A 144,179-nucleotide genomic window follows, 5' to 3' on the forward strand; every position below is an offset into this window, starting at 1 on the left:
CCATTTAAAAGATTAGGAGATGCAGTGTTTCCTGGGAATGGGAGGAGGAGTCTTCTCTCTCTCTCAGATGTTGTCTTGAAAGACTTCTGGAAAAGACGTTACTGGTGAGTGTAACTTGGGATTTCAGAATTTGCCTCCTATTGACTTCAATGGGGTTTATATTTACATCGGCAATGTTTGGATTTTTAAATGAATTTGCGAAAGGTGCCCACAAGTCAATCCCAAGCACCCCCCCCCCCATCACTATGCAGTACAATGCTCTAAATTAGAACAAAGAAATTAGATTCTCGTGCAGGAAATTGTAATAAATTCTCAATTTTACCAGCCAATGGGAATAATAGATTGTCCTTAATAAAATAGAATACAAATATTTAAACATGTATAATATTGTACATATTCCTTCTATATATAAGATATATTTAATAATGAATGTAAAACATAGAAAGTAACTTTATTTTATCCTTTATATAGAATTCTGACTTTTTTTTTTCCTGTATAGGTGGATTGATGAACCGACTTTTTGGACAGGCTTGTCTTAAAAAATAAGTCAGATGAGAAACGAGCCATATGAGTGTCGGAAAGTCTTTTTTGCAATTCACTGGAAGATTCACTCAGGATTCAAGACATATCAGTGGTCTAAATGTTGTAAGTGTTTTGGAGCCTCTTCAAGATTGATCCATTCTCAGAGGACAACAAGAGAAAAGTAATTTCAGTGTCCTGGAAGTGACAATGGCTTTACAATAAAGTCCAACCCATGTATACATAAGAGGAGTCCTTTCAGAAGATATTTCTTGTTTGCAATGGGATAAAGGTTTTACAATGGAGGCAAAACGTATCACACACCAGAAGGTTCACACTGGAGAGAAGCGATATCAATGTTCTGAATGTGACAAAGCTTTTACATATAAGTCAAGTCTTATCAGACACCAGAAGATTCACACTGGAGAGAAGCCATATCAGTGTTCTGAATGTGACAAAGCTTTTTATACCAAGAAAGAGCTTATCATACACCAGAGGGGTCACACTGGAGAGAAACCCTTTCAGTGTTCTGAATGTGACAAAGCTTTTTATACCAAGAAAGAGCTTATTATACACCAGAGGGTTCACACTGGAGAGAAACCTTTTCAGTGTTCTGAATGTGATAAAACGTTTACACAGAAATCAAGTCTTATCAAACACCAGATGACTCACACTGGAGAGAAGCCATATCAATGTTCTGAATGTGACAAAGCTTTTACATATAAGTTAAATCTTATCACACACCAGAAGATTCACACTGGAGAGAAGCCATATCAATGTTCTGAATGTGACAAAGCTTTTTATACCAAGAAAGAGCTTATTATACACCAGAGGGTTCACACTGGAGAGAAACCTTTTCAGTGTTCTGAATGTGATAAAACTTTTACACAGAAATCAAGTCTTATCACACACCAGAAGACTCACACTGGAGAGAAGCGATATCAATGTTCTGAATGTGACAAAGCTTTTACACACAAGTCAAATCTTATCACACACCAGAAGATTCACACTGGAGAGAAGTCATATGAGTGTTCTGAATGTGGCAAATCTTTTACAACAAAGAAAGATCTTATCACACACCAGAGGGTTCACACGGGAGAGAAGCCGTATCAGTGTTCTGAATGTAACAAAGCTTATAAAACAAAGTCACACCTTATCAGTCACCAGATGATTCACATGTGAAAGAAGCGGTATGAGTGTTCTGAATGTAAAAAAAACTTTCACAGAGAAGAAAGAACTTATCAGACACCAGATGACTCACACTGGAGAGAGGCCCTATGAGTGTTCTGAATTTGACAAAGCTTTTACAGACAAGGAAGGGCTTAACAGACATCAGAAAATTCACATTGAGGAGAAGCCATATAAGTGTTCTGAATGTGACAAAGCTTTTACATGGAAGTCAGTTCTGATCACACACCAGAGGATTCACACTGGAGAGAAGCCATTTCAATGTTCTGAATGTGAGAAAACTTTTACAGTTAATTCCAGGATAATCAAACATCAGAGGATTCACAAGCTTCAGCTGCGGTGAGGAAACTCTGGAAGAAGTTATTAAAGGGGTAGCAGATCCTTTTTTTTTTTTGTAGACTTTTTTTATTGTGAACACTTTTTGACCCTGGAAACATTGTGTGATGTTAAGTGTAACTATGCACTATGTATGTTATTATTGATTTTGCCCAATCTATCATTAACCATTTTAGTCCCGGGCCTTTTTCTCCCTAAACCAGGGTTCTCCGAACTTTCTGAATAAAGGGCCAGTTTACTGTCCTTCAAGACCTTAAGAGGGCCGGACTGTAGCCAATATAATAGGACAATGTCCTGGCGTCAATGGGGTTAAAGAATCCCCCATCACTGGTGATAGTGGGAGGAATATTGCCCCATTGTTGGTATTAGGGGAATAAATAGTGCCCCATCATTGGTGTCATTGGAAGGAGTAGGGCCCTGTAGTTGGTGTCAGTGGAAGGAATAGTGCCCCATTCTTGGGGTCAATGGTAGGAATAGTAGTGCCCCATTGTTGGTATCAGTGATGGCAATTATGCCCCATTGTTAGTGTAGAAGAAATACTGTCTCATATCTTCAAGAGGAATAGTGTCCCAAGGGCCTGATAAAGGTAAGCAAAGGGCCACATCCGGCCCCCGGGCCTCAGTTTGGAAACCTCTGCCCTAAACCCTTTGCTTTGAGTCCCAGAGCGTTTAATTCTTGGCAATGTCTCAGTTCTGCACATTATACATTTAGCATTTGTAGTCTACCCAAATGTACAAATCATCCGATTTTCGGGACTAAAAGGCCTTAACTACCTTACCTCCGGAAGGTTTTACACCCTTCATGACCAGAGCATTTTCTTTTTGCCATTTGGCACAGTGCTACTTATTTTTTATTATATTAATGAAAAAAATAAAATAAAAAAAACACTATTTTCTACTTTCTGCTATAAAACATATCCAATAAAATTTCTTCATAAAGTTTGACCAAAATTAATTCTACTAAATGTAAAAAAAAATGCATATTAATTGGTTTGTGTGAAAGTTATAGCATCTACAAGCTTTGGTATATTTAAAAATGGATCCATCCTCATGTACTGATGGCCTATCTAATTTCTTGGGGCCCCTAAAATGCCGGGACAGTACAAATACCCCACCAAAGGACCAATTTTTGGAATGTACACAAAAGGTCTGAGGTATTTAGTAAGGCCTCGTACACACGAGGGGACAGTCCGATGTAAACGGTCCGCCGGACCGTTTTCATCGGACATGTCCGCTGGGAGATTTCGGTTTGATGTCTGTACACACCATCAAACCAAAATCCGCGCGGACAGGATACGCGGTGACGTGGCCGCGCCATCGCCGCGACGATGTGCGCGACCCTGGAAGGTCAATGCTTCCACGTATGCATCGAATCACTTCGACGCATGCGAGGGCTTTCGGCCGAGCGGACATGTCCGGTGAGTCGTACAGACGACCGAACATGTCCGACGGACAGGCCTCTAGCGGACATGTTTCTTAGCATGCTAAGAAACATTTGTCCGCTGGAAACCTGTCCGATCCGCCGGAAAATTGTCCGGTCGGACGTACACACGACCAAACATGTCTGCTGAAACTGGTCAGCGGACCAGTTTCAGCGGACAGATCCGGTCGTGTGTACGAGGCCTAAGAGGCATGGCAAGTTTATTTGAAGTTGTAATGTTTCATCACAATTTTTTGTGGAAATTAAGAAATTAAACAGTTTTTTTTCTTCACATTTTTCTTTCTTTTACTGTCACCAGTGCAGTACAGCGCCATCATATGACTGAAGAGGCAGTGATTGGGGACACTGACTGGGAACAGTATGTTAAAAAAAAAATGTATTGTGTTACATTTTTTTTCACATTTAAATTTTTTCCTTTGTTTTACATTCTTTCATCAGTGACACTGTACTACTATTGGAGGGAGGAGGTTTGATCAGGGATAGACTTTGTGACACTTTGGTTTGCTGTTACAGCGATGTTTTGCGCTGTCATGACTGGGTTTTGTTTATAACTATTGTGTGTTGTGATTGGCCCACAGCTATCACATGGTACAGGGTGCTGTGACTGGCCCAGATACCATGTAATAGCTGTGGGAAAATCACTACAGGATTTACAGCTGTTATGAATGAAATTCATTCATAACAGCTTTGTTGACATTGTGATAAAGTGGATGGTTCCTGGCAGCTGAAATACGTTTAGCTAGATTCAGGATGGCGAGCGCATACTTGCGGCGGCGTAGCTTATGGCATTTAGGCTACGCCGCCGTAACTTAGCAGGCAAGTACATTATGATTCATGTACTTGCCTGCTAACTTACGGCGGCGTAGCCTAAAGAGGGCGGGCGTAAGGGCGCCTAATTCAAATTTGGCTGAGGGGGCGTGTTTTATGATAATTAGGCTTGACCCGACGTGATTGAGTTTTTTTTTAACTGCGCATGCGCCGTGCGCCTACATTTCCCAGTGTGCATTGCGGCTAAGTCCGCCGTACGGGCCTATTGATTTCAACGTGGACGTAAACAACGTAAATCCCTATTCACGGACGACTTACACAAACAACGTAAAATTTTCGAATTTCGACGCGGGAACGGCGGCCATACTTAACATTACTACTCCATCTATAAGATGGAATAACTTTAGGCTTGCTAATGCGTTACATAAACGGCGTATCTGTACTGCGTCGGCCGGGCGTACGTTCGTGAATAGGCGTATCTACTGATTTACATATTCTATGCCGACCACAATGGAAGCGCCACCTAGCGGTCAGCCTAAAAATTACACTTTAGGATACGAGGGTGTAAGACACTTACGCCGCTTGTATCTGAGCCTAATTTAAGTGTATCTGGTTACCAGAATACGCTTAAATTAGCGCCGACGCAAATTCTGACTTAGGCTGGCGTATCTACTGATACGACAGCCTAAGTCTCTCTGAATCTGGCTATTTGTGTCTTGTGGTCACTGTAGTGGTGCACTGCACACCAGTACACATGTGCTAAGTAATACAGGCATGTCACTTAGCATGTAGCTGTCACCCGCCCGCAGTATATGTACTTCAGGTGGTCGGCAACTGGTACATTTCATAGGAAATTTAGCTACATATATTTTTATTTCCTGGGTTTTTATTGGGAATACATTGGAAATTTTTTTATATTTTTCAGTAATTTATTCCAAAGCCACAACCTAATCACTTATATTTTACAAAAAATGTATTGTGTTTTATATGTGCTAAAATTAATTTTGTGTATCTTTTTTTTTTCTGAAAATCTGCATTTGATAAATATTTTGTGACTTAAAACATACAAGAGCCTCCATTTTATTCTCCAGCGCCTCTGATTTCAGAAAATATCTACTGTTTGGGGGGTTCTAAGTAATTTTCTAGCAAACATTGCTGATTTTAACAGCATTAAAACATAAAAACATTTCCCCGGACAGCAAGTCCGGTCCATCTTTTTAAAGTTTCAGCATTGTGATTTTGGTTGACAATTACTCAGTCATATAAAACTGTTCATAAAATGTATTTGATATCTTTTTTTTCCCAGAATACAGAGCTTTCTTTTGGTGGTATCTGTTTGCCATTGTGTTTTTATTTCTTTACTATACAGTATAAATGGAAAAATACTGAACATTTTTGTTTTCTTTAATTTCTGCTATAGAACTTTACAAATAAATCTTTCTTCATAAATGTAGACAAAATGTATTCTGCTGCATTTATTTACTCAAAAACAAATCACCGTATATTAGGGATGAGCCGAACACCCCCCGGTTCGGTTTGCAGCATAACATGTGAACAGGCAAAAAATTTGGTCGAACACGTGAAAACCATTAAAGTCTATGGGACACGAACGTGAAAAATCAAAATTGCTCATTTTAAAGGCTAATATGCAAGTTATTGCCATAAGTGTTTGGGGACCTGCTGTTTTTTGGGAGCAGTGATTTTAATAATGCTTAAAGTAAAACAATAAAAGTGAAATTTTTCTTTTAAATATCGTGCCTGGGGGGGGGGTTTGTCTATAGTATGCCTGTAAAGTAGCGTATGTTTCCCGTGCTTAGAACAGTCCCAAGATATGAGTAATACTTTGGAAAGGGTTGTAACATTGGAGAATAAAGTATGAGAGTTGCAGGAAAAAACTAACCTCCAATCATCCAAATTAGATGAAATGGAAAACAGAATTCGTAGGAGTAATATCCGTGTGATTGGCCTTCCAGAACGGTGTGAGGGCCCTGACACTATAAAATTTATGGAGGGGTGGCTTGAAGAGATCTTTGATACCGCTACATTTTCACCTTTTTTTTCTATTGAAAGAGCCCATAGGGTCCCTTCAAAACCCCCGCAGCCAGGTGGGCGCCCTAGATCCTTACTCTTTAAATTCTTTAACTATGCCGACAAAGTCACCTTGTTCCAAAAAGCCAGGGAGAAGGGGGATATTATCTATAATGGCGCTAGAGTTTCGTTTTATCCTGACTTTTCCCCAGATCTACAAAAACGAAGAGCCGAATTTGTGCCACTTAAACGCACTCTGCAGCAGCATAAAGTGGTATATCCTCTATTGTACCCAGCTCGCCTACGGGTTACAGCACTGGTCAGGACTTTTTTTTTCAATACGCCAGGAGAAGTGACAAAATGGTTGGATGACATCCGCAAGGACTTATAAGACTTATTTATATGATTATTTGCCTTTCCTCCCCCCCCCCTTTTTTTTTCTCCCTTTTTTCTTTTTTGGGGGGTGTGGCACTATTCTTTTGTTACTAGTTTGAACACAATTATGACACATATGTCGTTGGTTTAATACTTAGTAACCTGGTACAGGAGGCCTTCCTTCTCTGCCCCCCCCCCCCCGTTTTCCTTCTTTTATTTTATTTTTTTCACATGCTAATAACGTTAATGAAAAGTTGTTTCTTGGGCTTTGAGTCATTATCTCTCACTTTGTATTTAATCACAATGGTACACTTTGTGCTAGACTTGGGTATTCAAGGTCTGGGAGCTCTTTGGGAGCTTGTTGGGCCCTTTGGGCCACTATTCTTATATATATATGGTGCACGTTGCGTTAAACTTGGGGGGGGGGGGCCCTCTTTCTTTTTTTCTCCACTTGTGTTTTACACATTGCTAATTGTTAATCGAATGCTCCTTATTGGGACTCTGAGACACTATTTCTTTTACACTTTTTAGATTTAATATAAAATGACATGCTGGACATGTAATCACAAGTATTTCAGGGTTTTTCCCGGGAAGCGGGGCCTTACATTTTTTTTAAGGGAGGGGTGAGGAGAGATTCTTTCTGGGGTGAGTGTGGTGGGCAGTAGTAGTATGGTAGATGTGATGAGATTGGGTAAGAGTGGTAAGAGTGGTAAGGTCACAGGTGAGGCCCCCAAAGGGAGCCCCAATGGGCAAGGGGGGGTTAGGGTGGGGAGGGGAGGGGTGTACTTAGTAGGGGAGGGGTGGGGAGGGTGGTGGGGGGAGGGTATCTTAGGGGAGGGGGTATCCCAAGCATCCTAAGCACTTTAAATACCATAAGTAACAGGAGAGATTTTGGTCCGAGCAAGCAGCTGAGTGAGAGGGAGAAGAGTTTAACCAGGGATACTATGGCCCAATTGGGTATATGGAAATTACCGTTCCACTATCACTCTGTACATTCCTTATACTCAAGGGGGGGGTCAACATACTGGTGGGGAAAGGGCTGTTATTCTCCTGCGAAAAGAGCTGGATAGACGAACAGGGACGGTATATCTTTTTGTCCTGTACTATCGAGAACAGGTCCTATGTATTAGTCAACATATATACCCCCCCCCCCCTTTAACTTTTCTGTACTACAGAAATTAGTCGAGTTTATGTTGGATAAACCGGATATCCCTCTGATAGCAGTGGGTGACTACAATGAAGTCCCTGATAGAGCGTACGATATATTCCCCCCCAAAATCTGACTTAAATACTGAACGAGGAGGCCGGTTGGCCCAGTTTATGGAGGAGGCAGGGCTAAGAGATATCTGGCGTATCCATCACCCACAGACCCGGCAGTATTCCTGTTTCTCTAGCTCCTATGCCACCTTGTCCAGAATTGATTTGGCTATGGGCAATGAAGCACTATCGAATAGGGTGAAGGAAATAGAGTATGGCCCAAGAGGGGTCTCAGACCACTCACCCTTAGAACTAGTAATCAGGAAAAATGAGCGAACACCCCCAAGGGAGTGGAAAATTAGCCCACACTGGCTTGAGTTACTCGGTGAACCACAAGAACTATTGAACAGCCTGAAGGAGTATGTTCAAATTAATATAGGTACAGCAGAGGCTGATGTGGTCTGGGACTCCTTGAAGGCATACTTAAGGGGCTTGTTAATACAAAGGGTGGCAAGGCTACAAAGGGAATCTAGAAAGAGGGAAGAAGAGGTCAGGAATGAAGTGATGCTAGCCAAACAACGCAACATTGAGAATCCTTCCCCAAGTAGACAAGGAGAATGGCTTGATAAACAGCAGGTCTATAGAATGGCCACTATGAGGAAGGCCGAGAACTGACAAATTTTCCAGAGACAATCTCAATTTGGCGAGCGGGAGAAGGCGGGGCGTGTGTTGTCGCTCCTGGTACGGACCAACACCCCTTCTTCCAATATTGGGGCCATTAAGGGTTCCACAGGTGAAATTGTAACTGAAGGAAGGGAGATAAGACACATGTTCCATGACTTTTATAAATCCCTATATAAATCTAGGGGAGAAAATGAATGCATGGAAGCTTTTTTCCAGGGAATTCCGTTCCCAAAATTGTCAGATAATGAAAAAAAAAATGGAATCCCCTGTTACTTTGGAAGAACTGCAACTTGCTGTGGCAGGGATGTCTAACCATAAATCACCAGGTCCCGATGGGCTCCCAATAGAAATTTATAAGCGATATGGGGATATATTGCTACCAGAGTTACTGCACACTCTGAAATTCGCCTTCTCCGAGGGGCATCTTCCTTCCTCCATGATGGAGGCAACAATCATTGTTATCCATAAAGAGGGAAAAGATCAATTAGACCCCTCTTCCTATTGTCCAATCTCACTGCTCTGCACGGACGTAAAAATCCTTGCAAAAGTCCTTGCAACATGCCTAAATGGATGTATCGAGAGACTTATCCACCCTGACCAGTCAGGATTTATTCCAAACAGGTCAACAAGCCTTAATATAAGAAGGGTATTTTTAAACAAATACAGGTCCCTACCAATACCAATAACGAGGGCCCTAGAGCATTGCTGGTCTTGGATGCTGCTAAGGCATTCATAGTTACATAGTTACATAGTTAGTCAGGTTGAAAAAAGACACAAGTCCATCCAGTTCAACCACAAAAATAAAAAAACAAAAATAAAAAACACAGTAAAATCCTATACACCCAACTCCATTCCCACAGTTGATCCAGAGGAAGGCAAAAAACCCCAGCAGAGCATGATCCAATTTGCTACAGCAGGGGAAAAAATTCCTTCCTGATCCCCCGAGAGGCAATCGGATTTACCCTGGATCAACTTTACCTACAAATCTTAATACTCAAGTTATATTCTGTACATTTAGGAAAGAATCCAGGCCTTTCTTAAAGCAATCTACTGAGCTGGCCAGAACCACCTCTGGAGGGAGTCTGTTCCACATTTTCACAGCTCTTACTGTGAAGAAACCTTTCCGTATTTGGAGGTGAAATCTCTTTTCCTCTAGACGTAAAGTTTGCCCCCTTGTCCTCAGTGTTGACCGTAAAGTGAATAACTCAACACCAAGTTCACTGTATGGACCTCTTATATATTTGTACATGTTGATCATATCCCCCCTTATTCTCCTCTTCTCAAGAGTGAATAAATTCAGTTCCTCTAATCTTTCCTCATAGCTGAGCTCCTCCATGCCTCTTATCAGTTTGGTTGCCCTTCTCTGCACTTTCTCCAGTTCTCCGATGTCCTTTCTGAGAACTGGTGCCCAAAACTGAACTGCATATTCCAGATGAGGTCTTACTAATGATTTGTACAGGGGCAAAATTATATCTCTGTCTCTGGAGTCCATACCTCTCTTAATACAAGAAAGGACTTTGCTCGCTTTGGAAACCGCAGCTTGGCATTGCATGCCATTATTGAGCTTATGATCAACTAAAACCCCCAGATCCTTCTCCACTACAGATCCCCCCAGTTGTACTCCCCCTAGTATGTATGATGCATGCATATTCTTAGCCCCCAAGTGCATAACTTTACATTTATCTACATTAAACCTCATCTGCCACTTAGTCGCCCAATTAGACAGAGCATTGAGGTCGGCTTGTAAATTGGAGACATCCTGCAAGGACGTTATTCCACTGCATAGCTTGGTGTCATCTGCAAAGACAGAAATGTTACTTTTGATCTCAGACCCAATATCATTTATAAATATATTGAAAAGTAAGGGTCCCAGCACTGAACCTTGGGGTACACCACTGATAACATTGGACCATTCAGAGTAAGAATCATTAACCACGACTCTCTGAATTCTGTCTTTCAGCCAGTTTTCTATCCATTTACAAACTGATATATCCAATCCTGTAGACCTTACCTTACACATGAGCCGTGTGTGCGGAACTGTATCGAACGATTTTGCAAAATCCAAATATATCACGTCCACAGCCACGCCTCTGTCCAGGGTTTTACTTACCTCTTCATAAAAGGAAATCAGGTTTGTCTGACAACTTCTGTCTTTCATGAATCCATGTTGTCTGCTGCTTAAATAGTTTTTTTCCAGCAAGAACTCATCCATGTGGTCTTTTATTAAACGTTCCAGTATCTTCCCAACTATAGAAGTTAGACTAACAGGTCTATAGTTACTTGGTAAAGACTTTGTTCCCTTTTTAAATATGGGCACCACATTGGCCCTGCGCCAATCCAGTGGTACTATTCCTGTCTTTAATGAGTCCCAAAATATTAGATACAGTGGCTTTGAAATGACAGAGCTCAACTCACCTAGGATCCGTGGATGGATGCCATCAGGTCCAGGTGCTTTATCCACCTTTATTCTGTCTAAATATTTCTGGACCATATCACTTTTGAGCCATTGTGGATTTGAGGCTGTGTCACTCCCACCCCCATTTTGGACATGAGCTCCCCCATGCTCCATTGTATACACAGAGCTGAAGAAAACATTTAATAACATTCGACAGCCTGGAGTGGACCTACCTATGTAAGGTATTAGAAAGCTTTGGATTTGGCTCGTCATTTATTAGGTGGGTTAAACTTCTATACAATAAACCACGCGCAAAAATCAAAATCAACGGCAAAGTTTCAGACCTATTTGGATTGGAGAGGGGAACGAGTAGCGCAACACTGAGTGACTCAGAAGAGAAAGATAGCCGGCCGGCTAAATGAAGGCGTTCTGGTGAGGAGGCAGTGCCATCCACCAGCACTGCAGTGCCATCCGCCAGCACCGTAGTGCCATCCGCCAGCACCGCAGTGCCACCTGCCAGCACCGCAGTTCCATCTGCCAGCACCGCAGTGCCACCTGCCAGCACCGCAGTTCCATCTGCCAGCACCGCAGTGCCTCGGCAACAAACTTCAAGGACCCATGCCAGCCTTCCCTATGCCCTTCAGAACCCCTTGTGGCTTCCTCCTACTTCAGGAGAAGCCAACATTCCCCCTTTCACTGCCCAGCCAGGAATCCAGGTGGACACGGAGAATTTTACCCCAATCGATTGTTTCAACCTAATGTTCACAGAGGACATGCTATCCGGAATTGTGGCCCAGTGCAACCTATTTGCACAGCAATTTGTTGAAAACAATCCCACGTCATATTATGCCTGTCCCTTCCAGTGGAGAGACCTTACGTTGGACGAGTTCAATTTTTTTTTAGGCCTCACATTATGTATGGGTCTTAACCCAAAAAGTGCTTCACGTTCCCGATACTTCACCATCATGAGATTCCTACATTTCAACGACAATACCCAGTGCCATCCCCGAAATCACCCAGATCATGACAGGCTTTTCAAACTTCGACCCTTACTGAATTATTTTTCTGAGAAATTCCCCCAATTGTATACCCCGGACCAACACATCTGTGTGGATGAGTCCCTTATCAAATTTAGTGGCAGACTACAAATAAAACAATTTATCCCCAGCAAAAGAGCCCGCTATGGTGTGAAGGTCTACAAATTGTGTGACCGAGTCACAGGATACCTGTATGCCTACAGAGTATACAAAGACAAGGACACCCAGCTGAATCCCCCTAATTGCCCAGACTACTTGGGATCAAGTGGCAAAATTGTTTGGGAATTCATTAACCCCCTATTAGAAAAAGGATACCATTTGTACGTGGACAACTTTTACACCTCGCTTCCCCTGTTCCACAACCTGCACCGGAAGCAGACGCCAGCATGTGGCACACTCAGAAATAACAGGAAAGGCTTTCCTCAAAGCCTGGTGAATAAAAAGCTGAAAAGAGGAGAATCAGCAAGTCTGCGTAACAATGCGGTTCTGGCGGTGAAGTGGAAGGACAGAAGGGATGTCTATATGTTATCTACAATCCACAATGATACCGTCGTTGAAATTCGCAGAAGGCGTGGCACCACCATCCGAAAGCCCACATGTATCCAGGACTATAATTTGTTAATGGGGGGGTCGACTTCAATGACCAGATGCTTGAACCCTATCTTGCCACAAGGCAGACGTACCATTGGTACAAAAAAGTTGCCATTTATTTTTTTCAATTGGACATATATAATTCTTTTGTAATATACCGCAACTCCACCCAAAACCCCAAACGCGTAATTTTCCCGATAAAATCCCTCCCACCGAAACTGGCCGACGACGTCAAAAACGATGTAAGGTATGCGCCAGTGAAGGAGTCAGACGAGACACAGCTTACCATTGTGCTGATTGTCCTTCCCAACCAGGCCTCTGTGTAACTGAATGTTTTTGCCGTTACCATACCAAACTAAAGTATTAATCCTCCGTTCCTGCCTTCACACACCTTCACACCCCTTATGCCACTGCCTGCTCTGTAACTGACCCCGGCTTGTTTTTTGACCACGATTCTGCCTAATGATTTTGTAATACCTCTGCCTGATCTGGAACTGACCCCAGCTCGTTTTTTGACCACAATTCTGCCTAACGATTCTGTAATACCTCTGCCTGATCTGGAACTGACCCTGGACTGTTTTTTCGATCATTCTTCTGCCTAACGATTCTGTAATGCCTCTGCCTGATCTGGAACTGACCTCTGACTGTTTGACCATGTTTTTGCCTGCCTCATGGACTGATATTGTACCCTGCTACTGGACAAGTGGGAACACAGGGGTCTCACATATGTGAGGGGCTCCAGAAAAGTTTTTTTGGATGAAGAAAACTTTTTTGTTTTCTCATCCTAGATTAGGGTCTGGTTGCCCGGAGGCTTCAAAGAGATTTGGGTGGGAGAAGCCTCTACCCCTGTCCCCATTCTGTCCTGAACGAGGCCCTACTTCTGCCTGCTGCCTGTAGGACCTATTCCATCATGCCTCTGCCTGTTGCATGAACTGACCACCTGCACTAACCCTGACGGGACAGTATCCCTGCCTGGACGTTGCTGACCAAGTCCCTGCCTGCTGCCTGGACCAGTGCTATCCTGCTGTGTAGAACTGCGCTACTATTACCAAAGGTAATCTTTTGTTTACGCTTTGCTCAGCATAATGTATTTTGGGGTGTAATTCTTGGTATATATATGCTATGTGTCTCTGGAACACCTGACGGTGTCCCTTGCATGTTGGATCTCTGTATGTGGTCAGGCTGTGTAGAAGTCTCACACATGTGGTATCTTTGTACTCAGGAGGAGTAGCAGAATGTATTTTGGCATGTAATTTTTGCTATATAAATGCTATGTGTTGGAAATATCTTAGAAACATACAACTTTGTGTAAAAAAAAAATGTGTTTTCATTTTTTTTCCACATGTTCCAAAAACTTCTGGAAAAAAATGAACCATTCAAAAGACTCATTATGCCTCATAGATTATACGTTGGGGTGTTAGCTTTCCAAAATCGGGTCAGTTTGTTGGTAATTCCATTGTCCTGGTGTTCCAGGGCCTTCAAAAATGTAATAGGTAGTCAACTAGTTAGATGTGCAATTTATGCTCCTAAAACCCCTGATGGCGCTCCCTGCATGTTGGGCCTCTGTATGTGGCCAGGCAGTAAAAAAGTCTCACACATGGGGTATCGTTCTACTCAGGAGGAGTAGCAGAATGTATTTTGGGGTGTCATTTGTGGTATACACATGCCATGTGAGAGAAATAAGCTATTACAATGACAATTTTGAGAGTTTTTTTAAATAGAAAATAAAAACTTCAAATAACTCACCATGCCTCTTAATAAATACCTTGGAATGTCTACTTTCCAAAAATTGGTTATTTTGGGGGCATTTGTACTTTCCTGGCTTATTAGGGTCCCAAGAAATGAGATAGGCCTTCAGTACATCAGGTGTGATCAGATGTGATAATTTTTTATGATTTGCACTATAGCTTGTAGACTCTAAAACTTTCACACAGACCAAATAATTTCCCCAAATTTTGGGTTATTTTTACCAAAGACATGTAACAGTATAAATTGTGGCCAAAAATTATGAAGAAATATTAATAATTTGCAAAATTTTATCACAGAAACTAAGAAAAAAACATTTTTTTTCAAAATTTTCGGTCTTTTTTCATTAATAGCGCAAAAAATAAAAAACCCAGAGGTGATCAAATACCACCAAAAGAAATCTCTATTTGTATGAAAAAAAGGACAAAAAAATCATTTGGGTACAGTGTTGCATGACTGAGTAATTGTCATTCAAAGTGTGAGAGCGCTAAAAGCTGAAAATTGGTCTGGGCAGGAGGGGTGTTTAAGTGCCCAGTAAGCAAGTGGTTAAAATGATCTGGCTTCCCCAGATATTATAGGTACTCCACAACTCTCCGATCTTGGTGAACCAAACATGGTTCAAAAGAATGGAAACATTATTTTGTGAATTAATGTGGAAAGGAGGGCAGGCAAGAATTGGGTTGCAGACCATGCAGCTCCGGGTCAAGGAGGGAGGGATGGCGGTCCCACACCCGAGAATATATTTCCTGGCGTCTCAGTTACAACATATCGCAGGGTGTGGAATCCCAGACCCCAGAAAGGACTGGTTTAGACTAATGTTAGCAGGGGCCCCGCATAAAACACTGGCAGAAGCCCTGGAGGCAAACTCATTTGCCCACAAGTGCCCGACCATAAAATTACTTAATAAAGTGTGGCAGACAACAAAGGCTCTGATGGGATACGCTGGGGTAACTGAGTTGGCCCCCCTTTGGAACAATAAAAACCTGCCAGAAGTGGAGGGCGTAGGAAAATGTAAAATCTGGGAGAGACATGGAATTACGCGACTACTCCATCTAAACGAGGGTAACATTATGAAATAATTCTCGGATCTGAGACAAGAATTCAATATGCCAAATAAAACCTTCTTCAAATATCTCCAGATTAGGCACGCCATCCAGACTCAGTTTAAGACCCATTTGATAGACAGGATCCAGACTCCCATTCTCACCAAAATAGCCCAAACTAATACAGCGAAAGGCTTAATCTCAGAGCTATATGACAAACTAAGGGCTAGGGCTATAAATCAATCAGGGATGCTCAGGAGTAGAGAAAGGTGGGAAAGGGACCTGGAGTTGATAACGTCTGAGCAGTGGAGTAGGATTCTAAACAGAGGGGTTCTGGTATCTATAGCCCCAGCACAGAGACTGTCTCACCTATTTCTAATACACCGTGTCTACTACACTCCAAAAAAATGTTTCAATTAGGCTGGAACCGGAGAGATGAATGCCCTAGATGTAAGGCTACAGGTGACCTTGTTCATATGTTCTGGAGATGTCCCAAGCTCTTCAGGTATTGGACAGAAGTCATTAACAAACTTAATAATACCTTTAAGACCTCTCTAGAGCCAGACGCTAGAACCTGCCTTCTAGGGGATATGGAGGACCATATAGTTCCACCGGGAACCCTGGAAGGCGTATTGCGAGGCCTATTCCAGGCACGCAAGTTAATCGCACAGAGATGGCAGGCGCACGCCCCCCTTCTGTCAGGAACTGGATTGATACCATCAATACGCTGATTGGGAGTGAGAGAGTGGCCTTTATTAAACAAGGGAATCACAAAAGGTTCGAAAGAGTGTGGGGACCCTGGTTGAGAGACATAGGATTCCCTCTCTAGAGGCAGAAGGCCTGTATGGCCTGCAACCTCCCCTAACCACAGAAGACAGACATCTCTTAACAATTAGACACTAAATACAAGACGGACCAAACTTTGACCCCTTCCTAAAAGCGATCTTGTGCTTGCTGCTTGGATGAACCTACCCCCTCCTGCCCCCCCCTGTTGACCACCCCCCATTTTTCTTAATCTTATGGCCCTAAGAATAACTTAGATTAACATATATGCACTAGAGATGGCATAGTAAAAACATGGTGCAATAGCCATATGGGGGGGGGGCAGGGAAAGGGGGGGGGGAGGTATTAGAGGGGGGGAGGGAGGGAAGATGGGGGGTGGGAAGGAGTAGGATAATTCATTGTATGTACACTAAGTTTAATGTTGGTATTTGCTCATTTTTCTACATGTAATATGCACTTCTTGTTTGCTTGTAAGTAAATATGAAAATCTTGAATATTGGAAAACAATAAAGAAAAATTAAAGAGAGAGAACAGTCCCTGCAAAAATGTCATATCTGAAGGAAAAAAGTCATTTAAAACTGCTTGCGGCTGTAATGTTATGTCGGGTCTCAGCAATATAGATGAAAATCATTGAGAAAAATAGCATGGGTTTCCCCCAGCCCATTACCAGGCCCTTTGGGTCTTATATGGATATTAAGGGGAACCCTGCACCCAAAAATAAGGGGTGGGACCCACAGGCCTTATATATTCTGAAAGGCAGTATACAGGTGGTCCCCAGGTTACAAACAAGACAGGGACTGTAGGTTTGTTCTTAAAGCGGTGGTTCACCCTGCAGAACAACTTTTTAGCATAAAATTAGGCATAGTAGCGCGAGCTACAGTATGCCTGTCTTAATTTTTTTAACCCCGTACTCACTGTGTAATCGTACATAGAAGATTCCGACTGCCCGCGGGGAATGGGCGTTCCTATCAACAGGGAGGGTGATTGACGGCCGGCTCTGGCACGTCACGCTCCCCGAAGACAGCCGGAGTAGGTCTTGGCTCTTCACGGCGCCTGCGCACAGACTATGCGCAGGCGCCGTGAAGAGCCAAGCCTATTTCGGCTATTTCCGGAGAAGCGTGACGCGCCAGAGCCGGCCGTCAATCAGCTTCCGTCTGGATTGGAACGCCCATTCCCCGTGGGCAGTCGGAATCTTCTATGTACAATTACACAGTGAGTACGGGGATAAAAAAATGAAGACAGGCATACTGTAGCTCGCGCTACTATGCATAATTTTATGCTAGAAGAAATTTTTTTTTTTTTTTTTTTTTTATAGGGTGAACCCCCGCTTTAAGTTGAATCTGTTTGTAATATTGAACTGTACAGCTCCAGCCAAATAAATCTATTTTTAAGCTTTTTGGAAAACATGGAGAAGGGTTATCACCCCTGTAACATGTGTTTTGCAGTCTGTGCGCATCTGTTCAGAAGATTTCACCTCACTTTCTGTCCCAATGACAATTGGATTTGGAAAATTTTGGGTTAGTAGCTAAACCAAGGATTGGTGATAAAGCATCAGTGGAGAGGAGACACCTTTTTCCCATATTAACTCTTACAGAAGAGAATTCCCCTTCCTAGGGGTAGATTTCCTCTCCCTTCCTGTTGTCTCCTTCCTTTTTTAAGTAGGAGTCGTTTGTAAGTCGGATGTTTGAAAGTAGGAGACCTCCTGTATATACTATACGGCTCTGCAGAAAATTGGGCCTTAGGTGTTGGTGGTACCAGAACACTGTAAGCCCTCACAGTTACTCTTTGTGGGCGCAGGAACGGGCCCTGCTGTGAAATATTATATCAAGAATTGTAATTACATGTTAAACAGGGGCAGAAAAATTGGGCCTTAGGCAGTGGTGGTGCCTTGAACCAAATATATATATATATATATATATATATATATATATATATATATATATATATATATATATTTTAACAGTAAAGCTTTTTATTGAAACATTAAAAACATACAAAGCAATGACAGTTCAAAAGGTAAAATAATCCTTGCACAATACTACAAGTCACATCTGTACTCTAGGTATGAGGTTAAATGCATCAAATACAAGATATAGACAGGTGAAATCACAGCATTTGAGATCGTGTAACAGAGCGAAGGATAAGAGTGTTCGGAGTATGGGCAGGCAGCTGCCCTACAGTAGTACCTCCTCCCAGCCCCGAGGGGAGGGGGGAGGAGCAGGAGAGAAGTGTGATGGGGAGGGGAAGCAAGGGAGGTGGAGGGGAAAGGGGAGGGAGGAGGGGAAAGGGGAGGGAGGAGGGAAAGGGGAGGAGAGGAAGCCTAGGACCACCCATCACAATTTCCTATTTACTGTACTTAGGGAACAGTGGTGGCTGGTGCTCAAACGAAAAAAACAAAATCAACAGCCTCACTGTGCCCATCAAACGCAGCCACTGTGCCCATCAAATGCAGCCACTGTGCCCATCAAATGCAGCCACTGTGCCATCAATTGTCACTTCTGTGCCATCAATTGTTACCACTGTGCCATCAATTGTCGCCATTGTGCCATCAATTGTTACCACTGTGCCATGATGCCATCAATTGTCACCACTGTGCCTAGAAATTGTCACCACTGTGCCCAGAAATTGTAGCCACTATTCCCTGTAAAATGCTATCACTGTGCCCTGTAAATTGCCCCCCCCCCCGCCTGGCACTTAGCTTTCTGGGGTCAGCCATCCTGCTTCTAACATCCCTCAATGTCTTCTCCCGCCCTTGATGAGGCTTCAGCCAATCAGGTTACCGGGAACCAGAACCGGTGAACCTGATTGGCTGAGACGGCTGTCAGTCTTATCCAATGAACGCACCCCCCATGCGTCCCTTGGATAAGCATCTGGAAGCCAGAGGGCTGTAATAGGAAAGCCTATCAGAGCCGCTGGCTCTGATAAGCAATTCCACAGCCAACCAGCTGCCGTTATTCAGATGGCCAGCGCTCACCAGGGGGCCGGCCATCTGAATAGTCGGCGGCAGCGGCAATACATAGATTCATGCAATGTATGAATCTATGTATTGTTACAGTGGCGGTGTGAGAGCGAGAGGGGGTGGTGCTCCGGTTCCCTCTATGGACGCACCGCCACTGTCAGGGAGTCTGAGGTCAAGTGGGTCTCAGCTGCAAGTGTCAACCCAACTCAACCAAATTTTATCAAATTTTGTCAGACAGTTTCTGCTCTCATACGTAATTCTATACAACAGCAACACCCTGTTTATCAAAGTCTGCCAAGAGGATCTAGTAGGAAGCTCCGTCCCCCTCCAGCACAACAAGATTTCCCTCCTGGCATAGAATAGGGTGAAGGTGCACAATTTGACATATCTGTCTCCCTTTTATGTCTCCCAGGTAAATAAGCAAAAACAGGCGGGGATCCATTGGTATCACCACTCCACAGATCTCTGTCAGGGTATCTGCCACCTCCTGCCAGTAGGGGCGTATTCTGGGACAAGCCCAAACCATGTGTAAAAATGATCCCGACTCAACTGCAAATCTTGTGCACAATGGGCTAAGGGAGGGATATATATTAGCAAGCCTCTGTGGGGTGTAATACGCTCTATGCAAAAACTTCAACTGAATGAAACGGTCTCTAGATGCAATCATAGAGGGGATGTATAAGGAGACACACTTCTCCCACACCTCCTCATCAAGGTTTTCGGGATGTCAGAGCTTCATTTACCCAAAACAACCGCAGTGTCAGTATCGTGAGCCATCGTGAGGTATAGGTAAAGGGATGAGAGGGGCTCTCCCATCACTCCCGAGATCAGGAGACGCTTTCGAGTCACCGGGTCCGGAAATTGTGAGTTGAGGGCATGGCGGAGATGCCAATATCTGTATTGGAAGGAACAGGGGAGGTCTTAGTTCCTGAAATGTCATGACCTTATTGTTTGGCATCACGTGCCGCAGGGTAAGAATTTCCCCGATTAGACCATGTCGCAGGGTCAGGCACCGTGTATAGGTGAGGGAGGAGGGGGATACCCCAGAGTGGGGTATGAGGGGAGACAGGTTTATTACCTGTCGCTCTGGAGCATTGCCACACCCGTATAGTAGTGTTCATGGGCCCCGTCACACAGGGGTGAGCCTTACATCCCCTAAAAAACGGATTGGAGAGTGCCGCGTAGGAACCCAGAATGGAAGCCTCTAATGTGACGGCCGGATTTTGCTTAGGCTGAGAGTTCCCACCATCTGACCATGACTAGGACCGCCGCCCAGTAGTATATGAATAAAATTTGAGAGTGACAACCCACCGCCGGACAAAGGGAGATATAGAGTACGCCGCGCCACCCGAGGGGGACGTCCAGTCCAGATAAAGGTGGTCACTATATTGTCCAGTTTCCAGAAGAAGGATGGTGGGATAGGGGTGGGGTCTGACTGAAAAAGTATAACAGTTTAGGTAGATAAATCATTTTGATGAGGTTCCCTCTGCTCACTGGTGGTGGTGGAACAAGCTCCAACAATACTGACTCCTGTCCTGCATCCTTCCCAGCTGCCAGCAGAGTTACCCATTGTGCCGTGAAGAAAGGGTAACGTCCCTGCCTATGCCTGCTGGACCATGAGTCAGCGGTAATATGTACCTTACTGCTGACTGCCCTGTCCAACGAGGCCAAGACATTGCCTTCCACATGTCGGTAGAGAGACGAAATGGCCTTCGGTGAAAAGAAATGGCGTTTTGGAACCTGTGACTGAGGTACCACACATTCCACAAATTCACGAAAAGGGGCAGAGTCTACTGATTGAAAAGGGAGGCCCGAAACGGAAAAAGACAAAGGAACAAGTAGTGAAGGGCCGGGCATGACAAGGTGGAAAGGAGAGTCAACAAAAGGGTTAAGTTGGTGAAAATGGAAGGGGAGGATTCAGGAGTAAAGTGCTGGATGGGGGAGGAGCTGTACAAAAGGTGGAGGCGGGAACTTCCGGGAATATTTCAGTTGTTGAGGGAGACAGAAGGAAGCAGTTTTGCATGCTGCTCCTCTGTCATGGCTGCCAGGGACATTATCCTCATGTGCTTACAGGCGTCAGCTACGAGGGGACTCGCAGGGCAGGTTACAGGTGGCTACAATGCGGGGTCCTGGGGGGTTGACCACCGGAGGGGCGTTTTCTCACTCGCCCGGAGGCCTCTGCCGCGCCTTTTGTTCGGCCCTGTCAGGGATCGGTGCAATCACGGGAGTACGCGGGGGGACATATCGCACCCATCAAAGAAGGGCACACACACTTTGGCCGAAAGAGGGGTGCTTGAACGAGCGGATTACTGTCTGCTGGTGGAGATCAGGGGGCGGGGCTACGTGCCATAATGGCGCCCGTGTCTCGCTATTTTCAGTGAACATGGAGAGTGCGGCTCCTTACCTGTCCAATCAAAAGGGGGAGCTTCGATGGGGAGGAGCAGCGGTACGGCTGTCGGGCCGTTTTCTGACGTGATAGGCGGCTGGGGGGGGCATGTAGCATGCCGGGGGTGGCGGGGGATATAGGGGGAAAGCAAGTGCAGAGTACCACGAGATTCTAGGGGCGAGTGGCAGGGTCACACAAGAGACTGCGGTCCGCGGAGCTGCAGGGATCTGGGGGGCTGCTTATGCTGAGGCTGGCGGACCTGTGGGTGAGGGTGGAGGACTGCAAGCGTGGTCACGTGTCACATATCAGGTGAGACCAGAACCGTGTGGACTGCAACAGAGGAAACCCAGACGTGTTTAAGTGAAAATATAATTTATTAAAGATAAGTGAAATAATGTTAAAGTAATAACTTCCAATACCACACAGTGCACACCAACCAACACCAACAGAAACCACAAATAATAAGAGACCAATATGTACAGGTAATGGGGAAAACCAGAATCATAACAGGGCCAGGCCAGGATCGTCAATGGGAGGTCAGCAGCTGGGGAAAGGAGAACAAACAGGACAAGGAGAGGATGGATGGATCACAGGGGGGACAGGTATAGGTACAAAGCACGGGGTACAGGATTCCAGGTTCAGGTTCAGGTTCAGGGCACATAGAAAGATATCAAGGCAAAGTCTGATTGTCACTGCCAGGTATTTATACACATCTCCTGCAATCAGGCTCAGGTGACGCCTACTCGCAGGAGATGTCGGCTCCACACTGCCAGGAAGCCCCCGCTGGTGGACGCTAGCACTGCGGCCCAAAGATCACATAATACCACCAGGGGAGAGCTTCCCTGGCAGTTCCAGACTGCCAGGAGACACCTGGTGGTGGACCACAGTACTGCACGCCAAATATCAGGCAGTGTCACCAGCGGAAGGAACCTTTCCTGACACGTGGCCTACCAGGAGATCATCGGAGTGCAGCGGTTCGGCTGGGGCCAGGGTCACGCACGAGACAGCTGTCCACTGAGCTGCAGGGATTCACGGCCTGCTTGGCCTGGGGGGCTGCTGATGCCGAGGCTGCTGGCTCCTGCGGTGCAGTCGGCACGAGGAGGCTTGGTCCAGTGGAAGGAGAACGCCAGGCTCATGCGCCAGCGGTGGACGTAGAGGTGACAGCTGTGGGGGACATGACCGGTCAGCCCGGTAAGTCTGTCTCTGTTTCACACGTTTTTAAAATGAGGCACTGTGCATTTTATGAGGGGTGTGGAGTGGTCCACAGTGACAGGGGTAGCATTGTGTACAGAGTAACGAATAGGGGGGCCGGGGGGTCCCTGCGGCTCTGGCGGACATCTCCACTGCTGCGTCGGGAGTAGTAATGGTGAGTATGGCGGCAAGATACAAAAGGGGGACGAAGGGGGATGCGACAAGGTCAGACGTGGCAAGACTTGCGGATGCTGATAAGTGGGAAGTGGGCATTTGTTTGAGGGACCGTTGATGCACCAGAAATGGTACGGTGGGTGCGAGTTTGGTAGGGGTGACTATGATAGAGGTTTCTAATCACCCCCCCCCATGAACAAGTTCATTGGGTGAGGGAAAGCCCGATGTATCATTGAAGAGAGATATCGTTTTATCCCGCGGACATTCGTGTATTGAATGCCGGCGGTCGCTATCATGCCCAGTGTCATAGGTGATTACAACCCAGAGCATTGCTTAACATTGTTCTGTTATATGTTATGCACTAGGGGGCTGTTGACAGTTGTTCTGGTGGGATAGAAACGGACATCTGACTTTGGATGCGCTGTTAGGTCTTCTATGCGGGCCTCAAAGCAGTTTCTGCAGGGGGAGGGACGCCCGCCCCTGGATTACCAACAAGAACGTGGTGTGGGGTTGTGCTTGACATTTTACCGGGGGGGCTGCTGTAGGTTTTGGGGGGTTCTACGGTTTTCAGCATGGGGCTCCCGGGTGCTCTCCCCCCCAGTCCCACTGTTTTAACAAGGCAGCGTGCTGGGGGAGTTTGCTAGCAAGCGGGACGAATCCTGTGGGGGGGATTCGGGCTTTCCTAGGTAGGGATCAGTAGGGGACGGCAGCTAGTATGCTAGGCCTCGGGATTTGTTTGGAGGGTTATGGGACAATGGAAGGGTTATGGAACACCGGGTTCCTTGACTGAGGTATCGCCTATTGCGCAGAATTTTTGGTCTGTTTCTGGGGGTGGTTTCGGTTACGTTTGGACAGGACGTAGCGCGGGAGGGCAGTAACGGTTAATCCAGTGGGGGTTCTGGGGCTCACCGCTGGGGGGTGGTGCCTGAGAAAGAATGTAATTTTTCGACTTACTCACCACCTCGCAATTTGTAACGGGGGGGTCTGTTATTGTTTCATAGACACGGGGCTTGTACGGTGTCTTATGCTTCTTTGACATTGCTGGCGGGTGGGTTAGGCGCTATGGACAAGGGGCGGGTGCTTTCAGGTCAACCGGACAGCTTTAGGCTGTCAGGGTGCGGTTGGTAGGATGAGTTGATGGATCAAGGTCTGCCCTTTGATCGCTCCAATTCCTGCGCCATGTTACAAAGGTTTCGTTCAATGGAATGGTTGTTAGGGATGTGGCTGGCCGGGAGTCCGGCATCACCTAGTTTTATTTCCGGGGGAGGCTCCTTCCTATAAGGTGCGTACTATTGTGGTAAAGGCAGAAGTTGCCACGCTAGCAATTTGGCCAAGCTAGCATTCAGACGCTGAGCATGTGGTTGGCCGGGACCGAATTTCTTTTCACGGTTTAGCAATTGGTGTAGGGAAATGTGCCTGCTACAATCAGATGGTGGTGTACCGCTAGTCTGTCCCGTACATTACATGAGTGATGGTAGGAAATGTCCTGGCTCCTCTCAATGTTTCTATTATATTATTTCCTACTGTCAGTCGTGGAATCTGATCTCTCTGCCAGTCCCAGCCTGGAGAAAGGGATCTCTGTGTTTTCTCAGGCTGGGATGAGATGTGGTGACAGGTGGGGGGGGGGGGGTAGAGAGAAAATAAGAGGGGGAAGGGGGGTGTAAATTCAGGAGGTAAAGCAGCAGCTGTCCATGTCAGAGAGGAGGAGAGACAGAGAAGAGCGGCACAAAGTTCCCGACTCCAGAGCTCTGCACAACATTTACCATGTGATTGGGGGAGATTCTATGTCACCTTACATTGGTGTCAGTAGAGTATTTACAGTGCCTTGAAAAAGTATTCATACCTCTTGAAATTTTCCAAATTTTGTCATGTTACAACCAAAAACGTAAATCATTTACAAATTAATATGTGAAAAGTGTGAGGGGGAGGGGCATTTGTATGGCGCCCCCGGAGTCAATTCTTTGTAGAACCCCCTTTCTCTACACGTCTTTTTGGGGGGGTCTCTACCAGCTTTGCACATCTAGAGAGGGACATTTCTGCCCATTCTTCTTCTTTGTAAAATATCTCAAGCTCTGTCAGATTGGATGGAGAGCGTCTGTGATCGGCAATTTACAAGTATTGCCACAGATTCTCAATGGGATTTAGGTCCGGACTGTGACTGGGCCATTCTAACACATGAATAGGCTTTGATCTAAACCATTCCATTGTAGCTCTGGCTGTACTTTAGGGTCGTTGTCCTGCTGGAAGGTGAACCTCCGCCCCAGTCTCAAGTCTTTTGCAGACTCTAACAGGTTTTCTTCTAAGATTATCCTGTATTTGTCTCCATCCATCTTCCCATCAACTCTGACCAGCTTCCCTGTCCCTGCTGAAGAAAAGCATCCCCACCACATGATGCTGCCACCACCATGTTTCACAGTGGGGATGGTGTGTTCAGGGTGATGTGTAGTGTTAGTTTTCCCCCACACATAGGCCCGGATTCACAAAGCACTTACGCCGACGTATCTCGATATACGCCGCGTAAGTGTAACTATGCGCCGTCGTATCTATGCACCGGAATCTGAAACCAAAATACGCCTGAAAATAGGCTTCATCCGACCGACGTAAGTTTCCTACGCCATCGTATCGTGTGTGCATATTTACACTGGCCGCAAGGGGCGCTCCCATTGATTTACGATTTGAATATGTAAATGAGGGAGATACGTCGATTCACGGACGTACTTGCGCCCGGTGCATAATATACGCGGTTTGCATAAGTCGTACGTCCGGCGTAAAGTTATTCCCCATGTATGAGGCGCAAGTCATGTTAGGGTATGGAGCAGGGAACACAGCCGTCGTATTTTACGTCGTTTACGTAGTACGTGAATAGGACTGGGCGTAGGTTACGTTCACGTCGTAGGCAGTGATTCGACGTATCTTAGGCATTCGATCCGACGTGATTCTGAGCATGCGCACTGGGATACGTCCATGGGACAGCGCATGCGCAGTGCGTTATTCTTATCTTTATGGCGCTCGGCCCATCATTTACGTGGGGTCACGCCTCATTAGCATCGCTCACGCCCACTTCCACTTATGACGGCTTACGCCAAGGAATCCCAGAGCAGTTTGGACAGCAGAGGCTTTGAGAATTCGGTGCTTGCCTCTCTGCGCTGAGTCGGCATAAATATGCGCCAATGTATGTGAATCCGGGCCATAGCGTTTTGCTTTTAGGCCAAAAAGTTAAATTTTGGTGTCATGTGACCAGAGCCCCTTCTTCCACATGTTTGCTGTGTCCCCTCCCCCACATGGCTTCTCACAAACTGCAAACAGGACTTCTTATGTCTTTCTTTCTCCAATGTCTTTCTTCTTGTCACTCTTCCATAAAGGGCAGATTTGTGGAGAGACCACTAATAGTTGTCCTGTGGACAGATTCTACCACCTGAGCTGTGGATCTCTGCAGCTCCTCCAGAGTTACCATGGGCCTCTTGGCTGCTCCTCTGATGAATGCTCTTCTTGCCCGGCCCGGTTAGTTTAGGTGGACGGACATGTCTTGGTAGGTTTGCAGTTGTGCCATACTCTTTCCATTTTCCGATGATGGATTGAACAGAAGCTCCATGAGAACTTCAAAGCTTGGGAGATTTTTTTATAACCTAACCCTGCAACTTTATTCCTGACCTTTCTGGTGTGTTCCTCGGCCTTCATGATGAGTGAGTGAAAAACTTGTATAGCGCTACACATGCAAACTGAATCGCCTCAAGGCACTTGGCACCCATTTCCTTTGATTTATTGCCTTCAGAATAGGTGGGTTTTGAGTTTTTTTTTCTGAAGGCCTGATGATTCACGTCCGTTTGGATATTGGTTGGTAATGCGTTCCACAGTCGAGGTCCTTGCACTACGTTCTCCTTTGGATTTGTAGTGGGCCTTGGGTATTTGGAGTAGAACAGAGAAAGCGATTGGGGTTGTGGCTTTTTAATTTCTCACATAAATATTGGGGCGCGCTTCCTTGTACACATTTGTGTGTGAGGCAGAGCGCCTTAAATGTGATGCAGTCTTTTACGGGCAACCAGTGGAGGGACCTGAGGGAGGGAGAGATTGATTCTCAGGTTTTTTTTTCTGTTACAAGTTATGCCGCCGTATTCTGGACGACTTGTAGACGGGCAACCTGGTATTTTGGGAGTCCGAGGTAAAGGGCGTTTGCATAATCGAGCCTGGAGTTTATTATTGTTCCCACCACTACTGCTGTGTCTTCTTTTGGAATGAAGGAAACCAGTCTAGGTAACAGGCGCAGCAGATGGTGAGATCCGCTGACTACTGACCCTATTTGTGCGTCCATTGTCATGTCGGAGTCAAATGTTACTCTGAGGCTTTTGACTTTGGTGCTAGGGGTGATGGTTTGTCCCAGGATGGGAGGGGGTGTCCATGTTGTCGTAGCATGTCTCTTTTGGTCCATTGAGTTTAAAGTAACTCTCCGTCATACAGTTCTCTATCAGAGTAAGGCATTTCTCTAGTCCGAGATAATGATCCTTTTTGCCGCTGATACGAAAGTAAAGTTGGGTGTCATCAGCGTAGGAATGGTAGAGTAAATTCTGGTTACTGATGATTTTGAGGAGAGGGCGGAGATAAATATTGAATAGTACAGGCGACAGGGGGGCCTTGAGGGACTCCGCATGACACGGTACGTTTTTCAGAAGTGAAAGGACCTAGTTTCACTATCTGTGATCGGTTTTCCAGAAAGGAGGAGAACCAGAGTAGATCTGAGTTTGCCACTCTAGCTACTTCAGCTAGACGAGTCAGCAACAAATTGTGGTCTACTGTATCAAAAGCTACACTCAGGTCCAACAGTATCAGAAGACAAGATTCTCCTTCATCTGCAGCTTCAAGAGCATCATCCCATATTATGAGAAGTACTGTTTCCATCCCGTGACCTGGACGGAAACACGATTGAAGTGGGTCCAGTAGTTTGTGGGCGTCTAAATGGTGTTGTAGCTGTTGCACTACTGCTTTCTCCAATACCTTGGAGAAGACATTTAGGCCTGTTATAGGTTGATGATGATTTGGGTCTTTGGGGTCGAGGTTTTTTTTTTTTAGAATGGGTTTATTATGCCTTGTTTCAGGAAGGTCGGCACCGTACCTTCCTTGAATGATTGGTTTATGAGGTGTGTGATTGCAGGTGCCAAAATATCGGCACATTCTTTCAGCAGTTTTGTGGGAATGATGTCATTAGGGGATGTGTTGTCTCGCAGGGTTCCGATGATATTTTTTGTGGTGTCGATGGAGAGTGACTTTAGTGTAAATTTAGTTGATTGAGACATGTTTGTATTAATAACGCTTTTTGGATTTAAAGGGGTGAGGCTTCTGGTTCACTGAGGTTCTCTAACAAACCTCTGAGGGCTTCACAGAACAGCTGTATTTATACTGAGATTAAGCCCAGGTTCACACTGAGCTCGGGAATGAAGCCGTGCGAGTTCAGCTTATCTCGCACGATTTCACTTCCGCATGTCAGTCACGATTTTGGCTGTGATTTTGGTGACATCTGTGCGAGTAGTACAGAAACTACTTTTTAAAATCAGTGCAGTGCCGCAAATGCGGTGTTCCTTTAGAAATTACATTTTGTGCAGGGACAGTTCTAAACACGGGAAACATGCACTAGTTTACAGACATACTATAGACACCCCCCCCCCCCGATATGAAATTTAAAGGAATATTTCACTTTTATTGTTTCATTTTAAGCATTATTAAAATCACTGCTCCCGAAAAAACAGCCATTTTTCAAACTTTTTTTTGCATTGATACATGTCCCCTGGGGCAGGACCCGGGTCCCCAAACACTTTTTATGACAATAACTTGCATATAAGCCTTTAAAGTTAGCACTTTTGATTTCTCCCATAGACTTTTAAAGGGTGTTCCGTGGCCTTCGATTGTGCCGCTAACACCCCAAATTGTTCTCTATTCAGCGAATGGGCGAACAGCCAATGTTCGAGTCGAACTCATGTTCAACCCGAACATAAATTTAATCCCTAATTATTTATAATTTTTCTTCCACTACACAATTATGTGACACAATGGGCCAGATTCATGTACATTTGCGGCGGCGTAACGTATAGCATTTACGTTACACCGCCGCAAGTTTACGGGTAAGTGCTTGATTCAAGTGCTTGATTACGCGTAGCGTAAATCCCTCCGGCACAAGCCTGCCTAATTCAAATGATCCGGGTAGGGGGCGTTCCCGCGCCGAACGTACTGCGCATTCTCCGTTTTGAAACTTCCCGCCGTGCTTTGAGCGAAATCACGGCGCACGACGTAATTTTTTGAACGTCAACGTGAGTTACGTCCTTTCCTTTTCACGGACGGCTTACACAAAAAAAAAATTCAAAATTCGACGCGGGAACGACAGCCATACTTTCACATGGCAAGTCTATCTACACGCCACCAAACAGCAGCTTTAACTATACGCTGGGAAAAGCCGACTAGCGACGACGTAAGAGAATGCGACGGCCGCGCGTACCTTCGTTTATCGACGGAAAATGCTAATTAGCATACCCGACGCAGAAAACGACGCATACTCCACCCAGCGGGCGCCGAAGTATTACACCTACGATCCGAAGGCGTACGAAGCCGTACGCCTGTCAGATCGAAGCCAAAAGCCGTCGTATCTTGGTTTGAGGATTCAAACTAAAGATACGATGTGGCAAATTTGAAAGTACACCGCAGTATCAGTAGATACGCCGGCGTACTTCTTCTGTGAATCTGGCCCTTTGTGTTGGTCTATCACATATAACCCCAATAAAATACATTTACGTTTTTGGTTGCAACATGACAAAATGTGGAAAATTTCAAGGGGTATGAATACTTTTTCTAGGCACTGTACACAGAGTGTCTGTAGAGCCCCATGTCCTGTCTATTCCTAGTCTCTATACATCTGTTGATGGGGGAGGGGTTCCTGTCTATTCCTAGTCTCTATACATCTGTTGATGGGGGAGGGGTTCCTGTCTATTCCTAGTCTCTATACATCTGTTGATGGGGGAGGGGTTCCTGTCTATTCCTAGTCTCTATACATCTGTTGATGGGGGAGGGGTTCCTGTCTATTCCTAGTCTCTATACATCTGTTGATGGGGGAGGGGTTCCTGTCTAATGTGTTGGCCATACAAGCAGCTGTGGCATGGTCTTGGTGTCACATGACCCCCCATGTGGAGAAATCTGGGTGTGTGTTGAATGTAATGAGATCTTCCAGAGACGACATTCAGACTTCTCTCCACCTCTCTCCTTCGGTGTCGGAGTTGGATTCGGGAAGGTTCCCCCTGAGTTGGGTTGGAGTTTCTTCTTTCTGATAGACATGGGCGCCGTCAATAAATTTGTTTTGTTCCGTTTCGTATTAGCCGCTAATTCATAATTTGTGTCCGAAATTCAATTTGAATTTGTACAAAATACGAATTTTCGTTAGATTCGTAAAATTACGAACGTTCGTTATGATGAATTTAAAAAGCAAACCCAGGAAGTCAACAGTGCTGCCGACTTCCTGGGTTTGCTTTTTAAATTCATCGTAACGAATGTTCGTAATTGTTACAAAAAGTTAACGAACGAACGAAAAATAGTATTTCGTACAAATCCAAATTGAATTTCGGACAAGAATTACGAAATACGAATTAGTGAACTAACGGGCTACAAACAAACCCGGCAGGAACTCAGCACAGAACAGGGATGGTGGGAGCCCCTCATAATGAGCATTGGATTGAATACAAATCTTTGTCAACTTTATTATGAGGGGCTCCCACCATCCCTGTGCTCATTATGAGGGGCTCCCACCATCCCTGTGCTCATTATGAGGGGCTCTCACCATCCCTGTGCTCATTATGAGGGGCTCTCACCATCCCTGTGCTCATTATGAGGGGCTCCCACCATCCCTGTGCTGTGCTCATTATGAGGGGCCCCCACCATCCCTGTGCTCATTATGAGGGGCTCCCACCATCCCTGTGCTCATTATGAGGGGCTCCCACCATCCCTGTGCTGTGCTGACTTTCTGGGTTTGCTTATTCATCATCAACGAATGTTCGTAATTGTTACGAAAAGTTAACGAACATTCGACCCGTTCTGTAAGAAATTCTGATCCGAAATTCGTCAACGAAATTTCGTATTTCGTAAAATTCGGAAGCGTAGCAATTCGGATTTCGGATGCTTCCAAATGTACGAAATATTAGTATCCCCCAGGATGAGGACACCTCCCGGTATTAGTACCCCCAGGATTAGGACACCTCCCAGTATTAGTACCCCCAGGATTAGGACACCTCCCAGTATTAGTACCCCAAGGATTAGGACACCTCCCAGTATTAGTACCCCCAGGATGAGGACACCTCCCGGTATTAGTACCCCCAGGATTAGGACACCTCCCGGTATTAGTACCCCAAGGATTAGGACACCTCCCAGTATTAGTACCCCCAGGATTAGGACACCTCCCGGTATTAGTACCCCTCAGGATTAGGACACCTCCCGGTATTAGAACCCCCAGGATTAGGACACCTCCCAGTATTAGTACCCCCAGGATTAGTACCCCCAGGATTAGGACACCTCCCAGTATTAGTACCCCCAGGATTAGTACCCCCAGGATTAGGACACCTCCCAGTATTAGTACCCCCAGGATTAGTACCCCCAGGATTAGGACACCTCCCAGTATTAGTACCCCCAGGATTAGGACACCTCCCAGTATTAGTACCCCCAGGATTAGGACACCTCCCAGTATTAGTACCCCCAGGATTAGTACCCCCAGGATTAGGACACCTCCCAGTATTAGTACCCCCAGGATTAGTACCCCCAGGATTAGGACACCTCCCAGTATTAGTACCCCCAGGATTAGGACACCTCCCAGTATTAGTACCCCCAGGATTAGTACCCCCAGGATTAGGACACCTCCCAGTATTAGTACCCCCAGGATTAGGACACCTCCCAGTATTAGTACCCCCCAGGATTAGTACCCCCAGGATTAGGACACCTCCCAGTATTAGTACCCCCAGGATTAGGACACCCCCAGGATAAGGACACCTTCTGGTATTAGTACCCCCCAGGATTAGGACAGCTCCCGGGGTTAGTATCCCCCAGGATTAGGGCACCTCCTGGTATTAGTACCTCCCAGGATTAGGGCACCTCCCGGTATTATTACCCCCAGGATAATTACCCCTCTTGGTATAAGTACCCCCCAGGATTAGGACACCTCCCGGTATTAGTACCCTCCAGGATTAGGGCACCTCCCAGTATTAGTACTCCCCAGGATTAAGACACCTCGCGGTATTAGTACCCCCAGGATTAGGACACCTCCTGGTATTAGTACCCCAGGATTAGGACACCTCCCGGTATTAATATCCCCCAGGATTAGGGTACCTCCCGGTATTAGTAACCCCAGGATTATTACCCCTCCCGGTATAAGTACCCCCCAGGATTAGGGCACCTCCCAGTATTAGTACTCCCCAGGATTAGGACACCTCTCGGTATTAGTACCCCCCAGGATTAGCGCACCTCCTGGTATTAGTACCCCCAGGATTAGGGCACCTCCCAGTATTAGTACCCCCAGGATTATTACCCCTCCCTGTATAAGTCCCCCAGGATTAGGACACCTCCCGGTATTAGTACCCCCAGGATTAGGGCACCTCCAGGTATTAGTACCCCCCAGGATTAGGACACCTCCCGGTATTAGTACCCCAGGATTAGGACACCTCCCGGTATTAGTACCCCCCAGGATTAGCGCACCTCCTGGTATTAGTACCCCCAGGATTAGGGCACCTCTCAGTATTAGTACCCCCAGGATTATTACCCCTCCCTGTATAAGTACCCCAGGATTAGGACACCTCCCGGTATTAGTACCCCCAGGATTAGGGCACCTCCAGGTATTAGTACCCCTCAGGATTAGGACTCCTCCCGGTATTAGTACCCCCTAGGATTAGGACACCTCCAGGTATTAGGACACCCCCAGGATTAGTTCCCCCAGGATTAGTACCCCTCCCGGTATTAGTACCCCCCAGAATTAGGACAGCTCCCGGGTTAGTATCCCCAGGATTAGGACACCTCCCGGTATTAATATCCCCCAGGATTAGGGTACCTCCCGGTATTAGTACTCCCAGGATTATTACCCCTCCCGGTATAAGTACCCCCCAGGATTAGGACACCCCCAGAATTAGGACACCTCCCGGTATTAGTACCCCCCAGGATTACGGCACCTCCCAGTATTAGTACTCCCCAGGATTAGGACACCTTTCTGTATTAGTACCCCAGGATTAGGACACCTCCCGGTATTAGTACCCCCCAGGATTAGGGCACCCCCTGGTATTAGTACCCCCAGGATTAGGGCACCTCCCAGTATTAGTACCCCCAGGATTATTACCCCTCCCTGTATAAGTACCCCAGGATTAGGACACCTCCCGGTATTAGTACCCCCAGGATTAGGGCACCTCCAGGTATTAGTACCCCCCAGGATTAGGACTCCTCCCGGTATTCGTACCTAGGATTAGGACACCCCCTGGATTAGTTCCCCCAGGATTAGTACCCCTCCCGGTATTAGTACCCCCCAGTATTAGGACAGCTCCCGGGGTTAGTATCCCCAGGATTAGGGCACCTCCCGGTATTAGTACCCCCAGGATTAGTACACCTCCTGGTATAAGTACCCCCCAGGATTAGGACACCCCTATAATTAGGACACCTCCCGGGAAATTAGTACACCTCAGGATAAGGACACCCCAGGATTAGGACATCTACTGGTATTAGGACACCCCCAGGATTAGGGCACCTCCCCTTATTAGTACCCAAGGATTAATACACCTTCCGGTATAAGTATCCCCAATATTAGGACACCCCCGGGGTTAGAACTCCCCCCAAGATTAGTACCCACCAGGAATGTTATATAAAGGAATTGGACATGTTTTAATGTTTCACTTTGGGCATTAAAGTGAATTTTTGGAAAAGTGTGTTTGCATTGTACATGTTCCCCATGGCAGTGTCCATCCTCCACGCTTTTTTTTTTTAAATTGATCGATTTCCCTGCGCTCATAGTCCGGGTCTCTAGAACTTTTATGGGAAGTGGTAACTAAGAGGACTGGGAAAACCCCCCTTTAATAATGTTATGTAATAAGGGAAAACTGTAATAGAAATGGTCACAGTCTATGGGGGTAGATTCAGTTATGTCCGCGCAATGATACGGCGGCGCAGCATATCGTATTTACGCTACGCCGCCGTAACTTACAGGAGTTAGTGCAGTATTGACAAAGCACTTGCTCCGTAAGTCGCGGCGGTGTAGCGTGTAAGGACGCATGCGCTGTCCGTGTACATATCCCAGTGTGCATTGCTTCCAAGTACGGCGCAACGACGTATTGGTTTCGACGTGTACGTAAATTACGTCCAGCCCTATTCGCGAACGACTTACGCAAACGACATAAAAAATTCAAATTTCGAAGCGGGAACGACGTCCATACTTAACATTGGCTGCGCCTCCTAATAGCACGAACAACGTTACGCCGAAAAAGCCTTAACGCAAACGACGTAAAAAACGAACGCCGGGCGCACGTACGTTTGTGAATCGGCGTATCTAGGAAATTAGCATATACTACGCCGACAACAACGGAAGCGCCCCTAGCGGCCAGCGTCAGATTGCACCCTAAGATACGACGGCGTAAGAGACTTATGCCAGTCGTATCTTAGGCTAAAGTCGGCGTATCTAGCTTTCTGAATACAGAAAGTAGATACGCCGGCGCAGCTTAGCAATTACGCGGTGTATCTATGGATACGCCGGCGTAATTGCTTTCTGAATCTACCCCTATATCTCTAGATCTTGGAATGAATGAATGAAAAACTTATATAGCGCGGCACATGCGAACTGAATCGCCTCTGGGCGCTTGATGTTTCGTGTCTCATGACATCAAAAGAGTTTTGATCCGTCTTCTGAAAGTCAGGTGGTTTTCCTCCAACCGAATGCTGGTTGGTAAAGCGTTCCATAGTCTCGGACCCTGAAAAGCAAACCTTCTTTCTCCTTTGGACTTGTATTTGGTTTTTGGTACCCTGACCAGATTTTGGTCAGTGGATCACAGAACGCGATTAGAATTGTGAGGTTCTATCTTGTCGCAAAGATATTGCGGCGCCTTCCCATGGATGCACTTATGTGTCAGGCAGAGTGCTTTAAATACAATTCTGTCTTTTACTGGCAGCCAGTGAAGGGTTCTCAGCGAAGGTGAGATTGATTCCCATTATTTTTCCCCAGTCACCAGTCTGGCGGCCGCATTCTGTACGACTTGCAGACGGGAGATTTGGTACTTTGGGAGTCCGAGGTACAGGGCATTTGCATAGTCCAGTCTGGAATTCACGATTGTTCCCACCACGACTGCTACGTCTTCTTTGGGGATAAATGGAATAAGTCTGCGTAGTAGGCCACAACAAATGGTGCGATCCGCTGACTACTGACCCTATTTGTGCGTCCATTGTCATGAAGGTGTCAAAAATGACTCCTAGACTTTTGACTTTGGAGCTAGGGGTAATGATTTGGCCCAGAATGGGCGGCGGCGTCCAGGTTGTTGCCAGTTGACTCTTTCGGCTGGCGTGAAACATAAGGAGTTCTGTTTTGGAACTGTTGAGTTTAAGATAACTCTTTGTCATCCAGTTTTCTATCAAAGAGAGACATTTCTCTAAACTGGGATGATGATCCTTTTTGTTGCAGATGTGAAAATACAATTGCGTATCGTCTGCATAAGAGTGATAGAGTAGTTCTTGGCTACTGATAATATCAAAGAGAGGGCGAAGATAGATGTTGAACAGCACCGGTGACAGGGGGGATCCTTGGGGGACTCCACATGGCACCGTGCGTTTTTCCGACGTGAAAGATCCCAGTTTCACTGTTTGTGATCGGTTTTCAAGAAAGGAGGAAAACCATGGTAAATCACCTTCTGCGATTCTGGCTACCTCGACCAGTCGCATCAGTAACATTTTGTGGTCTACTGTCTACTGTGGTCCAGCAGAACCAGGAGACAGGATTCTCCCTCGTCTGCGGCCTCGAGGGCATCGTCCCATATTTTGAGTAAGGCCGTTTCTGTCCCGTGTCCGGGACGGAAACCTGATTGAAATGGATCGAGTAGATTGTGGGTATCCAGATGCTGTTGCAGCTGTTGTACCACTACTTTCTCCATTATCTTGGAGAGAATATTTAGGCCTGTTATGGGGCGGCGGTGAGTTGGGTCCTTGGGATCCAAGTTAGGTTTTTTCAAGATGGGCTGGATTGTGCCCTCTTTCAGCAGGGATGGCACTATGCCTTCCTTAAATGACTGATTTATAAGCTGTGTGATGGGAGGTGCCAGAATGTCGGCGCATTCCTTCAGCAGCTTGGTGGGAATGATGTCATTGGGTGCTGTGCTGTTCCGCAACGCACCAATGATATTTTTGGTGGTATCGATGGAGATGGGTTCCAGAGTGAACTTAGTTGATTGTAGAAGGTTTCTGTTGGTGTTTTGTAGTTGATTGAAGAGGGGGCTGAGGGGGGTATCATTTTGCAAAATACTTACCCGGATTCTTTCGATTTTGTCGATGAAGAAATCCGATAGTTCATTACAGAACTCTTGGGTGTCTGAATTGGGGACTTCAAGACATCCCGGATTCATGGTCTGGGTGACCATCTTGAAGAGTTCTCGGGGGAGGAAGTTATAGCAAAAAGGGTGTAAGAAGATCTGCATGAAGGAAGTGGCCACTAAAAGGACTTGGTAGATGGGCATGTAGGAAATGGAGTATTATGAATGGATGAGTATTATGGTGCACAGTACTCTGTCCAGAGGGTGGTGATCCAAGGACAATCTCTCAGTAGGGCGGCCGTGTGGGAGATCCTAAGGACAACAGTCCAATGTGGTGACCAATAGGAGGGTGGACCTGAGGATGGATGGAGTGACACGACCAATGGAAGAGGGAAGAGGGATAAAGGGAAGAGGGATAAAGGGAAGAGGGATAAAGGGAAGAGGGATAAAGGGAAGAGGGATAAAGGTCCCACAGCTCAGACACATGAGATTAGGAAGGATCCTCAGCAACATGGAAAATCACAAAATAACCAAATCCCGGGAATACATAGAAATATCATCTACACTTCTATTAACCCCTCCCATACCAGACACCCCTCCCCCTTCCATACCGGACACCCCTCCCATACCGGACACCCCTCCCCCTTCCATACCAGACACCCCTCCCCCTTCCATAATGGACACCCCTCCCCCTTCCTGCCCAGGACAATTCTCAGATTTCAGCGCCATCACACTTTGAATGACAATTACTCTGTCATGTAACATTGTACACATAGGACATTTGTATCATTTTCTTCCCACAAATAGAGATTTCTTCTGGTGGTATTTATTCATCTCGGGGTTTTTTTATTTTTTGCAAAATAAGTGAGAAAATACCAAACTTTTTTGTCTTAGTTTCTGGTATATAATTTTACAAATTTTTTAATTTTTCTTCTGCACTGATGAGAAGGCACTGATGAGGCGGCACTGATGGGCAGTGAAGAGGCGGCACTGATAGGCATTGATGAAGGGCTGCACTAATATTCAGGACACTGATAATCACTGCAGACAATGTAATCACTTCTACAGGCAGTAGGCTTCCTCATGAAATCTGTCTGAGACGCTCACAAGCCGCTGGAACGGTTTCCAAGGGGGTGGGTTTACTGGTTTTGCCGGTTCAACCGAGGAACGATACAATGTGGCCGGCTGCTACCATTGGCCATCAAAGCGTTAACCCTCCACTCCAGTGATGGTGAACCCATGGCATGCAGAGCCCTCTCTGTGGGCACGCCAGAGCCACCACTACTGCCTGCCCTGTGACAAGGGGGGGAAGCGAGCGTGGGCTGTCAGTATATTTTCCCCGCTCACCCCCCTTCTTCCATCAAGCAGTACAGGGCAGGAATCACCACCCACTCTGATTTCTCCTGCCTCCCATTTGGCTGCAGCCATGGACCAATGAGGAGCCAGAACAAGGGGACCATGGGACATGTAGTCCCAGAAGACTATGGCTCTATTTTCATCAATTAAAGAAAAACTTAAGCCCCAGCATGTCCTGCAAAAATAGGAGGAGGGGCAGTCTGGAGCCCAGGAAAAAAGGGCGGAGGGAGAAGGGTGAGAGGAGTGCGGAGACGAGAGGGAGAGGAGTGCTGAGACGAGAGGGAGAGGAGGCTAAAGTGGTTCAGAAGGGAGAGAGAGAGCTCAAGTCACAACAGCCCCTGATTTAATGAGCCCCCATCCCTCCCTGCTCACAAATGCTTAAAGTTACAGTGTTAAAAAAATTGTGAGAGGAGTGCGGAGACGAGGATGAGAGGAGTATGGAGACGAGCGTGAGAGGAGTGCGGAGACGAGGGTGAGAGGAGTACGGAGACAAGGGCTAGAGGTGTGTGGAGAAGAGGGCGAGAGGAGTGCGGAGACAAGGTCAAGAGCAGTGCGGAGACGAGGGCTAGAGGAGTGCGGAGACGAGTGCGAGTGGAGTGCGGAGATGAGAGTGAGAGGAGTGCAGAGACAAGGGCGAGAGGAGTGCGGAGACGAGAGGGAGAGGAGTGCGGAGACGAGGGCGAGTGGTGTGTGGAGACAAGGGCGAGAGGAGTGTGGAGACGAGAGGGAGAGGAGTGCGGAGACGAGGGCGAGAGGAGTGCGGAGACGAGGGTGAGAGGAGTACGGAGACGAGAGGGAGAGTGGTTTGGAAGGGATTGAGAGCCCAAGCCACAACAGCCCCTGATTTAAAGTGCCCCCCATCCCCCCCATGCTCACATGCAAATGCAAAACGCGCACGTTGGTCCCGCACACCTATGTAAACAGCGATCGCACCACACATGTGAGGTCTCACTGCGATCGTCAGAGTGAGAGAAATAATTCTACCAACAGACCTCCTCTGTAACTCATAACTGGTAACCTGTAAAGGCGTTTAAAGCATTGCCTATGGTGGTTTTTAAGTACCATAGTTTGTCGCCATTCCAGGAGTGTGCGCAATTATAAAGCGTTACATGTTGGATATCTATTTACTCGGTGTAACATCATCTTTCACATTATACAAAAGAATTGGGGTAACTATTGTGTTTTTTTCCACAAAAAATTGCATCTGCAAAACCGCTACACAAATACTGTGTGATTGTAATGATCACCATTTATTCTCTAGGGTCTCTGCTAAAAATAGAACTCCCAAACATTATACATTTTAAGTCATTTTCTACCAAAACGTGCGGATTTAGATTTGTAAACAAAAAGTGCCAAAAAAGCCGGGGGGGGGGTCAAGTTGTTAAAGGGGGGAGGGGTTCTCCTTAGGTTGTAGTGAATGAGAAGCACATGGCAGTGAAATGTGAGTCCCCCTCTCTCTGTGTTTGTAGTCAGCATGGCACCATGACATCTGTAGGGGAGGGGCCCCCTGTGAGGAAGCCGGCTCACAATGTGATTGGAGTCTTCCCAGATACGTAGTGCAGACACAGAACTTCCCTCACACCTCTCAGCCAGGACAAGAAGCCTCCATCTTCCATCGGGGACACGGAGGAGAACTTTCCCCTGATTGTGGATCCGAGAGGACCCCGACCATAGAAGACTCATCAGAGGAGCCAAGAGGGACCATCCGAGAGGACCCCAACCATAGAAGACTCATCAGAGGAGACCCACATCACCCTCCCGACCAGGACACCATCACCCAGGTATTCATCTCTCACTGAATACCACTAACTCCCCCAACTATTTCCCCCATCTGCCCCTCTTTCCCCCCAACTGCCCCCCTGTCCACCCCTCTATCAGCCCACTGAGCACCACTGCCTCCTTTTTCTCTACTGAATACCTATATTCCCATTTTTCCTATAAAATCACTAATGTCCAACATTTCCGTTCATTGAATATCCCCCCAGCCCCACTGACCACAGATAACGGACATTTTTCCCCTGCCATTTACCACTCACTTCCCACTTGTCCACCCCACTTCCCTGTCACCCCAACTGCCTCCCTGTTCACCCCATTTCCTCCCCGTCACCATGTTGTATGTTACTAGACTGCTCCCTAACCGTTCGAGTTCACCAGATTGTATGTAAGATCTGTGGCCCGGATTCACAAAACACTTACGCCGACGTATCTCGATATACGACGCGTAAGTGTAACTATGCGCCGTCGTATCTGTGCGCCATGCCCACAGAACTAGATACACCTGAAAATAGGCTTCATCCGACCGACGTAACTTTCCTACGCCGGCGTATCTTGGGCGCATATTTACGCTGGCCGTACTGGATTTAAATGCTAGTTTTAGCTTTGCCATTGCTTATTATGGATGACACCCCATATGGTATTGCCTATACCATTGATCTTTTCCAAGCCCCCTTGGGCTTCTTTTAAGCTGTATTTTTGTTTTCTTCTTTCATGTTGACAATGTAGACATTGTGCATTTTGCTATATATGGACGATGACCCCATCAACTTAGACCTTTGGGCAGGTTTTGACAGGGTGTACATCGATATAGCTCGATATAGCGGGGGGTAGACTGTCGGCACCCGCAGCCCGAATACAAGTGTGATGGGATTGACCGATGGTGATCTCACTGGAATGTGTAACACATCAGTCGTGCGATCGGCACTGCGATCGCGAGCACAGCGGGGGGTAGGTTTTCGGCACCCCATACTCTTTGTACATACTGCTGCAGTTCTGATGATTTACAAGCAGCTGGTAACAAGTAGGTACTTACACATTATGGGCCAGATTCACGTAGCGCAGCGGATCTATAGATCCGCTTGTTCTACGTGAATTAAGATCCGCTCCCGCAAGTTTAGGAGGCAAGTGGCTAATTCACAAACAACTTCCCTCCAAACTTGTGACGGCGGATCCTAAATCCCCCGGCGGAATTCAAATTCCGCGGCTAGGGGAGTGTACTATTTAAATCAGGCGCATTCCCGCGCCGATTTAAATGCGCAGGCGCCGTCCGGGGAATTTCCCGGCGTGCATTGCTCCCACTGACGTCACTAGGACGTCAGTGGTTGCGACGTGAGCGGGAACGCCGGCTATACTTAACATTGGCTGCGCCTGATAAAAGAAGGGGTAAGTATACGACGGAAAACCGCTACGGAAACGACGTAAGAACACTGCGACGGGTCCGCGTACGTTCGTGAATTTGCGTATCTCGCTGACTTACATATTGTAACAAGTGAAATATTTGCGCTGTAAAGTGTTATACAAATTAGTGTGTGTGTGCATATAACCACATACATATACAAGTACAAAAAATGGGTGGGGAAAGTCCAAAAAAGGGGAGTGACACTAATATACCAGTAAACAATATTGTTGAATAGTCCTTAATCGAGGGCACAGTGCTGAAGAGGTCCAGGTACAACGAAATCCAACCATGTAGGGGTGCAGTTCATCAATACTTAATCCAATCAATAACGTTGTGAAGTGAAAAATGTTGAAAAACACAACAATAAAAATAAATAATAAAATATAAAAATAGAAATAAAAATAAATATAAAAATAAAAATAAAAATAAGGGTCAAAGTACATATTATTTATCGTAAATCAGCGGGAACGCCCCCAACGCCATTTTTAAATCGAAAATAAGATCCGACAGTGTAACACATTGTAACACTGTCAGATCTTAGCCCTATCTATGCGTAACTAATTCTATGAATCAGGCGCATAGATAGGACCAGTGTAAGTCAGAGATACGATGGTGTATCTGTAGATATCAGGAGATAATACACCGTCGTATCTGTTTGTGAATCTGGCCCGATGATCAATGAAGGTTCCGGATTTGGGGGGGAGGGGAGGGGGAGGAGGTGATTGGGATGGGTGGGTTTTACTTTCACATGACTTTATTGGTGACAGTCTTCTATATATATCTGTGTGTTGCATTGTGTTTGTATCTTTTGCCTAACGAAGAGGTCCTGTGCGACCTCGAAACGTTGCTTTTTGGATCGCTATTATGCATTAAAAATTTTTGGACGTTTGTTTGACCACTTCCCGACCTCCTCATGTACATATACGTCAGCAGAATGGCACGGACAGGCACAATCACGTACCTGTACGTCCTCTGCTAGACGTGGGTCGGGGGTCCGATCGGGACCCCCCCCCGGTACATGCGGAGGTCGGGTCCGCTCGGGGAGCGATCCGGGACGACGGCGCGGCTATTTGTTTTTAGCCGCTCCGTCGGGGAGAGCCGTGTGTAAAAGACGGCTTCCCCGTGCTTCACTGTGGCGGCGCATCGATCGGGTGATTCCCTTTTTAGGGAAAACCCGATCGATGATGTCATTCCTACAGCCACACCCCCCTACAGTAGTAAACACACACTAAGTGAACACTAAATGTTACAGCGCCCCCTGTGTTTAACTCCCAAACTGCAACTGTCATTTTCACAATAAAGAATGCAATTTAAATGTGTCCGCCATAATGTCGCAGTCACGAAAAAAATCGCTGATCGCCGCCATTAGTAGTAAAAAAAATTAAAAAAATAAAAATGCAAAAAAACTATTCCCTATTTTGTAAACGCTATAAATTTTGCGCAAACCAACCGATAAACGATTATTGCGATTTTTTTTTACCAAAAATAGGTAGAAGAATACGTATCGGCCTAAACTGAGGAAAAAAAAATTATATATGTTTTTGGGGGATATTTATTATAGCAAAAAGTAAAAAATATTGCATTTTTTTCAAAATTGTCGCTCTATTTTTGTTTATAGCGCAAAAAATAAAAACCGCCGAGGTGATCAAATACCACCAAAAGAAAGCTCTATTTGTGGGGAAAAAGGACGCCAATTTTGTTTGGGAGCCACATCGCACGACCGCGCAATTGTCTGTTAAAGCGACGCAGTCCCGAACTGTAAAAACCCCTTGGGTCTTTAGGCAGCAATTTGGTCCGGGGCTTAAGTGGTTAAATGATCCTTGGTGTGCTGGCGAATATGTTTATATCACTATCTATCTATCTGGTAGAAAATACACTGTGTCTCTCTCTCTCTCTCTAACTGACTGACTGTCTGTTCTTTCTTTAACAACGCCGCAACACACTACACGCGGCCGACTTGCAGGCGGCCTTATATAGTGTGGGGCGTGTACTAAACCCCCTGAGACATAATTGGCCAAAGCCATCCTGGCTTTGGCCAATTATGGCTCTCCGTTTTTTGCACACTGTGATTGGCCAAGCATGCAGGGTCATAGTGCATGCTTGACCAATTATCAGCGCGCAATGCCGCAGTGAATTATGGGCCGTTGCGCGTCACTCGAATTTGGCGCGAACGACCCGTCTTGTTCGAATTTCGTCGAACGTACGAACAGACGGTGTTCGACTCAAACACAAAGCTCATCCCTAGTAGCAGGCAGTGGCAACGGCTCCCACTCGGTTGGGTCTCGTGGTCGGTCAGTTGTCCAGCACTTACCCCATCTAAGTTCCAGGTGGGCAGCGTGGCGAAGGGGGAGTCTCCTCTGCCTAGGCATCCAATAAGATTGCCTGTCCTTTCAGGCAATTGGGTAACGGTTCTCACAACCCGCTTCCTGATTGGACGGGCGGAGGATCAGTGTGACAATTGAGAATATTAATTTGCTATTATGACACAATTGAGTGGGCTCAGAGAGCAGTGCTCTGCACCACACGCCCACCCTTTTTTTTAAAGCCTATTAGACCCTCAGGCTCTAATCACTTCCTCCACCCCCCCATTAAAATCCATGCTTCCGACGCCCCGAATGTAGATTAGGGGGCCGAATGCATGGATAGGGGGGGGCATCGCCCGCGCGACCCTAATGGACGGGCCATAGATATTGTGGGGCCCTGTACAGCCTACCTGATGCCCCCCCGCAACAATATCAAAACAATATTTTCAGTAAAAATACATGAAAATCATTATTAGTGGACACAAACATTCCATCATACATAAAAAAAACACATATAGCCAGATTCACAGAGACGGGCGCATCTTTAGTTCGGCGTAGCGCATCCCATTTGCACTACGCCGACATAACATAGTGAGGCAAGGCCAGTATTCACAAAGCACCTGCTCCCTAAGTTACGTGGGCGTAGCGCAAATGGCCCGGCGTAACCCCGCCTAATTCAAAGTAGGCATGTAGTGGGCGGGCTTCATTTAAATTAACCGTGACCCCATGTAAATGAGGGCCGTTCGTACGGCGCATGCGCGCACATGCTCAGAATCACGTCCCAAATACTCAATGCTTTTGACGTGAACGTAACCTACACCCAGCCCCATTCACGTACACTTACGCAAACGATGTAAAATATGACGGCTGTTCCGTCGTCCATACCTTGCATAGGCTGCGCCATCTTTTTGGTGGTTAATCTTTACGCCGGCGTATGTCTAACGTAAACGGCGTAGCTTACTGCGACGGGCGTACGTATGTTCGTGAATTGGCGTATCTTGCTCATTTACATATTCGACGCGTAAATCCACGTACATGCCCCTAGCGGCCAGCGTAAATAGGCAGCCAAGATACAACGGCGTAGGAGACTTACGTCGGTCGTATCTTGGCCAAATTTAGGCGTATCTGGTTTCCAGAATATGCTTGAATATATGACGGCGCTCATTCGGACTTACGACGGCGTATCTACTGATACGCCGTCGTAAGTCTTTCTGAATCCGGCTAATAAATTCCAACTTCAAGCCAAAATTCTCCCCAAACAATAATGTGTACAGTACATATTCCACCAACTCCCAGTTCAAATCCCCCTCCCAGTACAAATCTTTGCCCCCCCAGCTCAAATCCCACCTCAATTCCCCCTCCTAGCACAAATCTTCTCCTCCAAATCCCCCTTCCCAGCTAAAATCCCCTCCAATTCCACCTATAAGCCAACATTCCCCCACCCCCTCCTGGCACAACCCATCTCCCAGCACAAATCTTTCTTCAGTCCCCCTCCTAGGAAAAATTCTCACAAATCCCTCCTCCTAGCACAACCCCCTCTAAATTACCAAATCCCCCCCCCACCCAAATCCCCCCCAGCACTAATCTCCCACCCCCTCCTAGCACAAACATCCCCTATCTTGGCTCAACACCCTCAACCCTGCTCCTAGCACTTTCCCCCCCCCCCATTTTTCCTTCTTGAACATATCCCGCTCCCCAAATCCCCATTACATTTCCCAGTACAGATAGTCATCCATCCCCCTCCGCCAACTTACAGGAGGAAGTCACCACAAGTCACTACAAAGCCAGGAGGAGGTGTGCTGTGTTGTGCTCTCACCGTCGCTGTCAGAGAGTGTTCATCCATACCGCACATGAGACAGGATCACTCAGATTGCATTGCTCTGTACACACACAGTTTGATTGTCACCCCCTATCTCCTCCAAGGGGTGCCCACCTGCCAGAAGCAGGAAATGTGGATGGGGGGCGGTAATAAAACTGTGTGTGTACAGTGCAATGCGATTTGCACTAACAGCGATCCTGTCTCATGTGCTGTATGGAGGAGCGCTCTTCTGACAGGAGGCGAGAGTACAACACAGAGCACCTCCCACAATGTACCCCATACCTATTCATATAGGGGGGTGGGATCTGGGGTCCCTCTTGTTAAATTTTTCAATTTTGGCGTGGAGTTCCCCTTAAAAACCATACCAGACCCAAAGGGACAGGTTTGGATTTTGGGGGAACCCAACGCTGTTTTTAAAAAAAATGGTGTGGAGTTCCCCTTAAAATCTATACCAGACCCAAAGGGCTTCAATACTGTACACTGTATTATATATTGTACTCTGCACTATATACTCTGCAGAAAAATTGGGCCTTATGCCGCGTACAGACGGTCGTTTTTTGTGATAAAAAAAACCCGACGTTTTAAATCATGAAATAAAACAACGTTTTTGAAACATCATTTTCAAAAACGACGTTGCCTACACACCATCGTTTTTTCACAATGCTCTAGCAAAGCGCGGTTACGTTTCACCACTTTTTTCCATTGAAACTAGCTTCTGGGCATGCGCGGGTTTAAAAACGTTGTTTTAAACGTCGTTTTTTGGTACACACGGTCAATTTCTGTGAAACAAAAAACGACGTTTTGAAAAACGACACAAAAAATTCGAGCATGTTCGAATTTTTTTTTGTAGTTTTTCAGAAGACATAAAACGACGTTTTCTCCCACACACGATCATTTTAAATGACGTTTTCAAAAACGTCGTTTTTTTTTCATCACAAAAAACGACCGTCTGTACGCGGCATTAGGTGTTGGTGGTACCAAACAATTGTAACCCCTCACAGTTACTCTTTTTGGGTGCAGGAAAGGGCCCTGCTGTTAAAAATTATTTAAAACATTGTAATTGCATGCCCCTGTTAAACAGGGCAGACAAATTAGGCCTTGGGTGGTGGTGGTGCCCTAAACCTAAAATATTGTTGGAAGCTAGCATCAGGATTCAGGAATAGGATAGGCAGTCTTCAAGGGATACCAGGTCCCTAGCAAATTTAATCAGTTAAATCAGCATCAGGTGCTTGATAGCTGCTGATCCAGGACTGATTCATTTTTATGAATGTGAGCCTATCAATGGAGTCTGTGGACAGGCGCACTCTTTGATCATTTACAAACCCTCCAGCAGCACTTAATGTGTGGTCAGAAAGAACTCTGGGGTAGATTCAAAGGGCAATTGCGTCTGCGTAACCATAGTTACGCAGCGCAATTGCTTACTTGCGCCGGCGTTACGAATGCTCCTGATTCAGGAACCTCGTTACGCCGACTGCAGCCTAAGAAATGACTGGCATAAGGCTCCTTATGCCGTCATATCTTAGGCTGCATTCTTACGCAGGCCGCTAGGTGGCGTTCCCGTTGTGGTCAGCGTATAGTATGCAAATTGCATACTAACGCCGATTCACAACCCTACGCGAGCCCTGCGTACGCAGTTTACGTCGTTTGCGTACATCGTTTTTTGTGTAAGGCTGCCCCTGCTATTAGCAGGGGCAGCCAATGCTACGTATACCCATCGTTCCCGCGTCGCAAAATTTGAAATTTACGTCGTTTGCGTAAGTGAATCGTGAATGGCGCTGGACGCCATTCACGTTCACTTTGAAGCAAATGACGTCCTTGCGACGTCATTTACCGCAATGCACATCGGGAAAGTTTCCCGACGGAGCATGCGCACTACGCTCGGCGCGGGAACGTGCCTAATTTAAATGATCCACGCCCCCTACGGGATCATTTAAATTGCGTGCGCTTATGCCGGGCATTTTGCCGGAGCGCCCACGCAATTTACGGAGCTACTGCTCCGTGAATCAAGGGTAGTGCAGGTAATTTGTGGAGGCGCAGCGGCAAAACGGTGCGCTGCGCCTCCGTAAAAACTGCGCAAAACTACCTGAATCTACCCCTCTGGTTGTAGGACAGGTCAGTAGCTTGATTGCATATTGATCAAGTTCTGGCCAATGGTCCACCCTCAAGAGCCAGTAACCCAGTGGATGCTCTGTTGGAAATGTCTCCAAGTCTGCTCTTGCCCCTAGATATTCCTGCACCATATAATGCAAATGCTGCCAATGGTTGCTTGAACCTCTCAGCCCTGGGTGCTGAGGAGTAAAACATTTTTAAAGGCATCGGTCAGCCGGCCACCTTCTCCACCGCTCTCCCTCTGACCGAACAAAGCCTCAGAAACACGTTGTCCAGCACCAGGAAATGGTAACCTCCCAGAGTCTGGAAAGGCGTTACACATGTATTAGATGGCGCACCTACTTTTAATAACGGTTTATTAATACGACACTAAGATAGAAAAAAAACAAAAAACAAAAAAAACATGTTATACTTACCTCCACTGTGTGGCTCATTTTTCACACAGTGGCCCCGATCCACGTCTTCTGGGGTCCCTGGCTGTCATAGCTCCACCTCTGCGCACCCGTGATACAGCAGCGGCCATAGCCACCGAATGTATCACTTGGCCCCGCCCCCCGGGGATGTGATTGACAACAGCACCAGCCAATGGCTGTGCTGCTATCAATCCGTCCAACCTAGCCAATCAACGGCTAGGCTTGCTTTGTTTATTCACATTGAGAGGTGGAGGGATAAACGCAGGAATATTTATTTATTTATACAATGATTATTGCTAATGAATATACCCTGCGGCAGTGATCGTCCAAAAAAAAAAACAGACTGGCTTGTTGATAAATCAACTTTAGTACAACCAGCCTGCCTATAGATGGATAGAAATTCATCCGGATTCTACCGAGCCAAATTTTGATCTGTCTATGGCCAGCTATAGTGTGTGACTGTTGCTCCTATGAAAAGTGATTCATGCTTGGATCCTTTTCCAGAACTGTTGGAGAGGAGGTGATATGTTGCCCCCTCATCGCCTGATTCAGGGCCCATTCACACTAGAATGCAGTGCGGGAAAAGCCGCGTTCCTGTGTGATCTTCCCGCATTCCAATCACACTGCCCATAACGACACTCCAATGTGTTTACCCACACCAGATCACATGGTAGCATGCAATGTGGTTGTCATGCATCTCAAAAAAGTAGTACATGCAATACTTTTGGTGCAGTGTGATTTTAAGGTCATTCAAAATGAATGGGGCAGAAATCACACTGCACAGAACTGCATATAAATTGCATCGGAACCGCACAGCATTCCCATGAGATTCCCATGCATTTCCTGGTGTGAATGGGCCCCTAACCTGATCATTGCAGTACTACCCCTCTACAGTTACATGCAGAGCGGTTGCGGTGCAGCCCCATTGAACTGCATTATCACATTCAGTGGCAGCAACATTCTGTTTAAGCACAGCATCGTGGCCGGGGCATGTGTACAGCTGGTAGCAGTTGTATGTTTAGTGTTCAGACAGGGGGTCAGTAAAATCATGGCTCAACCACCTAGTTTTACTTCCCCCAGACACATGTGTGAACAAGCCCTAAGGATCCTCTGAAACAGAACGGAGCCCACTTCAATCAGCAGAGGATCCATGAGCAGATCCCTTCCTGAATCAGAGCTGAACAGGATGGATGTCAGTTTTTTACATCTGTCCCCGTTTCTGTTTGTGGGAGGAGACACAGGAGGACCTGTGACAGCTCTATGGGCGGCTGGATGAAAACAGACTCCAGTGTCTATTTACTGTCTGGTTACATCAGGCTTTCTCCAATGTGTCACATTTAGGTCCAGATAAATGGAAGAGGACACGATTTAAAAAAAATCCCCCCAGACCTGGAAGGATTCAGAGCTAGGGAGGTGCAAACAGTCCATTTACATCAGCCTGTCCATAGGGCTTCATGGACCTTCCGATCAGATCCCCCTAATAGGGCTGCATGGACCTTCCGATCAGGTCCCCCTAATAGGGCTGCATGGACATTCCGATCAGGTCCCCCTGATTGGGCTGCATGGACCTTCCGATCAGGTCCTCCTGATAGGGCTGCATGGACCTTCCAATTAGGTCCCCCTGATTGGGCTGCATGGACCTTCCGATCTGGTCCCCCTGATTGGGCTGCATGGACCTTCTGATCAGGTCCCCCTAATAGGGCTACATGGACCTTTCAATCAGGTCCTCCTGAAAAAATGAGAGGAGGACCTGAATGGAATACCCATGTGTAAGGACCCCTGTAGGTCATCAGAGTGCACTTATTTCTGCACTCCTATGACCTGTATTCAGCTGACAGTGGGCTAAAGTCTGCAGTCGGCTGATGTAAAAAATATTGGGGTAGATTCAGATAGAATTTACGCCGGCGTATCCATAGATACGCTGCGTAAATTCAAATCTGCGCCGGCGTAACTACTTTTTGTATTCAGAAAGCTAGATACGCTGACATTAGCCTAAGATACGACTGGCATAAGTCTCTTACGCCGTCGTATCTTAGGGTGCATTCTCACGCTGGCCGCTAGGTGGCGCTCCCGTAGTTTTCAGCGTAGAGTATGAAAATTACCTACTTACGCCGATTCACAAACGTACGTGCGCCCGGCGGTAGTTTTTTACGTCGTTTGCGTAAGTCGTTTTCGTCGTAACGTTGCTCCTGCTATTAGGAGGCGCAGCCAATGTTAAGTATGGACGTCGTTCCCGCGCCGAGTTTTGAATTTTTACGTCGTTTGCGTAAGTCAGTCGCAAATACTGATTGAGGTCATTTACGTTCACGCCAAAACCAATGACGTCCTAGCGACGCCATTTGGAACAATGCACGCTGGGAAATTTAGCCGGCGGCGCATGCTCATTTAAATCGGCGCGGGGATGCACCTGATTTAAATACTACACTCCCCCTAGCCGTGGAATTTGAATTCCGCCGGGGGATTTCCGATCCGCCGGCGCAAGTTTTGAGGTAAGTGATTTCTGAATACTGTACTAGCCTCTCAAATTTGCGCCGGCGGATCTTAAATCAGATAGATTACACGGATCTAAAGATCCGCAAATCTATCTGAAACTACCCCCCTGTGTTACTATGCAATATTATATTACAAACATTACAAATATTTTGGCACATGCAGGTATATTAACCTGCCCTCTTCTTTACTTAACAGGGATCGGGGATTGGTGGGGATGATAGACTGGGGGGCAGTTTTCCATTTTAGCCCCAGGTCCTGGATAACCTTGTCCCAGCACTGGGCCAAAGGTACTCTGAATGAACTGAGGGGCTAGCTGGAGACAGAACATTTAAAAGATTAGGAGATGCAGTGTTTCCTGGGAATGGGAGGAGGAGTCTTCTCTCTCTCTCAGATGTTGTCTTGAAAGACTTCTGGAAAAGACGTTACTGGTGAGTGTAACTTGGGATTTCAGAATTTGCCTCCTATTGACTTCAATGGGGTTTATATTTACATCGGCAATGTTTGGATTTTTAAATGAATTTGCGAAAGGTGCCCACAAGTCAATCCCAAGCACCCCCCCCCCCCCATCAATATGCAGTACAATGCTCTAAATTAGAACAAATAAATTAGATTCTCGTGCAGGAAATTGTAATAAATTCTCAATTTTACCAGCCAATGGGAATAATAGATTGTCCCCAATAAAATAGAATACAAATATTTAAACATGTATAATATTGTACATATTCCTTCTATATATAAGATATATTTAATAATGAATGTAAAACATAGAAAGTAACTTTATTTTATCCTTTATATAGAATTCTGACTTTTTTTTTTCCTGTATAGGTGGATTGATGAACCGACTTTTTGGACAGGCTTGTCTTAAAAAATAAGTCAGATGAGAAACGAGCCATATGAGTGTCGGAAAGTCTTTTTTGCAATTCACTGGAAGATTCACTCAGGATTCAAGACATATCAATGGTCTAAATGTTGTAAGTGTTTTGGAGCCTCTTCAAGATTGATCCATTCTCAGAGGACAACAAGAGAAAAGTAATTTCAGTGTTCTGGAAGTGACAATGGCTTTACAATAAAGTCCAACCCATGTATACATAAGAGGAGTCCTTTCAGAAGATATTTCTTGTTTGCAATGGGATAAAGGTTTTACAATGGAGGCAAAACGTATCACACACCAGAAGGTTCACACTGGAGAGAAGCGATATCAATGTTCTGAATGTGACAAAGCTTTTACATATAAGTCAAGTCTTATCAGACACCAGAAGATTCACACTGGAGAGAAGCCATATCAGTGTTCTGAATGTGACAAAGCTTTTTATACCAAGAAAGAGCTTATCATACACCAGAGGGGTCACACTGGAGAGAAACCCTTTCAGTGTTCTGAATGTGACAAAGCTTTTTATACCAAGAAAGAGCTTATTATACACCAGAGGGTTCACACTGGAGAGAAACCTTTTCAGTGTTCTGAATGTGATAAAACGTTTACACAGAAATCAAGTCTTATCACTCACCAGATGACTCACACTGGAGAGAAGCCATATCAATGTTCTGAATGTGACAAAGCTTTTACATATAAGTTAAATCTTATCACACACCAGAAGATTCACACTGGAGAGAAGCCATATCAATGTTCTGAATGTGACAAAGCTTTTTATACCAAGAAAGAGCTTATTATACACCAGAGGGTTCACACTGGAGAGAAACCTTTTCAGTGTTCTGAATGTGATAAAACTTTTACACAGAAATCAAGTCTTATCACACACCAGAAGACTCACACTGGAGAGAAGCGATATCAATGTTCTGAATGTGACAAAGCTTTTACACATAAGTTAAGTCTTATCAGACACCAGAATAGTCACACTGGAGAGAAGCCATATCAATGTTATGAATGTGACAAAGCTTTTTATACCAAGAAAGAGCTTATTATACACCAGAGGGTTCACACTGGAGAGAAACCTTTTCAGTGTTCTGAATGTAACAAAGCTTTTACACACAAGTCAAATCTTATCACACACCAGAAGATTCACACTGGAGAGAAGTCATATGAGTGTTCTGAATGTGGCAAATCTTTTACAACAAAGAAAGATCTTATCACACACCAGAGGGTTCACACGGGAGAGAAGCCGTATCAGTGTTCTGAATGTAACAAAGCTTATAAAACAAAGTCACACCTTATCAGTCACCAGATGATTCACATGTGAAAGAAGCGGTATGAGTGTTCTGAATGTAAAAAAAACTTTCACAGAGAAGAAAGAACTTATCAGACACCAGATGACTCACACTGGAGAGAGGCCCTATGAGTGTTCTGAATTTGACAAAGCTTTTACAGACAAGGAAGGGCTTAACAGACATCAGAAAATTCACATTGAGGAGAAGCCATATAAGTGTTCTGAATGTGACAAAGCTTTTACATGGAAGTCAGTTCTGATCACACACCAGAGGATTCACACTGGAGAGAAGCCATTTCAATGTTCTGAATGTGAGAAAACTTTTACAGTTAATTCCAGGATAATCAAACATCAGAGGATTCACAAGCTTCAGCTGCGGTGAGGAAACTCTGGAAGAAGTTATTAAAGGGGTAGCAGATCCTTTTTTTTTTTTGTAGACTTTTTTTATTGTGAACACTTTTTGACCCTGGAAACATTGTGTGATGTTAAGTGTAACTATGCACTATGTATGTTATTATTGATTTTGCCCAATCTATCATTAACCATTTTAGTCCCGGGCCTTTTTCTCCCTAAACCAGGGTTCTCCGAACTTTCTGAATAAAGGGCCAGTTTACTGTCCTTCAAGACCTTAAGAGGGCCGGACTGTAGCCAATATAATAGGACAATGTCCTGGCGTCAATGGGGTTAAAGAATCCCCCATCACTGGTGATAGTGGGAGGAATATTGCCCCATTGTTGGTATTAGGGGAAGAAATAGTGCCCCATCATTGGTGTCATTGGAAGGAGTAGGGCCCTGTAGTTGGTGTCAGTGGAAGGAATAGTGCCCCATTCTTGGGGTCAATGGTAGGAATAGTAGTGCCCCATTGTTGGTATCAGTGATGGCAATTATGCCCCATTGTTAGTGTAGAAGAAATACTGTCTCATATCTTCAAGAGGAATAGTGTCCCAAGGGCCTGATAAAGGTAAGCAAAGGGCCACATCCGGCCCCCGGGCCTCAGTTTGGAAACCTCTGCCCTAAACCCTTTGCTTTGAGTCCCAGAGCGTTTAATTCTTGGCAATGTCTCAGTTCTGCACATTATACATTTAGCATTTGTAGTCTACCCAAATGTACAAATCATCCGATTTTCGGGACTAAAAGGCCTTAACTACCTTACCTCCGGAAGGTTTTACACCCTTCATGACCAGAGCATTTTCTTTTTGCCATTTGGCACAGTGCTACTTATTTTTTATTATATTAATGAAAAAAATAAAATAAAAAAAACACTATTTTCTACTTTCTGCTATAAAACATATCCAATAAAATTTCTTCATAAAGTTTGACCAAAATTAATTCTACTAAATGTAAAAAAAAATGCATATTAATTGGTTTGTGTGAAAGTTATAGCATCTACAAGCTTTGGTATATTTAAAAATTGATCCATCCTCATGTACTGATGGCCTATCTAATTTCTTGGGGTCCCTAAAATGCCGGGACAGTACAAATACCCCACCAAAGGACCTATTTTTGGAATGTACACAAAAGGTCTGAGGTATTTAGTAAGGCCTCGTACACACGAGGGGACAGTCCGATGTAAACGGTCCGCCGGACCGTTTTCATCGGACATGTCCGCTGGGGGATTTCGGTTTGATGTCTGTACACACCATCAAACCGAAATCCGCGCGGACAGGATACGCGGTGACGTGGCCGCGCCATCGCCGCGACAATGTGCGCGACCCTGGAAGGTCAATGCTTCCACGTATGAATCGAATCACTTCGACGCATGCGAGGGCTTTCGGCCGAGCGGACATGTCCGGTGAGTCGTACAGACGACCGAACATGTCCGACGGACAGGCCTCTAGCGGACATGTTTCTTAGCATGCTAAGAAACATTTGTCCGCTGGAAACCTGTCCGATCCGCCGGAAAATTGCCGGTCGGACGTACACACGACCAAACATGTCTGCTGAAACTGGTCAGCGGACCAGTTTCAGCGGACAGATCCGGTCGTGTGTACGAGGCCTAAGAGGCATGGCAAGTTTATTTGAAGTTGTAATGTTTCATCACAATTTTTTGTGGAAATTAAGAAATTAAACAGTTTTTTTTCTTCACATTTTTCTTTCTTTTACTGTCACCAGTGCAGTACAGCGCCATCATATGACTGATGTGGCAGTGATTGGGGACACTGACTGGGAACAGTATGTTAAAAAAAAAAATGTATTGTGTTACATTTTTTTTCACATTTAATTGTTTTCCTTTGTTTTACATTCTTTCATCAGTGACACTGTACTACTATTGGAGGGAGGAGGTTTGATCAGGGATAGACTTTGTGACACTTTGGTTTGCTGTTACAGCAATGTTTTGCACTGTCATGACTGGGTTTTGTTTATAACTATTGTGTGTTGTGATTGGCCCACAGCTATCACATGGTACAGGGTGCTGTGACTGGCCCAGATACCATGTAATAGCTGTGGGAAAATCACTACAGGATTTACAGCTGTTATGAATGGAATTCATTCATAACAGCTTTGTTGACATTGTGATAAAGTGGATGGTTCCTGGCAGCTGAAATACGTTTAGCTAGATTCAGGATGGCGAGCGCATACTTGCGGCGGCGTAGCTTATGGCATTTAGGCTACGCCGCCGTAAGTTAGCGAGGCAAGTACATGAATCATAATGTACTTGCCTGCTAAGTTACGGCGGCGTAGCCTAAAGAGGGCGGGCGTAAGGGCGCCTAATTCAAATTTGGCTGAGGGGGCGTGTTTTATGATAATTAGGCTTGACCCGACGTGATTGAGTTTTTTTTTTAACTGCGCATGCGCCTACATTTCCCAGTGTGCATTGCGGCTAAGTCCGCCGTACGGGCCTATTGATTTCAATGTGGACGTAAACAACGTAAATCCCTATTCACGGACGACTTACACAAACAACGTAAAATTTTCGAATTTCGACGCGGGAACGGCGGCCATACTTAACATTACTACTCCATCTATAAGATGGAATAACTTTAGGCTTGCTAATGCGTTACATAAACGGCGTATCTGTACTGCGTCGGCCGGGCGTACGTTTGTGAATAGGCGTATCTACTGATTTACATATTCTATGCCGACCACAATGGAAGCGCCACCTAGCGGTCAGCCTAAAAATTACACTTTAGGATACGAGGGTGTAAGACACTTACGCCGCTTGTATCTGAGCCTAATTTAAGCGTATCTGGTTACCAGAATACGCTTAAATTAGCGCCGATGCAAATTCTGACTTAGGCTGGCGTATCTACTGATACGCCAGCCTAAGTCTCTCTGAATCTGGCTATTTGTGTCTTGTGGTCACTGTAGTGGTGCACTGCACACCAGTACACATGTGCTAAGTAATACAGGCATGTCACTTAGCATGTAGCTGTCACCCGCCCGCAGTATATGTACTTCAGGTGGTCGGCAACTGGTACATTTCATAGGAAATTTAGCTACATATATTTTTATTTCCTGGGTTTTTATTGGCAATACATTGGAAATTTTTTTATATTTTTCAGTAATTTATTCCAAAGCCACAACCTAATCACTTATATTTTACAAACAAATGTATTGTGTTTTATATGTGCTAAAATTAATTTTGTGTATCTTTTTTTTTTCTGCAAATCTGCATTTGATAAATATTTTGTGACTTAAAACATACAAGAGCCTCCATTTTATTCTCCAGCGCCTCTGATTTCAGAAAATATCTACTGTTTGGGGGGTTCTAAGTAATTTTCTAGCAAACATTGCTGATTTTAACAGCATTAAAACATAAAAACATTTCCCCGGACAGCAAGTCCGGTCCATCTTTTTAAAGTTTCAGCATTGTGATTTTGGTTGACAATTACTCAGTCATATAAAACTGTTCATAAAATTTATTTTATATCTTTTTTTTCCCAGAATACAGAGCTTTCTTTTGGTGGTATCTATTTGCCATTGTGTTTTTATTTCTTTACTATACAGTATAAATGGAAAAATACTGAACATTTTTGTTTTCTTTAATTTCTGCTATAGAACTTTACAAATAAGTCTTTCTTCATAAATGTAGCCAAAATGTATTCTGCTGCATTTATTTACTCAAAAACAAATCAGCGTATATTAGGGATGAGCCGAACACCCCCCGGTTCGGTTTGCAGCATAACATGTGAACAGGCAAAAAATTTGGTCGAACACGTGAAAACCGTTAAAGTCTATGGGACACGAACGTGAAAAATCAAAATTGCTCATTTTAAAGGCTAATATGCAAGTTATTGCCATAAGTGTTTGGGGACCTGCTGTTTTTTGGGAGCAGTGATTTTAATAATGCTTAAAGTAAAACAATAAAAGTGAAATTTTTCTTTTAAATATCGTGCCTGGGGGGGGGGGGGGTTTGTCTATAGTATGCCTGTAAAGTAGCGTATGTTTCCCGTGCTTAGAACAGTCCCAAGATATGAGTAATACTTTGGAAAGGGTTGTAACATTGGAGAATAAAGTATGAGAGTTGCAGGAAAAAACTAACCTCCAATCATCCAAATTAGATGAAATGGAAAACAGAATTCGTAGGAGTAATATCCGTGTGATTGGCCTTCCAGAACGGTGTGAGGGCCCTGACACTATAAAATTTATGGAGGGGTGGCTTGAAGAGATCTTTGATACCGCTACTTTTTCACCTTTTTTTTCTATTGAAAGAGCCCATAGGGTCCCTTCAAAACCCCCGCAGCCAGGTGGGCGCCCTAGATCCTTACTCTTTAAATTCTTTAACTATGCCGACAAAGTCACCTTGTTCCAAAAAGCCAGGGAGAAGGGGGATATTATCTATAATGGCGCTAGAGTTTCGTTTTATCCTGACTTTTCCCCAGATCTACAAAAACGAAGAGCCGAATTTGTGCCACTTAAACGCACTCTGCAGCAGCATAAAGTGGTATATCCTCTATTGTACCCAGCTCGCCTACGGGTTACAGTACTGGTCAGGACTTTTTTTTTCAATACTCCAGGAGAAGTGACAAAATGGTTGGATGACATCCGCAAGGACTTATAAGACTTATTTATATGATTATTTGCCTTTCCTCCCCCCCCTTTTTTTTCTCCCTTTTTTCTTTTTTGGGGGGTGTGGCACTATTCTTTTGTTACTAGTTTGAACACAATTATGACACATATGTCGTTGGTTTAATACTTAGTAACCTGGTACAGGAGGCCTTCCTTCTCTGCCCCCCCCCCCCGTTTTCCTTCTTTTATTTTATTTTTTTCACATGCTAATAACGTTAATGAAAAGTTGTTTCTTGGGCTTTGAGTCATTATCTCTCACTTTGTATTTAATCACAATGGTACACTTTGTGCTAGACTTGGGTATTCAAGGTCTGGGAGCTCTTTGGGAGCTTGTTGGGCCCTTTGGGCCACTATTCTTATATATATATGGTGCACGTTGCGTTAAACTTGGGGGGGGGGCCCTCTTTCTTTTTTTCTCCACTTGTGTTTTACACATTGCTAATTGTTAATCGAATGCTCCTTATTGGGACTCTGAGACACTATTTCTTTTACACTTTTTAGATTTAATATAAAATGACATGCTGGACATGTAATCACAAGTATTTCAGGGTTTTTCCCGGGAAGCGGGGCCTTACATTTTTTTTAAGGGAGGGGTGAGGAGAGATTCTTTCTGGGGTGAGTGTGGTGGGCAGTAGTAGTATGGTAGATGTGATGAGATTGGGTAAGAGTGGTAAGAGTGGTAAGGTCACAGGTGAGGCCCCCAAAGGGAGCCCCAATGGGCAAGGGGGGGTTAGGGTGCGGAGGGGAGGGCTGTACTTAGTAGGGGAGGGGTGGGGAGGGTGGTGGGGGGAGGGTATCTTAGGGGAGGGGGGTATCCCAAGCATCCTAAGCACTTTAAATACCATCAGTAACAGGAGAGATTTTGGTCCGAGCAAGCAGCTGAGTGAGAGGGAGAAGAGTTTAACCAGGGATACTATGGCCCAATTGGGTATATGGAAATTACCGTTCCACTATCACTCTGTACATTCCTTATACTCAAGGGGGGGGTCAACATACTGGTGGGGAAAGGGCTGTTATTCTCCTGCGAAAAGAGCTGGATAGACGAACAGGGACGGTATATCTTTTTGTCCTGTACTATCGAGAACAGGCCCTATGTATTAGTCAACATATATACCCCCCCCCCCCTTTAACTTTTCTGTACTACAGAAATTAGTCAAGTTTATGTTGGATAAACCGGATATCCCTCTGATAGCAGTGGGTGACTACAATGAAGTCCCTGATAGAGCGTACGATATATTCCCCCCCAAAATCTGACTTAAATACTGAACGAGGAGGCCGGTTGGCCCAGTTTATGGAGGAGGCAGGGCTAAGAGATATCTGGCGTATCCATCACCCACAGACCCGGCAGTATTCCTGTTTCTCTAGCTCCTATGCCACCTTGTCCAGAATTGATTTGGCTATGGGCAATGAAGCACTATCGAATAGGGTGAAGGAAATAGAGTATGGCCCAAGAGGGGTCTCAGACCACTCACCATTAGAACTAGTAATCAGGAAAAATGAGCGAACACCCCCAAGGGAGTGGAAAATTAGCCCACACTGGCTTGAGTTACTCGGTGAACCACAAGAACTATTGAACAGCCTGAAGGAGTATGTTCAAATTAATATAGGTACAGCAGAGGCTGATGTGGTCTGGGACTCCTTGAAGGCATACTTAAGGGGCTTGTTAATACAAAGGGTGGCAAGGCTACAAAGGGAATCTAGAAAGAGGGAAGAAGAGGTCAGGAATGAAGTGATGCTAGCCAAACAACGCAACATTGAGAATCCTTCCCCAAGTAGACAAGGAGAATGGCTTGATAAACAGCAGGTCTATAGAATGGCCACTATGAGGAAGGCCGAGAACTGACAAATTTTCCAGAGACAATCTCAATTTGGCGAGCGGGAGAAGGCGGGGCGTGTGTTGTCGCTCCTGGTACGGACCAACACCCCTTCTTCCAATATTGGGGCCATTAAGGGTTCCACAGGTGAAATTGTAACTGAAGGAAGGGAGATAAGACACATGTTCCATGACTTTTATAAATCCCTATATAAATCTAGGGGAGAAAATGAATGCATGGAAGCTTTTTTCCAGGGAATTCCGTTCCCAAAATTGTCAGATAATGAAAAAAAAAATGGAATCCCCTGTTACTTTGGAAGAACTGCAACTTGCTGTGGCAGGGATGTCTAACCATAAATCACCAGGTCCCGATGGGCTCCCAATAGAAATTTATAAGCGATATGGGGATATATTGCTACCAGAGTTACTGCACACTCTGAAATTCGCCTTCTCCGAGGGGCATCTTCCTTCCTCCATGATGGAGGCAACAATCATTGTTATCCATAAAGAGGGAAAAGATCAATTAGACCCCTCTTCCTATTGTCCAATCTCACTGCTCTGCACGGACGTAAAAATCCTTGCAAAAGTCCTTGCAACATGCCTAAATGGATGTATCGAGAGACTTATCCACCCTGACCAGTCAGGATTTATTCCAAACAGGTCAACAAGCCTTAATATAAGAAGGGTATTTTTAAACAAATACAGGTCCCTACCAATACCAATAACGAGGGCCCTAGAGCATTGCTGGTCTTGGATGCTGCTAAGGCATTCATAGTTACATAGTTACATAGTTAGTCAGGTTGAAAAAAGACACAAGTCCATCCAGTTCAACCACAAAAAAATAAAAAAACAAAAATAAAAAACACAGTAAAATCCTATACACCCAACTCCATTCCCACAGTTGATCCAGAGGAAGGCAAAAAACCCCAGCAGAGCATGATCCAATTTGCTACAGCAGGGGAAAAAATTCCTTCCTGATCCCCCGAGAGGCAATCGGATTTACCCTGGATCAACTTTACCTACAAATCTTAATACTCAAGTTATATTCTGTACATTTAGGAAAGAATCCAGGCCTTTCTTAAAGCAATCTATAGTGTTGAGCAGAATATGCCATATTCGATTTCGCGATATATCTCGAATATATATTCGAATATTCGAGATATATTCGCTAAATTCGAATATTCGTGATATTTTATCGAAATTAATAGAATGCGATTTTTCGCTATTGCGAATGCGAAAATAATTGCGATTTTTTTAATAACTGCGGTAGGAGCGCTCTGATTGGCTTAGAATATTCGTGATATTTTATGGAAATATCGCAACATGCGAATGCGATATTTATTGCGCAATTTCGAGATATGCTGGAGGAGCGCTCTGATTGGCTCAGAATATTCGTGATATTTTATCGAAATATCGCAACATGCGAATGCGATATTTATTGCGCAATTTCGAGATATGCTGGAGGAGCGCTCTGATTGGCTCAGAATATTCGTGATATTTTATGGAAATATCGCAACATGCGAATGCGATATTTATTGCGCAATTTCGAGATATGCTGGAGGAGCGCTCTGATTGGCTCAGAATATTCCTGATATTTTATCGAAATATCGCAACATGCGAATGCGAAATTTATTGCAGATATTTCGAAAACTGCTGTAGCAGCACTCTGAAATCGAATATGTATGATATTTTAACCAAAATACATATTGCGATTGCGATTTTTCGATCGCGCATGCGCAATTGCGCGAACAACACGCGACCATTTCCTGGAGCCTTGCCAGTTTCCCAATATTACAGCAACATGGTGGGAAGCAATTTCTCAAAGTCTGAGGAAAAGTTGCTGATTTGTGTAAGTATTTTGACCACTGTTATTTCATCATCTTCAACTGCATTTAAGTCTAGTTTAAAAGTTAGTATATATGATCAGATATTAGTATTTAACCAAAAATGTGTCTCCTGCTTTTACAAAACTACAAGTCCCAGCATGCCTGGACAGCTGCAGACACCCTGGTTGGCAAATGTGTATTTAGGCACTTTTCCTTGTTATTTAGCATAATGAATTTAAAATTTTTTTGGACATAGGACGTATGCGAACGTCCTGACTTCAGTGTCCTCAAGGCCCAAGGACGTTCGAATACATATTGCCCTTTAGATGTTGCAGAACTACAACTTCCAGCATGCCTGGGAATGCTGGCACTTCTAGTATTGTAAGTTCTGCAGGCCCACATTTTTCAGGCCTTTATGCACGGGTCTCTAAACTGTGGCACCCTAGATGCAGCAAAAGTAAAATTCTTAGCATGCACTGAAAGACCGTGGCTGATGGGAGTAGTAGTTTTGCAACAGCTGGAGGTGGACTGGTCTTGAAACCCAGAGTTAGGTAACAAACCCGTAGTGTTTTGCAACCATTCTGCCTCCAGCTGGTTATTTTCTGTTGAAAAGCCTGTGGCGTGCAAAACACAACCCAAAAACTCCACCCGGTGCAAGGAAAAATTTGCACACACCTAAAGAGTGACATCACAAAAAACTGCGACGGTTGCATACGTCAGTGGTCCTCCGAAAAGGGCCCGTCTCTGACCCCCCGGGGCGTTAGGCTCCTAGGCTCCTGACAGGGAAAAGAGTTACTGTGGTCCATACAGCCGAAGCCATATGGACCCATCTCGGTCCAAGCAGCGCAATCAACACGCGAACAACACGCGACCATTTCCTGGAGCCTTGCCAGTTTCCAACTTATGATCGCAGCGCAATCACACAGCAACATGGTTGGAAGCAATTTCACTAAGTCTGAGGAAAAGTTGCTGATTTGTGTAAGTATTTTGACCACTGTTATTTCATCATCTTCAACTGCATTTAAGTCTAGTTTAAAAGTTAGTATATATGATCAGATATTAGTATTTAACCAAAAATGTGTCTCCTGCTTTTACAAAACTACAAGTCCCAGCCCAGCCCAGCATTTAAGTCTAGTTTAAAAGTTAGTATATATGATCATATATTAGTATTTCACAACAAAAGTGTCTCCTGCTTTTACAAAACTACAAGTCCCAGCATGCCTGGACAGCTGCAGACACTCTGGTTGGCAATTGTGTATTTAGGCACTTTTCCTTGTTATTTAGCATAATGAATTTAAAAATTTTTTGGACATAGGACGTATGCGAACGTCCTGACTTCAGTGTCCTCAAGGCCCAAGGACGTTCGAATACATATTGCCCTTTAGATGTTGCAGAACTACAACTTCCAGCATGCCTGGGAATGCTGGCACTTCTAGTATTGTAAGTTCTGCAGGCCCACATTTTTCAGGCCTTTATGCACGGGTCTCTAAACTGTGGCACCCTAAATGCAGCAAAAGTAAAATTCTTAGCATGCACTGACAGACCGTGGCTGATGGGAGTAGTAGTTTTGCAACAGCTGGAGGTGGACTGGTCTTGAAACCCAGAGTTAAGTAACAAACACGTAGTGTTTTGCAACCATTCTGCCTCCAGCTGTTTTTTTCCTGTTGAAAAGCCTGTGGCGTGCAAAACACAACCCAAAAACTCCACCCGGATGCACTGAAAAATGTGCACACACCTAAAGAGTGACATCACAAAAAACTGCGACTGGTACATACGTCAGTGGTCCTCCGAAAAAGGTCCCGTCTCTGACCCCCCGGGGCGTTAGGCTCCTGACAGGGAAAAGAGTTAGCAACGCATATCTCCCCTATACGTGTATCCTGTGTTGTTAATAATATATTCATAATTATGCAAATGATAATGGCTGCTATATTTATGCAAAAAAGGTGGCGACCGAAATGGCAGGATATAAAATCTTTCATGTTACCCCTGTCATTGATTAATAAGGCGAGAATGCTTCCAATTGTTGAATAGCATACATTTACGTCATATATCCATAAGGCTGTCAACAGAAGTATTACAATATACTTTGTTCTTCATCTTGCAGAAGTTCCTGGAAACAGGATATGATGACCTGCGGCGGCAGCCACAGAAAAGGGCTGTGGTCAGCGCCCTAATCGCTGACTTTGGCGGCCAACATGACCACAAGGCCATTGTTAAGAAGTGGTCTGACCTCAAGAGGCGCCAAATGGGTAATGTCAGACGTCTTCGGGCTAAATATCATCCAGGTAAGTTATTGTTGACAGTTATGTTTTTTTTTAAAAAAGTGTATTTTGTGCGTGAACTCGAAAGAGAGAGGAGCCGGCCTGCAGGAGTTGGGAGGCCTCCCCCAGAGGCAATCTGCCACCTTTCTCCATGCCCCGGTTGGCAATGGCGGGTGTGAGGGGGTCCTCCCAACCCAACCTCGCATAGCACACCCACCAGTGGCGGGGCTGAGACCACCAAACTCAATTCACAGGTAGCCGAGAGCGGGATCCGAACCCCTAGCTGCAGAGGTGAATCAGTTGTCAGTGCAGTGGCAATCGCGTGGAGCCACCGCAGCTCCTTTGGTGACAGTTATGTAAGGTCATATGTAATTCATGTAAGGTCAGATGTTGTTAACCAAGATGCCATGTTGTGCTAACATATATCACCACCGGCCAAGGTATTCATAGTACTGTTGAAAAAAGACATGGGGCAGCAGACAGGAACACAGAAGTTATGTGGGAACATAATTTTCCCATTGCTTTGCATGGGACTTTAAAGAAAAACCCCGACCATGGCAAGTGGGGGTGGGTAAGGTTTAAACCACCTATCCTATGTTTGTGGCTGACATATAAGTAACCTGTGTGCCAAGTTTCATATAAATATCTTTAGCCGTTTGTACGTGATGCTGGAACATACATACATACATACATACATACATACATTTATGCACACACACACGTTGAGTTTTATATATATAGATTACCACTAAATTCCTGTGTTAGGAGTGGGGTTGTTATAGTAATCCCGTGTGCTCCATCAGGCCCTTTTTTTAACATGAGATGGTCTGAACAAAACAAAGGAGACAAAAACAGCTCATTTTAACATGGTTGCATCCCAGCTCACGCTCAGTCCCCTGTAGTGCCCACAAGACCCTTTAATATAACATTGTCCCATTGGTTAACTGTCTATATAAATCAATTTGTATTCATATACAATACAGCAGAGTACACAGAATTTGCATACGTCATTAGAAAACATTTTTATAATATATGAACATTGTGTTATTATAGAAGCTCCAATGCCAGTTATCCGCGCCAAGCGCAGAAGGCGCCAGGCCGATGAGGAGGAGGAGGAGGATGCGGCAGAGGAGGATGCGGCAGAGGAGGAGATGGATGAAGAGGAGCAGCCAGGGCCCTCCCACTCCCCAACCCCAGCTCCTGCTGAGGAGCAAGCTGAGGAGATTCCCCCCCCCACCACCCCAGCTTCTCAAGCGGAAGAGCAGGAGGAAGAGAGCGGTCCTGTGAGCCTCGCTCAGGAAGGTAAATATGTGCACAATGATTAATAACATTTCAACAACAAAATGTAGATATAAAAATGGACAACATATAAAGCGCACCTGTCAGATTGTAGAACCATAATATGGTATTGATGCTAGAAGTATACAGGTAGTGCATAATTATTAGGCAAGTTGTATTTTTTGAGGATTCATTTTATTATTGAACAACAACCATGTTCTCAATGAACCCCAAAAACTCATTAATATCAAAGCTGAATTTTTTGGAAGTAGTTTTTAGTTTGTTTTTAGTGTTAGTTATTTTCGGGGGATATCTGTGTGTGCAGGTGACTACTATTACTGTGCAGAATTATTAGGCAACTTAACCAAAAAATAAATAGATACCCTTTTCAATGATTTATTTTTAACAGTGAAACCAATATAACATCTCAACATTCACAAATACACATTTCTGACATTTAAAAACAAAACAAAAACAAATCAGTCACCAATATAGCCACCTTTATTTGCAAGGACACTCGAAAGCCTGACATCCATGGATTCTGTCAGTGTTTTGATCTGTTCACCATCAACATTGCGTGCAGCAGCAACCACAGCCTCCCAGACACTGTTCAGAGAGGTGTACTGTTTTCCCTCCTTGTAAATCCCACATTTGATGATGGACCACAGGTTCTCAATGGGGTTCAGATCAGGTGAACAAGGAGGCCATGTCATTACTTTTTTTTATTTAATACCCTTTCTTGCCAGCCACGCTGTGGAGTACTTTGACACGTGTGATGGAGCATTGTCCTGCATGAAAATCATGTTTTTCTTGAAGGATGGTGACTTTTTCCTGTACCACTGCTTGAAGAAGGTCTCTTCCATAATCTGGCAGTAGGACTGGGAGTTCAGCTTGACTCCATCCTCAATCCGAAAAGGCCCCACAAGCTCATCTTTGATGATACCACCCCAAACCAGTACTCCACCACCACCTTGCTGGCGTCTGAGTCGGACTGGAGCTCCCTGCACTTTACCAATCCAGCCACGGGCTCTTCCATCTGGCCCATCAAGACTCACTCTCATTTCAGCAGTCCATAAAACCTTAGAAAAATCTTTCTTGAGATATTTATTGGCACAGTCTTGACGTTGCAGCTTGTGTGTCTTGTTCAGTGGTCATCGTCTTTCAGCCTTTCTTACCTTGGCCATGTCTCTGGGTATTGCACACCTTGTGCTTTTGGGCACCCCAGTGATGTTGCAGCTCTGAAATATGGCCAATCTTGTGGCAAGTGGCATCTTGGCAGCTGCACGCTTAACTTTTCACAGTTCATGGGCAGTTATTTTGCACCTTTGTTTTTCCACACGCTTCTTTTGTTTGATGATCACGCTTCAGAAGCTTTGCAACTTTAAGAGTGCTGCATCCCTCTGCTAGATATCTCTCTATTTTGGACTTTTCAGAGTCTGTCAAATCCTTCTTTTGGCCCATTTTGACAAAGAAAAGGAAATTGACTAATAATTATGCACACCTGATATAGAGTTTTGATGTCATTAGACCACACACCTTCTCATTACAGAGTTGTACATTACCTAATATGCCTAATCTGTAGTAGGCTTTCGAGCCTATACAACTTGGAGTAAGACAACATGCATAAAGAGGATGATGTGGTCCAAATACTCATTTGCCTAATAATTCTGCACTCCCGGGATGTGTTAGACACATAACAAGTGTATACACATGATAATGATTGATTAATAAGCAAAAAAAAAATTTTATTTATTTGGTAACGTTATTTTAAATCCAATTTTTTTTTTTATTATATCCTAACAGTATCAGGAAAGATGAGGAGGCAGACCGCGCTGATAAAGACAACCCACCAGAGGATCCAGGCAAATCAGCGCCAGATCCGCTATCTTATTCAGCAAAATGTGCTGCTGGAGCAGCAGCAATTAAAAAATATTGAGAAGCTGGAGCGCCTTCAGAAGCTCAATCAGAGTTATATCTGAAATTATGTTTTTATTAATAAATATTATTTTTTGGAAATGTTTCATTTCTTTTTGAGATAGATTTGTAGGTTTTTCAACACATCTAACTTAACATCAAACAAATCAACATCAACACATTTAACTTCATAATAAGCAAAAACATTTTATACTATTATTTTATTTAACAGTAACCTAGGACAAACTAAAGCACACGACACAGACACGACGAACACAAAATAAACAGTTGAAAAATGAACATAACAAAAGCAACAATATATATATATATACAAAGAGAGAGAGAGGGAGAGCAAGAAAGAGAGAGAATGCAGATGAGCTCTTGCAGACAGCCCAATGGTTGCAGTATAAATGCCGCAAAACAGTGTTTAACATAAGGTTCATTGTTATAGTTACACTTGCTGTTTAGATCCGGTCTGGTAGCTTGTAGCGGAGGCTGTTGGTGGATCCGCTGTGCCAGAGAGGTCATGAAGCTTTACTCAGCATGGAGGCAGCAGCAGGAGTATTAAAATATAATATAACTAGACAATGCATTTCCTGAGGAAAATGCGAGTGGGAATGCTGAATAGCTTAATTGGTGAGCCCCTTGCCAAAGACATTCACCATAACCACTACACTATCTTTAGGACACACAGCTTCTTTCTCTATCTGCAAAGTATAGCGTATGCTGACTTCCTGGTCGCCCCTCCCCCCTCAATAGGTTTCCCCTCCTCCCCAGGTCAGTGAGGAGGAATATTGCACTGAGGTCAGGAAAGTGATTTATAGAAAGAAATAACATTACAAACGCTTTTAATTCACAGATCTAATACATGATTTAAGCCTCCAAACAAAGCTTAATAAATCCTCAAACGTACATGCAATTGATACAACGACTACACCGTTTGAAATACACGGCCCTTGTAAACGCATCGATATGAAATTTATGTAGATAAACTTAAAAATGTGGCCATGTCTGCGATTTAGAAAAGAGCGTCTTTGTGAGTTCTGCAGCAACATTTTTTAGATAATTTAACATGAGAGTCTATGAGACATAATTTCTGGCTGTTGCTCCAATAACTAAAACTAAAATACGTATCGCAGACTTGATCACATTGCCATAAACCAGACAAGCATAGCTACGTTTTGATCTAAAAATTGTGTATGAAAAGTAGATCTTGTGGGCGTGAGACCAATTTGTTTCCCCTTTTTGTAAAGATATTTTTAATTACAAAGATCTAGAATGTTAAGGTCACATGACAGACTCTAAATCCCCTCCATAGGATTACATTATAACCTATCGCATTTTTGTGAAAAATTCGCAAAACGTAAATTGCGTTTTCACCAAAAAATTGTAAACGCTAACTATCTGAAAAGTCATAGCCGGATAGCTAAATATTTTGTGACCGCTTTACAGTTTTTTCAGTGTCTGTAAGTGAAAGTATGAAGTAGCTGAAACTTTTGGCAGGGCATGTGAATTCAAAGGGGAAAAGGATGTTCTCATTGACTTCAATGTTAAAAAAAGGGTCTTAAAAGCTAAAAATTTATAAAAGTGTAAAAAGTAGGAAAAAACTTGAACAAGTCCCATCATTTGCTGAAAGAGACGAACATTTTTACAGTTGAATGGTCTCAATAGCTGAAAGTATGCCGAAGTTACGCAGAACCAAAAAACGTAAGGAATAATAAGATTACTAAATTTACGTATATCAATACTGGAAATGTTTATTAAAGCATTCACACTAATTAAGATTAATACATTTACGGGTATCCATACTGGGAATGCTTATTAAAGCATTCCCACTAAGTATCACACAGGCATGATTTACAAGCAGTAGTGGTAATAGTAATACATAGCATAAAAACACTTGGGGAATACTGTACAGCATCAGTAGTGGTCATAGTAGTCAATAGTGTACCAAAAAATTGGGACACAGGTGTCTTGACTGAGCTGTAATAGTAGTAGTAGACATTGACAATACAGTGTCAAATCACTCGGGCAAGAGGTGCCATGATGAACAGCAGTCTTAATAAGAGTATATAGGGTGTGAAATAACTGCTGACATAGGTGTATTGACTGGGCAGCAGCAGCAGAAGCAGCAGTAGTATTAACAGTAGTAGTTGATACAGAGTCATATCACATGGGCAGGAGGTGCCATCATGAACAGCAGTAGGAATAGGAGTATATAGAGTGTCAAATAACTGCTGACATAGGTGTATTGACTGGGCAGCAGCAGCAGAAGCAGCAGTAGTATTAACAGTAGAAGTTGATACAGAGTCATATCACATGGGCAGGAGGTGCCATGATGAACAGCAGTAGGAATAGGAGTATATAGAGTGTCAAATAACTGCTGACATAGGTGTCTTGACTGGGCAGCAGCAGCAGCAGAAGCAGCAGCAGTAGTATTAACAGTAGTAGTTGATACAGAGTCATATCACATGGGCAGGAGGTGCCATGATGAACAGCAGTAGGAATAGGAGTATATAGAGTGTCAAATAACTGCTGACATAGGTGTCTTGACTGGGCAGCAGCAGCAGAAGCAGCAGTAGTATTAACAGTAGTAGTTGATACAGAGTCATATCACATGGGCAGGAGGTGCCATCATGAACAGCAGTAGGAATAGGAGTATATAGAGTGTCAAATAACTGCTGACATAGGTGTATTGACTGGGCAGCAGCAGCAGAAGCAGCAGTAGTATTAACAGTAGTAGTTGATACAGAGTCATATCACATGGGCAGGAGGTGCCATCATGAACAGCAGTAGGAATAGGAGTATATAGAGTGTCAAATAACTGCTGACATAGGTGTATTGACTGGGCAGCAGCAGCAGAAGCAGCAGTAGTATTAACAGTAGTAGTTGATACAGAGTCATATCACATGGGCAGGAGGTGCCATCATGAACAGCAGTAGGAATAGGAGTATATAGAGTGTCAAATAACTGCTGACATAGGTGTCTTGACTGGGCAGCAGCAGCAGCAGAAGCAGCAGCAGTAGTATTAACAGTAGTAGTTGATACAGAGTCATATCACATGGGCAGGAGGTGCCATCATGAACAGCAGTAGGAATAGGAGTATATAGAGTGTCAAATAACTGCTGACATAGGTGTCTTGACTGGGCAGCAGCAGCAGCAGAAGCAGCAGCAGTAGTATTAACAGTAGTAGTTGATACAGAGTCATATCACATGGGCAGGAGGTGCCATGATGAACAGCAGTAGGAATAGGAGTATATAGAGTGTCAAATAACTGCTGACATAGGTGTCTTGACTGGGCAGCAGCAGCAGCAGAAGCAGCAGTAGTAGTATTAACAGTAGTAGTTGATACAGAGTCATATCACATGGGCAGGAGTTGCCATGATGTACAGCAGTCTTAATAAGAGTATATAGGGTGTGAAATAACTGATGACATAATTGTCTTGACTGATCCAAAGGAGTCATGGGAGAAAATCATGTGGTCAGATGAGACTATAATATAATTTTTTGATCATAATTTCACTAACTGTGTTCGGAGGAAGAATAATGATGAGTACCATGCCAAGAACGCCATCCCTAATGTGAAGCATGGGGGTGGTAGCATCATGCTTTGGTGGTGTTTTTCTGCACATGGGACAGGGTGACTGCACTGTATTAAGGAGAGGATGACCGGGGCCATGTATTGCAAGATTTTGGGCAACAACCTCCTTCCCTGAGTTAGAGCTTTGAAGATGGGTCGAGGCTGGGTCTTCCAACATGAGAATGACCCAAAGCACACAGCCAGGATAACCAAGGATTGGCTCTGTAAGGAGCATATCAAGGTTCTGGCGTGGCCTAGCCAGTCTCCAGACCTAAACCCAATAGAGAATCTTTGGAGGGAGCTCAAACTCCGTGTTTCTCAGCGATAGCCCAGAAACATGACTGATGTAGAGAAGATCTGTGTGGAGGAGTGGGCCAAAATCCCTCCTCCAGTGTGTGCAAAGCTGGTGTAAAACTACAAGAAATTTTTGACCGCTGTAATTGCAAAGAAAGCCTACTGTACCAAATATTAACATTGATTTTCTCTGATGTTGAAATAGTTATATTCAGCACTGTAAATACATCAGGTCCGGGGCTTCATCAGGGAATGCATGGCAAGGGACCCTTCAGCGCCCTGAACCGACGACGGGTGCCAGAAAGTCACCGCCGATCCAGGACTCATTCATCTTTATGAATGTGAGTCTGTCCACGGACTCTGTGGACAGACGGGTCCTCTTGTCCGTGACCACCCCACCTGCCGCGCTGAATGTCCGCTCAGATAGTACGCTGGAGGGGGGGCAAGACAATAACTCCAGCGCATACTGAGCGAGCTCGCGGCAGGTGTCCAATCTGGCAACCCAGTACTCCATGGGGTCGTCGGTGCTCATACTGTCAGAAGCACCGACGGACGCCATGTAGTCTGCCACCATGTGGGCCAGCCGCTGGTGGTGACTGCTGCTGCTGGTGGTGGTACTGGGTCGCTCTGTTTGGAAGAACATCCTCATCTCTTCCATTAGGTCCCCTGCTCGGCTGCAGCTGGGTGCAGCCACCTGCTGGGTGAGATGAGGGGGGACAACTGGAGGCCGGGGAGTTGCCTGCTCCAACCGTCTGACAATGGCTGCCTGCAGTTCCTCCATCCGGTGCTGCCTCCGGCTGGCTGGGATGAACTGCTCCAGTTTCCCCTTGCACCTGGGATCCAAAAGGGTGGCCATCCAGAAATCATCCCTCGTCTTGATGGTCTTAACCCGGGGGTCCCTCCTGAGGCATCTGAGCATGTGGGCAGCCATGGGGAAGAGCACAGCCCGCTGTGACTCCTCAATGCTGGCCAGGTGAATGAGGTGCGACTCTTCTTCCCTGAGGCGCTGCTGGTCAAACTCAGACATGCCCAACCCCCGGACTATCGGTGCCCCCAACACCGGCTCTCCCTCCTGACCAGGCCCTGACTCCGGGACGACACCAGCAACCACCTCCTCCTCCTCTTCATCATCATCCTCCTCCTCCTCCTCCTCCTCCTGGTCCTGGCCCTGGTCTCGGTGGAGCATTGCTGACTCCTCCTGCTCCACCAAGGCACTCTCCCCAGCCTCGAGCAGGCGATCTAGTGTCCTCTCCAGCATGAACAGTATTGGCAGCACGCTATTGAGGCCAATTTGCTCACTGCTGACCATCTTGGTCGCCTGCTCGAAGGAGGACAACACTTGGCAGACCTGGTTTATCTGCCCCCACTGCGCACAGGCGATGAAAGGGAGTTGTGGTGAAGCCCTCTGAGTGCCTAGTTCCATCAGGTACTCCCTCACCGCCCTTTGCTGCTCCCACAACCTCTTCAGCATGTGGAGGGTGGAGTTCCACCGCGTCACACTGTCCACAATCAGCCTGTGAAGGGGCAGATTGTACTTCCGCTGCAATTTGGACAGGGACGCGGTAGCGGTTGGGGAGCGCCTGAAGTGGCTGGCAATCCTACGCGCCTTTGCCACAATGTCACTCAACCCTGGATAAGTGCGCAGGAACTTCTGCACCACCAGGTTGAGGACATGTGCCAGACAGGGCACGTGCGTCAGACTGCCAGCATGGAGGGCGGCGAGTAGGTTGCTGCCGTTATCGCAGACAACCATACCTGGCTGGAGCCTTCGGGGTGTCAGCCACTTCTGGACCTGAGCTTGAAGTGCTTTCAGCACTTCTTCTGCAGTGTGTCTCCGGTCCCCTAAACTAACAAGCTGGAGCACGGCCTGACAGCGCACGTGCCCCACACTTGAGTAGCTACGGGGGCGCTTGCTGGGAGGCTCAGCAGCTGCGGAGACAGTGGCTTGAGGGAGACCAGCAGTTCTCCCCTGGACACCCCGGGGCGGCACCACAAGATCGGTTGCCGACGATCCCTCACCGACGCCTCGGAGGGAAACCCAATGGGCCGTGAAGCTGATGTAGCGTCCCTGCCCATGCCTGCTGGTCCAGCCATCCATTGTCAGATGAACCCTGTCGCTGACAGCGTGATCCAGCGACAGGGTTACATTCTGAACAATGTGCTGGTGTAGGGCAGGGACACCAGTCCTGGCAAAGAAATGGCGGCTGGGGACACGCCATTGGGGTTGGGCCTGCTCCAACATCTGCCTGAAGGGGTTGCTGTCAACTATGTTGAAGGGCAGCAGATGTTGGGCAATAACCCTTGCCAGGAGCCCATTGAGGGAACGCACACGTCGGTCTCCAGGGGGGAAGGGAGTGGTGCGGTCAAAGGCGTCTGAAATCGACGCCTGGCGCCGGACGGCAGTGCGGGACACAGACGTGGAGGGTGCTGTGGAAGTAGAGGTCTGGCTGCCGGTACCAGTACCTCTACTAGAGGGAGCGGGGGGGCATGACCTGCTGGAAACAGATGAAGATGTGGCAGGGGCTGCTGTACCCTGCTCACTTGTGGTGGTGGCGCTGCTACCACCACCACGCTTCATCTCCTCATACAACGCCCAGTGGTTTATCCTGAGGTGCTGGTTCAGGGCTGTGGTACCCACCCGAGCCAAACACTTCCCTCTCTTCACCCTCACTTTACAAATCCGGCAGATGGCCACGGTAGGGTTGTCTGCCACCAGGGTAAAGAAATTCCAGACAGGTGACTTCAGCACCGCCCTCCTGTCAGATGGGGTGACGCTTACTTGCACCTGCTGGGATTCGGTGCGCACAGGTGGAGCTGCCTGCTGCTGCTGCTGCTGCTGCTGCTCCTCCTCCTGACACCTCCTGCTGCCATCACCAGTGGAGACCCTGACGATGGTCTCCCTGGTGGTGACCTGGCGCACCGTTTCACCAGGGTGCCTACCTTCCCCGTCGTCACTGACGTAGTGAGCCGACGCGTCAGATGGCAACCATGATGGGTCACCCTCTTCGCCCCCAGAGATGTCAGACCAAGGGCTGAGATGTGTTGGTCTGAGGGAACCACGTGACATGGAGCCTCTAGCCTGGCTCCGCTGTCCCCTCACCCACGCCTGGGTCTGACTAGGTGCTGCTGTTTCCTGCACCAAAACAGCAGCACCAGTTTGAAGGGATGTCTCTGGGATACTGCCAGCAGGTATCCCATCCTCCTCATCCATCCCTTCAAAAAGGTCCTGACCATCAGGACAGAGCTGGAGGTCTGCCTGATGCATGGCCTCCCCCAAGAGATCCCTATCACTGTCGCTGTCGAACAGTAAGATGCTGGACTCTTGGGGGCTGGGGGGGGGTAGTACAGGCAACGGTGTAATGGTGGTACTACTGTGAGTCGGGACCGACGACTCAGTGGCACTGCTGTGCCCCATGTAGTCCACCACTACTTGAGCCTGAGATGGCAATATCGGGCGGCTGCCCGATGGGAAGAACTCCCGGATCAGGCGTACTCCCCTTGCACCCGATCCTCTACCACTAGTAGGGGCACGAGAGGTACCCCGTGCTGGCAGCGATCCAGCACTGGGAGTAACTCCCCTACCCCTACTGCCACGGCCACGGATGCCGCTCATAATTGCTGATATGTGTGGGGGGGGGTTAAACTTTATTGGGGGGGAAAATGTGAACAAAATGTGTTTTTGTGTTTTTTTTACAAGACAGGCACGCAGACAAAGACGTACACAGACAGCTACTAAACTATAAGAAAAGTAGTACACCAGACAAGGACTACAAAATTAAAGAAAAAAAAAAAAAGCACTAAACAAACACTAACTTTTTTTTTTTTTTTTTTTTAAACACAAAACACAGACACTAAACACACACTAAGCTAAGCTAGATGAAATAAATGTACACTAACAGTGTGTACACTTACTACACAAAATTTAACTAAACTGAACACAAAACTTAGCTTTTATAAAAGCTCTTTAGGGAAAACTAAACAAAATTTGAACTGAGATGCCTATCAAATATCACTGAACAGTGAACCTGCAAGATCTGACAGTAACACAAGATGAACAAAACTTAGCTTTTAGAAAAGCTCTTTTATAAAGCTCAGATCAATATGTGTTCTGAAATCTCTTGCAAATATCACTGAACAGGGAGGATTGCAGGATCAAACAGTAACACAAATGAAAAAAACAGCACAAAACAGCACAAAACGTAGCTTTGAAAAAAGCTCTTGGGTCTATTGCTTTGAAAAAAGCAGTTGATATACTGGAAAAGATCCACTGGAATCACTAAATAGCAATGCTGGTGATGATCTAAATCAATCAAGAACAAAGACACAGGAAACCAGGAAACCAGGAACACAGAAACAGCCTCCACACTCTATAGCAAGCTTCTGAATCTGCAATGAAATGGTGCTGGGAGTGAGCTTATATAATGTCCATGCAGGCAGGTTCCTATTGGTTGCTAACCTGTGACGAGTGTGGAAGGAGAACTCTGATTGGCTCTGATGCAAAAGGGCGGAGCAAATAATCGCGCAATATTCCTATTGCCGAATATTCGCATTGCGATTATTCGGCAATATAAAATGATCGCTTCAGCTACTCGGCCCAATGGCTCTAATCATACCAGCAATGCTTTCAGACGTCTATGGAGATCACTAGGATGTGATCTGTTTTAAAAATGAAACTGTAAAAATCGCTCTGATGCGGACGATCGGGGCGAGGAAAATAATCGCGCGATATTGCGTTTGCCGAATAATCGCATTGCGATCTTTCTGGAAAATTCAATGAACGCTTCAGCTACTCGGCCCAGGGTCTCTAATGATACCAGCAATGCTTTTAGACGTCGATGGAGATATCTAGGATGTGATCTGATTCAAAAAAAAAATTGTAAAAAATCGAATATTCGGAATTGCGAATATTCACCGCGAATTTCGAAATATAGCGCGATTTCTCGAATATGCTATATTCGAGTCGAATATTCGCAATGCGAATATTCGTGAGCAACACTAGCAATCTACTGAGCTGGCCAGAACCACCTCTGGAGGGAGTCTGTTCCACATTTTCACAGCTCTTACTGTGAAGAAACCTTTCCGTATTTGGAGGTGAAATCTCTTTTCCTCTAGACGTAAAGAGTGCCCCCTTGTCCTCAGTGTTGACCGTAAAGTGAATAACTCAACACCAAGTTCACTGTATGGACCTCTTATATATTTGTACATGTTGATCATATCCCCCCTTATTCTCCTCTTCTCAAGAGTGAATAAATTCAGTTCCTCTAATCTTTCCTCATAGCTGAGCTCCTCCATGCCTCTTATCAGTTTGGTTGCCCTTCTCTGCACTTTCTCCAGTTCTCCGATGTCCTTTTTGAGAACTGGTGCCCAAAACTGAACTGCATATTCCAGATGAGGTCTTACTAATGATTTGTACAGGGGCAAAATTATATCTCTGTCTCTGGAGTCCATACCTCTCTTAATACAAGAAAGGACTTTGCTCGCTTTGGAAACCGCAGCTTGGCATTGCATGCCATTATTGAGCTTATGATCAACTAAAACCCCCAGATCCTTCTCCACTACAGATCCCCCCAGTTGTACTCCCCCTAGTATGTATGATGCATATTCTTAGCCCCCAAGTGCATAACTTTACATTTATCAACATTAAACCTCATCTGCCACTCAGTCGCCCAATTAGACAGAGCATTGAGGTCGGCTTGTAAATTGGAGACATCCTGCAAGGACGTTATTCCACTGCATAGCTTGGTGTCATCTGCAAAGACAGAAATGTTACTTTTGATCTCAGACCCAATATCATTTATAAATATATTGAAAAGTAAGGGTCCCAGCACTGAACCTTGGGGTACACCACTGATAACATTGGACCATTCAGAGTAAGAATCATTAACCACGACTCTCTGAATTCTGTCTTTCAGCCAGTTTTCTATCCATTTACAAACTGATATATCCAATCCTGTAGACCTTACCTTACACATGAGCCGTGTTTGCGGAACTGTATCGAACGCTTTTGCAAAATCCAAATATATCACGTCCACAGCCACGCCTCTGTCCAGGGTTTTACTTACCTCTTCATAAAAGGAAATCAGGTTTGTCTGACAACTTCTGTCTTTCATGAATCCATGTTGTCTGCTGCTTAAATAGTTTTTTTCCAGCAAGAACTCATCCATGTGGTCTTTTATTAAACGTTCCAGTATCTTCCCAACTATAGAAGTTAGACTAACAGGTCTATAGTTACTTGGTAAAGACTTTGTTCCCTTTTTAAATATGGGCACCACATTGGCCCTGCGCCAATCCAGTGGTACTATTCCTGTCTTTAATGAGTCCCAAAATATTAGATACAGTGGCTTTGAAATGACAGAGCTCAACTCACCTAGGATCCGTGGATGGATGCCATCAGGTCCAGGTGCTTTATCCACCTTTATTCTGTCTAAATATTTCTGGACCATATCACTTTTGAGCCATTGTGGATTTGAGGCTGTGTCACTCCCACCCCCATTTTGGACATGAGCTCCCCCATGCTCCATTGTATACACAGAGCTGAAGAAAACATTTAATAACATTCGACAGCCTGGAGTGGACCTACCTATGTAAGGTATTAGAAAGCTTTGGATTTGGCTCGTCATTTATTAGGTGGGTTAAACTTCTATACAATAAACCACGCGCAAAAATCAAAATCAACGGCAAAGTTTCAGACCTATTTGGATTGGAGAGGGGAACGAGTAGCGCAACACTGAGTGACTCAGAAGAGAAAGATAGCCGGCCGGCTAAATGAAGGCGTTCTGGTGAGGAGGCAGTGCCATCCACCAGCACTGCAGTGCCATCCGCCAGCACCGTAGTGCCATCCGCCAGCACCGCAGTGCCACCTGCCAGCACCGCAGTTCCATCTGCCAGCACCGCAGTGCCACCTGCCAGCACCGCAGTTCCATCTGCCAGCACCGCAGTGCCTCGGCAACAAACTTCAAGGACCCATGCCAGCCTTCCCTATGCCCTTCAGAACCCCTTGTGGCTTCCTCCTACTTCAGGAGAAGCCAACATTCCCCCTTTCACTGCCCAGCCAGGAATCCAGGTGGACACGGAGAATTTTACCCCAATCGATTATTTCAACCTAATGTTCACAGAGGACATGCTATCCGGAATTGTGGCCCAGTGCAACCTATTTGCACAGCAATTTGTTGAAAACAATCCCACGTCATATTATGCCTGTCCCTTCCAGTGGAGAGACCTTACGTTGGACGAGTTCAATTTTTTTTTAGGCCTCACATTATGTATGGGTCTTAACCCAAAAAGCGCTTCACGTTCCCGATACTTCACCATCATGAGATTCCTACATTTCAACGACAATACCCAGTGCCATCCCCGAAATCACCCAGATCATGACAGGCTTTTCAAACTTCGACCCTTACTGAATTATTTTTCTGAGAAATTCCCCCAATTGTATACCCCGGACCAACACATCTGTGTGGATGAGTCCCTTATCAAATTTAGTGGCAGACTACAAATAAAACAATTTATCCCCAGCAAAAGAGCCCGCTATGGTGTGAAGGTCTACAAATTGTGTGACCGAGTCACAGGATACCTGTATGCCTACAGAGTATACAAAGACAAGGACACCCAGCTGAATCCCCCTAATTGCCCAGACTACTTGGGATCAAGTGGCAAAATTGTTTGGGAATTCATTAACCCCCTATTAGAAAAAGGATACCATTTGTACGTGGACAACTTTTACACCTCGCTTCCCCTGTTCCACAACCTGCACCGGAAGCAGACGCCAGCATGTGGCACACTCAGAAATAACAGGAAAGGCTTTCCTCAAAGCCTGGTGAATAAAAAGCTGAAAAGAGGAGAATCAGCAAGTCTGCGTAACAATGCGGTTCTGGCGGTGAAGTGGAAGGACAGAAGGGATGTCTATATGTTATCTACAATCCACAATGATACCGTCGTTGAAATTCGCAGAAGGCGTGGCACCACCATCCGAAAGCCCACATGTATCCAGGACTATAATTTGTTAATGGGGGGGTCGACTTCAATGACCAGATGCTTGAACCCTATCTTGCCACAAGGCAGACGTACCATTGGTACAAAAAAGTTGCCATTTATTTTTTTCAATTGGACATATATAATTCTTTTGTAATATACCGCAACTCCACCCAAAACCCCAAACGCGTAATTTTCCCGATAAAATCCCTCCCACCGAAACTGGCCGACGACGTCAAAAACGATGTAAGGTATGCGCCAGTGAAGGAGTCAGACGAGACACAGCTTACCATTGTGCTGATTGTCCTTCCCAACCAGGCCTCTGTGTAACTGAATGTTTTTGCCGTTACCATACCAAACTAAAGTATTAATCCTCCGTTCCTGCCTTCACACACCTTCACACCCCTTATGCCACTGCCTGCTCTGTAACTGACCCCAGCTTGTTTTTTGACCACGATTCTGCCTAATGATTTTGTAATACCTCTGCCTGATCTGGAACTGACCCCAGCTCGTTTTTTGACCACAATTCTGCCTAACGATTCTGTAATACCTCTGCCTGATCTGGAACTGACCCTGGACTGTTTTTTCGACCATTCTTCTGCCTAACGATTCTGTAATGCCTCTGCCTGATCTGGAACTGACCTCGGACTGTTTGACCATGTTTTTGCCTGCCTCATGGACTGATATTGTACCCTGCTACTGGACAAGTGGGAACACAGGGGTCTCACATATGTGAGGGGCTCCAGAAAAGTTTTTTTGGATGAAGAAAACTTTTTTGTTTTCTCATCCTAGATTAGGGTCTGGTTGCCCGGAGGCTTCAAAGAGATTTGGGTGGGAGAAGCCTCTACCCCTGTCCCCATTCTGTCCTGAACGAGGCCCTACTTCTGCCTGCTGCCTGTAGGACCTATTCCATCATGCCTCTGCCTGTTGCATGAACTGACCACCTGCACTAACCCTGACGGGACAGTATCCCTGCCTGGACGTTGCTGACCAAGTCCCTGCCTGCTGCCTGGACCAGTGCTATCCTGCTGTGTAGAACTGCGCTACTATTACCAAAGGTAATCTTTTGTTTACGCTTTGCTCAGCATAATGTATTTTGGGGTGTAATTCTTGGTATATATATGCTATGTGTCTCTGGAACACCTGACGGTGTCCCTTGCATGTTGGATCTCTGTATGTGGTCAGGCTGTGTAGAAGTCTCACACATGTGGTATCTTTGTACTCAGGAGGAGTAGCAGAATGTATTTTGGCATGTAATTTTTGCTATATAAATGCTATGTGTTGGAAATATCTTAGAAACATACAACTTTGTGTAAAAAAAAAATGTGTTTTCATTTTTTTTCCACATGTTCCAAAAACTTCTGGAAAAAAATGAACCATTCAAAAGACTCATTATGCCTCATAGATTATACGTTGGGGTGTTAGCTTTCCAAAATCGGGTCAGTTTGTTGGTAATTCCATTGTCCTGGTGTTCCAGGGCCTTCAAAAATGTAATAGGTAGTCAACTAGTTAGATGTGCAATTTATGCTCCTAAAACCCCTGATGGCGCTCCCTGCATGTTGGGCCTCTGTATGTGGCCAGGCAGTAAAAAAGTCTCACACATGGGGTATCGTTCTACTCAGGAGGAGTAGCAGAGTGTATTTTGGGGTGTCATTTGTGGTATACACATGCCATGTGAGAGAAATAAGCTATTACAATGACAATTTTGAGAGTTTTTTTTAAATAGAAAATAAAAACTTCAAATAACTCACCATGCCTCTTAATAAATACCTTGGAATGTCTACTTTCCAAAAATTGGTTATTTTGGGGGCATTTGTACTTTCCTGGCTTATTAGGGTCCCAAGAAATGAGATAGGCCTTCAGTACATCAGGTGTGATCAGATGTGATAATTTTTTATGATTTGCACTATAGCTTGTAGACTCTAAAACTTTCACACAGACCAAATAATTTCCCCAAATTTTGGGTTATTTTTACCAAAGACATGTAACAGTATAAATTGTGGCCAAAAATTATGAAGAAATATTAATAATTTGCAAAATGTTATCACAGAAACTAAGAAAAAAACATTTTTTTTCAAAATTTTCGGTCTTTTTTCATTAATAGCGCAAAAAATAAAAAACCCAGAGGTGATCAAATACCACCAAAAGAAATCTCTATTTGTATGAAAAAAAGGACAAAAAAATCATTTGGGTACAGTGTTGCATGACTGAGTAATTGTCATTCAAAGTGTGAGAGCGCTAAAAGCTGAAAATTGGTCTGGGCAGGAGGGGTGTTTAAGTGCCCAGTAAGCAAGTGGTTAAAATGATCTGGCTTCCCCAGATATTATAGGTACTCCACAACTCTCCGATCTTGGTGAACCAAACATGGTTCAAAAGAATGGAAACATTATTTTGTGAATTAATGTGGAAAGGAGGGCAGGCAAGAATTGGGTTGCAGACCATGCAGCTCCGGGTCAAGGAGGGAGGGATGGCGGTCCCACACCCGAGAATATATTTCCTGGCGTCTCAGTTACAACATATCGCAGGGTGTGGAATCCCAGACCCCAGAAAGGACTGCTTTAGACTAATGTTAGCAGGGGCCCCGCATAAAACACTGGCAGAAGCCCTGGAGGCAAACTCATTTGCCCACAAGTGCCAGACCATAAAATTACTTAATAAAGTGTGGCAGACAACAAAGGCTCTGATGGGATACGCTGGGGTAACTGATTTGGCCCCCCTTTGGAACAATAAAAACCTGCCAGAAGTGGAGGGCGTAGGAAAATTTAAAATCTGGGAGAGACATGGAATTACGCGACTACTCCATCTAAACGAGGGTAACATTATGAAATAATTCTCGGATCTGAGACAAGAATTCAATATACCAAATAAAACCTTCTTCAAATATCTCCAGATTAGGCACGCCATCCAGACTCAGTTTAAGACCCATTTGATAGACAGGATCCAGACTCCCATTCTCACCAAAATAGCCCAAACTAATACAGCGAAAGGCTTAATCTCAGAGCTATATGACAAACTAAGGGCTAGGGCTATAAATCAATCAGGGATGCTCAGGAGTAGAGAAAGGTGGGAAAGGGACCTGGAGTTGATAACATCTGAGCAGTGGAGTAGGATTCTAAACAGAGGGGTTCTGGTATCTATAGCCCCAGCACAGAGACTGACTCACTTATTTCTAATACACCGTGTCTACTACACTCCAAAAAAATGTTTCAATTAGGCTGGAACCGGAGAGATGAATGCCCTAGATGTAAGGCTACAGGTGACCTTGTTCATATGTTCTGGAGATGTCCCAAGCTCTTCAGGTATTGGACAGAAGTCATTAACAAACTTAATAATACCTTTAAGACCTCTCTAGAGCCAGACGCTAGAACCTGCCTTCTAGGGGATATGGAGGACCGTATAGTTCCACCGGGAACCCTGGAAGGCGTATTGCGAGGCCTATTCCAGGCACGCAAGTTAATCGCACAGAGATGGCAGGCGCACGCCCCCCTTCTGTCAGGAACTGGATTGATACCATCAATACGCTGATTGGGAGTGAGAGAGTGGCCTTTATTAAACAAGGGAATCACAAAAGGTTCGAAAGAGTGTGGGGACCCTGGTTGAGAGACATAGGATTCCCTCTCTAGAGGCAGAAGGCCTGTATGGCCTGCAACCTCCCCTAATCACAGAAGACAGACATCTCTTAACAATTAGACACTAAATACAAGACGGACCAAACTTTGACCCCTTCCTAAAAGCGATCTTGTGCTTGCTGCTTGGATGAACCTACCCCCTCGTGCCCCCCCTGTTGACCCCCCCCCCCCCATTTTTCTTAATCTTATGGCCCTAAGAATAACTTAGATTAACATATATGCACTAGAGATGGCATAGTAAAAACATGGTGCAATAGCCATACAGGGGGGGGGGGGGGGCAGGGAAAGGGTGGGGGGAGGTATTAGAGGGGGGGAGGGAGGGAAGATGGGGGGTGGGAAGGAGTAGGATAATTCATTGTATGTACACTAAGTTTAATGTTGGTATTTGCTCATTTTTCTACATGTAATATGCACTTCTTGTTTGCTTGTAAGTAAATATGAAAATCTTGAATATTGGAAAACAATAAAGAAAAATTAAAGAGAGAGAACAGTCCCTGCAAAAATGTCATATCTGAAGGAAAAAAGTCATTTAAAACTGCTTGCGGCTGTAATGTTATGTCGGGTCTCAGCAATATAGATGAAAATCATTGAGAAAAATAGCATGGGTTTCCCCCAGCCCATTACCAGGCCCTTTGGGTCTTATATGGATATTAAGGGGAACCCTGCACCCAAAAATAAGGGGTGGGACCCACAGGCCTTATATACTCTGAAAGGCAGTATACAGGTGGTCCCCAGGTTACAAACAAGACAGGGACTGTAGGTTTGTTCTTAAAGCGGTGGTTCACCCTGCAGAACAACTTTTTAGCATAAAATTAGGCATAGTAGCGCGAGCTACAGTATGCCTGTCTTAATTTTCTTATCCCCGTACTCACTGTGTAATCGTACATAGAAGATTCCGACTGCCCGCGGGGAATGGGCGTTCCTATCAACAGGGAGGGTGATTGACGGCCGGCTCTGGCACGTCACGCTCCCCGAAGACAGCCGGAGTAGGTCTTGGCTCTTCACGGCGCCTGCGCACAGACTATGCGCAGGCGCCGTGAAGAGCCAAGCCTATTTCGGCTATTTCCGGAGAAGCGTGACGCGCCAGAGCCGGCCGTCAATCACCTTACGTCTGGATTGGAACGCCCATTCCCGTGGGCAGTCGGAATCTTCTATGTACAATTACACAGTGAGTACAGGGATAAAAAAATTAAGACAGGCATACTGTAGCTCGCGCTACTATGCATAATTTTATGCTAGAAGAATTTTTTTTTTTTATAGGGTGAACCCCCGCTTTAAGTTGAATCTGTTTGTAATATTGAACTGTACAGCTCCAGCCAAAGAAATCTATTTTTAAGCTTTTTGGAAAACATGGAGAAGGGTTATCACCCCTGTAACATTTGTTTTGAAGTCTGTGCGCATCTGTTTAGAAGATTTCACCTCACTTTCTGTCCCAATGACAATTGGATTTGGAAAATTTTGGGTTAGTAGCTAAACCAAGGATTGGTGATAAAGCATCAGTGGAGAGGAGACACCTTTTTCCCATATTAACTCTTACAGAAGAGAATTCCCCTTCCTAGGGGTAGATTTCCTCTCCCTTCCTGTTGTCTCCTTCCTTTTTTAAGTAGGAGTCGTTTGTAAGTCGGATGTTTGAAAGTAGGAGACCTCCTGTATATACTATACGGCTCTGCAGAAAATTGGGCCTTAGGTGTTGGTGGTACCAGAACACTGTAAGCCCTCACAGTTACTCTTGGTGGGCGCAGGAACGGGCCCTGCTGTGAAATATTATATCAAGAATTGTAATTACATGTTAAACAGGGGCAGAAAAATTGGGCCTTAGGCAGTGGTGGTGCCTTGAACCAAAAAAAATATATATATATATATATATATATATATATATATATATATATATATATATATATATATATATATATATATATATATATATATATATATATATATATATATATTTTAACAGTAAAGCTTTTTATTGAAACATTAAAAACATACAAAGCAATGACAGTTCAAAAGGTAAAATAATCCTTGCACAATACTACAAGTCACATCTGTACTCTAGGTATGAGGTTAAATGCATCAAATACAAGATATAGACAGGTGAAATCACAGCATTTGAGATCGTGTAACAGAGCGAAGGATAAGAGTGTTCGGAGTATGGGCAGGCAGCTGCCCTACAGTAGTACCTCCTCCCAGCCCCGAGGGGAGGGGGGAGGAGCAGGAGAGAAGTGTGATGGGGAGGGGAAGCAAGGGAGGTGGAGGGGAAAGGGGAGGGAGGAGGGGAAAGGGGAGGGAGGAGGGAAAGGGGAGGAGAGGAAGCCTAGGACCACCCATCACAATTTCCTATTTACTGTACTTAGGGAACAGTGGTGGCTGGTGCTCAAACGAAAAAAACAAAATCAACAGCCTCACTGTGCCCATCAAACGCAGCCACTGTGCCCATCAAATGCAGCCACTGTGCCCATCAAATGCAGCCACTGTGCCATCAATTGTCACTTCTGTGCCATCAATTGTTACCACTGTGCCATAAATTGTCGCCATTGTGCCATCAATTGTTACCACTGTGCCATCAATTGTCACCACTGTGCCTAGAAATTGTCACCCCTGTGCCCAGAAATTGTAGCCACTATTCCCTGTAAAATGCTACCACTGTGCCCTGTAAATTTCCCCCCCCCCCGCCTGGCACTTACCTTTCTGGGGTCAGCCATCCTGCTTCTAACATCCCTCAATGTCTTCTCCCGCCCTTGATGACGCTTCAGCCAATCAGGTTACCGGGAACCAGAACCGGTGAACCTGATTGGCTGAGACGGCTGTCAGTCTTATCCAATGAACGCACCCCCCATGCGTCCCTTGGATAAGCATCTGGAAGCCAGAGGGCTGTAATAGGAAAGCCTATCAGAGCCGCTGGCTCTGATAAGCAATTCCACAGCCAACCAGCTGCCGTTATTCAGATGGCCAGCGCTCACCAGGGGGCCGGCCATCTGAATAGTCGGCGGCAGCGGCAATACATAGATTCATGCAATGTATGAATCTATGTATTGTTACAGTGGCGGTGTGAGAGCAAGAGGGGGTGGCGCTCCGGTGCCCTCTATGGACGCACCGCCACTGTCAGGGAGTCTGAGGTCAAGTGGGTCTCAGCTGCAAGTGTCAACCCAACTCAACCAAATTTTATCAAATTTTGTCAGACAGTTTCTGCTCTCATACGTAATTCTATACAACAGCAACACCCTGTTTATCAAAGTCTGCCAAGAGGATCTAGTAGGAAGCTCCGTCCCCCTCCAGCGCAACAAGATTTCCCTCCTGGCATAGAATAGGGTGAAGGTGCACAATTTGACATATCTGTCTCCCTTTATGTCTCCCAGGTAAATAAGCAAAAACAGGCGGGGATCCATTGGTATCACCACTCCACAGATCTCTGTCAGGGTATCTGCCACCTCCTGCCAGTAGGGGCGTATTCTGGGACAAGCCCAAACCATGTGTAAAAATGATCCCGACTCAACTGCAAATCTTGTGCACAATGGGCTAAGGGAGGGATATATATTAGCAAGCCTCTGTGGGGTGTAATACGCTCTATGCAAAAACTTCAACTGAATGAAATGGTCTCTAGATGCAATCATAGAGGGGATGTACGAGGAGACACACTCCTCCCACACCTCCTCATCAAGGTTTTCGGGATGTCAGAGCTTCATTTACCCAAAACAACCGCAGTGTCAGTATCGTGAGCCACCGTGAGGTATAGGTAAAGGGATGAGAGGGGCTCTCCCATCACTCCCGAGATCAGGAGACGCTCTCTAATCACCGGGTCCGGAAATTGTGAGTTGAGGGCATGGCGGAGATGCCAATATCTGTATGGGAAGGAACAGGGGAGGTCTTAGTTCCTGAAGTGTCATGACCTTACTGTTTGGCATCACGTGCCGCAGGGTAAGAATTTCCCCGATTAGACCATGTCGCAGGGTCAGGCACCGTGTATAGGTGAGGGAGGAGGGGGTTACCCAGAGTGGGGTATGAGGGGAGACAGGTTTATTACCTGTCGCTCTGGAGCATTGCCACACCCATATAGTAGTCTTCATGGGCCCCGTCACACAGGGGTGAGCCTTACATCCCCTAAAAAACGGATTGGAGAGTGCCGCGTAGGAACCCAGAATGGAAGCCTCTAATGTGACGGCCGGATTTTGCTTAGGCTGAGAGTTCCCACCATCTGACCATGACTAGGACCGCCGCCCAGTAGTATATGAATAAAATTTGAGAGTGACAACCCACCGCCGGACAAAGGGAGATATAGAGTACGCCGCGCCACCCGAGGGGGACGTCCAGTCCAGATAAAGGTGGTCACTATATTGTCCAGTTTCCAGAAGAAGGATGGTGGGATAGGGGTGGGGTCTGACTGAAAAAGTATAACAGTTTAGGTAGATAAATCATTTTGATGAGGTTCTCTCTGCTCACTGGTGGTGGAACAAGCTCCAACAATACTGAATCCTGTCCTGCATCCTTCCCAGCTGCAAGCAGAGTTACCCAGTGTGCCGTGAAGAAAGGGTAACGTCCCTGCCTATGCCTGCTGGACCATGAGTCAGCGGTAATATGTACCTTACTGCTGACTGCCCTGTCCAACGAGGCCAAGACATTGCCTTCCACATGTCGGTAGAGAGCCGAAATGGCCTTCGGTGAAAAGAAATGGCGTTTTGGAACCTGTGACTGAGGTACCACACATTCCACAAATTCACGAAAAGGGGCAGAGTCTACTGATTGAAAAGGGAGGCCCGAAACGGAAAAAGACAAAGGAACAAGTAGTGAAGGGCCGGGCATGACAAGGTGGAAAGGAGAGTCAACAAAAGGGTTAAGTTGGTGAAAATGGAAGGGGAGGATTCAGGAGTAAAGTGCTGGATGGGGGGAGGAGCTGTACAAAAGGTGGAGGCGGGAACTTCCGGGAATATTTTAGTTGTTGAGGGAGACAGAAGGAAGCAGTTTTGCATGCTGCTCCTCTGTCATGGCTGCCAGGGACATTATCCTCATGTGCTTACAGGCGTCAGCTACGAGGGGACTCGCAGGGCAGGTTACAGGTGGCTACAATGCGGGGTCCTGGGGGGTTGACCACCGGAGGGGCGTTTTCTCACTCGCCCGGAGGCCTCTGCCGCGCCTTTTGTTCGGCCCTGTCAGGGATCGGTGCAATCACGGGAGTACGCGGGGGGACATATCGCACCCATCAAAGAAGGGCACACACACTTTGGCCGAAAGAGGGGTGCTTGAACGAGCGGATTACTGTCTGCTGGTGGAGATCAGGGGGCGGGGCTACGTGCCATAATGGCGCCCGTGTCTCGCTATTTTCAGTGAACATGGAGAGTGCGGCTCCTTACCTGTCCAATCAAAAGGGGGAGCTTCGATGGGGAGGAGCAGCGGTATGGCTGTCGGGCCGTTTTCTGACGTGGTAGGCGGCTGGGGGGGGCATGTAGCATGCCGGGGGTGGCGGGGGATATAGGGGGAAAGCAAGCGCAGAGTACCACGAGATTCTAGGGGCGAGTGGCAGGGTCACACAAGAGACTGCGGTCCGCGGAGCTGCAGGGATCTGGGGGGCTGCTTATGCTGAGGCTGGCGGACCTGTGGGTGAGGGCGGAGGACTGCAAGCGTGGTCACATGTCACATATCAGGTGAGACCAGAACCGTGTGGACTGCAACAGAGGAAACTCAGACGTGTTTAAGTGAAAATATAATTTATTAAAGATAAGTGAAATAATGTTAAAGTAATAACTTCCAATATCACACGGTGCACACCAACCAACACCAACAGAAACCACAAATAATAAGAGACCAATATGTACAGGTAATGGGGAAAACCAGAATCATAACAGGGCCAGGCCAGGATCGTCAATGGGAGGTCAGCAGCTGGGGAAAGGAGAACAAACAGGACAAGGAGAGGATGGATGGATCACAGGGGGGACAGGTATAGGTACAAAGCACGGGGTACAGGATTCCAGGTTCAGGTTCAGGGCACATAGAAAGATATCAAGGCAAAGTCTGATTGTCACTGCCAGGTATTTATACACATCTCCTGCAATCAGGCTCAGGTGACGCCTACTCGCAGGAGATATCGGCTCCACACTGCCAGGAAGCCCCCGCTGGTGGACGCTAGCACTGCGGCCCAAAGATCACATAATACCACCAGGGGAGAGCTTCCCTGGCAGTTCCAGACTGCCAGGAGACACCTGGTGGTGGACCACAGTACTGCACGCCAAATATCAGGCAGTGTCACCAGCGGAAGGAACCTTTCCTGACACGTGGCCTACCAGGAGATCATCGGAGTGCAGCGGTTCGGCTGGGGCCAGGGTCACGCACGAGACAGCTGTCCACTGAGCTGCAGGGATTCACGGCCTGCTTGGCCTGGGGGGCTGCTGATGCCGAGGCTGCTGGCTCCTGCGGTGCAGTCGGCACGAGGAGGCTTGGTCCAGTGGAAGGAGAACGCCAGGCTCATGCGCCAGCGGTGGACGTAGAGGTGACAGCTGTGGGGGACATGACCGGTCAGCCCGGTAAGTCTGTCTCTGTTTCACACGTTTTTAAAATGAGGCACTGTGCATTTTATGAGGGGTGTGGAGTGGTCCACAGTGACAGGGGTAGCATTGTGTACAGAGTAACGAATAGGGGGGCCGGGGGGTCCCTGCGGCTCTGGCGGACATCTCCACTGCTACGTCGGGAGTAGTAATGGTGAGTATGGCGGCAAGAGACAAAAGGGGGACGAAGGGGGATGCGACAAGGTCAGACGTGGCAAGACTTGCGGATGCTGATAAGTGGGAAGTGGGCATTTGTTTGAGGGACCGTTGATGCACCAGAAACGGTACGGTGGGTGCGAGTTTGGTAGGGGTGACTATGGTAGAGGTTTCTAATCACCCCCCCCCATGAACAAGTTCATTGGGTGAGGGAAAGCCAGATGTATCATTGAAGAGAGATACCGTTTTATCCCGCGGACATTCGTGTATTGGATGCCGGCGGTCGCTATCATGCCCAGTGTCATAGATGATTACAACCCAGAGCATTGCTTAACATTGTTCTGTTATATGTTATGCACTAGGGAGCGGTTGTTCTGGTGGGATAGAAACGGACATCTGACTTTGGATGCGCTGTTAGGTCTTCTATGCGGGCCTCAAAGCAGTTTCTGCAGGGGGAGGGACGCCCGCCCCTGGATTACCAACAAGAACGTGGTGTGGGGTTGTGCTTGACATTTTACCGGGGGGGCTGCTGTAGGTTTTGGGGGGTTCTACGGTTTTCAGCATGGGGCTCCCGGGTGCTCTCCCCCCCCAGTCCCACTGTTTTAACAAGGCAGCGTGCTGGGGGAGTTTGCTAGCAAGCGGGACGAATCCTGTGGGGGGGATTCGGGCTTTCCTAGGTAGGGATCAGTAGGGGACGGCAGCTAGTATGCTAGGCCTCGGGATTTGTTTGGAGGGTTATGGGACAATGGAAGGGTTATGGAACACCGGGTTCCTTGACTGAGGTATCGCCTATTGCGCAGAATTTTTGGTCTGTTTCTGGGGGTGGTTTCGGTTACGTTTGGACAGGACGTAGCGCGGGAGAGCAGTTACGGTTAATCCAGTGGGGGTTCTGGGGCTTACCGCTGGGGGGTGGTGCCTGAGAAAGAATGTCATTTTTCGACTTACTCACCACCTCGCAATTTGTAACGGGGGGGTCTGTTATTGTTTCATAGACACAGGGCTTGTACGGTGTCTTATGCTTCTTTGACATTGCTGGCGGGTGGGTTAGGCGCTATGGACAAGGGGCGGGTGCTTTCAGGTCAACCGGACAGCTTTAGGCTGTCAGGGTGCGGTTGGTAGGATGAGTTGATGGATCAAGGTCTGCCCTGATCACTCCAATTCCTGCGCCATGTTACAAAGGTTTCGTTCAATGGAATGGTTGTTAGGGATGTGGCTGGCCGGGAGTCCGGCATCACCTAGTTTTATTTCCGGGGGAGGCTCCTTCCTATAAGGTGCGTACTATTGTGGTAAATGCAGAAGTTGCCACGCTAGCAATTTGGCCAAGCTAGCATTCAGACGCTGAGCATGTGGATGGCTGGGACCAAATTTCTTTTTACGGTTTAGCAATTGGTGTAGGGAAATGTGCCTGCTACAATCAGATGGTGGTGTACCGCTAGTCTGTCCCGTACATTACATGAGTGATGGTAGGAAATGTCCTGGCTCCTCTCAATGTTTCTATTATATTATCTCCTACTGCCAGTCGTGGAATCTGATCTCTCTGCCAGTCCCAGCCTGGAGAAAGGGATCTCTGTGTTTTCTCAGGCTGGGGTGAGATGTGGTGACAGGTGTGGGGGGGGGGGGGGAGAGAGAAAATAAGAGGGGGAAGGGGGGTGTCAATTCAAGAGGTAAAGCAGCAGCTGTCCATGTCATAGAGGAGGAGAGACAGAGAAGAGCGGCACAAAGTTCCCGACTCCAGAGCTCTGCACAACATTTACCATCTGATAGGTGGAGATTCTATGTCACCTTATATTGGTGTCAGTGGAGTATTTACAGTGCCATGAAAAAGTATTCATACCTCTTGAAATTTTCCAAATTATGTCATGTTACAACCAAAAACGTAAATCATTTACAAATTAATATATGAAAAGTGTGAGGGGGAGGGGCATTTGTATGGCGCCCCCGGAGTCAATTCTTTGTAGAACCCCCTTTCTCTACAAGTCTTTTTGGGGGTGTCTCTACCAGCTTTGCACATCTAGAGAGGGACATTTTTCCCCTCATTCTTCTTTGTAAAATATCTCAAGCTCTGTCAGATTGGATGGAGAGCGTCTGTGATCAGCAATTTCCAAGTCTTGCCACAGATTCTCAATGGGATTTAGGTCCGGACTGTGACTGGGCCATTCTAACACATGAATATGCTTTGATCTAAACCATTCCATTGTAGCTCTGACTGTACTTTAGGGTCATTGTCCTGCTGGAAGGTGAACCTCCACCCCAGTCTCAAGTCTTTTGCCGACTCTAACAGGTTTTCTTCTAAGATTATCCTGTATTTGTCTCCATCCATCTTCCCATCAACTCTGACCAGCTTCCCTGTCCCTGCTGAAGAAAAGCATCCCCACCACATGAAGCTGCCACCACCATGTTTCACAGTGGGGATGGTGTGTTCAGGGTGATGTGTAGTGTTAGTTTTCCCCCACACATAGGCCCGGATTCACAAAGCACTTATGCCAATGTATCTCAATATACGCCGTGTAAGTGTAACTATGCGCCGTCGTATCTATGCACCGGAATCTGAAACCAAGATACGCCTGAAAATAGGCTTCATCCGACCGACGTAAGTTTCCTACGCCGTCGTATTGTGGGCGCATACTTACACTGGCCGCAAGGGGCGCTCCCATTGATTTACGATTTGTAAATGAGGGAGATACGTCGATTCACGGACGTACTTGCGCCCGGTGCATTATATACGCGGTTTGCGTAAGTCGTACGTCCGGCGTAAAGTTATTCCCCATATATGAGGCGCAAGTCATGTTAGGGTATGGAGCAGGGAACACAGCCGTCGTATTTTACGTCGTTTACGTAGTACGTGAATATGGCTAGGCGTAGGTTACGTTCACGTCGTAGGCAGTGATTCAAAGTATCTTAGGCATTCGATCCGACGTGATTCTGAGCATGCGCACTGGGATACGTCCACGGGACGGCGCATGCGCCGTGCGTTATTCGTATCATAATTTACGCGGGGTCGCGCCTCATTAGCATGGCTCACGCCCACTTCCACTTACGACGGCTTACGCCATGGAATTCCAGCGCAGTTTGGACAGCAAAGGCTTTGAGAATTTGGTGCTTGCCTCTCTGCGCTGAGTCGGCATATCGTATATTCGATGCGCCAATGTATGTGAATCCGGGCCATAGCGTTTTGCTTTTAGGCCAAAAAGTTCAATTTTGGTGTCATGTGACCAGAGCCCCTTCTTCCACATGTTTGCTGTGTCCCCTCCCCCACATGGCTTCTTACAAACTGCAAACAGGACTTCTTATGTCTTTCTTTCTCCAATGTCTTTCTTCTTGTCACTCTTCCATAAAGGGCAGATTTGTGGAGAGCACCACTGAGGCCTCGTACACACGACAGAGTTTCTCGGCAGAATTCGGCGAGAAACTCGGTCAGAGCCGGATTCTGCCGAGAAACTCTGTCGTGTGTACACTTTCGGCCCGATGGAGCCGCCGAGGAACTCGTCGAGAAAATAGAGAACATGTTCTCTATTTTCTCGTTGTTCTATGGGAGAACTCGGCCCGCCGAGCTCCTCGGCGGCTTCAGGGCTGAACTCGCCGAGGAACTCGACGTGTTTGGCACGTCGAGTTCCTCGGCCGTGTGTATGAGGCCTAATAGTTGTCCTGTGGACAGATTCTACCACCTGAGCTGTGGATCTCTGCAGCTCCTCCAGAGTTACCATGGGCCTCTTGGCTGCTCCTCTGATGAATGCTCTCCTTGCCGGGTCAGTTTAGGTGGGTGGCCATGTCTTGGTAGGTTTGCAGTTGTGCCATACTCTTTCCATTTTCCGATGATGGATTGAACAGAAGCTCCGTGAGATATTCAAAGCTTGGGAGATTTTTTTATAACCTAACCCTGCTTTATACTTCTCCACAACTTCATCCCTGACCTGTCTGGTGTGTTCCTTGGCCTTCATGATGAGTGAGTGAAAAACTTGTATAGCGCTGCACATGCAAACTGAATCGCCTCAAGGCACTTGGCACCCATTTCCTTTGATTTATTGCCTTCAGAATAGGTGGGTTTTGAGTTTTTTTCTGAAGGCCCGATGATTCACGTCCGTTTGGATATTGGTTGGTAATGCGTTCCACAGTCGAAGTCCTTGCACTGAAAATCTACGTTCTCCTTTGGACTTGTAGCGGGCCTTGGGTATTTGGAGTAGATTTTTGTTGGTAGAACGGAGAAAGCAATTGGGGTTGTGGCTTTTTAATTTCTCACATAAATATTGGGGCGCGCTTCCTTGTACACATTTGTGTGTGAGGCAGAGCGCCTTAAATGTGATACAGTCTTTTAGGGGCAACCAGTGGAGGGACCTGAGGGAGGGAGAGATTGATTCCCAGTTTTTTTTTCTGTTAAAAGTCATGCCGCCGTATTCTGGACGACTTGTAGACGAGCAACCTGGTATTTTGGGAGTCCGAGGTAAACTGCGTTTGCATAATCGAGCCTAGAGTTTATTATTGTTCCCACTACTGCTGTGTCTTCTTTTGGAATGAAGGAAACCAGTCTAGGTAACAGGCGCAGCAGATGGTGAGATCCGCTGACTACTGAACCTATTTGTGCGTCCATTGTCATGTCGGAGTCAAATGTGACTCCGAGGCTTTTGACTTTGGTGCTAGAGGTGATGGTTTGTCCCAGGATGGGAGGGGGTGTCCATGTTGTCGTAGCAAGTCTCTTTTGGTTATCATGGAACAGAAGAAGTTCTGTTTTTGATCCATTGAGTTTAAAGTAACTCTCCGTCATCCAGTTCTCTATCAGAGTAAGGCATTTCTCTAGTCCGAGATAATGATCCTTTTTGCCGCTGATACGAAAGTAAAGTTGGGTGTCATCAGCGTAGGAATGGTAGAGTAAATTCTGGTTACTGATGATTTTGAGGAGAGGGCGGAGATAAATATTGAATAGTACAGGCGACAGGGGGGCCTTGAGGGACTCCGCATGACACGGTACGTTTTTCAGAAGTGAAAGGACCTAGTTTCACTATCTGTGATCGGTTTTCCAGAAAGGAGGAGAACCAGAGTAGATCTGAATCTGCCACTCTACTTCAGCTAGACGAGTCAGCAACAAATTGTGGTCTAATTGTGGTCTACTGTATCAAAAGCTGCACTAAGGTCCAACAGTATCAGAAGACAAGATTCTCCTTCATCTGCAGCTTCAAGAGCATCATCCCATATTATGAGAAGTGCTGTTTCCGTCCCGTGACCTGGACGGAACACGATTGAAGTGGGTCCAGTAGTTTGTGGGCGTCTAAATGGTGTTGTAGCTGTTGCACTACTGCTTTCTCCAATACCTTGGAGAAGACATTTAGGCCTGTTATAGGTCGACGATGATTTGGGTTCGAGGTTTTTATTTTTAGAATGGGTTTATTATGCCTTGTTTCAGGGAGGTCGGCACCGTACCTTCCTTGAATGATTGGTTTATGAGGTGCGTGATTGCAGGTGCCAAAATATCGGCACATTCTTTCAGCAGTTTTGTGGGAATGATGTCATTATGGGATGTACTGTCTCGCAGGGTTCCGATGATATTTTTTGTGGTGTCGATGGAGATTGACTTTAGTGTAAATTTAGTTGATTGAGACATGTTTGTATTAATAACGCTTTTTGGATTTAAAGGGATGAGGCTTCTGGTTCACTAAGGTTCTCTAACAAACCTCTGAGGGCTTCACAGAACATCTGTATTTATACTGAGATTAAGCCCAGGTTCACACTGAGCTCGGGAATGAAGCCGTGCAAGTTCAGCTTATCTCGCACGATTTCACTTCCGCATGTCAGTCCCGATTTTGGCTGTGATTTTGGTGACATCTGTGCGAGTAGTACAGAAACTACTTTTTAAAATCAGTGCAGTGCCACAAATGCGACGTTTCACAGATTAGTTTATTTATTTTGTAGCCGCAAGTAGTTTTAAATTACTTTTCTTCCTTTAGAAATTAAATTTTGTGCAGGGACAGTTCTAAACACGGGAAACATGCACTAGTTTACAGGCATACTATAGACACCCCCCCCCCTCCAGGTATGAAATTTAAAGGAATATTTCACTTTTATTGTTTCACTTTTAGCATTCTTAAAATCACTGCTCCCAAAAATACAGCCATGTTTCAAACTTTTTTTGCATTGATACATGTCCCCTGGGGCAGGACCCGGGTCCCCAAACACTTTTTATGACAATAACTTGCATATTAGCCTTTAAAATTATCACTTTTGATTTCTCTCTTTCGATTTTGCCGCGAACACCCCAAATTGTTCGTTATTCAACGAACGGGCGAACAGTCAATGTTCGAGTCTAACTCATGTTCGACCCGAACATAAAGCTCATCCCTAATCATTTATCATTTTTCTTCCACTTCACAATTATGTGACATTTTGTGTTGGTCTATCACATAAAACCCCAATAAAATACATTTACGTTTTTGGTTGCAACATGACAAAATGTGGAAGATTTCAAGGGGTATGAATACTTTTTCTAGGCACTGTACATAGAGGCCCGGATTCAGAAAGAATTGCGCTCTATTTGCGGAGGCGCAGGGCAACAATTTTGCCCTGCGCCCCCGCAAATATTTTGCGCTGCCCTCGATTCACGGAGCAGTAGCTCCGTAAATTTCGAGGGCGCGCCGGCAAAATTGCCCGGCGTAAGCGCGCGCAATGTAAATTATCCCGCCAGGGGGAGGAAATCATTTAAATTAGGCGCGCTCCCGCGCCGAGCGTAGAGCGCATGCTCCGTCGGGAAACTTTCCCGACGTGCATTGCGGCAAATGACTTCGCAAGGACATAACTTGCTTCAAAGTGAACGTGAATGGCGTCCAGCGCTATTCACGAATCACTTACGCAAATGATGTAAAATTCGAACGTCGCAACGCGGGAACGCCGGGTATCCTTAGCATTGGCTGCGCCTGCTATTAGCAGGGGCAGCCTTACGCTAAGCACGCCGTACGGAAACGACGTAACTTGCGTACGCAGGGCCCGCGCAACATTGTGAATCGGTGTTAGTATGCAATTTGCATACTATACGCTGATCACAATGGGAACGCCCCCTAGCGGCCAACGCAAGAATGCAGCCTAAGATATGAAGGCATAAGGAGGCTTATGCCAGTCATATCTTAGGCTGCAGTCGGCGTAGCGATGTTCCTGAATCAGGAGCATTCGCTACGCCGGAGCAAGTAAGCAATTGCGCTGTGTAACCTATGGTTACACAGGCGCAATTGGTTCTTGAATCTGGGCCAGAGTGTCTGTAGAGCCCCAAATCCTGTCTATTCCTAGTCTCTATACATCTGTTGATGGGGGAGGGGTTCCTGTCTATTCCTAGTCTCTATGCATCTGTTGATGGGGGAGGGGTTCCTGTCTATTCCTAGTCTCTATACATCTGTTGATGGGGGAGGGGTTCCTGTCTAATGTGTTGGCCATACAAGCAGCTGTGGCATGGTCTTGGTGTCACATGACCCCCCATGTGGAGAAATCTGGATGTGTGTTGAATGTAATGAGATCTTCCAGAGACGACATTCAGACTTCTCTCCACCTCTCTCCTTCGGTGTCGGAGTTGGATTCGGGAAGGTTCCCCCTGAGTTGGGTTGGAGTTTCTTTTTATCTGATAGACATGGGCGCCGTCAATAAATAAGTTTTGTTCCGTTCCGTTTCATATTAGCCACTAGTTAATATTTCGTAATTTGTGTCCGAAATTCAATTTGAATTTGTACGAAATATGAATTTTCGTTAGATTTGTTAAATTTTCATAAAATTACGAACATTCGTTATGATGAATTTAAAAGGCAAACCCAGAAAGTCAACAGTGCTGCCGACTTCCTGGGTTTGCTTTTTAAATTCATCGTAACGAATGTTCGTAATTGTTACAAAAAGTTAAAGAACCTAACGAAAAATAGTATTTCGTACAAATCCAAATTGAATTTCGGACAAGAATTACGAAATACGAATTAGTGAACTAACGGGCTACAAACAAACCCGGCAGGAACTCAGCACAGAACAGGGATGGTGGGAGCCCCTCATAATGAGCATTGGATTGAATACAAATCTTCTTCAACTGTATTATGAGGGGCTCCCACCATCCCTCTGCTGTGCTCATTATGAGGGGCTCCCACCATCCCTGTGCTGTGCTGACTTCCTGGGTTTGCTTATTCATCATAAAGAATGTTTGCTAACTTTTCGTAACAATTATGAACATTTGTTATGATGAATAAGCAAACCCAGGAAGTCAGCACAGCACAGGGATGGTGGGAGCCCCTCATAATAAAGTTAACGAACATTTGACGAAAATTTGTATTCAATCCAATGGCAGTCGTCGACTCATTATGCTCATTATGAGGGACTCCCTGTGCTGTGCTCATTATGAGGATCTCCCACCATCCCTGTGCTGTGCTCATTATGAGGGTCTCCCACCATCCCTGTGCTGTGCTCATTATGAGGGGCTCCCACCATCCCTGTGCTCATTATGAGGGGCTCCCACCATCCCTGTGCTCATTATGAGGGGCTCCCACCATCCCTGTGCTGTGCTCATTATGAGGGGCTCCCACCATCCCTGTGCTCATTATGAGGGGCTCCCACCATCCCTGTGCTGTGCTCATTATGAGGGGCCCCCACCATCCCTGTGCTGTGCTCATTATGAGGGGCTCCCACCATCCCTGTGCTGTGCTCATTATGAGGGTCTCCCACCATCCCTGTGCTGCATGTGCTCATTATGAGGGGCTCCCACCATCCCTGTGCTCATTATGAGGGGCTCCCACCATCCCTGTGCTCATTATGAGGGGCTCCCACCATCCCTGTGCTGTGCTCACTATGAGGGGCTCCCACCATCCCTGTGCTGTGCTCATTATGAGGGGCCCCCACCATCCCTGTGCTGTGCTCATTATGAGGGGCTCCCACCATCCCTGTGCTGTGCTCATTATGAGGGGTTCCCACCATCCCTGTGCTCATTATGAGGGGCTCCCACCATCCCTGTGCTGTGCTCATTATGAGGGGGGCTCCCACCATCCCTGTGCTGTGCTCATTATGAGGGGGGCTCCCACCATCCCTGTGCTGTGCTCATTATGAGGGTCTCCCACCATCCCTGTGCTGCATGTGCTCATTATGAGGGGCTCCCACCATCCCTGTGCTCATTATGAGGGGTTCCCACCATCCCTGTGCTCATTATGAGGGGCTCCCACCATCCCTGTGCTGTGCTCATTATGAGGGGGGCTCCCACCATCCCTGTGCTGTGCTCATTATGAGGGGCCCCCACCATCCCTGTGCTCATTATGAGGGGCTCCCACCATCCCTGTGCTGTGCTCATTATGAGGGGTTCCCACCATCCCTGTGCTCACTATGAGGGGCTCCCACCATCCCTGTGCTGTGCTCATTATGAGGGGGGCTCCCACCATCCCTGTGCTGTGCTCATTATGAGGGGGGCTCCCACCATCCCTGTGCTGTGCTCATTATGAGGGGTTCCCACCATCCCTGTGCTCACTATGAGGGGCTCCCACCATCCCTGTGCTGTGCTCATTATGAGGGGCTCCCACCATCCCTGTGCTGTGCTCATTATGAGGGGCCCCCACCATCCCTGTGCTGTGCTCATTATGAGGGGCTCCCTCCATCCCTGTGCTGTGCTCATTATGAGGGGCCCCCACCATCCCTGTGCTGTGCTCATTATGAGGGTCTCCCACCATCCCTGTGCTCACTATGAGGGGCTCCCACCATCCCTGTGCTGTGCTCATTATGAGGGGCTCCCTCCATCCCTGTGCTGTGCTCATTATGAGGGGCCCCCACCATCCCTGTGCTCACTATGAGGGGCTCCCACCATCCCTGTGCTGTGCTCATTATGAGGGGCTCCCACCATCCCTGTGCTGTGCTCATTATGAGGGGCTCCCACCATCCCTGTGCTGTGCTCATTATGAGGGGCTCCCACCATCCCTGTGCTCATTATGAGGGGCTCTCACCATCCCTGTGCTGTGCTCATTATGAGGGGCTCCCACCATCCCTGTGCTCATTATGAGGGGCTCCCACCATCACTGTGCTCATTATGAGGGGCTCCCACCATCCCAGTGCTCATTATGAGGGGCTCCCACCATCCCTGTGCTCATTATGAGGGGCTCCCACCATCCCTGTGCTCATTATGAGGGGCTCCCACCATCCCTGTGCTCATTATGAGGGGTTCCCACCATCCCAGTGCTCATTATGAGGGCTCCCCACCATCCCTGTGCTGTGCTCATTATGAGGGGCTCCCACCATCACTGTGCTCATTATGAGGGGCTCCCACCATCCCAGTGCTCATTATGAGGGGCTCCCACCATCCCTGTGCTCATTATGAGGGGCTCCCACCATCCCTGTGCTCATTATGAGGGGCTCCCACCATCCCTGTGCTGTGCTCATTATGAGGGGCTCCCACCATCCCTGTGCTCATTATGAGGGGTTCCCACCATCCCTGTGCTCATTATGAGGGGCTCCCACCATCCCTGTGCTCATTATGAGGGGCTCCCACCATCCCTGTGCTCATTATGAGGGGCTCCCACCATCCCTGTGCTGTGCTCATTATGAGGGGCTCCCACCATCCCTGTGCTCATTATGAGGGGCTCCCACCATCACTGTGCTCATTATGAGGGGCTCCCACCATCCCTGTGCTCATTATGAGGGGCTCCCACCATCCCTGTGCTGTGCTCATTATGAGGGGCTCCCACCATCCCTGTGCTCATTATGAGGGGCTCCCACCATCACTGTGCTCATTATGAGGGGCTCCCACCATCCCTGTGCTGTGCTCATTATGAGGGGCTCCCACCATCCCTGTGCTCATTATGAGGGGCTCCCACCATCCCTGTGCTCATTATGAGGGGCTCCCACCATCCCCGTGCTCATTATGAGGGGCTCCCACCATCCCTGTGCTGTGCTCATTATGAGGGGCCCCCACCATCCCTGTGCTCATTATGAGGGGTTCCCACCATCCCTGTGCTGTGCTCATTATGAGGGGTTCCCACCATCCCTGTGCTGTGCTCATTATGAGGGGCTCCCACCATCCCTGTGCTGTGCTGACTTTCTGGGTTTGCTTATTCATCATCAACGAATGTTCGTAATTGTTACGAAAAGTTAACGAACATTCGACCCGTTCTGTAAGAAATTCTGATCCGAAATTCGTCAACGAAATTTCGTATTTCGTAAAATTCGGAAGCGTAGCAATTCGGATTTCAGATGCTTCCAAATGTACGAAATATTAGTATCCCCCAGGATGAGGACACCTCCCGGTATTAGTACCCCCAAGATTAGGACACCTCCCAGTATTAGTACCCCCCAGGATTAGGACACCTCCCAGTATTAGTACCCCCCAGGATTAGTACCCCCAGGATTAGGACACCTCCCAGTATTAGTACCCCCAGGATTAGGACACCTCCCAGTATTAGTACCCCCAGGATTAGGACACCTCCCAGTATTAGTACCCCCAGGATTAGGACACCTCCCAGTATTAGTACCCCCAGGATTAGGACACCTCCCAGTATTAGTACCCCCAGGATTAGGACACCTCCCAGTATTAGTACCCCCAGGATTAGTACCCCCAGGATTAGGACACCTCCCAGTATTAGTACCCCCAGGATTAGGACACCTCCCAGTATTAGTACCCCCCAGGATTAGTACCCCCAGGATTAGGACACCTCCCAGTATTAGTACCCCCAGGATTAGGACACCCCCAGGATAAGGACACCTTCTGGTATTAGTACCCCCCAGGATTAGGACAGCTCCCGGGGTTAGTATCCCCCAGGATTAGGGCACCTCCTGGTATTAGTACCCCCCAGGATTAGGGCACCTCCCGGTATTATTACCCCCAGGATAATTACCCCTCTTGGTATAAGTACCCCCCAGGATTAGGACACCTCCCGGTATTAGTACCCTCCAGGATTAGGGCACCTCCCAGTATTAGTACTCCCCAGGATTAAGACACCTCGCGGTATTAGTACCCCCAGGATTAGGACACCTCCCGGTATTAGTACCCCAGGATTAGGACACCTCCCGGTATTAATATCCCCCAGGATTAGGGTACCTCCCGGTATTAGTACCCCCAGGATTATTACCCCTCCCGGTATAAGTACCCCCCAGGATTAGGACACCCCCAGGATTAGGGCACCTCCCAGTATTAGTACTCCCCAGGATTAGGACACCTCTCGGTATTAGTACCCCCCAGGATTAGCGCACCTCCTGGTATTAGTACCCCCAGGATTAGGGCACCTCCCAGTATTAGTACCCCCAGGATTATTACCCCTCCCTGTATAAGTCCCCCAGGATTAGGACACCTCCCGGTATTAGTACCCCCAGGATTAGGGCACCTCCAGGTATTAGTACCCCCCAGGATTAGGACACCTCCCGGTATTAGTACCCCAGGATTAGGACACCTCCCGGTATTAGTACCCCCCAGGATTAGCGCACCTCCTGGTATTAGTACCCCCAGGATTAGGGCACCTCTCAGTATTAGTACCCCCAGGATTATTACCCCTCCCTGTATAAGTACCCCAGGATTAGGACACCTCCCGGTATTAGTACCCCCAGGATTAGGGCACCTCCAGGTATTAGTACCCCTCAGGATTAGGACTCCTCCCGGTATTAGTACCCCCTAGGATTAGGACACCTCCAGGTATTAGGACATCCCCAGGATTAGTTCCCCCAGGATTAGTACCCCTCCCGGTATTAGTACCCCCCAGAATTAGGACAGCTCCCGGGGTTAGTATCCCCAGGATTAGGACACCTCCCGGTATTAATATCCCCCAGGATTAGGGTACCTCCCGGTATTAGTACCCCCAGGATTATTACCCCTCCCGGTATAAGTACCCCCCAGGATTAGGACACCCCCAGAATTAGGACACCTCCCGGTATTAGTACCCCCCAGGATTACGGCACCTCCCAGTATTAGTACTCCCCAGGATTAGGACACCTTTCTGTATTAGTACCCCCAGAATTAGGACACCTCCCGGTATTAGTACCCCAGGATTAGGACACCTCCCGGTATTAGTACCCCCCAGGATTAGGGCGCCCCCTGGTATTAGTACCCCCAGGATTAGGGCACCTCCCAGTATTAGTACCCCCAGGATTATTACCCCTCCCTGTATAAGTACCCCAGGATTAGGACACCTCCCGGTATTAGTACCCCCAGGATTAGGGCACCTCCAGGTATTAGTACCCCCCAAGATTAGGACTCCTCCCGGTATTCGTACCTAGGATTAGGACACCCCCTGGATTAGTTCCCCCAGGATTAGTACCCCTCCCGGTATTAGTACCCCCCAGTATTAGGACAGCTCCCGGGGTTAGTATCCCCAGGATTAGGGCACCTCCCGGTATTAGTACCCCCAGGATTAGTACACCTCCTGGTATAAGTACCCCCCAGGATTAGGACACCCCTATAATTAGGACACCTCCCGGGAAATTAGTACACCTCAGGATTAGGACACCCCAGGATTAGGACATCTACTGGTATTAGGACACCCCCAGGATTAGGGCACCTCCCCTTATTAGTACCCAAGGATTAATACACCTTCCGGTATAAGTATCCCCAATATTAGGACACCCCCGGGGTTAGAACTCCCCCCAAGATTAGTACCCACCAGGAATGTTATATAAAGGAATTGGACATGTTTTAATGTTTCACTTTGGGCATTAAAGTGAATTTTTGGAAAAGTGTGTTTGCATTGTACATGTTCCCCATGGCAGTGTCCATCCTCCACGCTTTTTTTTTTTTAAATTGATCGATTTCCCTGCGCTCATAGTCCGGGTCTCTAGAACTTTTATGGGAAGTGGTAACTAAGAGGACTGGGAAAACCCCCCTTTAATAATGTTATGTAATAAGGGAAAACTGTAATAGAAATGGTCACAGTCTATGGGGGTAGATTCAGGTATGTCCGCGCAATGATACGGCGGCGCAGCATATCGTATTTACGCTACGCCGCCGTAACTTACAGGAGTTAGTGCAGTATTGACAAAGCACTTGCTCCGTAAGTCGCGGCGGTGTAGCGTGTAAGGACGCATGCGCTGTCCGTGTACATATCCCAGTGTGCATTGCTTCCAAGTACGGCGCAACGACGTATTGGTTTCGACGTGAACGTAAATTACGTCCAGCCCTATTCGCGAACGACTTACGCAAACGACATAAAAAATTCAAATTTCGAAGCGGGAACGACGTCCATACTTAACATTGGCTGCGCCTCCTAATAGCACGAACAACGTTACGCCGAAAAAGCCTTAACGCAAACGACGTAAAAAACGAACGCCGGGCGCACGTACGTTTGTGAATCGGCGTATCTAGGAAATTAGCATATACTACGCCGACAACAACGGAAGCGCCCCTAGCGGCCAGCGTCAGATTGCACCCTAAGATACGACGGCGTAAGAGACTTATGCCAGTCGTATCTTAGGCTAAAGTCGGCGTATCTAGCTTTCTGAATACAGAAAGTAGATACGCCGGCGCAGCTTAGCAATTACGCGGTGTATCTATGGATACGCCGGCGTAATTGCTTTCTGAATCTACCCCTATATCTCTAGATCTTGGAATGAATGAATGAAAAACTTATATAGCGCGGCACATGCGAACTGAATCGCCTCTGGGCGCTTGATGTTTCGTGTCTCATGACATCAAAAGAGTTTTGATCCGTCTTCTGAAAGTCAGGTGGTTTTCCTCCAACCGAATGCTGGTTGGTAAAGCGTTCCATAGTCTCGGACCCTGAAAAGCAAACCTTCTTTCTCCTTTGGACTTGTATTTGGTTTTTGGTACCCTGACCAGATTTTGGTCAGTGGATCACAGAACGCGATTAGAATTGTGAGGTTCTATCTTGTCGCACAGATATTGCGGAGCCTTCCCATGGATGCACTTATGTGTCAGGCAGAGTGCTTTAAATACAATTCTGTCTTTTACTGGCAGCCAGTGAAGGGTTCTCAGCGAAGGTGAGATTGATTCCCATTTTTTTTCCCAGTCACCAGTCTGGCGGCCGTATTCTGAACGACTTGAAGACGAGCGATTTGGTACTTTGGGAGCCCGAGGTAAAGGGCATTTGCATAGTCCAGTCTGGAATTCACGATTGTTCCCACCACGACTGCTACGTCTTCTTTGGGGATAAATGGAATAAGTCTGCGTAGTAGGCGCAACAAATGGTGCGATCCGCTGACTACTGACCCTATTTGTGCGTCCATTGTCATGAAGGTGTCAAAAATGACTCCTAGACTTTTGACTTTGGAGCTAGGGGTGATGATTTGGCCCAGAATGGGCGGGGGTGTCCAGGTTGTTGCCAGTTGACTCTTTCGGCTGGCGTGAAACATAAGGAGTTCTGTTTTTGAACTGTTGAGTTTAAGATAACTCTTAGTCATCCAGTTTTCTATCAAAGAGAGACATTTCTCTAAACTGGGATGATGATCCTTTTTGTTGCAGATGCGAAAATACAGTTGCGTATCGTCTGCATAAGAGTGATAGAGTAGTTCTTGGCTACTGATAATATCAAAGAGAGGGCGAAGATAGATGTTGAACAGTACCGGTGACAGGGGGGATCCTTGGGGGACTCCACATGGCACCGTGCGTTTTTCCGACGTGAAAGATCCCAGTTTCACTGTTTGTGATCGGTTTTCAAGAAAGGAGGAAAACCATGGTAAATCACCTTCTGCGATTCTGGCTACCTCGACCAGTCGCATCAGTAACATTTTGTGGTCTACTGTCTACTGTGGTCCAGCAGAACCAGGAAACAGGATTCTCCTTCGTCTGCGGCTTCGAGGGCATCATCCCATATTTTGAGTAAGGCCGTTTCTGTCCCGTGTCCGGGACGGAAGCCTGATTGTAATGGATCCAGTAGATTGTGGGTATCCAGATGCTGTTGCAGCTGTTGTACCACCACTTTCTCCATTATCTTGGAGAGAATATTTAGGCCTGTTATGGGGCGGCGGTGAGTTGGGTCCTTGGGATCCAAGTTAGGTTTTTTCAAGATGGGCTGGATTGTGCCCTCTTTCAGCAGGGATGGCACTATGCCTTCCTTAAATGACTGATTTATAAGCTGTGTGATGGGAGGCGCCAGAATGTCGGCGCATTCCTTCAGCAGCTTGGTGGGAATGATGTCATTGGGTGCTGTGCTGTTCCGCAACGCACCAATGATATTTTTGGTGGTATCGATGGAGATGGGTTCCAGAGTGAACTTAGTTGATTGTAGAAGGTTTCTGTTGGTGTTTTGTAGTTGATTGAAGAGGGGGCTGAGGGGGGTATCATTTTGCAGAATACTTACCCGGATTCTTTCGATTTTGTCGATGAAGAAATCCGATAGTTCATTACAGAACTCTTGGGTGTCTGAATTGGGGACTTCAAGACATCCCGGATTCATGGTCTGGGTGACCATCTTGAAGAGTTCTCGGGGGAGGAAGTTATAGCAAAAAGGGTGTAAGAAGATCTGCATGAAGGAAGTGGCCACTAAAAGGACTTGGTAGATGGGCATGTAGGAAATGGAGTATTATGAATGGATGAGTATTATGGTGCACAGTACTCTGTCCAGAGGGTGGTGATCCAAGGACAATCTCTCAGTAGGGCGGCTGTGTGGGAGATCCTGAGGACAACAGTCCAATGTGGTGACCAATAGGAGGGTGGACCTGAGGATGGATGGAGGAACACGACCAATGGAAGAGGGAAGAGGGATAAAGGGAAGAGGGATAAAGGGAAGAGGGATAAAGGGAAGAGGGATAAAGGTCCCACAGCTCAGACACATGAGATTAGGAAGGATCCTCAGCAACATGTAAAATCACAAAATAACCAAATCCCGGGAATACATAGAAATGTAACCCCTCCCATACCAGACACCCCTCCCCCTTCCATACCGGACACCCCTCCCATACCGGACACCCCTCCCCCTTCCATACCAGACACCCCTCCCCCTTCCATAATGGACACCCCTCCCCCTTCCTGCCCAGGACAATTCTCAGATTTCAGCGCCATCACACTTTGAATGACAATTACTCCGTCATGTAACATTGTACACATAGGACATTTGTATAATTTTCTTCCCACAAATAGAGATTTCTTCTGGTGGTATTTATTCATCTCGGGGGTTTTTTATTTTTTGCAAAATAAGTGAGAAAATACCAAACTTTTTTGTCTTAGTTTCTGGTATATAATTTTACAAATTTTGTCATTTTTCTTCTGCACTGATGAGAAGGCACTGATGAGGCGGCACTGATGGGCAGTGAAGAGGCGGCACTGATAGGCATTGATGAAGGGCTGCACTAATATTCAGGACACTGATAATCACTGCAGACAATGTAATCACTTCTACAGGCAGTCGGCTTCCTCATGAAATCTGTCTGAGACGCTCACAAGCCGCTGGAACGGTTTCCAAGGGGGTGGGTTTACTGGTTCTGCCGGTTCAACCGAGGAACGATACAATGTGGCCGGCTGCTACCATTGGCCATCAAAGCGTTAACCCTCCACTCCAGTGATGGTGAACCCATGGCATGCAGAGCCCTCTCTGTGGGCACGCCAGAGCCACCACTACTGCCTGCCCTGTGACAAGGGGGGGAAGCGAGCGTGGGCTGTCAGTATATTTTCCCCGCTCACCCCCCTTCTTCCATGAAGCAGTACAGGGCAGGAATCACCACCCACTCTGATTTCTCCTGCCTCCCATTTGGCTGCAGCCATGGACCAATGAGGAGCCAGAACAAGGGGACCATGGGACATGTAGTCCCAGAAGACTATGGCTCTATTTTCATCAATTAAAGAAAAACTTAAGACCCAGCATGTCCTGCAAAAATAGGAGGAGGGGCAGTCTGGAGCCCAGGAAAAAAGGGCGGAGGGAGAAGGGTGAGAGGAGTGCGGAGACGAGAGGGAGAGGAGTGCTGAGACGAGAGGGAGAGGAGGCTAAAGTGGTTCAGAAGGGAGAGAGAGAGCTCAAGTCACAACAGCCCCTGATTTAATGAGCCCCCATCCCTCCCTGCTCACAAATGCTTAAAGTTACAGTGTTAAAAAAATTGTGAGAGGAGTGCGGAGACGAGGGCGAGAGGAGTGCGGAGACGAGGGCGAGAGGAGTGAGGAGACGAGGGCGAGAGGAGTGCAGAGACGATGGCGAGAGGAGTGCGGAGACGAGGGCAAGAGGAGTGTGGAGACGAGGATGAGAGGAGTATGGAGACGAGCGTGAGAGGAGTGCGGAGACGAGGGTGAGAGGAGTACGGAGACGAGGGCTAGAGGTGTGTGGAGAAGAGGGTGAGAGGAGTGCGGAGACAAGGTCAAGAGCAGTGCGGAGACAAAGGCTAGAGGAGTGCGGAGACGAGTGCGAGTGGAGTGCGGAGATGAGAGTGAGAGGAGTGCAGAGACAAGGGCGAGAGGAGTGCGGAGACGAGGGCGAGTGGTGTGTGGAGACAAGGGCGAGAGGAGTGTGGAGACGAGAGGGAGAGGAGTGCGGAGACGAGGGCGAGTGGTGTGTGGAGACAAGGGCGAGAGGAGTGCGGAGACGAGAGGGAGAGTGGTTCGGAAGGGATGGAGAGCCCAAGCCACAACAGCCCCTGATTTAAAGTGCCCCCCATCCCCCCCATGCTCACATGCAAATGCAAAACGCGCACGTTGGTCCCGCACACCTATGTAAACAGCGATCGCACCACACATGTGAGGTATCACTGCGATCGTCAGAGTGAGAGAAATAATTCTACCACCAGACCTCCTCTGTAACTCATAACTGGTAACCTGTAAAGGCGTTTAAAGCGTTGCCTATGGTGGTTTTTAAGTACCATAGTTTGTCGCCATTCCAGGAGTGTGCGCAATTATAAAGCGTTACATGTTGGATATCTATTTACTCGGTGTAACATCATCTTTCACATTATACAAAAGAATTGGGGTAACTATTGTGTTTTTTTCCACAAAAAATTGCATCTGCAAAACCGCTACACAAATACTGATTGTAATGATCACCATTTATTCTCTAGGGTCTCTGCTAAAAATTGAACTCCCAAACATTATACATTTTAAGTCATTTTCTACCAAAACGTGCGGATTTAGATTTGTAAACAAAAAGTGCCAAAAAAGCCGGGGGGGGGGGGGGTCAAGTTGTTAAAGGGGGGAGGGGTTCTCCTTAGGTTGTAGTGAATGAGAAGCACATGGCAGTGAAATGTGAGTCCCCCTCTCTCTGTGTTTGTAGTCAGCATGGCACCAAGACATCTGTAGGGGAGGGGCCCCTGTGAGGAAGCTGGCTCACAATGTGATTGGAGTCTTCCCAGATACGTAGTGCAGACACAGAACTTCCCTCACACCTCTCAGCCAGGACAAGAAGCCTCCATCTTCCATCGGGGACACAGAGGAGAACTTTCCCCTGATTGTGGATCCGAGAGGACCCCGACCATAGAAGACTCATCAGAGGAGCCAAGAGGGACCATCCGAGAGGACCCCGACCATAGAAGACTCATCAGAGGAGCCAAGAGGGAACATCCGAGAGGACCCCAACCATAGAAGACTCATCAGAGGAGACCCACATCACCCTCCCGACCAGGACACCATCACCCAGGTATTCATCTCTCACTGAATACCACTAACTCCCCCAACTATTTCCCCCATCTGCCCCTCTTTCCCCCCAACTGCCCCCCTGTCCACCCCTCTATCAGCCCACTGAGCACCAATGCCTCCTTTCTCTCTACTGAATACCTATATTCCCATTTTTCCTATAAAATCACTAATGTCCAACATTTCCGTTCATTGAATATCCCCCCCAGCCCCACTGACCACAGATAACGGACATTTTTCCCCTGCCATTTACCTCCCACTTCCCACTTGTCCACCCCACTTCCCTGTCACCCCAACTGCCTCCCTGTTCACCCCATTTCCTCCCCGTCACCATGTTGTATGTTACTAGACTGCTCCCTAACCGTTCGAGTTCACCAGATTGTATGTAAGATCTGTGGCCCGGATTCACAAAGCACTTACGCCGACGTATCTCGATATACGACGCGTAAGTCTAACTATGCGCCGTCGTATCTGTGCGCCGTGCCCACAGAACTAGATAAACCTGAAAATAGGCTTCATCCGACCGACGTAACTTTCCTATGCCGGCGTATCTTGGGCGCATATTTACGCTGGCCGTACTGGATTTCAATGCTAGTTTTAGCTTTGCCATTGCTTATTATGGATGACACCCCATATGGTATTGCCTATACCATTGATCTTTTCCAAGCCCCCTTGGGCTTCTTTTAAGCTGTATTTTTGTTTTCTTCTTTCATGTTGACAATGTAGACATTGTGCATTTTGCTATATATGGACGATGACCCCATCAACTTAGACCTTTGGGCAGGTTTTGACAGGGTGTACATCGATATAGCTCGATATAGCGGGGGGTAGACTGTCGGGACCCGCAGCCCGAATACAAGTGTGATGGGATTGACCGATGGTGATCTCACTGGAATGTGTAACACATCAGTCGTGCGATCGGCACTGCGATCGCGAGCACAGCGGGGGGTAGGTTTTCGGTACCCCATACTCTTTGTACATACTGCTGCAGTTCTGATGATTTACAAGCAGCTGGTAACAAGTAGGTACTTACACATTATGGGCCAGATTCACGTAGCGCAGCGGATCTATAGATCCGCTCGATCTACGTGAATTAAGATCCGCTCCCGCAAGTTTAGGAGGCAAGTGGCTAATTCACAAACAACTTACCTCCAAACTTGCGACGGCGGATCCTAAATCCCCCGGGCGAAATTCAAATTCCGCGGCTAGGGGAGTGTACTATTTAAATCAGGCGCGTTCCCGCGCCGATTTAAATGCGCAGTCGCCGTCCGGGGAATTTCCCGGCGTGCATTGCTCCCACTGACGTCACTAGGACGTCAGTGGTTGCGACGTGAGCGGGACTTGCGACGCGCGTGTTCGTGAATCGGCGTACGCAAACGACGTAGGAAAATTCAAATTTGACGCGGGAACGCCGGCTATACTTAACATTGGCTGCGCCTGATAAAAGAAGGGGTAAGTATACGACGGAAAACCGCTACGGAAACGACGTAAGAAGACTGCGACGGGTCCGCGTACGTTCGTGAATTTGCGTATCTCACTGACTTACATATTATTTATCGTAAATCAGCGGGAACGCCCCCGGCGCCATTTTTAAATTGAAAAAAAGATCCGACAGTGTAACACAGTGTAACACTGTCAGATCTTAGTCCTATCTATGCGTAACTGATTCTATGAACCAGGCGCATAGATAGGACCAGTGTAAGTCAGAGATACGATGGTGTATCTGGAGATATCAGGAGATAATACACCGTCGTATCTGTTTGTGAATCTGGCCCGATGATCAATGAAGGTTCCGGATTTGGGGGGGAGGGGAGGGGGAGGAGGTGATTGGGATGGGTGGGTTTTACTTTCACATGACTTTATTGGTGACAGTCTTCTATATATATCTGTGTGTTGCATTGTGTTTGTATCTTTTGCCTGACGAAGAGGTCCTGTGCGATCTCGAAACGTTGCTTTTTGGATCGCTATTATGCATTAAAAAATTTTGGACGTTTTTTTAACCACTTCCCGACCTCCTCATGTACATTTACGTCGGCAGAATGGCACGGACAGGCACAATCACGTACCTGTACGTCCTCTGCTAGACGTGGGTCGGGGGTCCGATCGGGACCCCCCCCCGGTACATGCGGAGGTCGGGTCCGCTCGGGGAGCGATCCGGGGCGACGGCGCAGCTATTTGTTTTTAGCCGCTCCCTCGCGATCGCTCCCCGGAGCTGAAGAACGGGGAGAGCCGTATGTAAACATGGCTTCCCCGTGCTTCACTGTGGCGGCGCATCGATCGCGTCATTCCCTTTATAGGGAGACTCGATCGATGATGTCAGTCCTACAGCCACACCCCCCTACACTAGTAAACACACACCAAGTGAACACTAAATGTTACAGCGCCCCCTGTGTTTAACTCCCAAACTGCAACTGTCATTTTCACAATAAAGAATGCAATTTAAATGCAGTTTTTGCTGTGAAAATGACAATGGTCCCAAAAATGTGTCAAAATTGTCCGAAGTGTCCGCCATAATGTCGCAGTCACGAAAAAAATCGCTGATCGCCGCCATTAGTAGTAAAAAAAAAAAAAATGCAAAAAAACTATCCCCTATTTTGTAAACGCTATAAATTTTGCGCAAACCAACCGATAAACGATTATTGCGATTTTTTTACCAAAAATAGGTAGAAGAAAACGTATCGGCCTAAACTGAGGAAAAAAAATAAATTATATATGTTTTTGGGGGATATTTATTACAGCAAAAAGTAAAAAAGGTTGCATTTTTTTCAAAATTGTCGCTCTATTTTTGTTTATAGCGCAAAAAATAAAAACCGCCGAGGTGATCAAATACCACCAAAAGAAAGCTCTATTTGTGGGGAAAAAAGGACGCCAATTTTGTTTGGGAGCCACGTCGCACGACCGCGCAATTGTCTGTTAAAGCGACGCAGTCCCGAACTGTAAAAACCCCTTGGGTCTTTAGGCAGCAATATGGTCCGGGGGTTAAGTGGTTAAATGATCCTTGGTGTGCTGGCGAATATGTTTATATCACTATCTATCTATCTGGTAGAAAATACACTGTGTCTCTCTCTCTCTCTCTAACTGACTGACTGTCTGTTCTTTCTTTAACAACGCCGCAACACACTACACGCGGCCGACTTGCAGGCGGCCTTATATAGTGTGGGGCGTGTACTAAACCCCCTGAGCCATAATTGGCCAAAGCCATCCTGGCTTTGGCCAATTATGGCTCTCCGTTTTTTGCGCTCTGTGATTGGCCAAGCATGCAGGGTCATAGTGCATGCTTGACCAATTATCAGCGCGCAATGCCGCAGTGAATTATGGGCCATTGCGCGTCACTCGAATTTGGCGCGAACGACCCGTTGTGTTCGAATTTCGTCGAACGTACGAACAGACGATGTTCGACTCAAACACAAAGCTCATCCCTAGTAGCAGGCAGTGGCAACGGCTCCCACTCGGTTGGGTCTCGTGGTCGGTCAGTTGTCCAGCACTTACCCCATCTAAGTTCCAGGTGGGCAGCGTGGCAAAGGCGTCCAATAAGATTGCTTGTCCTTTCAGGCAATTGGGTAACGGTTCTCACAACCCGCTTCCTGATTGGACGGGCGGAGGATCAGTGTGACAATTGAGAATATTAATTTGCTATTATGACACAATTGAGTGGGCTCAGAGAGCAGTGCTCTGCACCACACGCCCACCCTTTTTTAAAGCCTATTAGACCCTCAGGCTCTAATCGCTTCCTCCACCCCCCCATTAAAATCCATGCTTCCGGCCCCACCGAATGTAGATTAGGGGGCCGAATGCATGGATAGGGGGGGCATCGCCCGCGCGACCCTAATGGACGGGACACCACTGGTGGCAAGGCCACTGTTAGATATTGTAGGGCCCCGTACAGCCTACCTGATGCCCCCCTCAACAATATCAAAACAATATGTTCAGTAAAAATACATGAAAATCATTATTAGTGGACACAAACATTCCATCATACATAAAAAAAAAAACACATATAACCAGATTCACAGAGACGGGCGCATCTTTAGTTCGGCGTAGCGCATCCCATTTGCGCTACGCTGACGTAACATAGTGAGGCAAGGCCAGTATTCACAAAGCACTTGCTCCCTAAGTTACGTCGGCGTAGCGCAAATGGCCCGGCGTAACCCCGCCTAATTCAAAGTAGGCATGTAGTGGGCGGGCTTCATTTAAATTAACCGTGACCCCATGTAAATGAGGGCCGTTGGTACGGCGCATGCGCGCACATGCTCAGAATCATGTCGCAAATACTCAATGCTTTTGACGTGAATGTAACCTACACCCAGCCCCATTCACGTACACTTACGCAAACAACGTAAAATATGACGGCTGTTCCGTCGTCCATACCTTGCATAGGCTGCGCCATCTTTTTGGTGGTTAATCTTTATGCCGGCGTATGTCTAACGTAAACGGCGTAGCTTACTGCGACGGGCGTACGTATGTTCGTGAATTGGCGTATCTTGCTCATTTACATATTCGACGCGTAAATCCACGTACATGCCCCTAGCGGCCAGCGTAAATAGGCAGCCAAGATACAACGGCGTAGGAGACTTACGTCGGTCGTATCTTGGCCAAATTTAGGCGTATCTGGTTTCCAGAATATGCTTAAATATATGACGGCGCTCATTCGTACTTACGACGCCGTCGTAAGTCTTTCTGAATCCGGGTAATTCCATCTTCAAGCCAAAATTCTCCCCAAACAATAATGTACAGTACATATTCCACCAACTCCCAGTTCAAATCCCCCTCCCAGTACAAATCCCCAAATCCCCATTACATTTCCCAGTACAGATAGCCACCCATCCCCATCCGCCAACTTACAGGAGGAAGTCACCACAAGTCACTACAAAGCCAGGAGGAGGTGTGCTGTGTTGTGCTCTCACCGTCGCTGTCAGAGAGTGTTCATCCATACCGCACATGAGACAGGATCACTCAGATTGCATTGCTCTGTACACACACAGTTTGATTGTCACCCCCTATCTCCTCCAAGCGCTTCTCACCTGCCAGAAGCAGGAAATGTGGATGGGGGGCGGTAATCAAACTGTGTGTGTGTACAGTGCAATGCGATCCGCAGTAAGAGCGATCCTGTCTTATGTGATGTATAGAGGAGCGCTCTTCTGACAGAACACCTCCCACAATGTACCCCATACCCATTCATATAGGGGGGTTGGATCTGGGGGCCCCCTTGTTAAGCCCCCTACCCGCAGACCCCCAACAACCACTGGGCAAGGGTTGTGGGGATGAGGCCCTTGTCCCCATCAACATGGGGACAAGGTGCTTTGGGGGGTCCCAAAGCACCCTCCACATGTTGAGGGCAAGTGGCTTGGTATGGTTCAGGAGGAGGGGGCGCTCTTTGTCCCCCCCCTTGTTTGGCCTGCCAGGCTGCTTGCTAGGATAAAGGTCTCGTATGGATTTTGGAGGGACCCCACGTTCGCGAATACGGATGGACGTAATTTACGTTCACGCCAAAACCAATGACGTCCTAGCGACGTAATTTTGAGCAATGCACGCTGGGAAATTTAGCCGACGGCGCATGCGCAGTTAAATCGGCGCGGGGACGCACCTGATTTAAATACTAAACTCCCCCTAGCCGCGGAATTTGAATTCCGCCGGGGGATTTACGATCCGCCGGCGCAAGTTTTGAGTTAAGTGCTTTCTGAATACAGCACTAGCCTCTCAAACTTGCGCCGGCGGGTCGTAAATAAGATAGATTGCGCGGATCTAAAGATCCGCTGATCTATCTGAGTCTGCCCCACTGCCCTTAACGTCACTCTAAATGCAGGATGCAAATGCAGTGGGGCAGATTCAGATTGATCAGCGGATCTTTAATCTATCTGATTTACGATCCGCCGGCGCAAGTTTGAGAGGCTAGTGCTGTATTCAGAAAGCACTTACCTCAAAACTTGCGGCGGCGGATCGTAAATCCCCCGGCGGAATACAAATTCCGCGGCTAGGGGGAGTGTAGTATTTAAATCTGGCGCGTCCCCGCACCGATTTAACTGCGCATGCGCCGTCGGCTAAATTTCCCAGCGTGCATTGCTCCAAATGACGTCGCTAGGACGTCATTGGTTTCGGCGTGAACGTAAATTACGTCCATCCGTATTCGCGAACGACTTACGCAAACGACGTAAAAATTCAAAACTCGCCGCGGGAACGACGACCATACTTAACATAGGATACGCCACATATAGCAGGGGTAACTATCCGCCGGCGGGCGTTTGTTTCTGAATCGGCGGAAATCGGCATTTGCATATTCGTCGCGTAAAAAAACGAAGCGCCACCTAGCGGCCGGCGGGGAATTGCAGCCTAAGATCCGACGGTGTAAGTCACTTACACCTGTCGGATCTTAGGGAGATCTATGCGGAACCTGATTCTATGAATCAGTCGCATAGATCCGACCGTCGTATCTCTATCTGAATCTCCCCCAGTGTGTTTACCCACACCAGCTCACATGGTACAAAAGTAGCATGCAATGTGGTTGCCATGCATCTCAAACTGTAGTGCATGCAATACATTTGGTGCAGTGCGATTCAAAATTCAACAGAACTGCATATGAATTGCACTGGAACCGCACAATATTCCCATGTGATTCCCATGCATTTCCTGGTGTGAATGGGCCCCTAACCTGATCATTGCAGTACTACCACTCGGCAGTCACATGCAGGGCGGTTGCAGTGCAGCCCCATTGAACTGCATTATCACATTCAGTGGCAGCAACCTTCTGTTTAAGCACAGCATTGTGGCCGGGGCATGTGTACAGCTGGTAACAGTTGTATGTTTAGTGTTCAGACAGGGGGTCAGTAAAATCATGGCTCAACCACCTGGTTTTACTTCCCCCAGACACATGTGTGAACAAGCCCTAAGGATCCTCTGAAACGGAACGGAGCCCACTTCAATCAGCAGAGGATCCATGAGCAGATCCCTTCCTGAATCAGAGCTGAACAGGATGGATGTCAGTTTTTTACATCTGTCCCCGTTTCTGTTTGTGGCAGGAGACACAGGAGGACCTGTGACAGTTCTATGGGCAGCTGGATGAAATCAGTCTCCAGTGTCTATTTACTGTCTGGTTACATCAGGCTTTCTCCCATGTGTCACATTTAGGTCCAGATAAATGGAGGAGGACACAGTCCTTTTAAAAAAAAAATCCCCCCAGACCTGGAAGGATTCAGAGCTAGGTAGGTGTAAAACTTCCATTTACATCAGCCTGTCCATAGGGCTGCATGGACCTTCCGTCAGGTCCTCCTGATAGGGCTGCATGGACCTTTCCAGATCAGGTCCTCCTGATAGGGCTGCATGGACCTTCCGATCAGGTCCTCCTGATAGGGCTGCATGGACCTTTCCGATCAGGTCCTCCTGATAGGGCTGCATGGACCTTTCCGATCAGGTCCTCCTGATAGGGCTGCATGGACCTTTCCGATCAGGTCCTCCTGATAGGGCTGCATGGACCTTTCCTGATCAGGTCCTCCTGATAGGGCTGCATGGACCTTTCCTGATCAGGTCCTCCTGATAGGGCTGCATGGACCTTTCCGATCAGGTCCTCCTGAAAAATTGAGAGGAGGACCTAAATGGAATACCCATATGAAAGGACCCCTGTAGGTCACCAGAGTGCACTTATTTCTGCACTCCTATGACCCGTATTCAGCTGTCAGAGGGCGAAAGTCTGCAGTCGGCTGATGTAAAAAATATTGGTACTATGCAATAGGATGCCACAAACATTACAAACATTTTGGCACATGCAGATATATTAACCTCCTCCCTTGTTTACCCAACAGGGATTGGGAATTGGTGGGGATGATAGGTGGGGGGGGGGCAGTTTTCCATTTTAGCCCCAGGCCCTGGATTACCTTGTAAAACACAAGGGGGGGAAGAGCCTCTGGTTGTAGATTTTTTAAAACAATTTAATAGAAAAGTAATATGCACAGGCAACTCACATTTAGGTTGTGAAAAATAGGCTTTAAAAGATCCCAAACGTGGGGGTTGTCATCAGGTCCATCTGTCCGTTTCTTTGCCTGCTGGGGCGCTCTGCTGATGGAGTCCAAAACACTGCTTTTCAGGTGGAAAGAGCTGGCTGTAGTGGAGGAAACTTCAGAGCGAGGTCTGGAGCACAATGGTGAAGGCAGGCGAGGAGTAGGGATGGGCGAACGGTTCGGCCCAAAGGCCGAACTTTGCTTGTTCGGGTGTTCCGGCGGAAAATTTGCGGAACCCCATTAAAGTCTATGGGACACTAACATGAAAATTCAAAGGTGCTAATTTTAAAGGCTTATATGCAAAGTATTGTCATAAAAAGTGTTTGAGGAGCCGGGTCCTGCCCCAGGGGACATGTATCAATGCAACAAAAAGTTTTAAAAATGTCAGTTTTTTCGGGAGCAGTGATTTTAATCATGCTTAAAGTGAAACAATAAATTTCATACCTAGGGGTGTCTATAGTATGCCTGTGAAGTAGCGCACAGTTTAGAACTGTCCCTTCATAACATTACATTTCTAAAGGAAAAAGTCATTTAAAATGACTCGCAGCTATAATGAATTGTCGGGTCCTGGCAATACAGATAAAAGTAATTAAAAACCCTTCAGGTCTGGTTTGGATATTAAGGGGAACACTTCACCAATTTGTTTTAAAAAATGGCATAGGGGTCCCCTTCAAAATCCATACCAGACTCTTATCCAAGCGCGCAACCTGGCAGGCCGCAGGAAAAGGGGGGGCGGGGAAGAGAGAGCTCCCCCTGAACCGTACAAGGCCACATGCACTCAATATGGGGACAAGGGCCTCATCCCCACAACCCTTGCCCGGTGGTTGTGGGGGTCTGCAGGCAGGGGGCTTATCGGAATCTGGAAGCCTCTTTAACAAACGGGGCCCCTAAATATCCATATCAGACCTAAAGGGCCATTTTTTTCAATTACTTTTATCTGTATTGCCAGGAACCGAAAATTAATTATAGCCGTGAGAGATTTTTAAATGACTTTTTTTCCTTTAGAAATAAAACTTTGTGCAAAGACAGTTCTAAGCACGGGAAACATGCGCTACTTTACAGGCATACTATACACCCCGCCGGGTATGAAATTTAAAGGAATATTTCACTTTCATTGTTTTAACTTTAAGCATTATTAAAATCACTGCTCCTGAAAAACTGCAGTTTTTAAAACTTGTTTTTGCATTGATACATGTCCCCTGGGGCAGGACCCGGGTCACAAAACACTTTTTATGACAATAACTTGCATATTAACCTTCAAAATTAGCAGTTTTTTTTTTTTTTTTACGTTCGTGTGTTCCAACACATTTTTTGCCTGTTTGCATGTTCTGCTGCGAACCGAACCAGGGGGTTTTCCGCTCATCCCTAGCAAGGAGGGATGACGTCACTGGCAAGCGATGCGTTTCCTAAATGTACAGGCTGCGAATGAGGTGGCGGCTGTGCTCCTTCTTTGCGCATTTTCTTGTGTACTGTGCTATTTGAAACTTTTATGCTGCAGACTATTCTTCAATCTTTATAATATTTTTTGTACATCTCCTCTTAATGTACATTTGTGGTACATAAATCTACATGCATTATGATCTACATTGTTTAAATACTATGAGATACCCGTTGCTTTAATCTTTGCGCTTTTACTTGTGTCCTGGATTACCTTGTCCTAGAACTGGGCCAAAGGTAATCTGAATATACTGAGGGGCTAGCTGGCGACAGACCATTTAAAAGATTGTTAGATGCAGTGTTTCCTGGGAATGGGAGGAGGAGTCTTCTCTCTCTCTCAGATGTTGTCTTGAAAGACTTCTGGAAAAGACGTTACTGGTGAGTGTAACTTGGGTTTTCAGAATTTTCCTCCTATTGACTTCAATGAGGTTTGTATTTACATCGGCAATGTTTGGATTTTTAAATGAATTTGCGAAAGGTGCCCACAAGTCAATCCCAATCACATCCCCCCTCCCCGCCCCCATCACTATGCAGCACAATTCTCTAAATTAGAACAAAGAAATTAGATTCTCGTGCAGGAAATTGTAATAAACTGTCAATTTTACCAGCCAATGGGAATAATAGATTGTCCTCCATAAAATAGAATACAAATATTTAAACATGTATAATATTGTACATATTCCTTCTATATATAAGATATATTTAATAATGAATGTAAAAAATAGAAAGTAACTTTATTTAATCCTTTATATAGAATTCTGACTTTTTTTTTTTCCTGTATAGGCGTATTGATGAACCAAGTTTTTGGACAGGCTTGTCTTAAAAAATAAGTCAGATGAGAAACGAGCCATATGAGTGTCTAAAGTGACGGAAAATATTTTTTGCAATTCACTGGAAGATAAACACAGGATTCAAGACATATCAGTGGTCTAAATGTTGTAAGTGTTTTGAATCCTCTTCGACATTGATCCATCCTCAGAGGACAACAAGAGAGAAGTCATTTCAGTGTTCTGGAAGTGACAATGGCTTTACAATAAAGTCCAACCCATGTATACATAAGAGAAGTCACTTCAGAAGATATTTCTTGTTTGGAATGGGATAAAGGCTTTACAATGGAGGCAAAACGTATCACACATCAGAAGGTTCACACTGGAAAGAAGCCATATCGGTGTTCTGAATGTGAAAAAGCATTTCCTACCAAGAGAGAGCTTATCAAACACCAGAAGGTTCACACTGGAAATAAACCTTTTCAGTGTTATGAGTGTGACAAAACTTTTACACAGAAGTCAAATCTTATCACACACCAGAGGGTTCACACGGGAGAGAAGCCATATCAGTGTTCTGAATGTAACAAAGCTTTTTCAACCAAGGACATGCTTATCATGCACCAGAGGGTTCACACTGGAGAGAAACCTTTTCAGTGTTCTGAATGTGGCAAAACCTATGCACAGAAGGGTAGTCTTAACACACACAAGACGATTCACACTGGAAAGAGGCCATATCAGTGTTCAGAATGTGACAACGCTTTTACATGGAAGTCAAGTCTTATCAAACATCAGAAGATTCACACTGGAGAGAAGTCATATGAGTGTTCTGAATGTGGCAAAGCTTTTATAGCAAAAAGAGAGTTTATCACACACCAGATGGTTCACACTGGAGAGAAGCCATATCAATGTTCTGAATGTAACAAAGCTTATAAAACAAAAACACACCTTATCATACACCAGATGATTCATACTGGAAAAAAGAGGTTTGATTGTTCTGAATGTGAAAAAGTTTTCATACAGAAGGGAGACCTTATCAGACACCAGATGACTCACACTGGAGAGAGGCCCTATGAGTGTTCTGAATGTGGCAAAGCTTTTATAACAAAGAAAGCACTTATCACACACCAGATGGTTCACACTGGAGAGAAGCCATATCAATGTTCTGAATGTAACAAAGCTTATAAAACAAAGTGGCACCTTATCACACACCAGATGGTTCACACTGGAGAGAAGCCATATCAATGTTCTGAATGTAACAAAGCTTATAAAACAAAGTCGCACCTTATCACACACCAGATGGTTCACACTGGAGAGAAGCCATATCAGTGTTCTGAATGTGACAAAGCTTTTACAGACAAGGAAGGGCTTAACAGACATCAGAAAATTCACATTGAAGAGAAGCCATATAAGTGTTCTGAATGTGACAAAGCTTTTACAAAGAAGTCAAATCTTATCACACACCAGAAGATTCACACTGGAGAGAAGCCATATGAGTGTTCTGAATGTGGCAAAGCTTTTATAACAAAGAAAGAGCTTATCACACACCAGATGATTCACGCTGGAGAGAAGCCATATCAATGTTCTGAATGTGACAAAGCTTTTACAGACAAGGAAGGGCTTAACAAACATCAGAAAATTCACATTGAAGAGAAGCCATATAAGTGTTCTGAATGTGACAAAGCTTTTACATGGAAGTCAGTTCTGATCATACACCAGAGGATTCACACTAAAGAGAAGCCGTATCAGTGTTCTGAATGTGATAAAGCTTTTACATGGAAGTCAGTTCTGATCACACACCAGAGGATTCACACTGGAGAGAAGCTGTATCAGTGTTCTGAATGTGACAAAGCTTTTACACAGAAGTCAAATCTTATCAGACACCAGAGGGTTCACACGGGAGAGAAGCCATATGAGTGTTCTGAATGTGAGAAAACATTTACGGTTAATTCCAATCTACTCAAACATCAGAGGATTCACAAGCTTCAGCTGCGGTGAGGAAACTCTGGAAGAAGTTATTAAAGGGGTAGCAGATCCTTCTTTTTTTGTAGACTTTATTTGTGAACGCTTTTTGACCCTGGAAACATTGTGTGATGTAAAGTGTAACTGTGCGCTATGTATGTCATTATTGATTTTTCCCAATCTGTCATTAACCTTTTTAGTCCCGGGGCCTTTCTCTCCCTAAACCCTTTGGGCCAAATCCTCAAAAGAGATACGACGGAGTAACTGCTGTTACTCCGTCGTATCCCTGGTCCTAACTATGGAACTGATCCACAGAATCAGTTTCACATAGTTAGGACGAAGATCCGACATGTGTAATTGAATTACACTGTCGGATCTTAGGTTGCAGTACCGCATCCGCCGCTGGGGGCATTTTGCGTCGAAATGCCACCTCGCGTATGCAAATTAGGACTTACGGAGATCCACGAAGCTTTTCAGCTTCGTTTTTTCTCCGTAAGTTATATTTTGCAAACGCAAAATTAGGGCTGCTTTTACAAGGTGTAAACTGTTTACACCTTGTAAAAACAGACCTTTCTTGCTCGCAACGCGATTTTTTTTTTAAATTTCAAATTTTTTTTGGCGCCGCATCTTTTTTTTTTACCCGACGCAACTTTATTGTCCCGTCGCAATCCACAAAGCCCGACGTAATGTAATTTTGCGCTATGCACGTCGGGAAAATTACGTCACGAGCATGCGCAGTACGGCCGGCGCGGGAGAGCGCCTCATTTAAATGGTAATTGCCCCCTGGAGAAGAGGAACGCCTTGCGCCGGCCCGATTTTCTAGGTAAGTGCTTTGTGGATCGGGCACTTAGTTAGAGATTTTGCGGCGGTGTAACTTAAATGGAAAAAGTTACGTTGCGCCAGTTTTTTGAGGATTAGGCCCTTTGAGTCCAGAGCATTTTCATTTCTGGCAATGTCTCAGTTCTGCACATTATGGCCCGGATTCACAAAGCACTTGCGCCAACGTATCTCCAGATACGCGCGTAAGTTCAAATATGCGCCGTCGTATCTATGCGCCAGGACCCACAAACTAAGATACGCCTGAAAATAGGCTTCATCCGACCGACGTAACTTGCCTACACCGGCGTAGAGTGGGCGCATATTTACACTGGACGTATTTAACACTATTTTCTACTTTCTGCTATAAAACATATCCAATAAAATAAAATTTCTTCATAAAGGTTGGCCAAAATGAATTCTACTAAATGTCATAAGTACAACAAAAATCCAAATGAATGCATATTAATTGGTTTGTGTGAAAGTTATAGCATCTACAAGCTTTGGTATATTTGAAAATTGATCAATCCTGATGTACTGATGGCCTATCTAATTTCTTGGAGCCCCTAAAATGCCGGGACAGTACAAAAACCCCCCCCACAGGACCTATTTTTGGAATGTACACAAAAGGACTAAGGTATTTAGTAAGAGGCATGGCAAGTTTATTTGAAGTTGTAATCTTTCATCACAATTTTTGGGGGAAATTAAGAAATGAAACAGTTTTTTTTCCTTCACATTTTTCTTTCTTTTACATCCTGTCACAAGTGCAGTACAGCGCCATCATATGACTGAAGAGGCAGTGATTAGGGACACTGATTGGGAACAGTATGTTAAAAAAATATATTAAAGAAATGTATTAAAAAAAAATTCACATTCACATTTTTTCTTTCATCAGAGTAGTTCAGTGACCCTGTACTCTTATTGGAGGGAGAAGGTTTGATCAGGGATTGACTTTTGTGACACTTTGGTTTGCTGTTACAGCGATGTTTTGCGCTGTCATAACTGGGTTACATTCATAACTATTGTGTGTTGTGATTGGCCCACAGCTATCACATGGTACAGGGTGCTGTGACTGGCCCAGGTACCATGTGATAGCTGTGGGAAAATCACTGCATCACTACAGGATTTACAGCTGTTATGAATGGAATTGTTGATATTGTGATAAAGTGGATGGTTAATGGAAACATACTTAGCCGGATTCAGGTAGATCGGCGCTTCTTTTTTCCGGCGTATAGCATCTCATATGCGCTACGCCGACGTAACTCTGAGAGGAAGAGCTGTATTCACAAAGCACTTGCTCCCAAAGTTACGTCGGCGTAGCGAAAATGGGCCGGCGTAAGCCCGCCTAATTCAAATTAGGCAGGTAGTGGGCGTGCTACATGTAAATTAACCGTGACCCCATGTAAATGAAGGGCCGTTGGTACGACGCATGCACGCGCATGCTCAGAATCCCGTCGCAAATACTCCCTAAGATACGTCGGCTCAATGCTTTCGCCGCAAACGTAACCTACGCACAGCCCCATTCACGTACGACTTACGCAAACGATGTAAAATCCGACGGCTGTTACAACGTCCATACCTTTTGCATGGGCTGCGCCTCCTTTTTGGTGGAATAACTAAACGCCGGCGTACGCCTTACGTAAATGGCGTAGTTTACTGCGACGGGCGTACATTCGTGAATCGGGGTATCTTGCTCATTTACATATTCGACGCGTAAATCAACGTAAGTGCCCCTAGCGGCCAGCGTAAATATGCACCCAAGATACGATGGCGTAGCAGACTTACGTCGGTCCTATCTACTGATACATCGGCATAAGTCTCTCTGAATCTGGGCCACTGTGTTTTGTGGACACGACGGTCACTGTAGTGGTGCACTGCACACCCCAGGGGGCACACCAGTACACGTGTGCTAAGTGATAGAGGCACGTCACTTAGCATGTAGCTGTCACCCTCCCTGCAGTATACGTACTTCAGGTAGTCGGCAAATGATACATTTGATAGAAAATTTTAGATACATATATTTTTAAAACCTGGGTTTTTATTGGGAATACATTGGAAAAATGTAAATATTTTCCAGTGATTTATTCCAAAGCCGCAACCTAATCTCGTATGCCCCGTACACACAATCGGAATTTCCGTCTGAAAAAACGTGGATGTTTTTTCAGACGGAATTCTGCTCAAGCTTGGCTTGCCTACACACGGTCACACAAAAGTTCTCAGAGCTTTTGAGAGTCAAGAACGCTACGACGAGGCGAGAAAATTAAGTTCGATGCTTCCAAGCATGCGTCAAATTATTTCCGAGCATTTTTTTGCGCATCGGTATTGCATACAGGCGAACGGAATTTCCGATAGCAAAAGTCTGATGGAGCCTACACATGGTTGGAATTTCTGACCAAAAGCTCACAACAGACTTTTGCTGGCGGAAATTCCGCTCGTGTGTTTGGGGTATTATGGGCCAAATCCACAAAAGGGATACGACGGCGTAACTGCTGTTACGCCGTCGTATCCCTGTTCCTAACTATGGAACTGATCCACAGAATCAGTTTTCCATAGTTAGGCAGAAGATCCGGCATGTGTAAGGGACTTACACTGCCGGATCTTAGGATGTAGTACCGCATCCGCCGCTGGGGGCATTTCGTGTCGGGTATGCAAATTAGCACTTACGGAGATCCACGAAGCTTTTCAGCTTCGTTTTTTCTCCGTAAGTTTTAGTTTGCATATGCAAAATTAGGGCTGCTTTTACAAGGTGTAAAGTTAGTACACCATGTAAAAGCAGACCTTTCTTTCCAGCGACGCGATTTTTTTTTAATTTTTAATTTTTTTTTTTTCCGCCGTATCTTTTTTTTTTCCCGACGCAACTTTATTGACCCGTCGCAATCCACAAAGCTCGGCGTAATGTAATTTTGCGCTATGCACGTCGGGAAAATGACGTCACGAGCATGCGCAGTACGGCCGGCGCGGGAGCGCGCCTAATTTAAATGGGAATCGCCCCCATTTGAATAGGAACGCCTTGCACCGGCGGAATTTAAGTTACACAGCCCAAAATTTCTAGGTAAGTGCTTTGTGGATCGGGCACTTAGGTAGAAATTTTGTAACTTAAATGGGAAAACAAAATAAGTTACGCCGGATCTTTGTGGATTTGGCCCTATATTTTACAAAAATGTGTGTTTATGTATGCTAAAATAAATTTTAGTGTATTTTTTTTTTTTTTTTTTTACTGAAAAGTTCTTTATTTTGAAGAAGACAAAATACAAAATACATCCAACAAGGTTGGTTATAAGCATGAACAGTCAGATAAGGCATATCACAACGTAAAACAGTCAGAGGAAAGGACCTCTGTGATCATCAATTAGAACAGAGACATCTTATCCACGAAGACAGCTTATTTAAACTCTTTTTTTTTTTTTTTTTTCACTTCAGACTCTACCTCATAGAGTGTGCATTTTATGCTCATGTTCTGCGTGCCAGCCCATTTCATCTCTATTTTGGTTTCGCATCATTAGTGTCGCTTCTTCTTATGTGATTGATTTTTTTTTTTTTCTTTATTATTTTTTTTTTTTTATATTGTTATTCTGATCCTTCTGCTCCCTTTACTTTAAAAAGAGGTAAAGAAAGAAAAAGGCAAAAAATATACCGTTACAATTTTATCCCCTTTTCCCCCCCCCCCCCCCCCCCCTATCTCACCTTAAACAATCTCTTGTATCTCTAGTTCTCTCTAACTTTTTCTAGGATAACTTTTTAAATGTCTTCCCTTAACTTTTCCGCGTAACTCCATGATTTCTTAAAGGTTCTCCAGTTGTCCCATTTCGTGCTTTGTAAAATATTGTTGCCCTCTATTCCCTCTTTCAGTTCTTCCATTTTATAGGTTTCTTCAACCGCATCGATCCATTCCCAAATTGGGGGGCACTCCGTCTCTTGCCACCCCCTTGGGATTAATCTCTTTGCGGCGTTCAATAGGTGCGGTACAAGGGTATTCCTATAGTTTTTTTATACCTTCTTGCCCTCCGTGGAATAAGACAACCCATGGGTCCATCTCAATCTTTTTCTTTGTGATCTCTTCCACACAGGACAGTATTTTTTCCCAGTACCTCTTTACCTTAGGGCATCCCCACCAAAGGTGGGCCATATTTCCTGGTGATCCACATCCCCTCCAGCAATCTCCTGTTTGCCCTTCTTTAAATTTTCTTAATTTATCTGGTGTCATATACCACCCGGTTATGCATTTAAAGCACATCTCCGCAGTGCGGCTGTCTACCGCAGAGGAGTGTGTCAGAGCCAACATTTTCTCTATTGTGACCTTATCTCGCTGTGTCCCAAGTTCCCTTTCCCATTTTTTAATGAATGGAGGTATACTCTGCTCCTCCGTCTTTAGTAGAATCCCATACAGCTTTGAGGTGGTTCCTTTAGAACTTTCCATGGTGCATATTTTTTCCAGTTCTGATAACTGGTCTCCTGACCTCAATGGATGTGGGAGTTCTTGGATGAAATGGTTTAGCTGCCGGTACCTCCATTCATTAATTTCCATTAAATTCTTTTGGAGTCCTAACTCCTGTAGTGTTCTAATGTGGTCTTCATTCATTATATCCCTTAATTGTGCCGTGTCCTTTTTAATCCAATTTCCCCCTACTTGTGTTTTACCTGGTGCAAAATAATCATTATTTTTCAGTGCTATAAGAGGTAAGTTATATACCTTCTCAGTTTTCCTGTAGACAGTGTCCCATATTTTAAGTGCATTTTTTGTTATCTCGTGTAAGTTTTTATCTAGTGTCCTAAATTGGGGGGGGTTCCAAATTATCTTATCCAACCTCACCTGTGATAATTCATTTTCTAATCTTACCCACCTTTTTTCTTTGTTGACTCTGGCCCACTCCACCACTCTTGTTAATACAACTGCGTCATAATATCCCTTAATGTCCGGCACCGCAAGTCCCCCCCTTTTTTTTGGTTGTTTTAACGTCTGGAGTGATATCCTATGTTTCTTATTTCTCCATATGTAATTCATAATTACTTTTCTAAGGGCAGAGAACAGTGTTCTTGGGAGGGCTATAGGGATCATCTGAAATTTATATAAAATTTTTGGTAAAATAACCATTTTACAGTAATTAATTCGTCCTATCCATGATATTACTCTATTTTCCACCCTTTTTGTTTCTGTCTTAATTTCATTTAGTAAGGGGATGAAGTTTATCACATAGGTTTTCCTAATTGATTTGGTTAACAATATCCCAGGTATTTGAGTTCTTTAACCCAAGCAAACTGGTACTTCGCTTTCAGGAGTTGCTCATCTATCTTACTTATGTTTATACTCATGATCTCCGTTTTAGTGATGTTTAATTTAAAGTTTGAAAATTCTCCATAGTCGCTGCATAAGTTTAATAGGTTTGGGATTGATGTTTTAGGTTCCTCTAAATAGAAGAGGACGTCGTCTGCAAAAGCAGCGAGTTTGTGTTCCTCCTCTCCTATTTTGACCCCCTTTATTTTTTGACAATTACGAATCCTGGCCAGTAGGGGTTCCAATGATAGCACAAACAGGAGTGGCGACAGAGGGCACCCCTGCCTTGTTCCATTTTTCATTAGAAAGGTTTGAGAGAGGCTACCATTTATCTTCACTTTGGCCGTGGGGGACCTATAGAGGGTGGCAATCCAATCCATCATCCTCTGTCCAAACCCCATTCCCTTCAGAGTGAGCAGCATAAGTCCCCAGTCTACCCTGTCGAATGCTTTTTCTGCGTCTATCGACAGGAGTAGACCTGGGGACCCCATTGCCATCATTCTCTGAATTATCAGGAGTGTTCTTACACCGTTATCTCTTCCCTCTCTTCCTTGGATAAACCCCATCTGATCAGGGTACACCAGTTTTGTCATTTCTTGTCTAACTCTCCCGGCCAGTACCTTTGCAAACAGTTTTAAATCTGTATTTAGCAGAGATATCGGCCGGTAGCCCGAGCAGCTTCCCGTATCTTTGCCCTCCTTTGGAATAATGGTGATAGTTGCCTCTGATGCCTCTTTACTTAGATTATACTCCTTTCCAAGACCATTAAAATACTGACATAGCCTTGGTATGAGTATCTCCTTGCATTTTTTGTAATACATTACTGTAAAGCCATCTGGGCCCGGGCTTTTACCTGAGGCTGAGCTTGTTAGTGCTAATTTGATTTCATTTTCCGTAATTGGCCTGTCCATCCCTTCTGCGTCTATTTGACTGATTTTTGATAATCCTGATTCTTCTAAGAATGCTGTGATCTTTTTTTCTCTCACCTTTTTGCCAATTCTTTTGTTCAACCGAATAGAGTTTTTCGTAATATAGTCGGAATGTTTCTGCGATATCTTTTGTTGTGTATAAGACCTCTCCTTTCCCATTTTTGATTTTTTTTTTTTTTTTTTTTTAAACAATAATGTTTATTAAGATTTTCACATAGAAAACAATAGCATCAAAGATATTTGTTATTAAACTTACATATGTTATGTTAAACAAAAAGAAAAAAGAGAAACAGTTACAGTTACAGTAGCCTGACAGAGTTATACTGTACTTTAAACAGCGAACAGTTTGTGTGATGGAGGTATTGCCTACTAACCCCGACACCCCAATTTGGGAGCTAATTGTGTCAAGGGCTCATATGCAACATGGCCAATCACCATCCCAGATATATCTCTTGGTTTTTGCGAAGAGGGGATGGGAACAAATAAGTATTTGCACATCAGAATAGATAAGCGTGGCAGTACAAGAAACAATAGAATAGTGAAAAATGACATTACTGCACATGTTATTTGAAGGATATAGACATTATTACCTAAACAGGTTCTAAACTGAATATGAAACAGACTAAGGGTAAAAGGAGTAGTTCTTGAGAAGCTCCAGTGGATTAAAGTGTTAAACTTCTATGATCCTTGATCCATAGTGCCCAGTTTTTATAGAAAGACGGGGTGGTCATTTTAGCTTTGGCGAAAAAGAATTCCATTCGGAAATGATTATTTAACAGAATGATCAGGTCCGACAGTGTGGGTGGATGCAGTGATTTCCACTTCTTTGCAAGAGCAAGACGTGCAGCTATTAATATGTGAGAGGCCAGTAGCTTGACATGTCCAGGCCAGGTAGGGATTGAGAGCCCTAGTAGAAGATCCAGTGGAAGAAGGGAAAAGGACATATTGCATACCTTCAGAATAAAAGTGGACACTTCCTTCCAATAGACTTTAATGTGGGGGCAATCCCACCAAATATGTTGTAAGGTTCCCACTTCGTTACATCCTCTCCAGCATAGAGATGAGGTTGTAGGGTAGATAGCCACTTGTCTTGCTGGGGTAAAATACCATTTGTGAAACAGTTTTTGAATCGATTCCCAGTGGGAAGTACAATGTGAAATGCGAAGGGGCAAGCTTACGGCCCTATGCCATGCATCGGGCATAGGTGGATTATCCGTGAGTGATGACCAGAAGGTGATCGAGGAAGAAGGCAGATCTGTGGTGGGTGTAGTTAACAAGTTGTATGCCAGGGAGATTCCCTTGACTGAGGGGTTGGGGGTCTCATAGAATTTCAAAAGAGAAACAGGTAAAGAGTCTTCATCCTGTATGTTGACTTTAGATAATATTGATCTGATTCTAAGATACAGGAAGAAAGTCTTAGAGGAGATGCCATATTGTTGTTGCAAGTGAGAGAACGTATGTAGCCCGGAGGCAGAGAATAGAAGCCCAAGGTTGTTGAGTCCTTTACTGGACCAGGCAGTAAGGGATAAATCAGGTGAAAGAATTTCAATCGATTTGATGGGCAAACGATGAAGGATAGACCTAGGAAGGCCTGTAGAATGCTGTGTAGTTGCTGACCAGACCCGTAGAGCAGCTGTTGTTGAGCCCAAATATTGGTGAGGGGGTTTGAAGTTCAGTAAAGTGGCTGCAAGAAGTAGTTTAGTGTCCACGTTGAGGGCTACTGTTTCAATCTGAGTCCATAGTTTATTGGAAATGGGTAACCACCACCATTCCCTAAGTTGGTCTAGGATCACTGCTCTGTAGTATGCTTGTATATTTGGTGCTCCCATACCTCCATGGCGTACCGGAGTGAGGAGAAGTAGTGACCTCAGCCTGGGTTTCTTACGTTGCCAAATGAACGTGTTTATTATACCTTGCAGATCTTTTAACTGTTGGGGTAACATAGGTAAAGGAATCGTGCGAAACATATAAAGTATGTGAGGGAGCAAATACATTTTCGTTTGAGCAATCCTGCCTGCCCAAGAGACAGGAAAATGGCTCAAGTCTTTGGATATGTGCAGAAGCTTCTCTCTTAGGTTTTCATAATTCACTTTTAATAAAGATTTGCTTGGAAAGGTCAGGTGAATTCCTAAATATGGAAGTGAGAAACTAGAGGACCAAATAAAGGAGGTCTCTTCCGAAATTTTTCGTTTGACATGTGGGTCGATACCTAGGTCTAATAGGATAGATTTACTATGATTGATCTTGTAGAGAGAAATTGAGCTAAAGCGTTCTAGGATTTGTTGAACAGCCAAGAGGGAAGATTCTGGATTGGTTAAAGTAATGATAACATCATCGGCGTATAAGCCCAGTTTGTGTTCTATTTCCCCAATCTTGATGCCCGTTACTGACGGAGCCGATCTGATGGATTGTGCAAGAGGTTCCATCACCAGGGCAAAGATCAAGGGAGAGAGGGGACAACCCTGCCTTGTGCCATTGGTAATTAGAAAGGGATCGGATTTAATGCCTGAGGTCCAGACTCTCGCACTGGGAGAGGAATAAAGGTTCATGATGGCCGTTAAGAACGTTCCGGCTAAGCCAAATTTGCGAAGCACTGCTTCCATGTATGCCCAATGGACCCTGTCGAACGCCTTCTCTGCATCCAATGAAAGGAAGAGAGAAGGCGTCCGACAGTGCTCCACCCATTGTATTAAATTAATGAGGCGTCTGGTGCCATCAGAGGCCTGTCTGCCAGGCACAAAACCTACTTGGTCGGGATGGATTAACTGGGGAATAACCTGAGAGAGACGCTGAGCTAATAGTTTGGCATATAGCTTAGTGTCTGTGTTCAGGAGTGAGATTGGGCGATAATTGGCCGGGGAATCAGGGGCTTTGCCCGGTTTCGGTAAAGTAACTACTAGGGCCTCTAAGGCTTCTTTTGGAATCTTGCCGGAAGTTGCGTAATGATTGAAAGTGTTACAAAGATGGGGAGCGATCAGGTCTTGGAAATGTTTGTAGTATTCATTAGAGAACCCGTCTGGACCTGGGGCTTTATGTAGGGGCAATTGTTTAATGGCTCTTATAATCTCGGCGGGGGTAAAAGGCGATGACAGGGCTTCTAGCTGGGTAGAGGAGATGGAGGGAAGTTGAATAGATGAGAGAAAGGCTTCAATATCCTCTTGTTTGGGTGGAACTACCGTATCTGAGTCTATAAGGTTATATAATTTGGTGTAAAAGGCACTAAATTCGTTTGCTATATCCAACGGGTTGGTTAAACGTTTACCCTGGGGGTTTGTAAGGAAATTTATTTTTTTCTGAGCTAGTTGTCTTTTAACCTGTTTGGCCATGAATGCTCCCGGTTTATTGGCTGAGGTATATATTTGGAGTTTCAAACGTTTAATGTAGTAGTCAAATTTGTTGTGGAGATGTTCACTAAGTTGGGATCTGAGGGTCTTTAACTCAAGGGACAATTTGGGGGATGGACATTGTTTGTTAATTTTATCAAGATCATAAATCCGTTTCAAAAGGGACTCTGTAGTGGCTGAGTGTTTTCTTTTATCCTGGGCACCCATTTTTATGAATAAACCTCTTAGAGTAGCTTTGTGCGCATGCCAAAGAATAGATTGATCAACACCTGACTGCACATTCCTCTCAAAGTAGCTCTCAATCTCGGATCGAATTGCGTCTGCATGGGTGGGGTTAGTGAGAAGAGACGTATTCAATCTCCATACAGTATGTCTTGGAGAGTGGGAATGGGGGAATAATTTAATAGATACAGGGGCGTGATCAGACCATGAGATTACGCCTATGTTTGCCTCTGTAACTGATTGGAGTAGGTATTTATCTACAAGAAACAAATCGATACGAGAGTAAGATTGCTGGGCATGGGAGTAGAAGGAGTAGTCTCGCTCCTCACCGTGAAGGCACCTCCAAGGATCAAATAGGTCCTCATTAAGTAATAAAGAGGATAGTGCGGAGGGTCTTCTTTTAAGAGGGTTGGAAGTGTCAAGATTTGTGTCAATAATATCATTGAAGTCTCCACATAACACCACTGGATCAGACCTGTATGGGGTCAGTTTGGAAATCAATTTGGTATAAAAGGATTTTTGCGCTGTGTTGGGCGCATATAAGTTTACTAATGTGATGTGACGATTTTCAATTGTCGCAGAAACAATCAGATATCTACCATCCATATCTGCTTCACAGTGATGCAACGTGAAGGTGACCGAGGAGCTGATCGCAATCATGACTCCTCTTTTCTTTTTGGGTGCATTGGCAAAGAAACAGTGTGGATAACGCTTATGTGAGCATTTAGGAGGATTATGTTGGGAAAAGTGCGTCTCTTGCACGCAAAACACATCAGCTTTTTGTGCCAGGGCCTCCTTCCACAACATATTACGCTTAAAAGGGGAGTTCAATCCCTTGGCGTTGAGTGAGACAATTGTGATGGCCATAATAGTAGATATTACCTGGGTAGGAGTACGGATGGAGCGAGACCACACCGGAGATATCAGACAAGATAGATTAACACTGGAATCAAATCTGAATGTCTATTTATAGAGTAGGGGTAAATAAGCAGTTAGTCATGGAAAATTCAAACAGAAACTTCTGTAACTAAATAAAAGGTGTAACACAGTATAACAGATATAGAACTAGAACAGTAACAGATGTGCACAGCACACAACAACCTGTAGGGGTGGAATCAAGGTGAATATACGCCCTTGCCGGATCCAGTGTATGTATGGAACCGACGGTTAAAGTAATAAGTGTACTCAGTCCTTATCCGGAGCCCTATTACGTGGTGTTGGTGGACGAGGTTGGGATCTCAAGTGCCCTGCAGCATCATTTGGAAGAGGAAGGAACCCCCAATTGGTCAGGATTTTATACCCTTCCTTAGGCGTAAGGATGGGTATGGTTTGTTGCTTGTAGGTGACCAACAATTTAGTGGGGAAGCCCCATTTGTAGATAATTTTACGTTCCTGGAGAATGGAAGTGATCGGATTGAATGCTTTGCGCATCTCCATAGTTGCTTTCGATAGATCACTGAACATCAGAACATTGGCGTACGGTGCTGGTAGAGGTCTGGTGGTTCTGGCAGCTTGGAGAATTTGGTCTTTCACATGAAAATAGTGTATTCTTGCCAGAATATCTCTCGGGGTGTCTGGAGGGAGGTGTGCAGGTTTTGAGATTCTATGGGCCCGATCAATTGTTAGATCTCTATCGTTTAAATGAGGAAGTAAGGTAGAGAACAATTGCTGCAGATAATGGGTAATCTCATTAGGCTTAACCGTCTCAGGCACACCTCTAAATTTGATGTTATTGCGCCTTGAGCGGTCCTCCAAGTCTGCTAATTTCAGTTTTATGTGGCGAATTTCTGATGTGTGGTGATCATGTGCATCTAACAGTTCGTTATGCGCTGTAGCATGGTCATGCATAGTATCTTCCAATGCATCAGCTCTTTCTTCTAGGCAATCCACCCTGTCATGCAACTGAGACATAGATAATTGCAAATCCCTATGTAGATCCTTTTGCAAGGTTAACAGCATTGATTTCAACATAGCTTCCGATACAGGATTGTCTGACACAGGGATGGACGCTAAAGCTGGAACGATGTCAGTGTCTGACACAGCATTAGGGGCATTAGCCCATAGCTGCCTCTTAGGCAGGGGTTCCTTGATGGGGGAGAGCGCAGGGGATGACGCCAGTCTCTTACCTCTTTCTGCGGTGTGCAGTGAGGGAGGGTTGCTGGGTAAAGGCATGGTGTCCATGTCCTCCCTCAGATCCTCTCCGGGAGGGAAAGCGCGGGGATCCACCGTGGAGATGCTATGCGTCTCATTGCTGGAGCGGGGCGGAGTGCTTCTCCTGTTCCCGGCCTCGGCGCCATCTTGATTTTTTTGCATGGCCGAGCTCGAGAAATAATCCGTCAGATGGCGGGGAGCTGGCGGTTTATACCGCTTCTGGGGCATGCCCGGGGAGGTCCTGAGCTGTCTCTCTGCTCGTGCGGGCGAAGTGCGGGTCGGTTAGTTGCCGCGAGTTGCTACGGATCCAAGCAGCGGAGCGGAGCTAAGGACTCAAGCTTCCATCCGAGTCCGCAGCAGGCCACGCCCCCTCCCATTTTTGATTTTATCTATATGGTTCCTTGATTTATTTTTTTGTACCATCCGAGCCAGATGTTTGCTTGTTTTATTTCCCCATTTATATCTTTCTCTTGCTATTTAATTAAATTCCCTTCTTGTTTCCTGGTCCATTAGTTCTTTAAGTTTGTTCTGCTTGTCAACTAGATTCAAATATAAATCTCGTTGCTTTCCCATTATCTTATGTTGTTGTTCTAGGTTGAAGATCTCCTCTATTAGTTTTTCCCTTTTGCTTTTCTCTTCTTTTTTCCTTCTTGCTCCTTCAGAGATCAGAACCCCTCTTATCACCGCCTTATGGGCATCCCATAATGTTGCTGCCGAAATTTCATCTGTTTCATTTGTCTTAAAATACTCTTCTAATTCTTTTTTAACCCTCAATAAACTTTTCTCTTCAATCAGTAGTTCCTCGTTTAGTCTCCAATTTTGATAGGGTCTTTGATTACCTGAAATATTTATGGATATACTAATAGGTGCGTGGTCGGATATCGTCATGGTCTCTATTCTCGTCTCGACTACCATTTCCAACATTCTGTGTTCAACAAGAATGTGATCGATCCGAGAATAGCTCCCATGAACATGGGAATAAAATGTAAAATCTCGTTGGCTCGGGTTAAAGATCCTCCATGTGTCTACTAGTTGGCTTCTATGTAGGCTATCTTTTACTTTTCTTAGTTGTTTCTCTTGGGTTTCCGATGTCTGGTGTGTCTTATCAACCTTTGGGTCCATACAGAAGTTTAAATCCCCACCCAGTATTATCTTTCCCCTCCCGAAATCTTTTAATTTCCCTAATATTCCCAGAAGGTATTTCATCGGGGAGGTATTTGGCGCATATATATTTACGAGAGTATATTCCGCCTCTTCCAGTTTTCCTCTTAAAAAGAGGAATCTCCCTTCTGGGTCTGTCAATCTGTCTGTTAGAACAAACCGTGTCCCCTTTGCTATTCCAATTGCTACCCCTCTGGCCCTATTAGAGATAGTATCTCCATAATACCATATGGGAAAGTCGGGGGAGTATAGCCTTATGTTTGATCCCAGTGTAAGATGGGTTTCTTGTAGGAAGGCGATGTCTGTCCTATACCTCTTCAGCTCCTTTAACACCTTATGCCTCTTAGATGGACTATTGAGGCCTTTTACGTTGTATGATAGACATTTAATTACTGGCATCTTTGGTATTTTTTATCCTTTCCCTCCTTGCCTTCTTCCCCAAGTCTAGGTCTAACATTTTTCTTTTCTTCAGGTTGCGCTTTCTTCTGATTGTTTTGGTGAGATAGGGTATCTTCCCTTTGGTCACGAAGGGTCTTATTGAGCTTGTTTCTGTTGTGTTGCTTGGAGTGGTGGGCGGTCCTCCCTTAGTTGATCTGCTTGTCATTCTGCTCATGTTAGTTACCTTCCTTCTGATTCTCTTCCCCAGCTTGGCCTTTTATTTCCAACAGATAAAAACAGACTTTGCGAAGACAGGGGTGCCCTGTATTGGACTGGGACTTTCGGGGTGTTTTCTCTTTTTTTTTTTTGTTTTTTTTTTTTTTGTATTTAGTGTGTTATCCAGTTTTACTCAGGATATCTAGTGCCCTTAAAGACCTGAACAGGGTGTCCGAACGTTTTTTTTTTTTTTTTCCTTTAACCTTAATCTTGATATTAATCCCCCTCCCCTTCTTCCCATAGGGTTCTTCCCCTATTGCATATGATTCATATGTTTGTTAATATTTTTTAGGGTATCACTCGTTCTGATTCCAAGAGGAATAGTATCTGCTCCTACTAGGGGGATAATTTTAACAGTGGTTCCCCTATTTAGCATTCGCTGTAAGAGCATAAAGGAGAGGGGTATAGAGTGACTTTAAGTTTCCTTCCCTTCACAGTCTCTCTTTTCTGCCTAATTTGATAGCCCGAGATAGAGAGAGAGAGAGAGGCGGAACTCCGGAAAGGGGGAGGGGGGGTCACGTACTGGGGGGGGGGGCCTGGGTCCCCAGGGTTTTATAATTATCCTTCGGACCACCGCTACCCAAAGGGTATAGAAAGAAGCCCTCAACTTAAGGATAATATAGGGGTGGATAGGAAAAAAATATATATATATATATTTGTGCAGATTTGTGGATTTAGCCTGTTCTAACTTTTTCGGCTGTGGTGTGTTTAGTCTCCTTTAGTAAATGTATGTGTCCTTATCTGCCCTTCTTTTCAGGGTCATTTAGGACCGGCAACTCCAGCTGATCTTTAAATTCACGATTTCCTCCGCAGTTTGAATCCTCCTGTTCACAGGTGGGGAATTTTTCTATGCCCCTACCTACCTTGCAGGGTACATTTCCCCAATATAATCAGCTTCTGTGTTTTATGCCCTATTGGGCGTAACTTATCGTACAAAGGAAATAATAAGAAATATACAGAATACCAGACCAAACTCTCCCAGCAAGCCTAGTGTGTCTCTCTTTTGCAGTAATATTCACAGGGTTTAACTATATACAACCCTTCCAGATCTTCTTTAATGGTACTTAATAACGGTTTTTAAGAGTATACCTCAAGTCTCTTGAATCCTCTGGGAGTGGTGCGGAGATTTCCTCAGAGCTCAGCATGTCACTGGCTCACCATACTCACGTCTGTAGATTGTAACCTGGCTGGAGAGAGTGTGATCAGCGGGTGCCGTCTTCCCCGAGCTTGCCCTGCTCGACTTCCTATGTCCTTCTCGGTTCACTTGCATGGGCTCTGTCTCTCAGTATCGCGGCACGATGCGGCGTGGGTTGGCAGCCCGCTGTCTCCAGGGCAGAGCGATGGAATTCGAACAGTCCCGGCGGTTCACTACGGGGCCGATACGGAGGCTGTACAGCGTGTGTGTGAGCATGGGGGAAGCCGCTCCCTCACTTGTCGTAGTCCGTCCTTCCTCCTGTCTCTCCCATAGCTCTCCCTCCTCACCCAATAGCACGACGCGTCCTCACGTGCACGCGCACGTCATCCCTAAGCTACACCCATAGACACACTTCTAAACCTTGTGGACCTTATTTAAACTCTTAACCATCATCTGTCATAAGTACCATAAGGATAGCCTTTAGCAAAGGATCAACCAAGTAAACAGGGAATAGCGAAAGAAAAAAAAAAAAGATGACAAAAATAAAAGACACAAAAATCATAACAAATCACAAGAAATCTTATCAGCTGAACGAGATCGAAATAGTTCTTCTCTAATAAACCATGTACTCAAATTAGTCTATGACTGTTCCATTATACGATGTAAGAACCAAGGGCTCCATTTAGCATCATGAAGATGCATAGTGTCTCTAATGCCGCGTACACACGGTCGTTTTCTGCGATGTAAAAAAACGACGTTTTTAAAAACGTCAATTTAATTGAACGTGTGTGGGAGAAAACAACGTTTTATGTCTTCTGAAAAACGACCCAAAAAAATTGAAGCATGCTTCAATTTTATGTGTCGTTTTTCAAAACGTCGTTTTTACACCCGCGCATGCCCAGAAGCTAGTTATGAAGCGAGCTTCAATGGAAAAACGTGGTGAACGTAACCTCGCTTTGCTAGAGCACTGTGAAAAAACGATGGTGTGTAGTGTCGTTTTAAAAACGTCGTTTTTTACTTCACAGAAAACGTCGTTTTTTTACATCGCAGAAAACGACCGTGTGTACGCGGCATCAGAGTGTGATGAATCTTCTCTGTGAGCATAATCTGATCCACCCTAGCTACTATCTGTGCCAGAGGAACCACACTGGACTTCCAGTGGAGCGCAATTGTCCACTGAACTGCCACACAGATGGTGTGTAGCAGACGCATCAGGGGTTTAGGAGTATCAGGGATACTCTTGAACAGCAAACAGTGAGTGTGTGTCAGAGCCATGCTACCCCCAGCCAACTTATCCATCAAAACCAAGACCTCCCCCCAAGTTGGGCGCAACTTTTCACATTCCCAAAATAAATGCAAGAAAGAACCCTGATGGGGACATCCGCGAAAGCATAAGGGGGAACTCTGAGGAAAAATTTTACTCAAACGGAGAGGGGTGAGGTACCAACGTGTGAACAATTTCACTGCTGTCTCCCTAACTAAAAGAGAGACTGAACATTTCCTCATGTTCTGCCAGCAAGTCTCCCAGTCCTTGTAATCATATTCGAGGCCCAACTCCTGATCCCACTGGGCCATGTGTTTCAAAACCAAATCACCATCCCCACCCCCCATAGAGCGGTACAGCACCGAGATAAGACCCTTCTGTCTAGGGGAGATTGAACATAGCGTCTCAAACACCGTGTTAGTGTCAGAGGGTACAGCTGCATAATGTGTTTAAAAGAAATGACGGACATGCAAATACCTATAGAACTCCCTCAAGGGAATATCTTTCAATTCCCTAAGATTAGAGAAGGAAATGAATCCACCATCATGTTGCAGGTCCGCCAAAGTAGTGAGATTACAGCTAAACCACCATCCGAAACTAGAGGGTGAGTGAAAGGCCAGGGGAAATCTAGGATCCCCCAAAAAGGAGGCCCCAGGAGGGAACCTAGAAATAAGGGCCAAACGGGAGCCAAACTTCCTCCACAACCCCAGCTCCTGAGATACAATTTGGTTTTTATCCTTTAGTGACGCAGAATAAGACTTTGAGGACCACAAAATGCTGGGTAAATAAAAAGGTTTAACTGAGTCAGCCTCGAAACGAATCCAGGGGACTCTAGGGCATCTGATGTTCCACTGTGCAACTTGAGAAAGCCTGCTAGCCATGAAGTACAACCAAAGCTGAGGGACTCCCAGACCCCCCATCCTGTATGGTCTATAAAGCACTTGTCTAGAAAACCTGGAAGGCTTGTCGTTCCAAATAAATTTGTTCAAATGAGACTGTAGTTTCAGGAGAAACGTTTTTGATACAACCACTGGAAGGGCCCTAAAAAGGTACAGCAGCTTGGGTAAGAATGTCATCTTACTAGCTGTGATCCTACCCAAGAATGATACCCTGTATTGTGACCAAGATTTAAGAAGCTGCTTCAATTGAGCCACTAATGGGAGGTAATTAAGAGAGAAAAACTGTGCATAATCCGCGGGTAATCTGATACCTAAATAGGAGATGTCTGAAACTGCCCAATGAAACTTAAAGGACCTCCTGAGGTTCTCCAGTTCCGCAGGAGGGAAGCCTACAGGGAGAGCCACCGATTTATTAACATTCACTGCTAGGCCAGAGACCTCAGCGAAAGAGGAAAGGGTATCCAAAAGATTGGGTAAAGAAACTAAGGGGTTGGTAAGGAATAAAAGCACATCATCTGCATACATGCACAATTTGTACACAGAATCAGATTTACTGTAGCCTGCAATATCAGGGTGCCTAAGAATAGCAATGGCCAGTGGCTCAATCGCTAGGGCAAAAATGAGTGGCGACAGGGGGCAGCCCTGCCTTGTCCCCCTCCCTAGCCTGAAAAAGCCCGAACTACAGCCCGGGATCCTAACTCGTGTACTGGGATTCCGATAAAGTGCATAAAATGAGTGCAGAAACTCCCCCCCAATACCATACCTCTGAAGCAGGTGAGACACATAGCTCCAATACACACTGTCGAATGCTTTGTTAATATCTAACCCTAGTAGGAATAATTTTCGAGAAAATAAGTTTGCATCTTGTATCACATCCGCTGCTAAGCGGATATTATCCGTAATAAACCTATGAGGGATAAAACCTGATTGGAAAGGGGAGATCAAGGAGGAAATTACACTACCGAGCCTACCAGCTAGGATCCTACTAAAAAATTTTAAATCATTATTCATCACTGAAATTGGTCTAAAGTTTTGGGGTAGGGAATGGTCCTTGTTGGGTTTGGGTATAAGGGACATGTTGGCTAAAAGCATCTCTTCAGGAAATGACCCACCCTGGAGAACAGAATTAAATAAACTAACCAATTTAGGGGCCAATTGGGGGGCAAACTTTTTATAATAAACAGCCGAAAAGCCATCGGGTCCAGGGGAGGAGCCATTCTTCAGACTTTTAATAACCGCCAGGACCTCTGAAATCGAGATGGGCACATTAAGTCTATCAGATTGGGACCTAGACAGGGACGGGAGGGGGACATCTTCAAATTTATCCTTGGAAGCTTGAGAGGGCTGAACTTTGGGGGCCTCTAACAGGGAGGAATAATAGTCTTTGAAAATATCTAGCACTTCCTGAGGGTGTGAAGTCAAATGTCCAGAGGGAGACCTAAGTTTGTATACATGAGGGGGACGGAGGGACTGATTAAGCTTCCTGGCGAACATCGTGGATGCTGCATTACTATGTAGAAGAAACCGGGCCCTGGACCATCTCAGTGCCTTCTCCACTTTTGCCGAAAGAAGAGCATCCAATTCTAGACGCTTTTGATCTATAGTCCGTCTAGTGGACTCTAATGTTAGAGCTGAGGTGTTTTTATATAGTTTATCCAGTTCAGTAGTTAGTCTGAGAATGTCACATTTATTCTGTTTATTACGGGCTGCCGCCAAACTAATAAATTTGCCTCTCAGCACTGCTTTATGTGCAACCCAAACCGTGGCGACGGGAGTCTCAGGGATAGCATTAAGGGCAAAATAACCATCAATGGCCTGCGACATCTCAGACTCCACCACATGATCCGAAAGAAGGGCCTCATTAATTCTCCATGTATAGGAGGAGGGGGTCTGTGAGATAAAATTAGTAGAGAAGGATACAATATTATGATCAGACCAGACACAGCTATGCACATAGGAGTCACTCGAGTTAGCCAAAAGAACTGGGGTGGAAAATACATAGTCCAACCTTGAGTAGCTGTCATGTGGGTGGGAATAGAACGTGTATTCCCTAACCCCCACATTGTGCGCCCTCCAAGAGTCCACAAGCTGAAATTCCCTCAGGCCTCTTGTCAGAGACTTGGAAAAGGCCCCTGAGCTCACAGTACCAGATGACCTGTCCAGGGCAGGGTTAGCAACCAAGTTAAAATCCCCTCCTATCAACATATGAGGCGAAAGAAACTTATTCAAAATGTCAAAAAAAAAAAGAGAAAAAAGAGGCTGGGGATTCATTTGGGGCGTAAATACTAGCAATAGTAAGTTCCCTATTACATACAATCCCTTTAATGATCACAAAACGACTTTCTTTGTCTTTATATACCCTTTGAACATCCATGGGGAACGAATTATGCAAAAATATGGCCACGCCCCTACTCTTGGAGGAGTGAAGTGTATAGAAAGACTGAGAAAAGGCCCTATTGAAGAAATTCGGGTGAGAGGAGTGGGCAAAATGGGTCTCCTGCAATAGTAGTACCTGAGCCTTTAGTTGTTTATATTGAGAAAAGGCCTTCTTTCTCTTAGAGGGGGAATTAAACCCCTTCACATTATGTGAAATGAAATTAATCATTGGCTAAATTGGGGAGCCAGCCAACCTACGCCCTGGAAGTGGGGCGCCAACACACCCATCATCAAGGGACCTGTAACTACATGAGACATATAATAACATCTGGAACCACAATTGCACATCATAGAGAAGAACCAAAGCCATAGTATGAGTTTAAATGAAAAAAACAGAGAGTCAAAAAACATCATAAAAATAGAGAGTAAAAAATAAAGTTTAAAACAAAAAAAGGACATTGGATCAGGGAATCTTCTGAGACCTGATAAGAGATACCAAACACTGAGGCACAGAGGCCTCGGACCCAGCATGAGCTCAAAACAAAAATAAAGGCCCAAACAAAAAAAGGGGCAAACAGTACCATCCTCCTGAGGAGCAGGGTGAGGAGAGCTCAGCATTACTGGGGTGAGCCACAGTGCGCGGCACCAAGGGACAAGTAGCGAAGTGTGATGAGACTGAAGAATATAAAAAAATGATTGTCATCGTCGTCCAAGACTATAAGGGAGTCTTTTTCATGCCACAATAAGGAGAAAAAAAAAGCAAAAAAAAAACACAAAAACAGCTACCCGATCCGTGGGGAGGCCTCCTCATATCGAATCCTCCGTCTATCTCGCCTGGTGGGAGGTGTATGCCAAATCTGCGATGGTCTGGGTGTCAGAGGGGGTCTGCGTAGGGCCGCAGCATCCAAGAGGCCCAACTTCACCAGGATCTCCTGACCTTCTGCGATGTTAGTGGCTGTATATGTGGAGCCATTATGAGGAATCTGCAACTTAAAGGGGAAACCCCAGCGGTAGCGAATCCTGGCAGCCTGGAGGGGGCCTGTGATTTCTTTCATGGCACGCCTTCTGTCCAAGGTTGCAGGAGAGATGTCAGGGTAAATTTGGATGACATAATTGTCCAGGGTGATTCTAGGGGTGTTGCGGGCGGACCTGAGTACCTCCTCTTTGACAAGAAAGTCCTTCATGCATAATACAATATCCCTGGGGGGTTTATCTGCAGGGGGTTTTGGTCTCAGGGCCCTGTGAATCCGATCACAAGTGAATTCAGAGGCTTCCTTGTCTGGGAGAAGTGATTTGAAAATCTTAATGGCGGCTGGGATCAAATCAGTGATGGTCTCAGGGACCCCTCTCAGTCTCAAATTATGGCGTCTGTTTCTATTGTCAAGGTCCTCAATTTGGGATTGCATTAGGGAAAAGGCTTCCTGCAGGGATTCATGCTCTCTGCTCAAATCATTATAGGCCAGGGACAGCTCATTATGTTTATTTTCTAATAAATCCGTCCTGGCCCCCAAAGCAGCTATCTCCTGCGATAGAGTATGGGAGGTCTTGTGGAGCTCTGTTTGGAATTTTGTTGCCAGCCGGGCATACATGGCCTCCAGACTATAGTCCAGATCTGCCTTGGATAGAGCATGAGAGTACTCACCCCCACCTCCGAGCGGATTGAGGGATCCCTGTGAATCAGAAGCCGAGGACGGAGCTGGAGAGAGCGGTGGGGCCACTGCTCCATTTTTCGCTATGCTGCCCTGTTCTCTGGCGCGGAGAAGGTAGTGTGTCAGCGAGGTCTGCGAGCGGCTCCCGGAGTGTTTCTTCTTGGACGACGGCATGCACGGGCGTCTCGGGCGTCGGGGGGAGCAGATGAAAACGGGCAAAGTGCAGAATATAGCCCCCTTGGAGTTAGTTAAGTCCCGCGGTGCACGGAGCTAAAGCTTCAAGCCGCCATCTTGCTCAGTGCCGCGCATGCGCCCCCTAGTGTATTTTTTTTTCTGAAAATCTGCATTTGATAAACGGCATCACAAATATCGTGTGACTTAAAAAATTGCAACAGCCACCATTTTATTCTCCAGCGCCTCTGAATTTCAGAAAATATCTACTGTTTGGGGGGTTCTAAGTAATTTTATAGCAAACATTGCTGATTTTAACAGCATTAAAAAATAAAAAAATATTTCCACGGACAGCAAGTCCTTCTTTACATTTTCAGCATTGTGATTTTGGTTGACAATTACTCAGTCATGTAACACTGTTCACAAATTCATTTTATATCATTTTTTTTTTTTTTTTTAGAATAGAGAGCTTTCTTTTGGTGGTATCTATTTGGCATTGTGTGTTTTTTTATTTCTTTACTATACAATATAAATGGAAAAATACTGAACATTTTTGTTTTCTTTAGTTTCTGCTATAAAACTTTACAAATAAATCTTTCTTCATAAATGTTGCCAAATGTATTCTGCTGCATTTATTTGCTCAAAAACAATCAGTGTCTATTATGTATTATGTGTGAGAGTTATCGAGTCTACAGACTATGGTGAGTATATATGAAATGTAACATCCCCGATCTTCTGATTGTCCGTCTCATTTTATTGAGGTTCTAAAATTCCAGGACGTTACAAATATCACCGAAATGACACATTTTTGGAAAGTAGACACTCCAAGCTATTCAGTAAAAAGTATGATGATTTTATTTGAAGTTATTAGCCCGGAGTCACAGAGACTTACGACGACGTATCTCCAGATACGCCGTCGTAAGTCCAAATGTGCGCCGTCGTATCTATACGCTTATTCAGAAAATCAGATACGCCTGAATTTTGCCAAGATACGACTGACGTAAGTCTCCTACGCCATCGTATCTTGGGTGCATATTTACGCTGGCCGCTAGGGGCGCTTCCGTTGATTTACGCGTCGAATATGTAAATGAACAAAATACGCCGATTCACGAACGTACATGCGCCCGTCGCTGTAATCTACGTCGTTTACGTAAGGCGTTTTTCCGACGTAAAGTTAAACCACCAAAGAGCTGGTCTAAGTCGTTTAGGGTATGGACGTTGGAACTGCCGTCGGATTTTACGTCGTTTGCGTAAGTCGTACGTGAATGGGGCTGGGCGTAAGTTACGTTCACGTCGTACGCATTGAGCCGTCGTATCTTAGGGAGTATTTGCGACGTGATTCTGAGCATGGCGCGCATGCGCCGTTCGTTCGGCCATGCATTTACATGGGGTCACGCTTCATTATAATACTACATGCCCACTGCCTTGCTACTTTGAATTACGCGGGCTTACGCCGGCCCATTTACGTTACGCCGGTGTAAATATGGGAGCAAGTGCTTTGTGAATACTCAGCTTGCCTCTCAATGTTACGTCGGCGTAGCGCATATGAGCTGCGCTACGCCTATCTCTCTGAATCCGGGCCGTAATCTTTTGCCACTTTTTTTTAAAATGAAAAAAGTCAATAAAATTAGATTTTTATTTAACAAAGTTTGCTGAGACGGCTGTCAGTCTTATCCAAGTCTCACCCCCTGTGCGTCCCTTGGATAAGCATCTGGAAGCCGGAGGGCTGTAATTGGAAAGCCTATCAGTGCCGCTGGCTCTGATAAGCAATTCCACAGCCAACCAGCTGCCGTTATTCAGATGGCCAGCGCTCACCAGGGGGCCGGCCATCTGAATAGTCGGCGGCAGTGGCAATACATAGATTCATGCAATGCATGAATCTATGTACTGTTACAGTGGCGGTGCGAGAGGGGGTGGCGCTCCGGTGCCCTCTATGGACGCACCGCCACTGTCAGGGAGTCTGAGGTCAAGCGGGTCTCAGCCGCAAGCGTCGACCCAACTCGACCAAATTTTGCCAGACAGTTTCTGCTCTCATACGTAATTCTATACAATGGCAACACCCTGTTTATCGTAGTCTGCC

General features: G+C 45.8%; 2 pseudogenes; both read left to right on the forward strand.

Moving 5' to 3' along the window:
* Positions 1–503: 503 nt before the first annotated feature.
* LOC120928401 lies at positions 504–2,878 on the forward strand (annotated as a pseudogene).
* A 36,352-nt stretch (positions 2,879–39,230) lies between these two features.
* On the forward strand, positions 39,231–120,355 carry LOC120928418 (annotated as a pseudogene).
* The last annotated feature ends 23,824 nt before the right edge of the window (positions 120,356–144,179 follow it).

Source organism: Rana temporaria, chromosome 2 (assembly GCF_905171775.1).
Source record: "Rana temporaria chromosome 2, aRanTem1.1, whole genome shotgun sequence".
Classification (NCBI taxonomy): Eukaryota; Metazoa; Chordata; class Amphibia; order Anura; family Ranidae; genus Rana; species Rana temporaria.